Genomic DNA, 105,740 nt, shown 5'->3' on the forward strand with positions numbered 1-105,740 from the left:
TTCTCTTCTCCTATGGACTGCCTCTGTACAGTGCATGTGCTGTTTCAGGTTCCCATTATGCCTCCCCTGCCAGTCATACCAAGTTTTCCCTAGCTAAGATCTCTGCTTTAAGATGAGTAGTGCCTTAGAAATGATTCTTCCTCTTTATTGACAAGGGTGTATAGAGCTAGGTCACATGTAAATGAAGGCTGGTCAAATGAATGCCACCCATTTCGACTCAAGCAGTATTTGTCAGCTGCTCTTAGTGGATGTTCTCCTTCATGTAAGTATCCAGCAGCTGTATTTTTGCATCAAAACACCATAAGAGCAAGGAGTTCCCTACAGACTGACAATGCAAAACATAGCATTTGGAGCATGGATTATATGAAGAAACCTGGCATGGATTGTATGAAGAACCACAATCTTCAAAGCATTGTGGTACATTTAATTTGTCTGAAGAAGGAGTGGTGGGCAATTTAAGTGTCATCATGAAGAATCAATGACCTATTACAGATGCAGATCAAAAGGAATTGAAGAGAACGATTTTTGGTTTTGAAAATAATATATAGATAGTTGAAGGTGTAGGTGTAATTGCAAGTATAGACACAGATAGAATTTGGGAAACAGTTTTTCACTGGTGATAGGAAAAACATTGAGGTAACAAACTTGTTTCCATATGGCAGAAAGCCAGATAATTTTATCCTGAAGGCAGAAACAATACTCAAAATAATATGTCATACACCTGTTACAATTCTATTGTGAAGGAATTCAACCACCAGGAGCTAGACAGTCCAGTTCCTTTGAACCTAAGCAATAGCAGCCCACTGTTCCTCGTGCTGCCCTTCAGATGCTCTGCTATGTGTACAGCACCTGTCTAATATCATTCTTAGGCAGTGTCACTCCCATTATAAAGCTTTTAAGAACCAGGAGTGATTTAAATGCATTTTTCTTATTCCTAGCTAGCCCTCTGAATTGTAGAACTGGGATTTTGGAAAAACTACATAATAATAATACAATTAACGTATTTTTTCTAGTCAAATTTATCTTTTGCAGTCATGCTACACTCACAAAGAAAGAATAGGATCCTTCTGGATAACAAAAGGTGTCTTTAACGTCTTTGTGGACCCCAAACCTGGTTGAAGTCTGTATGCCAGAGAGATTTTCCAGCTGATGTTCCCTTGCACTCTTGTTTTAGAAAACACACCACTCTCTCCTTGAAAAAAGTTTTGAAAGCCACATTTCCTGCTTTTTTTTTGCAATGTATTCCATGAGGGAGGAAGCAGAACCAGAATACAGCTCTCTACTTACTTCCCTTTCTTACCAGTTCTCCCCTCACATTTTCTCCACTGTGGACACCAGTCAAGGGCAGTGAGAATTAATCATTTGGCTCCCCTTACAGAGAGTTCTGTGTTTCACAGTGTACAGCTTATCTCCTAGGGGAGATGACAACAGCCACAAATTCTCTTCTCCACTGATCAGAGCAGGGATTCAGGTGATTACCTCATATATAGATGTCTAAAGTCAGGTGAGGTGAATTTCCCACATCTATCTTAATGATAGCAAGCCCTTGTAGCATAACTGTCTTTGAAGAATCCCAAAAGAGGACAGCTTTTACAGCAACCAAATCTCAAATCCGTCACAGTGTTGGACACTAAATAAACCTGTAGCATACAAGCTATTTTTAGTGAACGTAGGAAAAGCCATACTGGGGAAATGAAAGTCTGCCTAGTCCAGTTTCTCACAGTGGGCAGCAGCTGATGCCGAGGAAGGTTACGAGAACGCTGCAAGCAGGAATAGATGCTCCCCTGGTGAACTGTCAGAATACTTCCAGCCCTGTGTCTCAAGATCTCCCTGAGACAGTGGACATATTCCTTTTGTATTTAATGACCCTAAATAAATAAACCTTTTATGAATATATATTTTGGAAGTCATCTTCGGCATCTACAGTGCTCTGTGGTAATGGTGAAAATATTTTAATTAGAGGGTGAATGAAGACTCATTTCCTCTTATGCATCCTGAATGTGCAGCCTGATAATTTTGTGTGGTGACTCTTTGCTCACGTAAGAAAAAAAACCCCAGAAGGCTATTCAGTTTCTCCAAACCACTCATGAGTTTTTAGGCTTTCATCATACCTTAAACCCCACTGGCTATTTTCAGGGCTGAACTGTCTTAACACATTTACTCTCCATGTGCATATATCATTACATCATATTTGTTATAAATCTATTAAAAATTTTTAGTTTTATGGTATTCTCTCTGTGCAAGCAAGCTCAGAACTGTACGTTCTAGATTGATTGTTGATGGCAGTCTACAATGCTGCAAAGAGAATACAATTTTTTTAACAAATAACACAATAACGTGCTGTGCTCTCTGTTAAAGCAAATTGATTTTCAGTTGAGAGCTGATCAGAAAGGAAAGGAAACCATTACCTCCCCGTCCCCAGTGTGGTTATTTTTGCTTCCTTGATACACATGAGTTCCTTTTCTATCTATAATATTGAGAAATGGGTTGGTTTTCACATGTGAAAATGAAAAATTAGAAAGTGCTTCTGACATCCATGTCAGAATTGTAAGATTTTGAAAGAAAAAGCAAAGCCACAAACTTACTTATTTAATATGCACCTCAGAAGATCTCTTTGGTTGTCAGCAGGTGACAGAGGATGAGGCAGAAGTTTTGGGATGGATGAAGAGAAAAGAAAAAAAAAATAAACCTTTGAACGGAGGAATATGGTTCTGAAGGGCCGGAGGCACATACTAATCAAATCATGACCTTTCTGACAGGCACCTACAGCAAACAAGAGACGCTGATACAAACAAAAAATAAAAAAGGAAATTTAGTTTGTAAGAACAGTATATGGATTTTGAAAATATACTTGTCTCATATTATAATGAATTGTAAAAATCCCAAGGGTTTTAACAAAATAAAATATCCAAATTGAAGCAGAAGTATTTTATGTCATTGTTTTAACTAACATATCATCAAAGGAATAGTTTTATCAAAATAAGTGTATTTAAACTGTTTTAAAAATTTACTTCAAAAATGTAGATGACATTGAAATGTTTTATAGTTTCAACTTTGCTGTATCCAAAATATTCCGTAGAAAAGAGCTTCTTGGACAAATTCTTGCCAGCCTCACACCAGAAGAATAGGGAAAGATGGGAAAAATTCAAAGGCTTTAAACTGTCCCTTCCCACACAGCCTGACTCATCACACAGATGCAGGAATCCAAACAGGGTGACATTAATCATCTGTGCCCTGGAATTATGGACCTCACTAGCTGAGGATGGAGGCAATAAAGCTGAGGAGTGCATTGCTTAAATTTATAGAGCAGGTGGAAGCATTAACTAAACTTTTCAGAACACTAGGCTTGCATTTTAACATGGACTTGAGTTAATGACATGATTATTTTTCTAGTTCAGTAAATCAGGAAGTAAGTGAGTTTTAGTGCCCTCTTAGACTCTTTAATATTATTTGAGTTAATCTCTTAAAGGAACCAATATATATTTGTGATTTATGACTTTATATGACAGAAGCCAAGCAACAGAGCACATTCCATTTAAGGGTTTCTCTTCCATGAGAAATTGTGGCAGTTTGGCAAATGGGACACAGAACCAAACAGGACCAAACAGAACCAAACAGGACCAAAACTTCCTTTAAAAAATGCAATGCTAATCATTCAGACTCATGATATCACTTTAATAATTGGAATAGCAGGCTTGATTAAAAAAAAAAAACAAAACAAAAACCCACAACTGTTTTAGTTATATGTTATAAACAGACAGAAAATCAATTTTAAAATCAAAGCCATTTTGAGAAGGAAAATCAGAGACAGATCATTTTAATCAAAATGCTCTTGCAAATAATGACTGCAAACTTGACCATTAAAATCAATACCAGTACTGCCACTAGCCTCTGGTAGCTTTCCTCACAAAATAAAAAGGCCCTTGGGAAACTCTCTCAGCTTGGAAAAGATGACAGTTTTATTCTCTGCCTTCCCAAAATTAGTTCTCTGATGGCACTGATACTTTTCTCCCTAGGGTGCAGCAGTTTTGTTCAGTGAAGCTACATGACAAAAATCCCATGGAAACTAAAACCCATGTAAAGTACCATTTATAAAGAAGAGGTTTCCATATCTGAAATACAAACCAAGGAGCTGTGCAGTAACTGGCCTCTATTACCCCTCATTATTTAATGATTTCAGCCAAACACAAACTTACTTCTGCCATCTAAAACCCACAAATATCACTCTGCAAACAAACAGGGGTGAAAGGCAGCAGGCGAGCACCTCTTCCTTATGTGGCACCCAACCAATACACAACTTTCCCTGACAGCGTTTTGTAGTAGATAAATTCTTATCTGAGCTTTAAAATGTAAATAAATAAATAAACAGTGGTCATCTTATTAGAGCTTTTTTTTTCCACGTGTGAAAATAAAGACAGCGTAAAACGAATTCTTTCCTGTGGAAAATACTCAAGATAAACCACATTATTTGCATTTTATTGTCTCTGCAGAGGTGTAAATTGCTGTCATCTTGGGCTTTATATTGCACTGTTAAGGTGCTTCTAGGAAAGGGAAACCAAGCAGAAAATTGGCATCATTATGCATTTCTAAGATCACTATATTTAATCATTAAAAACAGCAAATCTTTGAATAATAAACTGGGGGGAATAGACAGTCAAAAAAATACTTTTGCAGCTGCAGGGTTATGAAAGCATCATTTGATGAATTACCTTGAAACAGAAAAAAGGACTCATCTCCTCACCTTCCAAAAAAAAAAAAAAACCCACACCAAAAACCATCCCACAAAAATCACCTCATCATCAATAAAATTAGAAGACAGGAAAATGGCAAGAAATGAAGATTAAAGAAATTCTTCCCTAATAGATCCACCTTCTTTCTTTCATAATGCAGGATATTAACAGAGAAATTTAAAGGCAAAGAACTTGAGAGAACTTAAAGAAGAGAAGAAGAAATGATCACAGGTCACATTCCCAGCTTCCCTGGAAACTTCTGCAAGAACCTCAACAAAACAACTAGTGACAGGGGATGTTACTCACAGGAATTGTGACTTCAGGTCAATCTCAGATAATGACTGAATTTTAATTAATCCACACTGCACTGCAGTTACTTCCGTATTTTACATTCTTATAATGAGGCAGTTTTATCTCAGTGAGAAATTGACAGTAGGCTACATCTTAGAATCACAAAATGGTTTGGGTTGGAATTAAAAATCATTTAGTTCCAGTCTCCCTGCAATGGCCAGGGACACCTTCCACTAGACCAGGTTGCTCAGAGCCCCATTCAACCTGGTCTTGAACACTTCCAGGGATGGGGCACCCCCACCACCCTCTGAGTAAAGAATATCTTCCCTACATCTAACCTATATCTCTCCTCTTTTAAACTGTTCCCTCTTGTCCTATCACTATCTGCCCATGCAAAGAGTCGTGTTACTAGAAGATATATTCCTTTTCCCCTGTCTTTAGTTCTGGAGCTTGAAGACCATCACTCCTCAAAGTGACTGCAAAGCACTCCTCTTTAAGAGACCATGTACCTGACAGGTAGGTCTGCAAGCATTTTTCAAACACTCTCAAGTGCAGCATCTTTATTCACAGGTAACTTTAGTCTACATTTTTTTTCAAAATACACTATATGTCACAGGGTTTTAATGACTCTAAAATAACTTAAGAGGCTATTGTGGTTTAGTTGGCTTGTACAGGGGTGCATCAGCTTGATGCACCACATGAGCTGAGATCCATGGCTACAGTTTTTTTAAAGAAGAAAAGGAAGTCACATGTAAAAGAAATTAAATCAAGAAAGATAAGTTGTGATATTCCAGGTCCATGTTTCCTTTCTCTTTTTTCTGCAAACAAGACACTTTGTTTCTCCTTCAGGTCTTCACATATGAGCATTAAAAGGATCTAATAATGATAAGGTAAAGCCTTAATAGAAAATAACCAGCTGATAGCATAATGCACATTTGTACCTCACACTTTATTCTGAGCACTTTCATATTTCAGGGTATATTCTTGGTTTGTGGTAGCTTGATTTGAACTGTAAAAAGGTATATGTATTAAAGGAAAAGAAAAAATTGTAAAATTCTTGAATATGTTGCCATTTTCCATTACTGTGTTTATTTAGAATCAAATTTTATAAATTTGTGGTTTATACACCAAAATCAAAAAAAAAAAAAAAAATCCTACTAAGATCAGCACCCCAACATGGTGATTATTTGGTGATTCTGGGAATGGGATATGGTTAAGACCAATCTGATTTTTACTTCATTGCTCCATGAGGAAGAAATTACTTGTCTGTTAAAAAAATGTTTTTATTTATAGAAATTGAAATGAAAATTAATTCTATCAAACCATACGATTATCTGTTTTCTGTAGCATTACCGCTCCTGGAGATAAAATTTAAACAGCTATGTTTAAATAATACTTTTTCATTAATATTTTTTCTGTAAATTTCATTAGTCTTTTCATAAAAGACGGAAGTTGCGAAGTTGTATATCTGAATAGAAGAGAATGACAGTGTAAAAAAAAAATATTATCTCCATTTGACCAGTGTGACACATTTTTGCTACATAGGCACTTTCTCAGCTGCTAATCTCCAGGGGTTTCAGCAGTTAAGCTGATGGATGATGGGAAGAGGATTTCTTGACAGCCTGGTAATCTATCCAGAGGGGAGAGGATGCTGTTGGTCAGAGTTCAGGTACTGGAAGGGCTTTTGACTAGCCCACCATCTGTACATGTCTGGAAGGCCAAGGGCTGTTTTTCCCCACTACTCAGCTCACGGGAATGAAAACATCACTGCAGAGAATCATGCAGGCAATGAGACAAAATGCTTTATTTGCTACTCATACAGAGAATTTTTGGCTTTGTGAACGCTTACTACGTTTTTATTGTGCTCAACAGACACTTAGAGATTTGTGTAAACACTGCCAGTACTATTCAAATTATCAGCACAGCTCCCAGTTATCCACTCCAGTACCCTCCACCATTGCAGCGCTACTGTGGGCTGCGCCAGAGCTGTGGTAGCATGATAGGTAATTAATTCCACAGACAAGACTCTCCTACTCCTGCACACCCTCCTGACCATGCCACCACACCAATGGTGCAACATCGACATTCCCCTTTTGACTGGAGGTTGTGTATGAGCTCCTGCCCGTACAGAAACACTGGTGTCTGGCAGCACAGGGAGCAAAAAGGATTCCTCTGCCACCTACCTACTTTTATGGTACTACATGTCTAAAAGATCTGTGCAGCCCTACTGCAGGTCCTCATTGCTTCCCAGTTCCCTCAGAACAAAAGCGGGTCTGGTACTCTTTCCCCCATCCTCCAGCCCACAAGCTGGTCCCTTCTGGTAGGAAACAAAGGCACTGGAGTTGCATGTGAGCTATGGGATGCTCCAGCCAGCTCCACATCAGGGCCAGGTGTGCTGAGCATGTCACAACATGCTGTCACATGTCAACACAAGATGCCAGCTTTGAGGCCTCTTTTTTTCCACAGATAAATGACATTAGGGAAGGGGGTCCAGCATGGGAGGTGGGGTGAGACAAGCAGATACATGCACACACACACACACACACACACGGGTGCACACACTGGGATCACATTGTTTGCAGGGAAAAGCTGCCTGGCAACATACAAATGGGTAGTGGTTACAACTCAAAACACTCTAGCGAGGCATTGAAAACCACATCATTACAGGGGATTCAACTCTGGTCAGCCAGAGGGATGCAAGTGAGGGATTTCCAAGGGAGCAGAGAGCTGTATTGCCATGCAGCTCGCACAGCCATGTAATGATGAAATGCACCCTTGTGCAGCCATGGCTTATGTACTATGTGCAGTGCCTGGGAGCTGAGGGACTATTTTCCCATGTAGATGAGAAACCATCAATATTTTTTCAACATATTGCAGTGCTGGCATAAGAAATGCATCTGCATACACCACTGAGATTATGTGTGAAACAGGAAGCTACTGCAGCCTATTTTTTTTTTTAATCTATGTAAACCAAAGATAAGATATGGAAAGTGTACAGAAGAGGTGAATAAGGTCCTTGTGTCTAAAGCAACTACAAAAATGACATTAAAAAGCACATAAACACATTACTGTAATTCACTGGGTCTCTCCCTCCCATGGAAAAAAATCAACATATAGAATGAAATACAGTCATTCATCAGGCAGTGCTCCAATGTCACACAGCCTCCTCTATCCTACCCTGGTTAATCTCTCCTGAGAACAAAAACATTTTCCCAAAGAAAGGGACATCTCTGTGCAGAGCTAATACCATTTCTCCCTGATGTGGCATCAAAAGAAAAGTCAATGAACACAAGACAATGCTAGGGAACACACTACAGACAAGTGTTAGAGGCAGGAGAGTAGGAGTTATCTTTGAGGGGGAAATGAGCTTTCCTTGCGTTGCATCGCTACATGATCTTCACCTGTGAGACAAGAGAGACTTCCAAGTGACAGTTAAAAATAATATTGTAAATGTGAAATATGTTAACTCTCTAAAACTTACTGCTGGGTGGAAAGAGACATTCAGTGTCACCAGACTTCCATGCTGACATACCACTCAGTTTTCTTTCAATACCTTGGTAAAACAAAGTGCAGTTCATCCAATTGAAATATGTCTTCCATACATGTTTTAGCACAAGGAAGCCAGACAAACACTCCCATGTACAAACACAAAAATATATATGTATTTTAATTTTCATTTGGTCATATTTTATTTAACAGAATGTCATTCTTCCTCAATAACCAATGATGATTTAAAGTAGTAGCACTCTCCAAAACAGCCCATTGATCACACAGAATTGATGATATTTAAATATACAATATAAAGAGTGATGTTTCACAAAGTTGTTTTACCTTCAGACTTTAAGTTAGAACACAACAGATCAAAATTAACCATTTCACTAGATCCAAGAATAAAATTCAAACTAACAAGAAGTTGTGAAAAGAGAACAGTTATTGAAACTTTACAGAGAAAGAACATGATTAATAAACTTGTCCTGGCTTTACAAATCTCAGACCCCCTGAGTCCTAACAGTACTGAGCTGAAAAAGAAACAAATTTTATCCTGAGGATACAAGCACTGTTTGTAAATTATTCCTTATTTTATTTTTGAATTTTGATATGGTGCTGTAATATTTTCCATAAGGCTCCAAAGTAGATTGCTGCATGCAATATATATTGCATGCAATATATATATGCACCCATTATTCAGAAGTTACCGCTACGCCAGTACTACAGATTACAAGAGCCTTAAGGCACAGATTGCCAATCTGCAATTTTAGATGTTGCCATGACTAGCTGTTAATCATTATTCTCATAACAGAGTTGTATTAATAGATTATGTGAGTGCTTTTGTATTTGCATGAGTGCAGAATCAACAGAGTTAACATGATTTGTGAACAGCCTTCACTGGGACATGAGTACTTCTGTAATCTGTTGTTGATTAAATGTTGGGGCAGTAGTTCCTACGTGAAGAATGACAACTAACAGTCAGGGGAAGGTAACATCTTAAATCACAAGAGCTGTCTCATCTATACTCCTAGACAGACTCTTCTGTTTTGTATTCCGCTATCATGTGGTTGGCCTTGGTCTCATTTTCCATTTCTCCCTGTTAACCAGAGATTTATACAAGGGAAATATTTAAAATACTCGTCCTCAAGATCTAGTCTGCAGATTATCAGTGTGGTTTTTTTACAGTTTTCTTCTGTTATTCATAGAATAAAGTACACACAGAAGACAGGATGGTGTTGAATGCAAGAGGGTAGGAGAAGGGCTGAAGAGCTGGGAATGTTTTGCAGAACACATTTCACAATAGGGTGAAAGAGCTAGAGAAGCAAATGATTTATAAGAGGCATTATTCTCAAGTTGAACACTAGCAAACTGCAAAGCCGTTTTTTTAATAGTGTCAGGTAATCTATTCATAATTTTAGAATGACATTTTTTACTATTTAATTCTTTCTACCATTGCTGCATCAAAGATGCAGGTGAACCTCAGGGACAACCATACTCAAAGGAAAGTGATTATACACTAAGTCCCATCAAGGATACAATGCAACCAAGCCCTGGAAGTCTTTAAGTTATCATAATCTTAGGCATTACTTGTAACAATCACCAATTTGATATTCTTAGGCACTGAGTGCAATGCTTAAAGCCATCAGTTTCCTTTAAATCCTCTGTGCTCTGAGTGACTAATGGCTACAGTTAACATCACCAGCAGCACTGTTCAAAGACATGGGACACAGATCGCCAGCTGCAGCTCGAAGGCTGTACAATTAGCACAAGACACCCAGGTTTGTAGGGGAGATCCCCACAACACTTCCAGTCACAGCTTTCCACAGAGTAGGCCCTGATGTCAGGGCAAGGCAGGCTGTAACTCAAGCAAGCGCTGAATTCTCCCACACAATTTTCTCTGCAACAGGGTCTTGCAGAATACATCCCTCCCTTCTCTTCCTATGGACAGGTTGGGGGGTTCTACCCTTCCAGCTCCTGCATGCTACATGATACCCACATCCTGGGAGCTACAGTGGAAACAGCAGCAGCAGAGGCACTTCAGGTTCAGCATATGCATCAGGTTTAAATATATTGAAACTGGGTTTGTGTGGTAAAGTGAGAAATATGTTATTTCTCCTTCCTGATGACAGATGTGTCATGGGGTTTGTAAGCCCTCTCATATTACTGAGCAGGTGAAAGCCTCCCTCACTACAAAAATGGCCAACAAGTTCATTCCAACTCACTAAGGTTGTTTTCTCCATAGGCCTTCCACCTTTCCTTACAGCCACAGGGGTCCTTTCATTCTCTCCCTCCATGACTTCTTCATCCAGGCAGGACACAGCACTTCACATATACCTGGGACCCATTTCCAGGTGAGGCTCTGCTGTCATGTTCTGATCCCTTAAACCATGTTCACAAGCTCAGCCACAGTACCTACCATTTCATATGGTAACTCAAACATTTTATAAAGATTCAGGAAACTCCATCGTGGCCATACATGGTAGATGGTGTGAAAAATGGAAAATCTGCTCACAGTCTAGGGGTGGGGGACTCAGGCTACTGATTAATTTCTTGGAAGTGTCAGTGCAAATTCTATCACATTATTTTTGTCATTCATACAGCTTTCCACTGCAAGCTTGCTTCTGTTTTGATTTTTTTTTTTAATTACTGTATTTTATCATCTTCTATTATCTCTTCCCTTGATTTTTTTCTACCCTTAAATTTTTATTAACCAAGGGACCTGATTTGAGATGCCAGCCTTCAGGCACTGCTGTGTGTTGCTGATGATGCGACAGCCTCTTTAAGGAATCACAGCACCATTTCCATATCAAATAAAAATCCTAACTAACTCCCACCATTTGTCTACTGCAAATTGACAGATATGTCAATTCTCTGGAAGTGAATTCTCTACAAAAGGAAGCTTTGTCATACCTTTATTAGAGAGGACTTGTTGTAAGCCACTAGTTCAGAAAGATCTGGCTGACCACTGTCCCCACAGAGAAAATACTTTGGCCACATTTTAACAAAACGTGTACCATAAGGAATTATCAGCATCTTTCATTTGAAGTCTCTCTATTTCACCTGTGTGCAGTGCCCGACCTCCCTTTGGATTCCACAGCAATGGCATCAATTCTGATTTTGAACTCACTGCAAAAACCTCTTTTTTCTCTATTTTTAAATTGATATCATGCAAGTGTTAACACGTCTTTTATCAATCAAAGCAGTTTACAGACACAAAACACCGGAGGAGAAGTGACAAAATAGTGGGAACTCGTGCCCCATGTTTCAACTTTATCACTGCCCAGCCCTGCACAAGTTGTTATTTTTTAACAACAAAACCACTTTGCAACTTGTGCAATCCAACAGGGGTCAATGTCATTCTAAGATCCCAAAAGCTGATAGGAAAAAAATTCCCACACAACTGAAAGCTGCAATGCAGACTGAAGGGAACGTCCAAGTGAATCTGCTAAATATAGACTTTTGACCCAGGATCATTCAAAGTTACAAGGCAATACAGAATGTAAGGTTCTATCTACCTGGCTTGCACTTTCATTTGGGGTCACTTGAGCATGCCTCTAAACGAAACACTGATGTTCCTTGTACAGTTAATGGGAAATAAGTATCTTGTTTCATCCCTGACCAAGTTTAGAATTCTTTACGGGGCAAATTTCCTTTTGGAGGGTCTTTGAATTAAACTACCTTTTTTTCCCAACAATCAGACAGGGAAGAAAGGCATTTCATTTGGGGGACATACTCCCCTTTTGCTATTTCCTCAGCAGAAACGGTTAAATTTGGATTTAACTCCACAGGAAAGCATATCACCCCTGGTTTGCAAAGGTCTCATGGTAAAGTGTTCTAAAGAAACTAAGCATGAGTGAATCGGAAATAGGACCTTCTTACACAAAATAGGGACACATTATTTTCTCTCTGGCAGTTAAAATCAGACTGGGTGATCAAAGTGTCATCTTTGCCATATAGAAAAATGTATTTCATTGACATATGTCTCTAACTTGCTGTGTTTCTGTTTTGCTACCTGAGAAACAGGATAACTATTATTTTCTCAATTTCATAGAGTGTTTTGAAGTTTGTGGACAAAAGAACTATTCTCAGCACCAGAAGTACACACTCACAAGCTACTTGCAAAACACCTTTCTTTAGGGGGACCTGATCCAGCTAGCCATGTGATTAAGTGTTTATTCAGTACAGTCCTTTGAGACATTTGCTTTTGTCTTTCATATTGATATTTATCTTCCAAATTTGTCTTGGAACCCAACACTGACAATAGCTCAGCAGGGCATTCCCCAGAGACAATTAAAGATTATCAAATCCAAACTCAGCATCCCCCTAAAATCCCATTTTAATATTCTAAACAAAATCCTGAAGCCTGATTGATTTTGGATTTTTCTCTCTTGCATGCTCTTTCAAACATGACTTTATCAAAAGACTTGACAAATACATACATCGATAATAATAACAGAAACAATATAATAACAGGGATATGACCAAAGCTTATTGCAGTGTTTTCCAAGTAATGCTAAATGGTAGTTCTTAGGATGCTTGACAAACTTTAATTTCCCAAACAGAACAGGAAAATAATAAAAGGCATGAACAAAACACTGCCAGGTTACAATTTTGTCAGGTAATGTGCTTAGGCTTGGCTGTGACTATGATTAAATAATACAAAGAGCATTCCATGCAAGGTACTGAGCTAAAACATTTGAGAGCGACATTAAAGTGAATCTGCTCCTCCACATATGAGTGACCTGTTGAGGCCCCTTTTACTCCTCTTTTCTTTAATTCTGTGTTCAGTTCGTGGCTAGGCATAGCATGTTTGTAGAGTGCAAAACATCTTTTTAAATATGCTATACAGTAAATTTACATTTCTGTAAAGACATCTCAAACTATTTTACAACTAATAACTATTGGGAGTCTGTGTATTTGTTGGAGCTTAGTGGGCCTGATTACCTGTCTCTATAAATCAGAGTCTACTGATATCTCTGATTACAAGGAGGTTTTGGTCATGAAAGTTTCCATAACTTTTACATATATTTTTAAACATCTGTGTCTTGGAAAAGTCATCATGTAAGAGGATATTTTTACATCTTAGCAAAGGCTTAAAACTATCAATTTTTACATTTTTTTTCTAAAACCTCCTTTTTTTTTTATGTAGTTGGACAGGTATATCCAGTTTCTCCACTAAGTTCCTCATATTGCAGGATATTTTTAATATGCATATCGGCATGCATAATTACAACAAGGTTTTATTCTACCCAATACACAAGAAAGGCAAGAAATTAAGAGGAGTTCCTCCCAAACATCTGCATTCTGGTTTTAGCACTTCAATTCTGCTATAAAAATTAGACAGCAATTCCTATGGTAATAAAGATTGGAAAAAGTTTTCAGTCCAAATTCATCTAATAAAAATTGAACTACCTATAAAGATTTTCTACAAGAAAGATGGAACCCTTTATGTACCCTGATATGTAAAAGAGAAATGCCTTGAAAGAATACTGAGAGCAGGTAAAGTATATTTATTTCTCTTACCCATTTCCATATTCTTTTTCAATGTCACAACTGCAATTACCACTGTCAGAATTTGCTTCAGTGAAATAAAAGCTGCAGCCAAGAAGACCTGTAGCCCGACTCTTTAACAGAGAGAATCTTATTGAAAAAGCAGTTTTGTTCTTCCTGAAAGATGAGGTCCTAGTTACACAAAATTATAATATATCCTACTTTCACTTTCTGGAAAGAATGTATTAATACTTATTACCTTAAAATTGAAATCAGGCATCTGAAAATATTACATAAATTACAGTTAAGTGCACAAATAAAGGATTTTCAAACAAATATTTATAAGCTTCAAAACAAATTTTAAGTTCATACAGGAACTGATTTGCATTTTTTGATTGGACAGGTGGGGTACTCTGAAATCAGCATTCTGCTGTCTTACAGCAAAGTCAGGCCCATGTATCTAAATGGATCCATGAAGATGTTGATCACCACTGTGTCACAGTTTGTATGCATGTGGAGTACTGACTAAATCCTGAAGCCCTTACAAGGAGAAAATTTCTACTGATGTTTAAGTTTTATCTGATAAGGATTTAAAAATCATATCAATGATGATATACTATTTTACTAACCAGAAGTGTGGAAATATATAACATACATTCAAATATGGCACTTATGCGAATACTGGAGACACATCTCACTTATACAACATGATGTTACAAGGAATGTGAAAAATAGAACTGAATAAAATAGTATATAAGAACAGATCATTTTTTCAAGTCTCTCAAACTACAGAAGTAGTATTAGAACAGTTTCTACTACTGAAAAACTTGTAGGACAGACAGGTAAGAAGTTCAGGCTCTGTATCTCTCCTCTCTGCATTTCCTAACACGTATCATGAAAACAGAATTAGGAAAGCAGAAAGGTGATGAGTTGTTCAGAGAAGTTCCTGCAAGGTGATGGCATATTAGGGAATACACTATTTATCAGTGCTGCTAACGACCTGTGAAGTAGGAGAGCTTTATCTGTGTGTTGCCTGGGCTAATCAAGGGTTATGCTGGAAGAGTCAGGGTCCTCTCAGCCCTGAGAAACGCTGAAGCTGCCACCACAGGAGTTACAGCTAAACTCTAGACGACAGACTTTCAAGATTTCACTCTCTGCTCTTAACTCATCTCAGCCTACCAAATCTTACAGCTGTAATCATCCTGGATGAGGAGAGGTGGCCTACAACCAGTAACTTTAAAACTTCACTGATCACTGAAGTGATGGAAGAAATGTTTCAAACTCTAGCACTTGGGAGGCAGGGTTGTCGTGAGCCAGCACGTCCACTGTGGTCAGTGTTTTCCTAACTAATCCCTGCCTTGCCTGGACATGCTCTTACAATACCTCTAATTATTCAGATGTCTTGCTGGGCACCCTGTGTGTCTTCCCACTCTGACTGTCGATGTAAATCCTAATAAGAAATTACATTCTCACCTCAGCATACCACAGGCTGCACACACATCAGCCAGCACACAGAGATGACACAATACCTATGTTTCGGCTGATTTACCCAATCCCTAGTGAAACCTGTTGACCTTTTGAGGTAAAATGTATTTCTCTATTATGGCACATGTTCAATATATACAGTTACACTACAACCAAAACAAAGGTATCCTAAACATATAGGCTGAGATGTTTGACTACAACTTATTAATATTAATCCTTGCTTGGAGTGGAATGCTGTTATCTATGGAAAGTTTTACTATATTAATAATGACAATGTCTCAATATACAATCTATAATATATCTAAGTACATTGAATAGGTATGATTTCTTGTATAAATCTCCAATGAAATATACTTATCTAACAATGCCACCTTGTATGCTTGTCAGAGATTGGTAAAAATATATATATATATGTATCCAGTCTCCCAGTGCACAGGATTCAGTGATTAACTTCTAACCTCTGCTGCCAGGCTTTACTTTCAGATACTGGTTATTACCCTGCATTTAGAGGACTAATGTCTTGCTCCAAGGGAGAACAAGAGTTCTGGAAAAATTCTTGATGTGCACCCAAAATGCAAGAGAAGTAACTCTAACGTGTCCCACATTACAACACCCAGATTACAGTACCAAGCCAGGTTACTTGTGTAAATGAAAAGTTAGGGAAGAAACCTCAGAGATCCATATAGCTAAACAACAAGGCTATCCAAGAGTTGGTTCCAGTTCACCTGTGATCTTTCTCACAATGCACATGGTTTATGCTAAATTACAATCCTAAGCCCCAGGGTTATTTGTTAAACCAATTCCTACATTCCATTGATTACAGCATCTCCCAAGTTCTTATATTCCCTCTTTATCTTAGCACACACTACATGAACATTGCAGAAAAAACCCAGTAGTCAATGTACTAGCTGGCTTCCCATGGGAAGGACAATATTTAATTGACTTTGATGTTTCTCTTTGTTCAGTACATGTTTCTCTCTGTTCAGTACATGTTTCTCTCTGTGTATGTGTGTGTGTGTGTGTGCGCATGTGAGAACACACACGTTTTCTTCTCTTTTTTACGGTGCACTTCACTTCACTGACATGTTTAATAGTCACTCATTTCCATAGCACTTGTTTACCATAACTTACAAAGTAAAATTGGAGGATTATATTGTATTTACAAACAAGTTGGCACTTACAGAATAAATTATTGATTCCTTTTCTTTTTTTTTTTATTTCATTTTCTTTTTTTCTCCATTTCTTTTTCACCAAAGGGCATCCAGAATTCAGGCAGAATAGTAAAACCTGCTGCCATTATGCTACATTAACACGAGTAAATAGGATTCCAGCTGTTACACTCTTTCCCAACGATTTGCTTGTTGCTGAGAGGCAGTGCCTTCCACCTCAGTTCATGTCCAATGCTCAAAAACTGTTAGTCAAGTGAAAGCAAAGGCTGCATGTTTTCTTCCTCATTCTTATCCATGCGTTTCAGCACCCCAGGATCCACGACTGACTGAGACCTGCAGAGGGACAACATGTTTATCTGACATTTCTAGATCAAGACAAATGAGGGTAAACCTCAGCTTTCTTTTGTTTATTTTAATTTCTGTCAGGGCTTAAAAATAATGGTACAGCATTACCCAAGCATCTGATCATTGCAAATCATCAGGAAATACCCTCATGGAAGGATAACAGGGCTTTAAAGGGCTCAGTGCTGATTTGTAAATATAGGAGCAAAAGGTAGAATAATGTGGATCCTCTCTTCAGTGAAATCATGAAGCAGGGAGTATCCTCCGGACACAAGAGCAAACTAAGCTGTCCTCTGTAGTGACTTAAGCACTGACCGTCTCTCCAGAAGGTTATACAGCACTGGACTGGCAAAGAAGGTGCAATTCAGCCACCCAGCTGGCTAATCACACACTGCAATTAGCGGGATGTGTCAGCTGGAAGCACAAGTTGCTCCTTTTCTGAATAGCATCTTAATTCAACAGTGCGAGATCCTAAGCCAAACCAAGGGAACAGTGCCATGGTTAGCAGGATTTCTGGAGCAGTGAACAAATGTGTCAAACTCACTTTTCAGCTCAACTGAACAGGGCAGGGAAGGATGATGAGGGCAAATTCAGTGGTGATTGTAAAATTCCTCTGGATTCTCTGATTCAGCCCAGAAGCATAACATGGTACCAGTACCATGCAACAGCCATATGTGACGGACAAAGAGGAAAACCCAGTCCTCAGCAAAATCAAAATGCTCCATAGAAAACAACGCCTGAAGTGTTAAGATGGGGTCCCATATCAGCTATGGCTCAGCTGATCAAAAAGCAGCCAGTTCTGGGGTACAGTAAATGCAACCCCTGTTAGATGTTTCCTTTAGTGAGATGAACCTCATGCAGGAAATGCCTATTTCTTTCTGTAAAGAAGATTTAAGATGACTAAAGAGCATGTATACATCTCTACAATGCAGACATCTATTTTTGATCAGTGGAAGCACCCTGTGCCTGCAGCATTGCTACAGATTTGCCCATTTAGAGGGCTACAGTGCAGAGAAAAACCTTTACAAATTCTAACCTTTCCTAAAATAAGCATATGGAGTCAATCTGCCACTCTCATAAACTGGCATCATCCAGTGAAAACAATGAATGAGGTTGATGAGACCTTTCTCAAAAAAATCTAAAGAAAACTTACAAAAACACAAGAAAAAACATCTGACTTAAAGCGTAGATGAAAACTTTAGATACAAGGATATTTTCTAATAATATTTATCACATTCTCATACTAATACTAAAATCAAGAAAATTAGCTTTAAAAATATGACCATCTCTCTTGTGATAAGCATAATTTAAACTTTTTTAATTAAGAGTGTACAATAATACTCATCCTGAACACTAGTCAGTTCCTCAGGCAGAAAACTAAACTGCTGAATTAAAAACGCTTTTTTAAAATCTTCACAAGGTACCATGCCAATGCAAAGCTGTTTGAAAATTTGCTGGTGGGAAGCTGCACTCATGGAAAATCCAGCTCATCATGACAAAAATTGCTGTGGAAGCAAATTAACTTCAAAGGTTTGCCAACTGGATGTAGTGCTAAAACTGAGCCTTTTCCCTCGGCTGCCAATGACTGAGCAGACAGGGTTTCCAGTTCTCATCTGGGAAAAACTGAAGGGGAGCTGGAATGGCTGCAAACCTGGTCTCAAATTCCCAGGGCTTCCAAAATCCCCAATGCCCAGGCAGGTGTAAAAATTGAACTGCACAAATCCTGATCTATGGTTTGTAAGCTCAGACGCCCAAATGCCTTAAAGAAGAAGGAGAAACAGTTTGCACTCAGTTTTAAACAGAAATTTACTGTCATGCTTCATCCCCTTCAGCAGCAATTCACAAATGAAGGTATGTGAAAGGAAAAGCATTTGCTTAAGTCTAAGCTCCTTCTCTTCTACCTACATCTCCCAAATAACTTTACAAACATTACTGAATACATTCTCAGAAAACACAGTGGGACAGAGTTATACTACAAAGACCCATTGCAGAGGTGAGGAACCAAACCACAGCTCCTCTGCAAAGCTTATCAACACAGATATCTGCCCTGCTGGGTTAGGCGAGAAGAGGATGCAGGTCTCCAGCTGGGTGCCTCAGGATGACAGCCACGGGTGAGCACAGCCACAGGCTAAACCTGACTGCTGAGACAGCTGCAATGTTGCCAGATGACATAAACAAGCTCTCCCCAGAGGTCTGTGCTACAGGTGGCATTAATTCCTCCTTATCTCCACCATCCTCTCTGCAATCAACCTTCCTTTCAAGGTGAGGTCATCCAATTAACCAAATTCAAGGAGATCTGGAGGAATGTCAGTGGTTCACATTGGGGGCAAAAAATGACTAAGAAAGAAATGAAGTCTCAGTAGGATTGTGGTATTAAAAAGACATTCTTTCAGTACAGTAAACTAATTTTTAAATGGTAAGCCAAATAAAACAAGATAATTGTTGGAGGTCTGCTATCTGCTTGTGAAATTTGTTCTAAGCTAAGCACTTTTCATTGACTTAGTCATGGCTTTTTATGTGTTAAAAATCTTCTGCACTAACGTATGATACTGACTGTGGGTTTAAACTGAGAGAAGCAACCCATCAATTTCTGAATCCAAGTTAAATTTAATTTTTAATGAAATAGAGTTTATTTGTTTTATCTTAACTTTTCTATTTGTGTTTTAACAGAGTCTGTGCACTTAACATGCTGGAGGTCTTGGGACTTTCTGCCAATCTTAGTACCAGCATATTAAGTCTACTTAGTACTCTTCATGTCCAGCAGCAGGGAACAAGGATTCCAGCAGATGCTCGGGGCATGCTAACTGAGAAACAATGCATAGAAGGTGAAGAAATTTTAGTTTAATATTATACAGATATAAATTTCAACATGTTTCTTTTCTGCACCAGGTCTCCTACTGTGTCAGTTCACCCAGACTGAAAGAATGTCAATTTGAAGCTTACACTGAAGTGTAATACTGTATGAAAGTTTTTAAGAAAAGTTAAATGAGAATAAAAATTATTTGACAAAGAATAAAGAACATGGTCAACTCATTGCTTTTCCACTTAGTAATATGCTTGCCCAGGACAATCTGGAAAAGTCTGCTCCAAAAGGACTTATCACAGGCCTTCTCATATTTTTTTTTGTTGCACCCTTGGATGAAGATATTTATTCTCGCGACATCATTTTGCAGCAGAAAGATTTCTGCATTTCAGTTCCTTAATTCCATCCTTCTGTCTAAGACAGCTTCTCTATTGTCTCATAATTCTTGTATTACATGCAAATCTTATATAAGTGTATTGCTCACCTTTTCCCTCCCCTGGCTCTTTTTCTCTGTCCCATTTTCTCCATTAATTGTATTAATTACATAATTCTAGCTTCATATAGCTGGGCATTGGGGATTTTAGAGGCTCTGGGAATTTATGGCCAAAGCTCCCTCACTGGGAATTTGAGACCAGGTTTGCAGCCATTCCAGTACCATTCTATCATATAGTTTCAGAACCTTTTTTAACTTTTTATCCTAGCTCATTCCTCTACAGTTTCTTGCTATTTCCCACTTCCAATGCAATGTAGGTTTTTTCAACACAAAATCCTTAAACTTTATTGCTTTTTTCTTTTTTTTATTTCCTATAGCAATCTTATGTTGTCTCCTCTGTTTCCACAAAAATATCTCCCTTTTAAACCCCACTGTCCTTTCCAGTCTAGGCAATATTTTCCAGCCAAAATCATCTTCCTGGCTGAGAAATCTGAAATTATTTTATCCTGTTTGATCTGTTTCCAGAGTCTCTTTCCCTTTTGCATCACATGCTATCTCCTGAAACAGGGTTCCCAGCCTAGCACATCCTAACTTAATTTTAATGATTTTATATATTGGTTTCTGCCTTGTTTGTTCTTTTCTGATCCATTGCTAGGCCTCCCCATCATGAGCTGCACTCTGACTTTTGCTGCCCTTTCTGCTGCCCTTTCTGCTACCTTTTATATCACAGTTGTAATCCTTACCATTTTCTCAGTTTAGACTACTGCCCTGTCAAGGTTGGATCAGATTCACCCCTCCCAAGTTAATGACTTCACTGCTTCCATAGTTACTGAAGAGATAACTAAGCTCTTCCTATACTTTACTCTGAAAGGTAAAATGCAGCAAGCAATTACACTGTACCTTTTCAAAGAGAAGAGTATCAAATGCCAGGATGTTTACCAGGCTTGAGTATAGCAATTGGCACTGATTTTGGTCCTGGTTCTCCTCCTATTTTCTCAGGCATGCAGTCACTGTGACTGATGTTTCAAACACTGTAAATGCCCTGGCCCTTACAGGCTGGTGGATACCAGGCAGTGGGCTACGAGATGGAGGAAGATAAGAGCTATCATCACCACCCAGAAAGAAAACTGGCCCCAATTTACCCTCTACACGGAGGCTCATTCCAGCTAGCACTGTTTCTCTAATAAGTACCGTAGGCTGAGGTGGGATAGCAGCTTATTCCAAACACATTACTGTGTACACAACCTATATGGCACCACAGAAATAATCAGCTGCACTGCGTTCACAACTCACATGAGTAATGATCAAGGCCATGATCTCTCATCAACACTGTTCTTTTTAAGAAAGGAAAAAAAAATAATGGTCCTCATATATAATAGACTGATAGAATTTATCTGACTACCTACAGCTTCATAAAAGAGGAGGAAGGCAAATGTTAACCTTATGGCAATAGTAGAAGACAGCAGTAACTTTAACTCACCTTTTCATGGATTTGGGAGAGAGGTCCTTTTCTATATCCTTTGCAGGAGTATTGTAGGAGTCCACATTGCATTCACTGTCATCATCGTATTCATGGTCAAGCAGTGTTCTTGCCCATGTCCCCATGTCATAGGGGGGCAGCATTCCTCCAAACTCTGAAGGCAGGATCTCGGGGTGGATGAGCTGATGCAGGCTGTTGAGGTTGTTACCATGCAGGAATATCTATATGTATGCATGCAGGTAAAAACACAGGTGTATCACCAAAAATCATCAAAGCCCAAATGAGACCATCATCAGGAGAATTTTGTACAATTTCAATATTTTGGTTGTTTTGGGCTAACAGAGGTGCAGAGGAAGGCACACATCACCTCTGCCTTAAGCATGGTCATACCATGTTCATAAATCTCCAAAGTGATTAAAGTATAAATAACTTAAAATGTTTGCAGGGAAAGGGACTTAAGGAGGGCAAGAACTGATGTCTGGTAGCTAGATGGACAGAATATTAGATAGACAGACAGCCTTGTTAATCTCTTGTTAATTGATCTCCCTAATTCTGTGAATTAAAATAAGTGAATTAAATTAAGATTATAATTAATAAATAAAAAAAATATTCACCATATGCAACAAGGAATATATATTGACTGTCAGCATCCAGCCATGAGTTCTATAAATAAGATAAATTGTGCAGTGTAATGATAACAGTGCTGGAAATATTTTCTTCCTTAATCTAGTGATAGCAGTAACTGCCATTTATACTTGACAATACCTGAAGTAAGTAATAACAGTAAAATAATCCCTGTGACAACACTGAATAGTTGATGGGAATAGTTGATGGACTATTTGATATTTACCATCAATGTTTTGGTAGACTGACATTCATACACATTTACATATCTGTATATTAGTATGACGTATATATGAATACTTGTATTTATGTTTAACTTTATTGTTTCCCCTCAGAGATCCTTAACATTCCACTTCACCTTGCAGGGACCCCTCTGAGCAGCTATACCCTTAGCATGACTTATCAAGAGTTAAATTCAAAAGGCAGAAAGACACAGACTAAATATATGCTTGTCTTTTATTGCTTATATTAGACCATCTTCCCAGTCAGCTGTGGAGACAGAAAAGTTAATGTGACCATGGAAAACCAGTGATTTTCTTTCATCTCAGAAAGGAACTTGTCCTTTTGTGAAAGAACATTTATTAATGGTGAAAGTAATTTGCTTTATGGTGCCTTTATAGCTGAGTGTTTTACTTCTTAGCAGTTGTTTTTATATATGCCTAGTACTACATTTATCTGAATATAACTATCAGTTGCAAATCTACCTGACAAATTTAAAAAATACATAATAATTCAGGATTAAAAAACCCCAGATAAATAATAAGCCTAATGAAAAAAATCCAAAGAGAATTCTGTGGGGTTTAGGTTTTTTTCCCCCAATTGTTTGTTCTGCATCCAATACTTTAAATCTGATTTAAATTTTATGTGCTGGCCATAACTTTCACATTTTGACACTAAGTTTAGAATTGTAAATCAATATTTAACTACCTGACTACTTTTTATAGGTATTTGGTATTGACAAAAAACAGTTGTAAAAAGTCAGCATTTCTGAAAATATATGCCATTGATTCAGGTGTCGAAATAAAAATTTAGATGGTTACTGATAAGCCTCCATGTTCAACTGCCTTGTCACTCATTTTTAATGCTGTAACACTCCTATGAGCTGCACTTTACTCCCTCGTTATGCATACCGAGCACTTGAGTTGAAAAGGTCTCAGACATATCTGGCACTACAATGTTCTTCGCAGAAGCTGCGGTCAACAGAGTGCAACTGAATCCTGCAAAATGGGGCTTCATTTGCATATTCATAACAGATATTGCATAAAAGGCTTTGTGATCTATAGTTCAAAATCTGTAAATACCAGAGGCCTCTCAAGCATAATCTGTCAGTGAAAAACAGCTACACACCAAGGATCATTGTGGCCTTGCAGACTGTGTTAGAGGAGAGAAAATACAGAGCTGCTTAGAGAGCTGGTTCCACAAAAAAATGTAATCATGTTCTTTGTAGTGCCTTTGTACATGATGTTGATTGTGTTTTCCTGGATGACAAAGTTCCTGTTACAGAAATAATCATTCTATAAGCTATCACCACCAAGCTCTAATTTAATTGCACTGATGCAAGTGGTACAAATTCAGCAACATCTTGGAGGCTGCTCATGCTTATGCACAGATGCATGCACACAAATTCCCTTTTATTGGCTTTCATTCAAATTAGTATTTGCAAACTAATACTACTAGATGCCAGCTGGGTATTTTAGTTTGTGCTAATCTCAAGGAAATCACACTAGGAAAGGACTTTGTACTCACTAACTCTGTTTTTAAAATAAAGACATAAATCATTTTAACAGAAATTAAATAGAATGGAATTGAATACAACCTTAATAGAAACTGTAATGTGGCAATATTTTTTATATAACCCCCAGGAGCAAACATATGCTTACATTTTAAAATACATTTAAGCACACTGCTTGACTGTGTCCTTAAAGGATAATGTTGTAAAAGTTTCTAAAACAGCTGAAGGTACCTTTTACCACACAGATATATTTAAACATTTTCCACCAATAGCAAGCTGATATCTCATGTTGATCTACTTTATTAGACTATGATGCATCTGCTGACGGCAACTGGCAGGAAATGGACAATTAAAAAGAAGAATACCCTTTTTCGTGTCTTCTCCTTTAGAAAGGGCCGGATGACTGTGTAGAGGGCATGGATATACCACGGCTGATTGACGAAATGTATTCCTCCAAACCGAGCTGGAAAGCTGTCCTGTGTGTCACAAAACAAATACATACAATTGGAGCTGACTCTTAACATATGTAGGACATGCATCAAATACCTTATTTTTTTCTCTGAACGCCTTTATCTTAATAATAAACCTTTAACAAGAAGAAAGATTATTCCAAACTGTGTTCTCTCAATTGGGTTCCAACCTTCCACACCAAGGAGTAACACAGCTTGGACAGAGTAAGTGTGGAGGAAGTGTGCTGAGATAGCTACATTATTCAAATAAAGGCATGGCATTTCTAACCTCCAGAAATGCTTTAAACATTTATGATTTGCCCATAATCCATTTATACAATGTATTTTTCTCTTTTCCACTTCTATGGATTTTATTCATTTTTAATAGTAACGATCTCAACTCTTCCAGTGACATTGAAGAGCACTAAAAATGTCCCTCGTCTCCACCTTAAAAAGAAAGTGTAAATCTAAACTACTATTCAAAATGTCTCCAATATTATCCATATTTCATAAAACTGAGACTGCATTAAAGATTATGCATAAACTGTTATGCAATATCCATGACAGTAATTCTTGTCACATAGTCAGAGACCTTCTGGGAACTTAAATGTAAGGACAGCATATCTGTATTGAAGCAGTGGCTTTTCTTTTTTACTTGCTGAAAATCACAAGGGGCAGATAACTCACTAGGAAAAGATTCTGATATGCATTTTCAATTTCTAAGTCGAGAGAATATGCCAGAGGGTTTGGCAGTTTGAGGAGGGCAGCCACTCTGTCCTGGAATACAATTGCCAAATTCCTTGTGTGTCCTCATTTTGTCTTTGCCTGGTTGATCATATGCACAAACAATGCAATAAGCCGTCTCCTACATTGCCCAGAGTTACACCATTGAGGAAGGAGGAAAGAAGTGTAAACAGGTGCAGCATATGCATGCTCCCTTTTTTTAATGGCTTATGTCAGAACCTTCTCAGTGAATTTTCTCTTAATTATACACACTTATTAAATTATTGGCTTTCATTTGAAGCTTAATTCAACAGGTGACACAGCATAGGCAGCCACTCAGATCAAAACCAGGTTCCTCACAGCAGCAGCAGCTCCCATCTGACCATACAGGTAACAAACAAGGACATCCTTTCCAGCTATACCTCCTTCTCTTCCTCCTCTCTTTCTCCTCCTATGTGGATGCAATAAAGGCAGCTTCAGGTCTGTGCCAGTGGGATCATAGGCTCAAAAGGAGGCAATCAAATGGTCTGACAGGGTGCATTGTGCAAATAGACCTATTTTGCCTCCTCTGGAGACAAGAGAGGAGGCCATAGAGAAACATACAGCAGCCTAGATGTAATCTGCAAAGCACCACTTGAAGCATAGGGTCATACAGCACACACCAACAAAATGCCCAAGAAAAAAATTATAAACTATTCAAGCCAAACAAGAACTGTCACAAAAGGAAGGCAGAAACTGCAGGAAGGAAATCTTTCATTAAATGTTTCCACATAGAGATATACTTTGCAAAAGTGAAACTGCATGCATATTCACAGAACCTCTTTAGTTCTGCAAATGTGTTCAGACCTGCGGGAATAATGAAGTACAAATTGCATACTCCTCTCCAAGGATCCATTTGCATCCTGTCAAGTACGCCTAACCCGCAGGCTCTTTACAGCAAGGTACCTCTGACCTTCAAATTGTAACAACTTGCTGGATTTTCCATCAAGGAGGCAGTACCTTGACAATAGTTTACAGGAAGGATGACTACAACACACACTGCTCACATCTGGCTGGCCAGAGCACAACAGTCAATGCAATCAATGGTCTGTTTTGCAGCTTTTCTCCAGAAACTTTTGATTAACAGCAGCTTTGCAATAAAACAATCCTATTGAAAGATTGCTGCAGAAGCCTCATTTTGCTAAAGGCCCAACTCCTGTAAGCATTAACTAAATATTGAACAGGATGGTTGATAATTCGACGCATAATACACCCTGTTCAGTACTGTAAATCCCCAAACACCATTTCGAGGACACAACTATGAGTAAATTATGTTTGTATCACAGTGAACCAAAAAATCCATTAGGAAGGATAAATCACTGGATGACACCTTAACCTTTAGTTACAGAATTTACAATTTGTCTACAGAAGGTTGTGTTTATTTGGATTATTGTGGCCAGCTCTCCAGCAAAGGAATCCAGGGCTCCATGCTGCATACCATGCACAAAAGAGCACGCACTTAGAGCTCCAGAAATCTCAGCGGAGCTGAGAGTCACACAGAAACTGAGGACAATTTGTGAATAAGAATATCTCAATAGGCATGAATAGAATATCTCAAACTGACGTACAAACACAGATTCAGAGCAGAGTGCCATAGGCATTTGTATTCTAATGTGGCCTCAGAATGCTCTGTGTCTTTTTAAAGATATAAAATTTCCAGCAGACAAAAGGATTATCCTTAAAAAGTACCATTCTGACAAGTATACTCTCTTCTCCTGCATCTTGGAAACCATTTACATGGAGGATCATGAATATATTGGGAACAATCCTCAAATAGAAGATGCCACTTGATCTTAAAAGCCAGTTTGCCTCAGTGTTTTTCAGAAATTCTGAATACATTTTCTGGAACTAAAGAAGTTGGGTATTTCTCAGTTTCTGGAACTGAACTGCAGTGCCCAGATTCAGAAGCACTTCCTAAGGTGTAATTAGGACCCCTCAAAATTTGTGCCAAAAAAAAAAAAAAAGGTGATTTGGTCAGAATGATCCTGCATTCTACACAGTACTTAGACTAGTATTCAAAAGCTGCTGAAAGTAGATCCAAAAGCAAATCCCTAAAGCACCTGCTGAAGAAAATAAAAAAGCAGAATAAGCAACTACATCTGCTGGAGAAGCAGGTGTCAGAAGGTTGTCTTGCTCTTCTCAGATGTATCTGACTTCCACGTGGGGATATGCCAGACAGATGGTCATCCTACACAAACAGCAGGTAGGAATTTCTTTCAAATCACTGATTCTTCTGGGGTTTTATGCAGATTAGGTTACAAGCACAGTGGCAGTCACAACTGCCTCTGCAGACGTACTGTACTTCAACAGACGAGCCTGTAACCCATGAATCACATGAATTCTAAGTAAATGGAATCTCTTGCCAGAAAACAGTAAGAGATGGAGATCAGCTGTAAAGTGAGCTGTGCTTCTGATTGGAAAAGTAATAAATCTGATGGGGTATTACCAAACCACAAAAAAGAACTAATTATGTATATAGTGGGTGGATTTTTCATCCCATTCACTGTAACCTCTGTTTCAGCAGTGGAACACAACTTTTGCATGTTTCTGATGAGCACAGTTTGGGACACGGCCATGCCATAGACAAAGGCAAGCAGGTAGTTACTATCAGAGCCCACAGTTCCTGTGACACGAGGCTTGCAAGTGACAACAGTAGGCTGCCAAGGAAGAGGCATGCCCCCATGCTGCTGTCTGGAGGACTGGGGGACTACCAGTGCATGGCCAGCACCGCAGAACAATCCCAAGCAAACTCCCTCACTTAGTTTCCATCTCCTGTGATACATGGTTCTGTGGACTCACAGCACAGCAATTTTACCTCTCTGCCAAACATAATTTATACAAACTATCTTTACAAGCTTTCTCTCCAAGGACCCAGCTGCTGTTGCCTGCTACCACCCTTGGCACATACTAAGAAGCCAGGTTTCTACTTGCCAGACATAAAATTCCACCCAGTGCTGGGCTCAGCCATCACCTAAGCCAGCTCTCAGGGTTTCACAGAGGGTGCCCTGCTCCACTTTGGCCAGCAGGAGCTCTTACAGCACAGGTAGTAACAAGAAAAACAGTATATGACATTTTCAACAGTACCTAAGAAAGAAAAGTGCCAAATTCCTACTGAAAACCACTGTGAGTCTTCTTAGTGGTGTCAGGACTGTCATCATAGAAATAATAAAAATGACCCGCCTTTTTCGTCTTTACCAAATGAAAAAATCAAAGAACTTCTTAAAGCCCATAGCATTTTCTTCTTCCTGAGTATCGTGTCTACATTTAAACCTCTGAAGATTACTTTTAATGAAGTAGCCCTCCTAGCTGAGCTCAGTACTGTCATCAAATTTGTTTGCACAGCTTTTAGAAGTGTAGTCTTAGAAACTGCTAAGACCACTGTGTGCCCAAAGGTGCCTTGGCAGCCCATTCTCATCATAGCCTTACAAATATGCTGCTCATCTCCTGCAAACAGACTGTCTGGACACACCTTGCCACACACTAACACCAAGAGAGTTCTTGGGCACATGTTGCTCTGGGGTTATTTTTGAGGGTTTGCTGTCCTTATGTGCAGTGAAACTGTTTTCGCAGACAGTCTAGAGACATCCTTCAAAGGACAGTCTGGACAAACATAATGAATACACTCACACACTTCACTTAAGGCTGCACTTGAGTGCTCTGATGAATTCAGGCTGTAGCATCTGCAGACAACAAGAGGTTACAAAGTAAAAACTGCAACAGCTGTATCTTCCTAACAAAAACTGCAAGTTCAAAGAAAGCATACAAAACTATTAATTTCTTAAATGTGACTTAAGACTTGTTCCTGAAGATAATACATTATTTCTCCTTTAGCTTTTCCAAAAAAGTCAAGCACTTTAGGGAGAAAAAAAAAATATTATGAACAAAAATAGTATCTTTATAATGGAAAGCTCCACTAGAAAGAAACTGAAACATTCTGTCTGCTACAAAATGCAGCATGACTAAACAACTAAGCTTAATTTTTATCATTTTTAAGACAGTCTTCTTTAAAGAGAAGACTATAGAAAATCATGGAAAGAGAAGGCTCTGACTAGAAGGAATAGTTCACTTCCTTAGTACTCCAAGAGCTGAACTACCAGAGGAACCAAGAATCACTGCCATCCACATCAGGAAAGGACACCCATCTTGCTACCAAACTGTTAACTTTCACTGAAGGTAGGAAAGAACAAGGCATTCCTAATACCAAACTTCCTGCCAGCATCCATCCGTGACACGAGTAATTGCAACGCCTCAAAACAAACAAACTTGTGTGTCAAAACTGATCACCCGTGCTCAAGACATGACTGGAACCAGTGGTGAGGATTGGATGATTAAAAGACTGGAAAGTGAATCTGTAGCATCTAAAAGAATTTGGGTTGTTTTTTTTACGAAAACAGATGCTAAACACACTAGGGAGAATAAATAACAGGTGAGGAAAGAACCTTTCAAAACAAAGGACAATGTCAACACCCAAACAAAGAAGAGAAACCAGACCAGGAGCACAGTTAACTAGACTGGAAGCTGGTAGACAGCTTTGAATCACCAAACATGCAGCAAGACTGGCAGGGAATAAGCACCCTAACTCATTATGAGAAAATTAGTAAATTCTGAAGAAACTAAGCTTCAGGTTGTCCAACAACAGGAGACTTTAAGGTTCAGATGCAAAAAAAGAAATCTCAGGTGGTGAAATTTTGCTTGATCCCTGGAACAGCTGCACAAGTGATTTCCCTCTGTAAGACTAAAGAAGAGAACTGTTGTTGTCTCCTAGTCTCAGCTTTTCATTTTTATTAGACAATGTTGAACCATTTCTAAGACAAACAAAAAGCGCCCAAATAAATTTTTGTTACTGTGTTCAACCAAAAGCACAGTACCTAAAGGCAAATTAACATCATTCAGTGACATTCCCACAAAATAAGATTTAATTATCTAGAACTGGATGTTGTCATTTTGCTAAGAAGCTTCCAGTGAAGCAATTTGACTTTTGGCAGTCCTTTTCATTTCTATTGGTCATTTTATCTTACAGCTCATATAGAAATATGTTAAGTTGAATGAAATGAGAAGAGAGATGGTATCCATCCAGTGACAATATTGCTTTTTTTATTGAAGTTTCTGTTTTAATTTCAAATAGTCTTCCATCTTTCATTTCAATATGCTACTCATAAAAATTCTATATTGTTTAAATTAATTAGGTGGGATTTAAAAGCCATTTGATCATATGTGTCTGCATGTTTATATATAAATATAATAAAATTTAAAACCTACATAGATTTTGTGTTTTCACTATTTGGATAAAGGGATTATATCACTCTCAATTTTTAATTAGGTGGGCTTGATAAAGAAAGTATTTTGTCTAAAACCTCAATTTTAATTTGAAATTACTTTATTTCTTTGAAAATTAATTTCAATAGGTTTTGACCTGATTTTTATTTTTTAAGTTTTAATTAGAAATTGTGGGATTCTTTTAGCAATTCTTCATTTTGACAGGGACTTGGGGTTTTGGACATTGGTTCTTGGCCCATTGGTTTAGTTTAAACCTTGAAAATAAAGGCTTTAATTTTAAAGAAGAAATAAAAAATGCTGTTTTCCAAGGACAATACTGTTTTCAACTATCAACACTGACTCTTTTCTAACACTTTATTTGGAATGTGAGATATTAAAAAGGGGGAAAAGAACCCAAAACTTTTTGCAGCCTGATGCTATTTTCCAAATCAGCAAAGCCAGAAAAACAGTAAGAACTACGGTAGAAGTAGGTTCTTGCATTCTGTTTTCTACCCTGTGATGAAAATCATTCTTTACAATATGCAATTATCAGATGGTGATTTCTTCTATGGAAATTCCCATAGGGAAAAAAAAAAGTCTGTTTTCCAGGCAGCTTGTGAATGTCTTATTAGATTAAGATTACAGACAAAAAGAAAAAACACTATACTGCTAACTGCTGTGCATAAATACAGTAACAATGCTTTCATAATACTGGTGGAATAAAAATAATGTGGAAAATTACTGTTCAAAAATGATTCCATACTCAATTCCTGAAGGCAGAAGTCTTTGGCCAGGGACTGCCTAGCAAGAGCTGAAATGCTACACCAGCACCTCAGCTGGTACCACCCTCGTCCTGAAGTCATCCTCTTTTAGTCAGTGAGACTGTCCAAACAGCCCTTGGTCTCTGCCAAACTGTTGACCACAGGATTACTGTCAGGATGCTTTTCGTCACGCAGAAAGCTTCCCATGGGCCTGAGGTAGTTTCAAGGAGGAGCATCAGTAGCTATCAGATACCACCCCCTTCCTTGTACCTGACGACTTCCAAATGTGAGTAGGCTAAACAGCACGTGGGAAGGAAGGGGAATTTTCAGATAATGTTAAGACAAGGATTGAAAGAAACGAGGCAAGGCAGAAACCATAGAAAGAAGGTAAAAGTGAGGAGCAGAAGAGATTAAATTAAAAAGTAATTCAGGGAGAGGCATCAAGAAATTACTATGATGCTCAAGAGAAAAACATACTCATCTTGTTCCCTCTCTAGCCCCTTTTCAAAATTTTCACAGGAAGGTAGAGAAAAAGAAATACAAAGTATTCCTGCGTGGAAGACCCATGTTTTACAGTCACATGCCAAGACTCATTTTGCAGACCTAAACTCAAATAAAGTAAATAAATACCAAATCTTATGCCTTCCATATAATTTCGTATATCATCCCAGCTGACAATCTCCTAGAACCAGACCCAGCCTAAGGATTTTCAGTTCAGGATTGGCTTCTGCCAAAATCTGCAAGAAACTACTCTGAGCCTGTCCAGGCAATAGGGTGCACAGGTCTGCAGATGGATAAGGTGAACAAAGACCCTGCACAGAGGCAAAAATGCATGTTTTCAAATAGCACTGCATAGCTATGCAGTGCCAGTAAGTTACTGAGTTGAAAGATACCATTTCTCCTACCATAATATTCACTTTTTCTCCCCTGAAATTGGAGAACTTCTAAACTGGTGCCTACAATTTTATTATCCAAAGCTCCTCCAAAAACGCAACTCTCAGTTTCAGACAAGATGAATTAAAATTGGATTAGCCCTTTGTAAGTTTCAATTTACTACAATACAATAAACTGAAAGCCATAGTGTTTCAAGAGTTATTTCATGAGCCATATGTTTCCTCATACTATGAGGAATCAATCTCCATCACTGCAGTAAGCACTAAGAGTCGTAATCATTTGAGCTGTCCAATTTTAATCTGTCACTCCATGCAAATGACAGTCCTGAGAATTGAACTGAACTGTAAAATTGGAGGGATAGTGATTTAAGAAAAATCAGCTGAGGGCAGACACTGAGATCTAGAGTGCAGCACAATTAAGCTTTAAATTACTGTGGAAATTGAATAACTGACTTGAGATCCATTAATAAGTATTATATTTTATTAAGAGTAGAGGTATCATGAACTATGCAGTATACATAATTTCAAGAAGTCAGTTCCCCACAGGACAAATCTATTTCCAGTTCCAAATAGTGTTCAAATGTCTTTCTCATAGTACAGAATAAAGATTTATTTCAGACTTTCAGCTTTAAAGAAAGCCTCAGTTTGAACTGCTCGGCTACTTTATCTTTAGAAAGATACTTGAAAAGATATGATTGCCTACATGCTAACTCCACTTCAGCTTCCCTCTTCTTCTGCACTCCTGAATGACTGCTGGTGGTACACACATGCAAAATGTGCCTGGGAGTCCAGGGAACTTGAATACTGTTTGAGGGAGAACTGTCATTCAAGTTATTACTCTAGAGGACCACAAATCACTGCTGTTGAATTCTAACTTCAGACATCAGCCCCCTGTCTTTGCAAAGCCATACAAGCATGGGTGTCTCTGTGCTGGCTTCTATGGAGGAAAACTTCCAGTAAAAACAGAGATTAGCAAAACTGGGAAAATAAATAGTTACATGTTTTATCATACATATCTAGGACAAGGCTAATGTGTTTGCTGTGCTATCAGGATATGCCAGTAATGACAAAATGTGATGGTAGGATCTCTCCTAAAATCACACCTTGGAAACTCTTGAAAATTCATATGCAAGCAGTTGGGAGATCAAAATCAGAAATGCAGATGTCTTCTTGCTAAAATAAAAGTGGAACCCATGTGAATGTATTCTCAGCAAAAGAAAACAACAGTAGCCTCAGTTCACATCACATGGATACCCACAGAGAAAAGAACTCAACTCTGAAACTGTCTGGAATGTGGGCTTCCCGGTACGAAGCAGACAAAGACACACTGGACACAGTCCAGCAAAGGGCCAGGAAGATGACTCAGGGATTGGAGCATCTCTCATAAGGACAGAGACTGAGAGAGCTGGGAATATCCAGCATGGAGGAGAGAAAACTCAGGGGAATCTCAGCAATGTACATGAAGACCAGAAGGGAGGGTGTAAGACGCTGGAGCCAGGCTCTTTTCAGTGTTGCCCAGTGATAGGACCAGAGGCCATGGGAACGAACTGAAACACAGAAGGGTCCACCTGAACATAAGGAAACAATATAAGAGCACACAGTTCTAAACAAGTCAGACACTGATGAAAAATATAAAATCACTGAGGTTAAATAGTCTTTTTACCTAGTATTTTTCAAATCACTTACCAAAGTTGTGCTATATTTGAAATTCATCACCAGCAAAAGTAACCAGTGTGATGATAGACTTCTCAAAGTCAATTAAAAACTGAATTGCAGATAAATGCTAATATTTTCCCTATGTAAAGTACTCAAGCTTCTTGGCTTGCCCAAGGTCACTCATCTTCACAAGTGACTGTCGAAAATGTGTTCAGCTTACTCCACCTAAATGCAGGCTTACCTTACCTGCAAACCCTGACATTTCATGCATCACTTTCTCTGAACCAGGACTGCAAAACACAGCCACTGCCAAGCTGTCTGCACAACATTGAACAAGTTCAGTTTCCAAAGGCTGGGAATGAGCTGTCTCCCCAGTTCTGGCACCCACCAGTGAGTCCAGCTTTTCAGAAATGTCACAGGGCAACACAGAGAGCTCACAGACCAGGGAAAGCAACAGTCAAATTAACTCCATTCATTAATGAAACCTCTAGGAAAGAAGTTCAATTTCCATTTTGAAACTGACAATTTGCTGTTCTGCTCTTAGCTCTACCAACATCTGAAAGTATGTCTTTTTCTAAATATAGCATTATTTACAAAGATATTGTTTTTGCATAAGTAACATCTTCCGATGTTTGTAACTAGAGATTGCAAAATGTTTATTGCTCTGCTGCTAAAACCATATTCAAATTGTAGCATCTTAACTCCAATGCAATATACTACAACAGCGTGGCCTATTTTTTACAGGAAGCATAAGAATATGTGCAAAAAGACCCTCCTTCCCTCTCCTTCCATTCTACTTTTCTGATTTGGCCACATTCCGATTTGCAATCCTCCTCTACAGCGCGGCTTAAATTTTCTGCTTTCCTCTACTACTGTCACTCTGGTGCTAGTGCTTCATGCTAATCAGAGAATTAAATCCCCAGAACAGGGATGATGGCTTATGGTATGCATGAGTGGACTTAATGGAAAGCAGAGACACCCTGCTGGCTGACTCTTACTTCCCATCCATTAGTACCACACAAGCCGTGCTATCCAGCACACCCATGCTACTAGTCCCACAACCACGGAGCCCTCACCCACTTGTCATTCACGCCACAGCTGTAAAGGCCCCTGCTGTGACCACCGTGTGTACCTCAGAAGGAGGCTGGAAATACAAAACTCCTCATTTCAGTGAGAGTATCAATGAACATTAAACCTTAAACAAGCTTCTACCTCCTCTTAACTGAACAGTCAAAGAGTCATTCCTCAACAACACAGGACAAGCTGAAATAAAATCACAGCCAATGCTAATATGAGCAGACATGGCCTCTTCCAACCTATCCATTCACAAACGGGTGCTGTTGTTGAGACCATGTCACAAAGCTCTTGCACCTCTACAAAAAAATAGTTTATGCAAGCAAAATCTTCTGTTAGGTATTAACAGGTGTGGGGTCACATCAAGAGGCAGATACAGACTCAGAATGTACCACATTTTCTAGACGTAAGATATTTTCAATTGCCAACAAACAGAACTGCATTGAAATCTAAAAGGTACATGGCAAACAGAGTGCATGTGTGTCTGTGTCTCTGTATAAAAATCCTTATGCCTCAAACATCAAAATAATCTCTTAAAAATTATTAAAATGGATAATTTGTCCATTTCCAGTAGTCTATTCACTTTAAATTAACATAGATTTAAGAGCTCAGGCTAACAGCATAGGACAAAAAAGGCATTTCCTATCTAGGAACCAGAATCAGTTCTTTGTGCCCTACTGGTAGATCAATTATGTATTAGAGCTGCAGCTGCTTGACTTTTAATCCACATTAGTGCACAGACCTTGAGCAAATTTGGTGCTACCATATTAAAAAGGAAAAGCACTAGAATAAGTTATACATAAACAAAAAGGAAAACAGATCAAGCAAGAGACCAATTAATCAGTCAGATGCTGGCAATAAGGGGATGGGCTGCCTACTGCCAGAACATAGGGAAATAAGAAACACACAGACAAATCATCTAAATTTTCTTAAATGTAATTAAATCCAAGCTGGAATAACCATAAGATCATTTTTAACATGTTTCTTTGTTAACCTAATTTTTGGCAATTCAGACAAAGAAATTTGCAGATGTGTATATATGTGTACAGTACAGTACTACAGACCTACAATACCTGTTCTCATCCTGAATAAACAACACTTCCAGCCACATTCTAGATATCAGACACCAGCTGTATGCTTAGCCATTTAAAGATCCTGGCTGTGTATTTACTGAAATAGATCATTTAAAGCAGTACTCCAGTCAGCTCTGCTCATTTTGGAGCCTGGCTGATAAATCTTCACACGTAGCCGAAGCATTAAAAGTCTTCCATTTTCTGAGCCCAAATTCCTGCATCATCGTATCCACTACAGTCTTTCAGCACTAAAATTAAAAGCAGAATGAATATTTAAGTGTTCTGTGACAAGAATGCAGCAGCTAAATCTGTCAGTATACGAAAAAGCAAAGGCTACCTTAGAATTTGAGTTCAGTGGATGGAGGGAGGGAAGGAAGGTAGATGTAAAAAAAAAAAAGCAGGGGGGAAATTATCACAGAATGCTTGCTAGCTATTGCTACTGCCCTAGGAGCTGTACTTTGAGTGCTCTAAGCTTCCATTTCCTTACAAAGACAATGTTATTTGGTTGAAATATTTTTTTCCTACACTGCACAACAGTCTCTCCTGGAGACAGGAACAGATACAGCCTGGAGGTAAATGGGGATGTGAGGTGTCTGAATGCTCCACTCAACACTGGCAGCTTTCCCAAAATTAAATACTTCTGTTTTGACCCATTTGATACTTTTCAAATAAAAAAATCTCTAGAAGGGAGACATTTCACATAAACATTTTCTTTTTGTCTTTATGGAAAATTTGTGATTCTTCTTAGCAGGGATGTAGAGTCATAGGTTATAATGTTTCTGTTTAATTTTGTAAAAGAACTATATAGTGCCTTTGTTTTTGTGGATAAGAATGCAGCCTCTTGGAGCTATTCTAACAGATTTCATTCTGTTACTTGCTACGATCATATACAACACAAGCTCATATCAGGATAAGAAACTGAATTTCATGCAGATCTGATATGGAGAGTTATGTGGTGATATAAATCACAGACAAGCACAATCCTGTGTGTCCCAAGACACCCTCAGTATTGAAACAGATTGCTTTGTTATTTTAAGCTGTTACACTGCTGCAAATTTCATCACCCAGTCCTGTGACTGTGACAGATCTCACCTGCAAAGTGAGACCATGCAGAGTAACCTCCAGGTGGAACCCAAAGTGATGTCCAGTGGTTGTTGGCACTTCACTAATTGGTTCCTCTCCTCTGGCTCAACTCTGCCCCAGAGTTCCAGCACAACTGAACAGTTGGTGTGCTCACGGAAGCTGCCAAATTTCAGCAGGAAAAAAGCAACAAAGGGTCTTGACCACTTCTGGTTGTATAAAGTCCCATGGTGCCATTATGGATGGAGAAGCATTAACCTCAATGACTTGGTGAAATAACAACTTGAGGAATCTCATTCTGCCTATCTAAACCCTCTCTATACTTTCAGCTGACTCCAGCATTTTTACAGCAACATTCAACTGCCTCAAAGCGTCGTCAGGAACTGGAAAACACCAGACGTGACAACTTATCCAATGCAAGATGTGACCGTGTCATCACTACAAATGTTATTAGAGTTAATAGCAAGTGGGTCTGATGAGCTCAACTAACTCTGTGACATTCCAGTCCTGCTACACCAGCCTGCAGGGGTGAGTGCAAAGCTCTCCAAGGCAATGCTCTTCACATACAGCTCACCCACTTGAACTCACTGTGGGCCTGCACTAATCTGATTCTATCGGGTGTACTCCATTTCTTACTGCAGAGACAGGCCTTTCCCTAACAAAATGTACCATAAGAATTGCCAAAATACACAAAATAACATTCTGCAAAATCCCAAGCAGCATCTACACTGCACAATTAACAGCATCCAGAAACATTCATGGAGGAGAAACTCAATTATCTATACTGTGAAAGTGTAAGTCATAGCCACCGTCCCTCTCCCAAACAATTTGGAAGGTAAACAGAAATCAAGCACCACTTCCAAAATGACCTTTGAATGCAGCAATCTGCTTAGGCTAACAAAAATAATAACAGTCAGGACATAGCCACTGCAGCAGAAGGGAGCAGCCCTGGGCATGTCTGTTTTATTAGTACACAGTTACGGTCTCTTAGAGGTGTTCTCCACTGACAGCTGCCCAGTATAAACCAGCAAGAAACTCAGGAAAACATGAAGCAATTTTAAATTATTGCACCTCATACAAAACAAATATATTCACTTTCAAATGTCAGCCATGGATTTTTAAAATTCTATTCATTACACAGATTAAACCTTTTAAATACCATTAATTAAACAGAGTGGCTACTCAAGCACTATGAGGGCTATTGTGTAAATACATGTTCAGGAGTCCTGAGAGATGTTTGTGTCCACTACAGTGACCTCTACTGAAAAGTTTTTTTTACAAAAATTAGTATCACACAAATGGTTCTGTTCATACCACCTCCATTGAAATTTTTATTGTCCTCATTCTGTATAGTCTGAAATGGTGACTAGAAATGGCTGCTATATACAAGTAATTCTCCATGCAAAATATGCATCATTCTTTCTTTCTTAGCCATCAGGTCATCAGCATCCCAGTTCCTTTTCAACAGCACTGAGCAATGTACTGCCATTTCTATTTAAGGTAAGTTATAATTAATTAATTAATTAAGTTCAGTCCGTATTCGCATTAACTCAGCAGGCAACTCAAAGGTTTCAACCAAGAACCATGGGATCAGTAACAACATTCGGTACATGGGGTAAGTAAGGGAAGACAGCACAGATCTGAGTATCAGTCACAAGTGAAGGACACACCAGAGCTCACTGATCAGCAGATCTGGTGAGAGAATGCATGGGTTTTGGAGAACCAAAGCTACAGTAACATAACTGCCTCTGAGGAGCTGCACTCTGCATCAGGTGAGAATCAAGTCCAGTCTGAGTACACAACTAATAAAGCCAAAGTAAATAAAATCCACATGCAGGGTTGTAAATGTTGATGATAACAACTATTTCTGATAGTCTTAAAGAGTAACTCATCTGGGCTATGTCATTCTCCTTTTTCAAAACAACGTACCTGTCTGAAAACAGTTCTCCACTAATGAGTATCTACTGAATGCTTTTTCTGTGTAAGAGGCTTCATAAGCATATAATAAAAACAACTTATTCCTTATTATCAGCAGGGTGAACAGCACGACCCCAGTGGGAACAGGAGCTGGGCTAACAGACAAGCTGAATTCATAGTAAATAAAAAAATGTCATCAAGACTTTTGCATGGTTTTGCATTTCACAGAGAAAAAAAATTTATTTACAAGCATTTTATGCTTTTGAAATAAAACTCTCCTTCATTGTGTTGGTTTTCTCTGACACTAACATAAATATAGATGTAGATGTGTTTGCAAAAAAATTAATTATCTTTTCTACAACACTATTGTTAAACAAGTGCTGACAGATTAATATAACTCAGCATCAGTGCAAAGACCTTACTATGTGTATTCCAATAGAGCACAAAGTTTCTAAAATAGAAGCATTGTTGCATGATCAGCAGGTTGTATATAGTTTTGTATAGTCCACACAAGTTATGATTCTTCCCTGATCCATACCAATCAAACTGGCATGTGCTTTTCAGCACTACACAAAGCAATAACAAGTACAGATGCTATTTTCTGTCAAAGCATGTGCACAAGTATGTGCATCACCTACAATTGCTGCAGATGAAAAGCATTCCCAGCAACGATCATACTGCATTGCCCTGGACATGGCTCCCAGCCAGGTAGGGAAGATATTTTCCCTTCAAATGAGAGATCTGAAATAATGCCTGAAGCAAGAATCAAACCAGAAGTCAAAATTTTGAAATTCAAGCAAGTAACTCTCTGTCCAACCTGGCAGGCCTAGCTTTGTTTAAATCCACATCAAATTGACACCAACTCTGATGATCTCCATGGACAGGCGACCGCTGCCAACTCTCCAAAGCTGCAGGGCTTTGGAAGCGTAGGAGGCTGCACCAGAGCTTGCAGGAGCATGAAGATGGGCACAGAGAAAAAAGAGAAAACATAAAGACACAGAAAGACACCAGCATCATGGATGGGAAAGTTTGGACCTCCTGCACTGAACATCTTGTCTAGCTCAAGAGGAAATAGGGTTTGGTGAAAGTCATCTGTACACTCACTGCAGGTAACCACCAAGCCTCTTCTGCAAGCATGGAGAGCAGCATTCATTACTTTAAATGTGTTAACTGGAAATCTGATTGTTAAAACTAATTAAAGATATTTAAAAGCTGGGTTTGACTCACTGTTATGTAACACTAAGGGAAATTAGATCTATTTTAGGACTCCAAAAATGAGGGCAAAGAGAATGGCACACGCAAACATGAGCCTCTATCCCCAAGCCCCACTTCCCAGCCTGGACATCTCTCAGACTCAACAAACTCACCTGTTACCTGGGAAACAGCATGGAAATCTGACTTTCCAGCCCCAACTCCTCTAATTCTATGCCTGATGATATTTTCTTGCAGTGACAGCTCCTACTTTCACCCCTCCTGCTCCTTCTCGTTAATATATAAATGCATTATAGTATATTTCATTCTAAAATAACTTGCTGTTCATCCCATTTCTATTTTACAGCCAATGCTCAAGAAACAGGATGCCCCCAGTTGCAGCATTATCCATCCTCTCTGCCTTCTCCCCAGTCTCCCTAGTCCATACCAACTGTTCTCCCCAGGTTTCAATGCTGTGGGTCACCTTTCATCATCCCACAGACTTCAGTGCTTATTCCTTGCTCACTTCACACGGAACATCATCCCTAGAGAACTCTGTTTTCATAGGAGCATTTCAGTGTCATTCCTGTGCCAATATGCACATAACCTCAACTTGTGTCTTCCACTGCCAAGCCTCACCTGTCATTACTACTTGTCTGAAAGCTGACTAACAGCACTAAGCTCAAATTCATTCAGTTTTTATTTTCTCTAGTGTTGCAGCGCTCCTCATGAAGCACTCAGCCAGCAAACTCACAGCCCTGGGTTTATCTGTAAAAGCCTGTTCTCCTCCAACACCACAGGTTCTTCTGCAAGACCAACACTTACCACATCTTTCCACATACAATGCTGTGGGAAACCTGACCCAGTTATCTTTAATACCCTACTGCCACATTTTGTGCTGCCTGAAAGTTATTCTAAGGGCTGGGAGTTTTTTTAATCCATATGGGTTTGAGGAGCCCAGGGCTGTGAATTTCAGTCCATGTTGAAAGGATCAAACCCAAGAGAGAAAAGACAGGAACACATCACCCACCTAATAAAAGCAAAAGGGAAACCAGGCTGACACTATTTCGCTGACCAGAATTGTGATCTATGTGAATCCTGACTGAATTCCCTTCTACATTTTTATCGTGTGTTGAAAAGAAAATCAAGGTTCTGAACATGGCAGGATAAGAGAAGCTAGCAACACCTGGCCCAATATGATGCACTAATAGCAAAAACATTCATTTTGAAACCATCTGCTTTGAAGCAAAACATGTCTCCTGCAATACAGTATGTGAGTCAAAGCAGATTATGCCCGGGGTTCACTGCAGAACATGGAACAAAGCAAGTTATCCCAAACCAACCCTGCCATCAGACCACAACTGATGCAAGGTCGGGAATGGCAAATAAAAAGCAGAACAGCATGCCAGGGCTCCACTCGCTCCATCCGGCCTTACCTCAGGAGAGGGACAGATGGTGCCAGTGACTCAGAAGAACGCCAAAAGGCTCTCATCTCACAGCAATAACCTACATCCCCGCCCTGTGACAGTCTGTCATCCGAGCAAATGGTATTTTTCAAGGACATAAGTGTGAACTCGGTGCTGGTAGGAAAACATGACAGAGTGCTCTCGCAGACAACCTCTCTTTTTGCGACCTGGGCAAAGATAATTCTATTCTGCAGTTTCATCTGTGTGGTCCTCTGTGTGAGAAGGCAGGGCCTTGGTTAATAATGCCTGGCAACATAAATTACAGCTTAGTGTACTTCTTCTGACTAGTTTTAAATTGTCAAAAACCTTTCCAGGAATAAAAAGCATCAGGGAAAGCATAAAAGATTTGTGAGCAAGACTTCATAACCTTAAAGGAAATCAATCCCAACTTTAAAATCTGTAAAAAAAACCCGCAAAAAAACCAGATCCTCCAGATTCTGCTTTTCTATTTTCTGGTTTATTTTCATTTACTGTATTTGCAAAATAGAACAAAGCAGTTGTTGGTCTGTTCCCTGCCTCTTTAATTTTTTTTTTCCGTTTTCAAAGTGCAAAATTATGGCTTCCCATTTCTACTTTAGGAAAAAAATTGCTATTGGACTCCTTTACCCCAAAAGCAGGCAACTGAGAGAACAAACACAGGGAAGCACTGGCACAACATCTGGGCCCATACAGGAGGCAGGACTGATTTAGGACAAACAGAGTGGGGACAGATAGACCAAGACCTTGGCAGACCAAGACCTGGGCAGAAACGAACTCCTGTGCCAGTAACAGCTCCTGTGATGACATTCTTAGAGACACAATGCTGTAATGACATAAGCACATTAAGCTTCATGGGGAAGAATAATTTTCTCCTATTAGACAAAATAGCACAGAATGAGACAGTTACATATTGGCCCAAACTGCCACTCTGGGGAGCCGTTCCACAGCAAAAGCTTTATACTGCACCTTTATGTCCCTTACAACACAGGTACTTCTACTCTTCCAGTCTCAGCCCAGTACACGTAACACTTGGGGGCTTGTCAGTAACAACTCAGTTTCTATTTGCCCTCCCAACTCAGAGTTGTTTCTCAAAAGACCCATCCTGATTTACATGGGCCCCAAAGTACTCTTCCCTCTGTCCCATTCCTTTTTCCCCATGAGTCAGTCTGAGTGTGAGTTCACACATCACCTCTGTGCTGCTAGCTCACACGGAGATCTCTCCAGTGCCCCTCTGTACAGTAACTTAAACTTGCAGATTGTTGCTCTAAGAAATGTCCAGCTAAAGCCCAGTGTAGCAAGAAAGAGATCCTAAACTTGCCAGCCTTACCTCCATTCTCAAACCTTGCACATGACAGAGCTGAGTCATTCATCATATTCAGGCCCTGTCATATTCCATTTCAGCTGCTCGCAAGCCCCACACATCTCACCCCTGTTTACATTCTGCAAATTCTCCTTGCATGGTGTTGCTTAGACAGTAGAGGTGGCTGAGAGTGTGCTCACCAATGCAGCATATTCTCTTTTTTTTCAAAAACACAGAAGTGTGCCTTTCCTGTTTTTCAGGGAAGACATCAGTGCTGCAGATGCATGTTTTTTCATCTCAGTCCTCATGTCTTCTTTCCTAGCCTGTGATTTAATGAGAGATTAAAGACTAGCTTATGAACGTTCACCACGGCAACTGCTGATGTCATTGGGAACTGGATTCCCAGTCGGGGCTTAAAGAAAGATGAAGACCATATTGATAATTGACAATATTTCTGACATTATTCATCTAGCTAATTAAGCCACAACTCCACGCCACTACATAAGCTCAAAACTGAATGAACAGAAGATGTAGTACCATTAACATACTTAGCTATTGGTGTTAAAAAAATTTAGCCCACAGATATTAACTGTTCGTGGAAGGTGTAGATTATTTACTCCTTTCTTATGAAGCAGCAGAAAAACAGAATTATTCATACATCTACTTCATGATGCCATGCCTTTAATTATGCTACTGAAAAAAAAGTATGTGCATTTTTTCTCAAAAAGTGAATCTAAGTGTTGCATCCCACATGCTGCAAAATGAAACAAGATTTTTATTCATTTAATTGCAAGCACATTCAAGCATTGAAGCAAAGGAGACACATTGACAGCCTGGACAGCTTTGCCTGTAATCATTGCCATGTTTGCCATCAATCAGAGAAGAAGTAAAACTTTTGTCTATGTAAAAACACAAGAGCAAAAAGCACATTCAAAGTAACCAAAGAGTACATCTGTTTCCCCTCTGACTCCTTCTGAAACAAGTCACTGCTGAAATGCCTTCATGGTAGCTTGTTGCTTGCTTCATCCTCCTACAGCAGCCCAAAAGCAATGTACTGATGGTCAGTCAGCCCATAGCATGGAAATACACCCAGTAAAGGAGAATATCGGCCACAAAACCATAATTTTCAGAGATGGCAAGTAGGGGGCTGCTCGGGATTTAGCAGATTTCATGAGGAAAACATGAAATTAGAGGAGGAAGCTAAGGTCCATTACACAGATTTAAGAAACACTAGCAATGAGTACAAACAGTTATGCTTTACATATCTACTGTGGTCACAAGTATTTTGATGACAGGAAGGAGAATGGAGGTAGACAGACCATCTTCTCCCTGCATTTAAGTGAAAGCCATGAGACCTGGAACTGTGCCCGAGTGCTGGACACACAGCCAAGAGGCTCTGCAGTTCTGCTACACAGTGTGGCTGCCATCCTCATTACAAAAAAAAGGGTAAGGTTGTCAAGGGGGAGATCTTAAAAGAAGACATTTACAGTCCACATATGAAACTAAATCCACCAAGAAGATTTAATGGGACAAGAGGATGAAGAAAAAAATACATATTAAGGCTCACCTTGCATGAAAGATGCTGCTTTGACTTAATTCCTACATTTTAAAGCAAGAACACACATGGTCCAAGATGTTCCCCTGGATCTTCAAATAAATTCATTCTTAACTGGCTTTCACGCAGCTGCCTTTAAAGGCTTGTGTGCTACTTTCATTTGATACTGCATTGATTTTCTCTGAAGTTTCCTCCTACCATGGCTACCCTGATCAATTAGTGTGCTATAAATAGAGCAGTCAGATTCCTTTCACTGGTCTCATTAAATTGCACTCCTGCTGAATTTCTGTGGAGAGCAGAATTGGATCATACTGATAGCAATAGTATGAAGATGTCCTAGCGTTTTTCACAGAAAATCAATTGCTCAATATTCCTAACAAAATGCCTTGAAAAGCGTGACCCAATGGATCCCAACTAATGCCCAAAACATATGTCAAACCTTGCTTGCAATTCTGCATCTCTAAACCCCTGAAAGATAAAGGATGAGAAAATAAGCGGTTAAGAGGCTCAGACAGCTTCTCACTGATACATAATCCCTCATCAATCACAACTATTTAACTGCATCCCCTCATAATGGAAACATGTTGCTGGAGGTATGCAGTTAACCCCTATAATTCTTCTGGAAAGTGAATTAAGAATTTGAGGAAGAACACAGTCTCAAAGCACACTTGGTGCCTGTCAAAGTCACCATGTAATGTGACTCACTGACTAAAACTGGAGGGGAATGATAATATCTGGTGTTATATAGGTTAGTTATTGCAGATGTGTGACAGCTAAGATTTCAAAAATGTTAATCTTTATTTTCTAATGGTACATCAGTATAGCCTTAAAAATTTTTATTTTAGAGATGACATTTTACTCAATGAGATTGATAACAGCCATAAAATAGGAAATGGAATTGTTTACTTTGAAACATTTCAAAATCTACACTGAAGGGCAGCTTATATGTCTGTCTTCACCCTGCCCTTTCATAACTTATGCTTTCATAACTATCCCATCTTCTCCTAAAATCCTTAGTGTTCTCTTTTCTCCTCTGTTAAGCACTATCCTTCAAAATCTTTTTCATCTTCCTCTCAGAATGAATCTACATTTTCACCATATACTCTTCCACAGGTTGAAAATTGCTACTGCAAAGCCCGGGTTTATAACTGCACTTGAACTACTGAATGTATCCAGTGTTTCTACATGGACTCACTACGTCTGGGGAATAATCCATGGGGTTTCTGCATAAAGACCGGAAAGATCCATTGCAGATTTCAGAGGACTGACTGTACCTTGCAAAGACTTTCTGAGGAAAATGCTGGAGGACTACCAGTACTTGATGATTTGCACTGGATTCTTTATACTTTGCACGGTGGCCTTCAGCCAGAAGATGCAGCGCTCTAAATTATACTTGCAGTCAAATAGTTTAGCAAGAGATGAAGGCACATCCCAACAAAGTCAGAAGCTTTTCTAGGTAATAAGGCACATTCAGTGCAGTGTCAGGTAAGAATTAATGAAAACCACAGTTGAAACACACCTTTAGGGAGGCCCTCCCCTGAGTAACAGTAGAATCACTTTCTCCTTCCAGAAAATGTTTTCAGTGGTGGAAGTGGCCAAGGGTTGAAGACCAGTTCTTATCAGAAAGGAAGTCCTACCCCAAAAGATTCTAACAGCTACAACGATTCTTGAGAACCAACTAAAAAGATCAGGAAAATAACATATACATTTGAAAACACAACCTTTAATCACCAATTAAATATTGCATTTTCCAATGACGCCGTGTGATTTTAGGGTCAGTCCTATAAAATAAGGGAGAAGAATACATATTTCATAGTCAAAACCTAAACTGTGAGGGGCAACATAAAATGCAACCCAAAAGAACAAGCAAGCACCTCGGCATAGCCGAGCTGGGGGAGATGCAGACACGAGGCTTTCTCACTATCAGGTGCAGGAGTGAAATTCTTTTTTTTTTGATTGAATGTAAATTTATTTTCCTCAGAAAGGGTGGTATGTTCAGCCACCTCGGATTTCAGTTCATATCCATGTTTGGATACTCATCATGTGTAAACAAAATGTTACTACTCAATCCTTTTCATTACAGAAAACTCTGGAAAAGATTGCAAGCACTCTTGTCATATTCCACATAATAAGAGATGTTTTTCAAGAACTTATTCTGATCTTTGCAAAATATGCAGCAAAAGACTGCAGAAATGCTTTTTGGGGGAGGGAGCTTTTTTTTTAAAGTATATTATCCACACTGGAGTATGAGATTTTAGAAACAATAAATACTTAAGTTTTTTCTTCAGAAATATAATTTTCTTCATTTGTTATATATCTAAACTTTCAGCTCCTGACCTACTTTAAATCACCAGCAAAGTATCACTTATTTAAACAGTTATGCCTATTAAAATGTACAAAAATTGAATTGTCTTAATTGTTTCATGATTAGGAAACCTGAGATGAGAGAAACTATCACCAGCCATATAATTTCACATTTTTATGGTGCTTCCCCCAGAGATGTTTCCCACAGTTGTTTTTAAACATTAGCAAATTATGACAGCAGTGTTCTTCCTGCACAGCAATCACTTACAACCAAAGTTAAAATTTTGCTTATAACCAAAGGCAAATTGGATTCACAAAAATAATTGTCATAGGAGGTGAACACTTGCTAAGGAATATAAACCAAAATCACAAAAAAACCTACACTGTATTGTTTTGTGGATGGAGCCGTGTAAGACTTTGCTGGCAGAGGCACTACATGCAGGGGCAGTATGTGCAGAAGAAAGTAGCATAAAGAAAACTGTGCACAGCCTAATAATATCACAGATGATTTATTAGCATCATGGAAAATAAAGGTTAGACTGGTTTCAGAAAATAATTACAAAAACAATCCAGTGTATACTTTTGAGGTAAACCTGAAAGATGCATATATAAAATAACACAAGTAAATTGAACACTATAAAAAAAAAACACCTAGATTTAGACTCTCCAAATAAAGAGGATCACACTGATTTTCACATCTCACCATCTCCAGTGCTAAACAAGGCCAGAGGAACATCTCCAGGTCCTGATCCAAATCACTGCTGCTGCAGATAGATACTGCATCAAAGCAATTCCTTTCTATGAGTTACTGAGTGTCACATACTAATTCCTGCTCTTGGACCCAACAGCACACAGTGAAACAGCAAAGGGTTTTATAAGAGTTGACATTTTGAAATAGAAAAATTAGGACTAATGCCGAGAGGAAATCTGAAAAGCAAGAAGTCATAGGGAAGTTTCCAAAGAATGTGCCAGACCTGCCTTCCAGCTTTTAAATTAAACTGTGAGAAGCACTAGAAAATATAATGCAAGGGATAATCTTGCCTTAGCAGGAAGGTGAACTATGATCTTAAAACATGTCTTCTGTCTCTAACATTAAAATTTACAACAAATTAGTTTTATTTCTGAGTGACCTTACAAGGAAGGCTACTATTTATTCCCCTTATGGCCTTAAGATACTGAAGAAAAGAGAAATATTTAGACCTTGACTGAGAAAAATCACTTCAAAAAATAAATAGATATTTTGAAGCTGAGGAATGGTTATAACTATATAGTTGTTGAACTGTGGTCTGCCAGAGACAATAGAAAGTCATTCACAGTGGCAAGAATTAATTGCCTATAATAAAAATAAATTGCCTATACTGAGTTTGTGCTACAAACCCCTTCATGTTTGTGTCACTTTAGCATTGTATTAGTTTTTCAGCCTCATCAGAACAATTTAGTCACTACCTTTAGTAAATGCAGATAGATTCAGTTTTCTGATAAAGAAAAGCAGAAAAGTGGCTAGCATTTAACAAAAGCTCAAGAAAGAAGCAGGCCGCCTGTACAAAGAGTCTCTTCTATTTCTTTCTCTCAAGATCCAATAATTTTATTTGGATGTTTTTCTCTGTTGACTGAATTGATGGAAAAATGTCAACTATGAGCATTTTCATTGGTTTCTACACTAACCATATCTACTTTGTTGAGTAGAAGAAAACACCAGATTCAAAAAAGAAAATTCTTCTTTTTCTAGATCATGCCATGTCATTCCACTAACATCCTCAGAAGCTCCCAATGTCTCCTGCCTGGCCCTGTGAGCACCTAGTCATGTGTACCAAGTAGACCAGCTCCAGTGTGAGGAACTAAAAGGAGAGTTTCCTTAACAGCCTGGTGTCTAGAGGACTCACTTGGTATGTGAACAGATCAGGACACACGCTCCGGTGCTGTTTTCATGACTGGTGTGAAGAGCAATGGGAACACTGGTTAAAAGGAGATTTGGAGATGGGAAGCTAAGATGATTAGAAGCCAGATGTGGAGAGCATCTGGCCAGAGAGACCACAAAAGGCTGAGATCTCCTAAGGGAGTCTAAGATGAACTTAATGTGCCATGCAGTCATCTATGGTGACTGAGGTTTTGGAGGATGCCATCAGAACACAGCAACAAAAAAACCCACATCAGTGAAGCGTAGTACAAAGTAAGACAATGTCAGCAGGAGTGGGCTGAGGAGCTGGGGAAGCAGTAGGACTGTGGCAAAGCCTGGTCAGAGCAAAAAGGGCAGAAGGAACAAGTAAAAGAGTCTGTGCCAGTTAGATCAAAGTGTCTGAACAAAAGCCAAGCTCCCCACAACTAATCACGCCTTGCTTACAGCAAATATCTGCAAACCACTGGCAAAGTGCCCTCTGTCTTTCTTGTTCAGGTTCACATGGGAGGATGACAACCTACTGCAGGCAGATACTCTGCTAGTTCCAGTAGCAGTTGTTTGCAGGGCGGATATTTAACTCCATTAAGCTTCCTTGCAGTTTTCAGTAGGATGCCACAGAGCAGAGTTTCTGGGGGGGAAAGGGGAGTTTAGCTAGCTGCTTCTCATTTGTTTCAGAAGTGGTAGCCCATGTGGCATTATGTGCATTCAAAGAGAATCTAATGAGAAGCTCTTAATTTAGCCATGCTAGAATTCAGACTCCTGGCTTGGGGGCTCAAGACTGAAGTCTTGAATCCTCCTGATGAAAAATAAATGGCAGCTGGACTCCAAATATATAAAAAGTGACTGAAAATCAAGACCATAGCCTGTCACAGTAGGCATCCCAAATTAGAAAACACTTAACAGTAATCTTTCAGTGGAATTATTCTCAGCTGGGGATAGAAAAATAAAAAGAAAAAAGATCATGGTATCCCCTTGTCTTAAAAGTGTGTTTGCGAGAATACATAAATCAACATTCCAAAGGCATTCAGTAATTTTTTTTATGAGCATCACAGAAGAATCTAGCAAGAAAATTAATTATTCTGTCTTCAGATAACAGGGTAACAGCTGGAACCACACTGAATAATGGCTGTGTCTATACAGACACGCCTGTTTGTAGCTGAACTCGAGCTGTGGTCATAAAGTCTCTTTTCACCCAGCAGGTTAAGCCCATCCAGACAGCAGGTGAGGAGCTAGAAATAACAATCACTTCCAGTCCACCCTGTTTACACAGTAAATTGCTAGTAAGCCTTTTTATGGCCTTTTTTACAAGTAAGGAAGACCAAGTGTATGCAAACTCTTGAAAATAACAAGCTCTTAGGAAAAATATCCCATTTAACTGCTGTTGCTACAGAACATGAGTTGAACTGGTATGAAATTAAGCTGTTTACAAGCACATCCCTCTGTTCTCTGAGAAGTCATGGGCTCAGGGGACTCTAGCATTTACAAACAACTTAATTCTTTGATTAAAAAAAACCAAAACCTGAATGAAATTATTTACTAAATTTCCTGAAAACGGAAGACACTCCCATTAAAAGCTTGAGTCTGCTACTTTTTAATATTCTCTCAAGCAATATGCAAAGTGTCAGGACCCTGTTCTCAAAAACTGGTGGAAAATTTAAGCGCTGAATGAGAGGGGTTTATGGTTTTAAGTCCGGATGCAAAAACATTTAAAGCTCTATTTTGTGGTTTGCAGCTCACTGATGCTCACTGCCAGTGCTAACTCTTCCTTCAGCTCATTATTAATAATCTTATGCACTGCACAGAGCCTGTAACCACGTAATTATATGAAGTCAAAATACTGTTTTTAGAGGCGTCCTTAGTTCGGGAAGTTGCTGTCTCAGGAATTCTTGGCACTGCAACATGCTGTTTGCATAGATGTAGTCCAGAACCAGGTGGCAAAATTTAAGCACTCTCTGTGCTTGTTGAACCAACTGTGATGTTCAGCAAGACTCCCTGCAAGATACTGATAGAGTTCACACTTAGAGAAAATGCAAGTAGGAAGTCCTGTCACTTCCATCACCAGACTGTACATGGTCTATGTCTGGTACTTCCACCTTGCACTGCTGCAGCACATCTGGTTGGAGATATTGTTCTTACAACTCACAAGAGCAGCTGTGTGAAAGACGTTTTTGAAAGTAATAGTAGCTGCAAGGATGCTGCCTTCATTTACTTTCTGGTTTGCTTTCATTTTTACAGGAGTGAGTGTGTTTTAGTGTATGAAGCCTTCCTCTGTTACAAAAAAAAAAAAAAAGGACACGGTTAAAAGCCCTGCCTTGTCCCCCACAACACTATCACTGTTTCTTCCAGTAAACACCCTCATCCCAGAAGCAAGAGTCTTCTATCTTCTGCAACAATGCTGACTGTCCACATATGTTCAGCTCCCCATTTAAATGTGTATCATCTCTTTTTCACCAGATTTTTAACTAGAGGAGAAGCATTCACATTCAGCCACCAATAACGACACATTTTTGCAAAGCATTTGGATGTACAGCCTGCCTGAGTGAAAACACGAAAAAGAATCCATCACACATGCAACTACTATTATGCACTAAATAGAAATCAATATTTAAGAAGGAATTAGTGGTCCAGGTTTTAGAATACTAAATATCCGCTGATCAGTTAAAGTGTCTCATGCATACCTACAGTGTTCCATTTTGCAAAACTCAGTTATAATTACCCCCAAAAATTATTAACTGTCAGAGTTTCAATATAATTTTCAAATTGGATTTTCAGTCTTTGAAACTGTTTTCACCTGCGTTATGAAAACAATGCTGTCTCAATAATTAAAAAAAGTCCGTATAGGGGCTAGTGTAAAAAAGGACTATCACAAAGAAAATAATCATAACCAGAACCTCCTCCGTCTTTCTGAGTTCTCAGCTAGGTGTTTTGGTAGAAGGGGTCAGGGGAGTGCCAGGAGCAGTAAAATGAAAGGAAGGTTTTTAAAAGCAGGAAGAAGGGGTGGAATATACACTTAAATTAATTATGCCATACCAAAAGTCCATACTCATATCCTGTCCTTAACAGAGGCCAAAAGTGAGAGCCTAGAGCAGCCACAATTTAGACAGCCATATGTGATTATTCCACTCAGCATCCACCTCATCTCCAACTTTGTACAGCCTAAGGAAGGTTTTTATGTACTTACTAATACTCAGTTCATCTCTCCATTTTCCCTAAACACAACTAAACTTTAAGCATCCAGAATTTCCCATAGCACAGAGTTCCACAAGTTACCCAGACGTTGTACAACGGTTATAAAGAGCCAGGTCTCCTCCTAGTATCACCTGATGATGCCCATTTCTTAAAATGGAAATAACAAATAACATCTGCAGCTTGTCCACTCTCTCCAGCCACCCATGATCTTGTTCGTATCCCGGTCTAACCTCACCAGGGACCCTGCTTTAAGAAGGGGGTTGGATTTGCCAAGCTCCTGAGGTCCTTTCCAAACTGAATTATCCGATGATTCTATGGTTTTATAGATTCCTGTACCTTCCCTCTACAGTTTTTCTTCCTCCGTCCAGATGAATTCCAGCCAACTTAATTGTTCCTTATATTGAAACCATCTGATAAATTTTGGGTTTTTTGCTCAGAGTTTATCACTGTCTATGGAAAGTTAGGACTGGTTTTCTTCAGAGCTCTCAAAAGTTCTCTCTTCTATGAGAAAAACAGCTGAAGCACACAGATTGCAACCCATTACTGGTGAAAGAAACAAAATTCTGTAAAGTTTTTGGAAGAGACTTAATCGGGGCACTCAGGTATTGAAGCACACAACACTGTAACACTCCCTGCTTTCAGGAACACAGCTGCTGAGTAACATTAGCTTCTTCACGAGCCAAAAAGCAGTGTCTGGCTACAGAAATCAATGAACGGGGAAAAGTGGGCACCTAAAGACTGGAATTCACAAACATCCACACATTGAATACACTAGGGAGAGTCAACACAAAGTGCTAAAGTCAAGGCATGTGTTTCAGCTCTCAAAAAGTTTTCCTTCTGACCTTGTTCTATATTAGGGAAGGTGTAGGAGCTCAAAGTGCAAATCTTCCTCACTGATGAGGAGCAACATTGAGTGCTGTAGCCACAAGCATCTGCAAGGAAGACTGTTGCTCCTTTTTTCAAAAAGCACACAGCCAGTGTATGAGCTAGGACTGGAGCATCAAGGGTCCCAGCCAAGTGCCAACACCTCCACATGAAGTTTTTGCCTCTTGTCTAGCAAAACCATTTGATCTAAAATTCAGCACTGACCTACACTGCATCAATCGTTTGGTACAGCACTGCTGCGATGGGTATGCTAGAATTTCACATCAGATTACAGATAATCAGTCCTATAACATTAAAAATGCCATGACCAAAAGTCTCTTTTCCTGGAAACAGCTACCTAGGAACTTTTTCAAGTTTATCCAAGTAAGTTTGGGGTATGATTCTTTTCACACTCCCATTTAACACATATGCAGACAAAGTATATACCAGAACTCATCTTCTATACAGTAGAAAACTATGTATTTACTTACCTTGATTTCAAAAGCAATTTCCTAAACAGCAAGCCATTGTAAAAAGCCAAAAATGCAATAGCTTGTAAAGTCTTTGGTACGTACCATATTGAGTATTCTGCTCACCATGGAAACTAAGCAAATATAATGCAAAATCAGTAGATTTCATTCAGGAGGCAAAGGGATTTGGCTAACATCAAATTCAGTGGTCACTAATCCCACTGACACGGTCCCCTTCCACCTAAGCAACACAAATATTTAAATTCTCCAAATGGTAAAGTTCAGAATCTTGAGCCCTGTTAAATCTTATAAGCCAAAGTAAATTTCATTTCTCTGATTAAATAGAATGTGTTTACAAAGATCATAAATAAATAGTGTGTGTGAGTTGTTCTTGTTCTTTTTCATACTACCTGATTAAGCACTTTTTACTTTGACATCATTCAGAATGATGTTTTCGCTATACATTTTCCTCCAAAATAAAGGGCAGAAATGCCTCTTCCTTCTCTCTTTTGCAGCATTTCATGCCCACTTTTGCATCTCTGCAGTAAACAGCACCGAAGGCAGCGGGCACAAAACGATGCCATAGGTGTTGGCCACCATCAGACTTGGAATATTTGAAACTACAAAGCTGGCGGCATGGGTAAGTTAAGTAAGCCAAAGGATTTCTCCTCAATTCAGTCATGAACTAACCAATGGCAGGAGAATGCAGAGTCTCAGAGCCCACCTGAAGTTTGGTAGGCCACCCTTCACATTTTCACATGCAACTATCCACTGCAGCTCTCCTCAAAATAACCATCTCTGAACAACGCCCAAGAAGAAACACCACCATTTGAAAACAAAGACTACAAAAGCATTTATTCATCTTCTAAACCAGAAAACAATGGCTAACTTTGAAAAAAGCACAAAACCCCCCCCCCAACTTTGAAAGCAATAAAAGGAAATGCAGCACTACTAGAGCACAGGTTTCACTGCTGCCTTCTAATGCAGCTCGAAAGAAAATAGAATCATACTGTTGCATAAGGAAACACAACAAAATGAGATTTGAGATCTTTATCTCACGTCACTACCCTTCTGTGTGCTACAGCAGGCTGAATATTAGTTGAGCCATTTCATCAATTCAATCAAAACTCCATCCTGCTGCTATATAAGTTTTTTCAAAAATCACACTATCACAGTGAAGAAAGTTCAAAGGTAAGGCTGTTATTTTGCTTTATGAGTAATAAAAATGTATAAATGATAGAAACCTCACAGAATAGGAATACATGTCCTTCTAAAAGCAAGGCACACTGCCACAGTAGTGAATTACAGATATTCTTAACATGACAACTCAGACTTGTGCAGAAAACAACTACCTTAACAATTTGAGTTTTTCATTTTAACAAGAATAAAATACCATAGGAAACAGATGCAAATTATGCAGTATCCTTTCCACGAATGTGCCTATGCCATATAAAGTGAATTTACAATGAGATGAAAGAAATTTAAATCACTGTATACTCAGTCCCAGAAGCTGCTGCTCAGATTAATCTTGACCCAGAAAAGGAGCCAAGCATATGCTGAACTTTGAGTAAATAAATAGTCCCAGCTAACTGCCTAATCACAGGGCCCCACACTTTATTACAAATGATGTAGAGACCGTCTCCAAAGGAATCAACGAAAAAAAAACAAGCTGGCATGGCAGCAGCAACCCCTATTTCATTAGCCCTGTACATAATTACAACATAAACTGATTACTTCTAACTTTCTGTTGCAGAAGCCACCATCTGAATTTACAGAAAGCCAGTCACTTTGGAATAAAGACAAAAAAGTTACCTTATATTTATAGCAAGGAAGGAGCCTACACATCAGGAGTTACTGCAGTTAGCTGACTGAGTTCACACTTTTGTCACAGTAGCTTGCTGTACACCCACACCTTAAAGTGTTAATAGCCTTGCTATTCAGAAGTTGTTGGAATTTTGTTTTGTTTAGGTCTTTTTTATCGACCTAGATTTGTAATGAACTGCAAAACGAAAAAGAATTAGGAAAAGAAAGAAAACAATAATGTTACCTGAAGGCCCTCTATGGCTAATCTAAGCATGCTTGGTGTGAGCTTGGAGGCCTGCTTGAAGGTGAAGTTGCTCCAGTCTATAATCAAAACAAATCCATTCACTTGCAGCTCGGGGTCTTCTATCATGGCTTCTAAAGAAAGAAGTATGGCACGCAAAATATCCACCAGTGTGTACCTGAGAATGGGAAGAGGAGATTTGGTTAGGGAAGGAGCAACAGCCACAGAGGTGGAGAAGTTCTGAGCATTCTCTCTTTGTCAGAAGTTTAAATCAAAGAGTGCGAGTGTGTCCTCAGAAGTCATGGGTACATAAAGCTGGGAAATCCTCAAAAGCTCAATTAGTTGAGCTCATCTTCTGGAGCAGGATTATGTACCTATAGACCATCAGCCAGGCAGAAAAAACTACAAGAATGTAACACATCAAAAGCAAATTTGAACTTTTGTATAGTATCCTAAGCTGCTTTAGTATCTTTACATGTAATTACACGTCTATGTAAGAGCTTCTACACAAATTATATTTTTCTAAAATCATAATGATACCAAAAACCAAGACTAATACCAGAAGCGTAGATCCAAAGTTCCCTTCTATATTTTCCTAAGGGAATGAAATAATAGGACCTACAAAATTATCAATTAAAAAGGAGAATTTCCACATGCTCTCCTTATCCACCCCCTCCCGTGTAATTTTTTCTCTTAAATCCACAATTTTAGAAGGCTGATTAGTCAAGGATCTTAAAAGCAGAAAGTGACACACACTAGGGCTTTGAGGTGTTTCTGTCTAGTGAAGGTGCCCCTGCTCATGGCAGGGGGTTAGATCCAGATTATCTTTGAGGTCCCTTCCAACCCAAACCATTCTACAATTTCAGGATTTTATTAAATTACCAAAACAGACATAAATTTGCCAGTCCACATCACGGTATCAAATGAGGCACTAGAAAGTTAAACCTGAAAAATATCAGATATACAAATATTCCAGAAATGAAAGAGTTAAATATTCGGTGTACAGATATTTTTAAGCAAGGCCCTTTAAATATCTCCCATGATGGCATCAAGCAGAAGTTTTCAAAATTGTGAGTCCCTAGAGAATTCTTCACCATTCTGCATATGTAGCACAGAGCATGTGTGCCTACTTAGAAATTACATTAAATTATACTGAATTTTACTTGCTTTAATACAATGAGTAGACTGTTCTGTTGTGGACATAACTGTATTTTGAAAATATCTGCAAAAGGAAATAACATAAATGAAATTAATCTGTTGTGGCTGACTCCTTGAATCTTTCCATCTTTTTTTTTTTTAGCCAACTAAAATTCAGTGAACTTCCCAGTTATGCATTCACAGAAAAGGGATTAAAAAAGGACTCTCCTAATGTCAGAACAAGAGAAAGTGTGCTTCCCCCAGAAAACACTAGGGGAAGCATTATTTTACAAAATTCTTCTCTTCATTTTGGAGATCCTTTTTTTTTTTAATTTTTTTTTTTATTGACTGGGATAATTTTTTTCATATTCACTCCTCTCCTTTGAACTTTTCTGAGATTTAACTCTTTTCTAATGGTTTACTTTTCTGAGGTCTAAGGTTTACAGGAAGTTTGGAATGCCTTGGTCCGAGGACAATTTTAACCACAGTTCATACAAGGAACAGACATTAAAAATGTTCAGATTCTAAAATTAGCCTCAACCCTACTTGACATTTAGCTTGCCCCATTCAAAAGATCTCATTCTCCAGAAGGGCTCCACAAAGCAGAACCCCACATTCAGTCCCGGAAGAAGGGTCCCAGGTCCCTGATGTACATATCTAATATCCTCCCTAAGGAGTTTAAGGAGACGTCACATGCCTTGGATTAACAGCTTCCTAGTGGCACAAGGCTGCTGGAAATCTGGTGCATCAGACATCAAGATTCTTTGTTTATGAGGCCAGTCTCTAAGACCAACCATAAAATGCTTTTTTAATGTATACCTAAGTGTTAAATACAAGATGTATACATGTAAACACAAATACACCTAATTATGTGTTGAATTCATTTAAGTCAACGGGAAAACTGTCAGGCATCAATGGGAACAGGGTTTCAGCCACCACAGAGAGTAAATAACAGTCACAGGGCTGGGTCTCCATAAATCCATAGCACATTCACCATCACCAGAACTCCTACTGCAGTTTGCTTAGTGTAAGAAATACAGTCCACAACAACAATGACAATATTTATGTTTACTCACTAAAAAAAAGAGAGAAGTCCTGCACAAAACAGGTCTGGCTAAAAGCGAGCAAGAACTCTTTCTGCCAGAGGGAGGTATCTGAAGTACTCTTAAAATCTAAAAATCCACATCAGAAGTATAAAAGGACATGTCACTACCAATCAAGCCTCCCAGCTCAAATACCCTTCAGGGCAATTAGTTGAAGATAGGAGCTATTCTTCATTCTGTACTGGATCTCTTCTCTTGGTTTCGATACCTTACTTAACTACAGTACTGAGCATCAGAAAGACAGACAAATCCATTAGTGAGTATTTAAAGCAGCTTTTGCTCAGAACACGGGCTGAGACAAGCCAGAAATGTAAACCTGTGGTGTGGTAAATGAAATCTTAGGTGGTGCAAAAAGCCAAGTATTGAAAGTATCAGCTGAACAGCCCAAGCAAACAAAACATGATTGAAGAAACTGCATGGAAGCTTTCACACAGCACAGAGTTATTTGCGTAAAGACTCATCTTTAATCCACTCCAGCCCTGTGTTGTCCGACATTTCACCTCACTGCTACTACTGTTTGTGTCACCAGGATGCACAGGCTCTGCCATAAAATACACTCCACCCTTGGCTGGACTTTAGGGAAATCAAAATCCTATGTAAAACGAGGTTGTGAAAAATTACTCAGGATTTTGTTGCTGAAACTTTTATTCCACGCTGAAATTACTTTCCATATAGATACAGAAATATGACGAGTCAAACATGAGAAAAACAGGATAAGCTAGTGAATGTGAAATAAATTGGGTCCACAACAGATTTGACTGCCTTTCTACTTTGAAGGAAAAGAAAAAAAGAAAATATTAGCCTTTAATTTGAAGAGACTATGGTGTAAAGTCTGAGGGGAAGATGGTATTGTTTTATTCTTACCAATCTGTGCTAAGCAAAAACGTGTACTTAGGGAACAGCAAGCCACTCATTTTGCCCTGGCACCAGTTTTTTAATGACTGCCCCAGTGCTGTCAGGTATGTAGGGTGTGCTGGGCCCAATTGGCTGCAGTGCATGTTCTGTAGCAGCCTGAAGTCAGGCTGTGAATAAATAAATCCTAATTTATTTATGGCTAAATCCAGTTGCGTTCACTTGCTTAAACAGACTCTTATGGGACATACTGTAGCTAGCAATGTATTACTAATTGCTAGGATAATCAAGAACTTACAGTTAATTTAAATGTATTTAATGCCTTCTATTTTTGGAACCATGCTTAATTCAATGGAAAACTTGGACAAGTTTTTTAGTCCAGTTATTAATCTGAGTAACAAATGCTGGAAATACATTATCACATATATAATGCACTCTTAATGTTCCTTTTTTATGTGAGCCCTAGCTTGAGACTGACTGAAACGGACTGATATGCAAGACACACTCTGCTACCTCTTGAAATTTTTCATTCAGGTTGACTTTAAAGCAATAGAGCCTGGGAAGGCGTGACAAGTTAGTAGCCACACTGACAGTGATTCTTTCAAATGCTTTTTCAATCCCATTTTTCAAATGTGATGGCTACCATTTCTAACCCAACAGTGCCAGAGCTTTCCACGGAAATACCTCACTGGAACATTTATTTGTCAAGAACAGAAGACCACAAACAATTTACTGAGCATCCCACTCTCTTTTAATTTAACAGTGGCAGCAACTTCCCCTTTACAGAAAAGTTATTTGAGATTTTTTCTGTGGCACATGAACAGATTCAACGTATTTCCAAGGATTTCTGGGGAAAACGGTCTGGCAAACATTGTTATCAACTCTTGGTGATACTTCACTAGGATCTTTCACCTTTACCTCTCGGTTAAGTGGTCTATGCATCCTCTTGTATGCATCCACTGTGATCTCCACCAGGCCAACATAAAGAGAAGAGACAGGGAGAATGCAAGGTACAGATGTCTCATGTCAAATTCAGCTGTGTCAGCTGTTTTCAATACTTTATGTTCTTGATGATGAGTGGCATCAACCATATCATCTGTTTAACCAGATTCTGGTTCCAGTCAATTCACTTTTGGACTGAATAACAGATAATCTGATTTAGCACAGTTGCCCTACTATCTCTATGGCTATTTGTCATCTCCTCCCTACAAGAAAGAAATTTTGAGTTATTTTAAGAATTAAAACTGAATGGCATGAATCTGCCTCCCAGGATGTGAACTAGAAAAATGCTAAGTCTCCTTTGCTTGGATTTGAGCCATATGTCTCTTGAAGGTCCTAAAGATATAAAGAATACACAGTCTGTATTTTAAACTCACCACCATTTGGACAAGAAGAGGCTTCTGTCAAATGAGCTCTTGTGCCACTGTGGTTTAAAAGAGAAAGCTGGTCAAGTCTCTGGGCCATCATCCCATTTCTAAACTACTGTTCTGGCTCACTATTTTTAGAATTTCAGTGAAACAAGAGCCCTCAAGATACACAAAGGAGTACTTAGAAATGATGCCTCATATCTCCTTGGTTTGTCAGTCTGGGTACAGATTTGAATGCTGAAAAGATGGGGGATTGAAAGTTCTCCTATGGCTATTCTGCTTAAGCAGCAGCAGCATGCCCTGGGGATACCTTATTCTAAAACCAAAAAGTACCACCAGTGTTACAAAAAATGCATAGAAAAAGTAGAAACAGTTTCAAATATTTTACCAGATTAACTTTTCGATTCAGATTTAATACCATTCATTATGCCATATATTAGCCCAGAGTCTAACAGTCACAGCCACAGATGAAGATTCAGCTGATCTAAATTTTACATTAGCATTGATGAAAAAGCTCCCTGGCCAAAACACCTACAGTCTAAATACAGGTGATGATAGTCAGATAGGGATAGCTGGGGGAAAACTAGGAAACAATAAGACAGCATCAGTCAGCAGGTGCAGTTGTAGAAATAATGACAGTGCTTACACAGTTAACAGTGTTAACTGTTAATAGTTATCGCTTGGAAGATATAATTTCTAAACAAAAATTGACTCTGCTAAACAGGGATTTTTAATGTTAATACGTTATTATTGTTAGCATTGCTATTTATTTTGTCATACTGCCTCCATCAGAGCTTCAAAAATACCTTGCCGTCTTGCCTGTTGTTTATTGTGAGTTGAGGAGCAGACCAGCTCATAGTAACAGAAGTTAAATTTTCATTTAACAGGAGGAAAAGAAAAGTTTCTAGCACTTGTGCACATGAAAGCATAGTTTTGAATGCAAACCCGTGCACTCTGTCTTTGCCCCGCTGTAAACCATCTGATGCAACAGCAGAGCCAGCAGTAAATGAGTGCAGAGGATTTCCACATTCACTGAGGATGGTGTGAGCTGACTGGGTCACTGTGACACCGCCAGGAACTAGGTATCATTGCACTCTTCTAATGCACTTTCTAAGGAAAAACCTGAGATAACTAATACCGGAAAGGTTTCAAACACATAGCAACAAAAAGGACTGATATTCCTGGGGAATGTGTGTCCAGGTGCCAGGAAGCATACAGAAGACCATGCCTTACAACAGATCCCTTGCAGCTGAGAGCTGAAGTTAATTACACTAGTCATTGAATAAAACTTCACCAGCTGGACACATTAAGAAAAAGGGAGTCTTCAAACACATGTAGACACCTACAAGCCAATAGGGAAGGCTGATCACTCCCTGAGTGCTATCCAGCTTCCTGGCAGGAATGCCACTGATCTTCATTTTCCCAATAGTACAGACAGGTGGAGAGTTAGGCTGGGTCACACTGAAAAGTTGCTTAGTACATTATCTTTCACCTTTCCTTTTTTTGTTTGTTTGTTGTCTGATACATGTCTAATTGGGTTGTTCAAATGGCAGGACATCTGGTACAGTTTTTAGGCCCTGCTTTAATTTAATGATTTTACATCTAGTACACAGGCTTGTTTTATCATAGGGATTCTTTGCCTCCCACACCTTTCTTTCTAATTGGAACTATGTAAATCATAGGCTGGCAGTGCTATATAAATCATCTATAGTATGTCTGCTATTCATTTAAATAACAAATTGGAACTTTTTATTTCTAATTGTTACATCCTAGCCATAGTAAGTTGCACATACATGATAAATGTGGAGGCTTGCTGTGCTCTATTAACTTAGTTTATGAAGCATACAAGGAGGGCATAACAAGACAGGCTTCAATAAGTAATCCTCCCACTGTTGCTGCAAGAGGAACACTGGGTTACGTACTGCAAGATCTCAAGTCATTTAAGGCATAAGCTTGAGACATATTGCACAGCAGCCCTAGCATAAGTTCCACAATGCTCCCCAGGATAAGCCACCGAACATCAGATAATGGAAGGCACTAAATTAATTAGAAAACAAAGTGACCTAGCTCCATTCCCAGATGTGTCACTTGTCATGTGCCTTGGAGCAAGCCACTCCCCACAGCTGGGCTTAGCTCCCTCCGCTTTGTCTGAGGGGTCTATCTGAAAACAAATCCCTCGCTCTGGAGGAGAGGCGTGCTGTGGGCATGCAGTGCTCAAAAGCAGTGGCAGCCAATTGCAAACATGTCCAGTAAGTACTACAGTGTACCCCAGCCACTTTGCTGTCATAGCATAAGTACTATTAATCATACCAACAGGAGTTCATGAAAAAGATCACAGCAAATTTATTGCTGTGTCAGCTGAGCTCATGTACTTTAAATATCAGCACATCCGACATCAAGAAGAAAATAAACCTATTCTTTCCACATGACAATTATTGTTTTAAATGCTACTTTATCTCTGCACTTGAATTCTTGGTATTCTTTTGACTAGGATCAAGTCAAGTGATGATGTGACAAGTGTCACACGAAGCTTTAGGATTTTTTCATTAATAAGAAACAGCAGTATACAGTAGGACATATTACCTTTAGCAAGGGGACTTCATCATAGACATACAATTTAATAAAAGTCCTAAACATCTGTTTCTTTGCTAATTCTTCCTTCAGGGATTTTAAGAGTTTGTGGAGTTGTTTTTAAAATTAAAAGTTGACTTGATCCTTATGTAGGAAACAAGGAAGGTCCTTATGTGGGAAAGGAAACCCACTCAGCGAGTCCTTAGCCTCATCACCACTGCTCCTCGCTCAGCTTTTTTGCTCCAGCTGCTAGAAAACCAAAGCAGAAAAAGGACGCTGGCCCCAGCTCTGCATATATTCATCCACCCTTTCTAGTTGTTATCCTGGCTGTGGGCAGTTTTGATTTGTGCCAGACAGCTTTCCCCTAGTCCCTAGACTTGATTCATGGGCTAGCAAGGGACAGGAAACTTCTCCCACAGACAGTGCAGGTGTGGCTGCCATGTTCGGAGGAGAGGAAAGCCAAGGTGGGCCAGCATCCCTCTGGGCAGAGACCTGTCCGTAGCTGTAACACCAACCAGTGCAGGGAGCTGTGGGAATGCTCCCTGTGATGGCAATCCACACAGCCTGCAAGAGGACAGCTAAACAAACAGCTAAAGGGCAAACTTAAACATGCCTTTCCCCCAAATTTTGTCCCTTCTGTCCACTCTGTTTGAGTCCTCCCCAAAGTTTCAAAGTAGCTGAGCTGAGGATATCTGCACTGAGCACTGTGTTAACTGCAAAAAAGATGGCAACTGGCAAGATTCTAAGTGTTCTCATTAAAAATTGCTTCAGACCCTAAACCTGTACTCAGGTTAGGAGCCAAAGAAAATAATACAGTGTTCACAGAAGCAGTTTTTAGAGAGTTTAAATGTACTGAAATCATGCCATTTTTGTGGATATAATTTTAGACTGCAGGAGAAAATGAGCATGACACCTCACAAGGTATTTAGAATAAACAAATAGTGTCACATAATATCAAGCCAATTGCTAAAAACGGTCTTGATGGGAGACAGATCTTGGGTCACCCTACTAAGTCATCTTCAGGCTACAGTAGTCCCAAAAAAAGATCAGAAACTCTTCTAGGGACTAGGCTTCAATTTGCTATCAAAGGTTTGTGTGCTTGGATCTTATTATGCAGAGAGTTGACATTTGGAGCAGCATGAGTGAGAAAAGAAGTGGTTACATCAACTGCCATCCTGGCATTTCCAGGTGGCTCAGGAAGAGCTTTCTTTATCTGAGGACAAGGATTCAGAGTCTCAGCTTCCTGCACAAGCAAACTTTTCATCTCAAAAGCCATGATGGGTACTCCTGTTCTACACACAGCATCTCCCACTTTCTCCCATGGCACTTGAGCCGCTCTGTGTGTGCTGAAGCAGAAAGATCAGCCGAGAGTGCAACCAGCCTTTGTCTGGAGGATAAGCACATCATCTACGTGCCAGCCCACTTCGGCTGAGGGGAGGCAGAAGGGTGTCAACCTCCTAGCAGACAGCTGAGAAGAGCACTCCAGCAGTGTCTACTTGCCTCCCAAAATTCACACCCCAAAGGATGAGCTGGCTGAAAGGGCTCTAAGCTACAAAATACATTTCTTCTTTCTTCTCTCCCTCTGCCTTCCAGGCTGCTGCCCAGCCCCCTGTGGGCAGCGCCGGGTGTGTCCCTGCTGCCCACCCTCTCTCCCTCTGCTCTGGCACGGCTTTCCCACGCATTGCCCGGGGGGAGAGCGGGTTGAGGTGGCCTGCTTTTACCTGCTCTGGTCCCAGTTGGCAGCAAAAAGGACGAGGATCTTCCTGCCGTAGTGGTCCAGGTTGGCCAGCCCGCCGGGGAAACCATCCTTCAGCGCTTGCTTGATGCCCGGGTCTGTGGCCTTGAAGCTCTTAAACATGTCCAGGTTCTGCTGGCGATATTCAAAGTATTGGGCCAGGAGGCGAAACGCCTCGAAGTGCTGAAACTTCCTGGCCCGCAGAAACCGCAGGATGAAGGCATCGTCGGTGCGGAGGAAGCCGATGTCCGGCCGGGTGATGACCATATCCCGCACCTCCTGGATGTCCTGGTGCAAGGTGTCGGGGTTCTCGTTCAGCTCCAGCCGGGCTTTCTCCAGAGTCTCCGGGGAGAGACCTGCCTGCAAATGAGTCATGGCGCTGCCCTCCTCCTCCTCCCCGGCTCTGCTGCTTGCGCTCCTCAGCCTCCCGGCCGCTTGCCCCCCGGAGGCGGGGTGCCCCGGCACGGCCGGCCGCCGCTCCCCCGCCCCGCCGGGCCTCGCCCCGCCGCTCCCCGGTCCCGCCGCCGCGGCCAGTCCGTCCGCCGAGATGCGAGCGGCTCCCAGGCAGCCGGGTCCCGGGGGGGGCTGGCAGCGAGACTGCCCCCGGGCTGCTGGCGGAGGCGCGTTATCTCTCTGACATAGCGCCCTCCCCGCCGCGGGGTCCGACGCGCCGCATCATCCCCGCAGCCGGTCCGCGGAGGCGCCGAAACCCGCCGGGGACGGGGCTGCGGGCTGCCGGCTGCTGCTCACCGCCCGCCCCCGCCGGTGCCGCTGCGGATCTCGGGCAGGGCGGCAGCGAGGAGCCCGGTCGCTAGGCAGGGCGAGCGGCGCCCGGGGATGCTCCCCTGGCCCGGGGCTGGCAGGGGAGATGCCCTCCCCGGAGCAGCACCATTTACGTAAGATCAGCGCTCGCCCCGCTTCAGAAGCGTCTCCCTGGATTTGAGGGAGGGTTAAGGGGAAAAAAAAAAAAAAAAAGCACCACCACCACCGAACTAAAAAAAGCCAGCGAGGAGGAGGAAAGCCGATCCGCAGGTACTTCGCCGGTACTGCTGCCGAAGCGCCTCCCGCTCGCCGGCGCGGAGCCCGGAAAACCGAACGGAGCCTCGGCCTGGAGGATGCTCGTCCCCCCCCTCCCGCGCCCTCCTCCGCTCCACGCCCCGGCTCGCAGACGGCACCAGCCGGCGCGGGGCTGCCTGCTGCGCGGCCCCGCCTTGCGCGCGCACTCACACACGCGCGCACCCGCTCACGCACGCGCGCGCACCCGGCCGCGCTCTGCCGTGCCCCGCGCAGAGCAGCGCAGCGCAGCCCGCGGGCGCGGGGCTCCCGGCGAAGGAGGGGGCGTTTGCAGAGCCGCGCCGCTGCGGCCACCAAGAAGATGGTGGTGGCCCGGTGTGCGGGGCGGTGGCCGGGGGGCTGCGGGGTCGGTGGGGCCACGCGTAAGCCCCCAGGGAGCATCCCGCGGGAGTCGGACCAAGCGTCCGGTGTCGGGGTCGTGCCAGTAGCGAGATGTTGTTCATCAATTGCTTTCCGAGCAATCCTCTCTTGTGACCGAATTTCCTAACATGAAGGAAGCATTGTGAGCTTAAAAATCTGGGAGTAAAATAAAGCAACTCTCTTTTGTGGCCTCGTGTTGGAGGCAGCATGTCTCTAGTTACATTATATTGCAAAGGGCAAAAATATCTTGCTTCTGTGTACTGAATATTTCAGTGATGAAAGATGCCTTTTTTCACGCAGGAAAGTTTGATGCTGCAGTCTCTTTTGGGGAAGAGTTTCCACTGGAAAGCATTTGACCTTTGTCTGTAGGGCTGGACCTTCCCAGTGCAAATACATCTGTGAAAACCAAGCTCACACAAAAGACAGAGCAAACATGGGAAAGCCTGTAACGTGTGCCGCCTCCTCCTCCTCCTTCCTATGGGAAAGGCAGCTCTTTGGTACTGCATTGGGCTCCTTTCCCAAGGAGCCAGAGCACACAGGCTGAATTACTGAAAAGGCACAAGGTCACTGATCCATACAGAGTATATATGGGGTATGCACCAGCACAAAGCATAGGATGGATTCTCAGACAAATAGTGGGGCTCATAGAAACATTTCAGTGATACCCTGCATGTTCTGCAGGCCATCAGCAGGTGCTTGGCAGCAGGAAGGAGCTCTTTGCAATGAGCAAGGTCTAAGCAGCCAGCAGTGCTTGGGTAGCAAAATCGTCATTCTTTTGGAGGCTGAAAGGAGTTTTTTGGAGTTTACTGGATTTTATATGGGTTTGCAGCTCTTCATCAGATCCCTTCTTTGTGCCAGGTAAGGGTCAGGTTTTACCTATTTCTTCATAGCTGCTGGATCTCAAAATGTCTGCAAATGTGGGTGGCTAGAAAGGCGGAGAGAAACCCCAGTCCTTCCTGCGCTGGGACCAGACTTCCAATGTCCTAGCTTAAGAAGAATCTTTTGGAAGGACCAGTCTAATAATGCCCAGTCGTTGTGCCCCAGCTCTGTTCCATCTGAATTTCATGGTGTGATTTGAGATGTCTCACAAGAAAGAAAGATACGCTATCTATCTAAGGGCTGAATCACTCTCTAGAAATGCTTATTTCTCTTTGTCTGATAAAATGACTTTAAATTATGTAGATGTGATTCATCTGGGTTGATACCTTTTTCTTAGAGTTGTTATTGCTCCAGAAATAGTTTGTGCACTTTTTTTTTATTGTCTGTTTTTCTGAAATCTTCATTTCCCTTTGCTCTTACTCTCTCCCTCTACATTACCTCCTCAGGGAGCCTTTCAGAATAGCAGTTTCCATCACCCCTGTGGAACAAACTGCCAGACTTTTCCTGCCATCATTTTCCATTTCTGATGCTTCTGCTCTGTCTTTTCCATTGTAACTAAGCTAATAAAAGAGTAGGTCATGTGACAAGTGCCTTAAATTCACTTGGTGCAAGGTGAGCTGCAGGCATCCAGTGTCTGGCAAAATCAAGTCCGTAACATATCCTATCTGTGACCTTGTAGTGCATTCACACTGGCTGAATGCCACCCACCAAAATCACTTCTCCCTCCCCTCCACAGCTGGACAGGGGAAAGAAAATATAGCAAAAGGTTCATGAGTTGAGATAAGGACCAGGAGAGATCACTCATCAACTACTGTCATAAAACAAGCTCGAATTAGAGATATTCATTGAATTTATTGCTAACAGAATCAGAGCAGGATAATAAGTAAAATAGGACCTTAAAACCACCTTCCCTGTACCCTTCCCTCCTTCCCAGCTCTACCTTCTCTCCCAGTGGCGCAAGGAAACAGGGAATGGGGATTGTGGTCAGTTCATCACATGTTTCTGCCACTGCTCAGGGAGAGGAGCCCTTCCCTTGCTCCAGCGTAGGGTCTCCTCCCACAGGAGACAGTTCTCCACAAATTTCTCCAATGTGAGTCTGTCCCACAGGCACAGTCCTCCACAAACTGCTCTAATGTGGGTCACACTTCCATGGGGTGCAGTCCTTCAAGGGCAGCCTGCTCCAGCATGGGTTCACAAATCCTACCAGGAAACCTGCCCCAATGTGGGCCCCTCTCTCCACGGGTCTGCAGGTCCCTGCCAGGACCCTGCTCCAGCACAGGCCTCCCTTGGGGTCACAGCCTCCCCTCAGGCATCCCCCTGCTCCAACATGGGTCTCCTCCAGGGGCTGCAGGTGGATCTCTGCATCCCTGTGGAACTCCATGGGCTGCAGGAGCATGAGCACCTGTCCTGAGTTGCAGTGTATTCTATTACCATCCCCATCAGCCGTTGAAATCAGGTGGGGCAGTGTTTCCTTGCCTCCTCCCCCCAGACTATCTTTCTGTTAATTGCCCATCATTGTCCTGCCGCCTGACTCAGAGATAACTCCCTCCGGACTATCTTCTGTTAATGAGCCTAATCAACACTTTGCCTCATGACTCGGTACCCCATTGTGAGATGCTCCACCCAGAGGGAGGAACCAAGCATCCCATCGTGGATATAATCTGAGGCTGAACACCAGAGACAGGGGCTTCCCACTGGATTTCCAGAGGACAGGAGCTACACAGCCACCACTGGACTTCCTGAGGAAGAGCAGACTGTTTTACTACAGGATCACTGCTTCAGAGGACTGCAGCCACCATTCTACCAGACTGCTACCACCACCCTGCCTAACAGGGTGTCAGGTTGTACCTTGACTCTGTCAATTTCACGGTGTTTTTTCTTTTACCTTTTTTCCCCTTTTCTTTAATTTCCATTAAATTGTTATTCTGACTTGGTGCCTCCCACTGGTTTGTTTTTCAAACTAGCACAGCACCGCAGGCTGCAGAGAAATCCCAGCTCTGGTGCCTGGAGCACCTCCTGCCCCTCCTTCTCCACTGACCCTGGTGTCTGCAGAGTTGTTCCTCTCATATATTCTCACCCTGCTCTTCTCTGGCCACAATTACCACTGCGCAGTAACTTTTTTTTCTCTTGTTAAATCTGTTATCCCAGAAGTGTTACCATCATTTCTAATTGGCCCAGCCTTGGCCAGTGGCACGTCCATCTTTGGAGCCGCCAGGGATTGGCTCTGCCAGACATGGAGGAAGCTTCTGGCAGCTTCTTGCAGAAGCCACCCCTGTAGCTCCCCAGCCGCCAAAACCTGGCCATACAAAACTGATACAGACCTCTGGTAACACAATCCTTAATCTGCTTTAGTTTCCTTTTGCAAATGGAAACATAATACATATATTAAATTTTCTTCTTTATTTCAGTGCACAAATGCACTGAACAGAGAAAAGAAGTGAGCTGGCCAAAATGAAAATGTTAACAATTTTGACAGAAAAGGCTATTTCTAAAGATTATTAATTAAAAAAAAATACATGGAATTTATCTGGAAACTTTCATTATTGTTCCATTTTTTGGTTTTCCCTATTTTGACCATATTTAATCCATTCTTCTTACCCTTTTTGAAATAAAAAAAAAAGTCCAGAAAAGCACAGGGAAAAGTATGTAAGAAGGGGGTAAAAAAGTCTGGAAGTTAAACAAATTAAATTCATCAAAAACTTTCCATTTTCTGTGCTCTTTATTTTTAAAGAAAGGTTCAGTCTTCATAAAAATGGATTTAATAATTTAACAATTTCTAAATTGTACTTTGCCATATTAAAATGAGATTCATTGGATTTGAGCAGCATTTCAAGAAAATAATTTTGGTGATGAATTGTTGATAAATAGATCAAAACACCCTCGTGGAGGGCAGTGTGGAGGTGGAAGGATGTGCTTTAGCCACCTCTTTCCTGAACTGAGTAGATTTAGGAGGTGGACACTATGAAAAGCACACATAGCAAGGCAGCCTGAAGGCAGAGTAGGTGAAAGAACAAGATATTGGTCATGTTCTATCTGAGCCACAGACAATAATAACTTTTTTTTTCAATATTTTGAGACCTTGCATGTAAACACACAAAAGATCTGGTTTAAATATAAGTAACTCAGTCAGTAGAAGCAATAAAAAACTCTGTCATCTGTAAGCAGATTTATCAAACCAATTAAATAGTATAATGAAAAAATATGTGCTTTCCAATATGTTACCCCACCTAAGTCATGAGGGGAAAATGGAGCCACTAATGCATTTAGATGCAACCTACTGATGGCAGAGTGTAATTTATTTATTGTGCACATGCACTTTTCCCTCTATAAAACAGTAGGGGTGTCTGACTAAATCCATTATGTAAATCTCAGCATCTTTTCACTTGCACTTAGAAACTATTATTTTTCTTTGAGAGTTTTATAGTCACTTATGCCTGAACTTGATACAATTAAAATCCAAGTGTTCTGCAATTCTACAAGCACTGCAGTTAGGCACCTGATTAGAAATAAAACTTAAACACAAATAAGGCACAAAGGTGTTCGTGTAGGTGTTTGATAACAGAGATCTTAAGTCATGTTCAGAATTAAATTGTTTAAAATCATCAACAGATCAGTGTATTCAGGAACAAAAATAGAATGCAGAAATAAAACTTTAAAAAAATACTGTTGGTGGATGAGAAAATAACTGTATTAAGACCAGTGTTGGTACCATGCTTCCTCTGAACTGGTTGAAGACCCTAGACAGCTCTTGCTGTTGTCTTTGACTTAGAGTTACATTGTCCTCAGAATCCTGCTCTGGGCATTCCTTCAGGACAGTTGTTCACTTAGGATCAAATTTCCAGGACAGTTTGTCTTATGTAGCTGTGATATAGCTAAAGAGCTGAGAAATATGTTTGAAAGTACATATAACCAGGAATATATATGCTCACATCCATTCCTCTTCAGCAGCTTTTTTGTGAATACATATTGTGTCCTTGACGTTTTTGAAAAGTGCTAAATACAACTTTGTCAAAAGTACCTAAACAACATCTAAATTAAAGCCAGCTAAATTCAAAGTCAGATCCCATTTTCAGAATCAATTTAGAAACTTCATTCAAACATTTTAAGAGCATATGAACAACTATTGGTGGTCAGAACAAGCATCTTTGTCAGTTCATAATGTGCCTCCAGAGTGGCTTAATGTGGAAGCCTCAGGAACAGTATCAGCTACTGTTAGGCTCCTTGACTCCTGAAGTATTTTCTTCTGTGTGAGTTAATCTTTGAAGTCTGCTGTGAATTAACAAGTTCCTATATTACAACTTGGACTTAGCAACTGATTATAAAATCATAGAATGACTTGGGTCAGAAGGGCTCTTAAAGATCCCCTAGTTCCAGCTCTCCTGCCATGGGCAGGGATGCCACCCACCAGATCAGGTTGGTCAAACTCCTATCCAAACTTCCAGGGATGAACATTTCCAGGGACGGGGCATCCACAGCTTCTCTGAGCAACCTGTTCCAGTGTCTCATCACTCTCACAGGAGAGAATTTCTTCCATTTAATCTAAACCTGCCCTCTTTCAGTGTAATGCCATCTATCACTTGTGAAAAGTGATCCTTAACCCTTGTCCAAAGTCCCTCTCCAGCTCTTGCAGACCCCCTTTAAGTACTGGAAGGCCTATAAGGTCTCCCCAGAAACTTAATGATCTTGCTCATGATCTTTTCTCACAACAAATAACTAATAAAACCTCCCAGTTTAAATCTCAGTGGAAGCCACATGAGGTTGAGGATTAGCTCAGACCTCATTCTGTACCTAGGTGAGTTACAGGAATGCAGCTATGTGTCTGAGCATGATGGGGATCTTTACTTATGCATATTTGTAGAAAACGTCAGGATGCTTGACCTAGAAAGACCCATTATTCCTGAAACAAAGGAACTTCTAGAACTGAGCTCTGTTGGAAATCTGTCTGCAAATCCAGATGCCAACTGGCTGAAAAATTGGCTTCTGAGAACAAACTGGGCATCTGTCTTTTATTCATCATCATAGGTCTCTAACAACATAAGGATAAATAGCTTTACAGGAGACAAGGCATAGCATCAGACCCTAATCAGAGGAATATTTCAGTACGACAAGCCTACTCACAGAATCATAAAAAAGAAATAAAACTGGAAGGTATTTTAAAAGATTGCCTAGTTTACCTGTCCCCCATCCTGATGGATGTTTGTCTGAATGGTATTTAAAACCTCCAGCAGCAGATTCTCCACAGCTTTTCTAGACAGTCTGTCCCAGAGCGTCACTATCCATTCAGTACATTTTTCCCAATGTCAGGCCTATCTATCACTTGCTTCAATTTAGCCCCCCCTTTTTTTTTTTAATCTTATCGACTGTAGACTGACAGAATAATTTATTTCTGTATTTGGAGAGTGGTGTAAAGGCTAAGGTAAAATCTCTCTTCTCCTTTTTTTAGCTGCATAGCCTCTGTTCTGGCATTTAAAACACTTCAGAATGTACAGTGTGAGGGGATGGGTGTCAGCAGGGCATTAGCATCCTGGGAACAGCATTTGGATGGGTTTTCCTTTCCTATCTACATGAGGTCTTTATGTTCAATCCTTACTGTTGGGACAGACAGTCTTCCAGAGGTGAAACTGTTAGTAGCAATAATTAATCTGGATTTAGAAAATCCAGCATCTCACAAACAGATGATACACAAAAGTAAAAGTTTCACCCAGCAACACCTCCAACACAAATATCTTAACTGCTAGATTAATTTGGAGAAACAAAAAAAAAACAACAAAAAAACCAAACCAAACTTAGGCAACTGCAGGATTTTATCAAGCAAGTTCAAACATTAATTTAGTGTTAGTAAAAAAGGTATCTGGAAATGTAATGAACTTCATTGTTATATTAATACCACATTAACTGTGAGCAAAGTACTCAGACATATTTCACTGCTATAGAAATTTGCATCACAGAGATATACAGGGAATAAAAGATAATAAATTGACAATACTTCCAGTAAGCTTAGTCAAATGATGAGTTAGGACACTAAAAATTCCATAGTTTTGGTACGTAATTAATACAGAATGCTGAAGAATGCTAAGGTTGGAATGAATGTTCATTTTATTAAAAATGTATGAATACAGTCCTGGAACAAAATTATTCATTAAATCATTTTTAATGCAGATATGAGAACGACATACAAGTCTGAAAAGCTTTCAGTGATGAGCTGTGCCTTGGGTTTCTTGAAGTCAATATTCGGACTTGCATACCAAAGTAGAAGGTGATCAGGTTTGTCCTTGAACACGTCCCAGCACATGCATCAGATGGATGAAAACCACAATTTTGGATGTGATGTAGAACGACAAGTCTCAGTTCTTTCATGGTACTGCCATTACCTATGCCAGAATAACTGCAAATTCATGGCATTGGAAACCAGGTAATGTTTGGTTTGGCTGCACAAGGTACGTGTGTTTGTGATTTCCATATGCCTCATGCAGTTTACAGCTCAGGAAGCTGAGTATCTTCCAAGCTAGTATCAGCTATTTTCTTCAAATCCTGATGGGAGAGATGCTGTTGGATGGATTCAGTGCTGTGAAGGTACTCAGGAAACTCCTTTGCCAAATCTGGGGACATGTTTTCATCTTTTTAAGTGTGGTTATGAGAAACTTCAGTATCTCCAGCTTTAAAATCTCTCATTGGAATTTCTTTTAGAGTAAGTTGCTGCTTTAATCTGACTGGAAATACTGCCTTGCTTTGTCTCATAAAGAATGATCTTCTGTTGCTGAAAATCCAGCCTTTGAAAAGTTGTCAGTGGCTTATTAGTCTCCTGGCTTATTTTTCTGTCTCTGTGTGTGTCTTCCTAACTATTTTTCTTGTTTAGAGCTCATTTTCTACCAAACAAGTAAGCACTTCCTATTAAATCCCAGCTTGAAGCTCTCATTTCCTGATATTTCTTTATGATATTTTTTAGCGCCTACTTTGTCCACATGGTCAGGTAACTCTGTAGGTCCTCACTGGAAGTCTATTGTAGTTGCTGTGTGACATGGATCCCTGCTGGCACACACAGCATCACAGTTTATCTCTAGAGGTGGCACTTTGTACCAAGTCATATTTCTTGATAAGACACAGAGGAATTCTTTTCTCTGTAGCATAGCATCTCCTGAAGCATACTTTTCCCATGATATGTAGTTTCATAAACAGTTTCAAAGGTACTTTTTCTACAGTATTATTCTTAGTGCTCTCTCAGCAAGCTCAATTCAAGTCATACCCGCTGCAATAATGCTACACGTGACTCTGCCAGCTGCGAGCTGGATGCAATGTCTGACATTAATCCTACAATATCACCACACCATTTCTAGCACTGTGTGATCCCCAACATCTAGATGCAATAACATCTGTCATCGTTGACTTGGTTACAGCCACTGATCAGATTACTTGGTACAACCTGCAGGTGAGCTCTTCGTGAACATTCATGTCACCTTTCACACACAGCAGCCTTAAACCACCTCCTCTCTGTACAGGTTGATTATTTTCATCTACTACAACAATGTAATATGGATAGAAACATCCATTCTGATCTTAAAGGTCATAATTTATATCATTTTGAATGACTGAGTTTGTGAATTTGGCTTGATTCTGTCAGTTACTTTGAAATATCAGAAACTGCTTGAAAGCAAAGCAATTGAATAAAGCTGAAGTCAGCCTGTTCTCCTGTGGCAGCATTTTCAGCTTGTTCGGCAAAAAGTACTTTCACTCCATCACAGCACAAATACTTCAGTCACAAGGTAAGGTAACTACCATAGGCTCTCTTTAGTGATATAATTTCTTTAGGATTTTCCAGTTTCCTTCTTTCTTTGAAAACTTGACACATCTTCCATATATTATGACTTTCTATTTTGTTTTTGGAAAATATCATGAGGGACGAAGAAGCTTGCTGCCTTTTAAATTTGTCTCGAGCCTTTTTTTTTTCAGTTAAAGAATTCAGGCTGTTCAAGAGCTTCATCTATTTACTAAGTCAAAAACCAGATTGCACCCAAAAGCTATCGAGTAGCAAAATTGCCTTATGCTGTAACTTGTTTCAAAATAAATGGAGCCATTGAAAGTCATTAAACCAGAATGGGAAGAAAGGTGGCCTTATTTTCTAAACTTATACACACAGAGAGCTTGTTGCCACAGCATTTTACAGACAGCAATGATAGCAGGCAACAAAAGTTCAGTTTTCTTCGAAAACAATGATGGAAACAGCTCAATGCTAAAAAATGTAGACACATTAGGTTTTGGAAATGAAGTTCATTCTGCTACTGCTGCAGGTGATTTGATTTTAGTACCTTAAAAATGTCACTTAGGATTCAATTCTGTTGCCAAAGCACAAGCATTTAAAGTCTTTTGAGATGCCTTCAGTAATGGCACTTGGTCTTCAGCCCAGCCCTATGCAGGTGCCATCTGTATCTTAGGGAATCTCACTTGGTGCTGGACACCTGCCTTTTGAAAAGCAAATTAAGCCCTATTAAATAGCAACAATGTAGGCTTGCATGTTTACCTTCAGTCCAGCTCGAGCATTTAGCTATCTTTTGGCTGTCAGACTGTTTGTGGAATGGTAGGAGGTGAAAAGGACACCAACACCTGATCTGTTAATTAGAGAGACAAGCAACTACTTTTAGTTTTGCCTAAGTCTTAGGTCCCTTTATCACTGAGAAATTCAAAGAAGGAAACGTACAAAGTAAGATGGCTGTCAAGCACTTTTCATAAATTCCTGAGATCTTTCCAGGCACTGTTTGATTCACACTAGAGGCTAAACAACAGAAGATTCATAGGTTGCATGGCTCACCTTTCTTCTCTGCATTGACTTTGCACAGAAGACAGGAGCAAAGTAGAGCTGGGGCTGCACTGAGGCACACAGACATATTTGAAGCAACAAAGGAAACCCTTTTTGTTGAACTCAGATGACCCAGGGAGAAATCCCAACATCTTCTAGAGTTGTTCTCCATGACTGAAGGACCACAGGGTAAAAGAGATGCGCTTTCAAACAGCTGAGATTATCAGAGGATTGAGCATGTTCTGGGCTAAGAGAAGAAATTGTGAACTCATTTCTCTGTCACCAGTTGGAAGTGTAGGAAAATGAATGGAATCAAGAAGTAACACCATGGTGTGGCCAGGTCTTAGCAGTTTTTGCCCTCACCAAGCCTTTTTTGCACTAGCAATAGTGGAGGTGATGTACCTTGCTATTTTCTCTTTCAGTCTCACCAAGTTTACCAAAGAGCCTGGAGAGGACCTGACCACTAACCCAATAGGTCCTGTAAATAAAAATAAAATATGATTTGCATTTTGCCAGTCTCTTGTATAGCCATAAACTGCCCCCAAGCCCTTTTCCACCTCTGTTCCACCTTTTGAACACAGGTGTTCTTTTCTGACCTGTAGCTCTCAGCTTGTTTCAATGGATTATCTTAGTGAGGTGGTAGCAGCAAATTTGCAACAAATTTACTTGTTTTCACACATCAGTGCTATGAAAATATCCTGCAGACATGAAGTCTTGATCCACAAAGTCAGAGGGACTTTTAATACTGCCTTTGGGAAGTAAGGGAATTCACTCCGTTCTTAAACTTCTCTAGGAATACTTCTTGCAACACAGCTTAGATTAACACAGCAGTCCCCCTGGCCTTAAAAATACATGGTTCTCTAAGCATAATGTTCATGAAAGTAAGGTTAACTGCCTTACTGTTGATAGTGAAATAAAAAGGATTCATTACATACCACAGTGCTGACTAAGAAACCTACTGCTAAGGAATTGGCAAAATTCAGAGAAATGTAGAACCTGAATCATCAGATGAAATAAGTGTCTTCTCAGAGTCTGAATATTTTGTCAGAAGTTCATAGAAAATGCATCTGAATGTATAGGAAATGCTACTGATGAAGCAGCAGGTGTACTTCCACAGGTTCTTTGCCTTCAAGAGAATGGGCATTGTATAATACAAAAAGGCACTTTGCTTATTGGACAAAAGGCATTTGATATTCTAGTACCATAGAAGTGTTAAGTAAATCTCTGAATATCTCAAGTCAGAATGCCATCAGGTTTTAAACTATCAGGACCACACGAAATGAGTTCAGGATATGCCCATGTCTGTTGTAAGAGAACTTTACAAAATTAATTCTGAAAGGACATTTCAGGACTTATCCTGCTGGCATAAGCAGCATCTCTGCCTTTCCTCATACAGTTTCATAGTCTGTGGCATAGAGGTAAATTTCAGTTTAGCACAAAAGCATTCAGCTTCTTAGCTGCCACAAATGTTAATGAGAATCTTTTGGCTAAACCTCTTCCCACAAATTGGAAAGTTTACATTTAAAGGTCAGAAGGTTTCCATGGCATCTGAAGAAAATGAAACATATTCCCAGGACACTCTATTCTGCCACAAAAATCAAGTTGTTGAGACTCAAAAATCCTCCCGGTTACATTTATTATGGTTTATAAAGAACAGAAAACTACACTGGTTGTTAAAATATCAAGAATCCAGCCAGATTCTCCTGCACTTTACTCCAGAAATAACCACAAAAGCAAACTGAGACTATATCAAAATGAGTGATTCAGAAGAATTTCTAAGCTTGCAAGTTTGGGTGAGGTACATGGGTGCTTTTGAACAAGTTTCTACCTGCCAAGTTTGTTTCTACCAGGAAGCAATGGCAAAAAAAAAAAGAAAAAAAAACAGAAAAAAAGTCAAGAAACTCATGTACATTCTAATGCTGTTACATACATAGACGCCAAAAAAATTAAGATAATGTGGACAGCCCCTTAGTAGGTTTGAGATTTTTGGGTGGGATTTTATGACAAACATTGTTTTAACCTCCAAAACAGTCTGAGGTCGACTGTTGTGGAGAAAAGAGTGACACACAAGTCTCTCTGCTCTCAGGGGCTGAATGTGCCCTATAATTTGAATATGGTCATTTATCTGGTTCTGAAGGACTTTTGATAATGGGCTTCAGAAGAGTTGTGAAAGGCATGCAGTAGTTTCCTCTTCAGAGAAACAATTATTTTACAACAGGTAGCTCTCATTTGGTGCCATTCAATTCACAGCCCTCCTAAGATGCACTGACTGGTCCAAAAGGATTGGAACAAGAAGTGCAATAGCATCTTTCCTATGACTTTTTCACAACATTATCCCATGGAATCTGTCCAGGCACAGATTTAAAGCTGTTTTCTTCAGATAGCTGCAGCAGGAAATTCGTTCTGTCTTTCACAACTTTATGAAAAAGAGTTACAAAAATGTAATTCTCCTAAAGGTGCCCTACCATCATCTGTATTGTACAGCCACACGCTCTATTAAAAATGCTAACATTTCCTGAAGAAGCAAGAAAGAAAAGTAGATAATTGGATTTTTTTCTGCCTGTCAGCAACATACCACTCAACACCAGGCACTGAATGGAAGAGATACCACTGTTTAGTAAGTCATGGTAATTGAACAGCTGACCTAAAAGGTCATTTGACTGTGAACAATAGGTATCTGTTAAGGGTTTTTCACTGCTGCTGATTATATTATCAAAGCCTTGCTTAGAAAAAGTCACAAATGCTTAAGGGGAGCAAGCACTTTCTTCTGTTATCTGGATTTTCATCGGTGTACCTACACTAACCTTAGAAGAATTATCTGTGACTTATAGTAACCAGAGATAAGAATCAAGACAAAGATTGCTTAAGTTAATATGTGTCCCATCTATTTCGTGGGGCTATTTCAAACTAAATGTAATAAAACTGGATGTGTTCTGTTTGGGCATAAATACAGAACACAGACAAACCAGAACATGTTCTTGATGAAAATTGATACAAGAGAAGATGGGCTGCATTAACTGAATGTCTAAGGTAATAAATGGTGGACAGTGCTGAAAATACTCCTTCATTGGGCAGACAAATCACAAGTGTAAGAAATCTTGTTCTATCCACTGGCATTCTTCTACAGATCCTTTCATTAAAGGTTGGATACCAAAAAAAATTTCCTCAATAAAAGGCAGAGTCCATTCTCCAACAACCTTGTACTCATGACGAGGAACTTGAAAAAGAAACATTTTTTTTTTCTGTTCTTTGCAGTCTGTTGATGTAAAATTAGGAAAATTTTATGTTTCTTTGCAATAGTTGCAATAGTTTCTACTGTGCCTTTTATCAAAGACTGTTGATTTTGAAATGTGCTGCTTTCATGTTTCATATTCTCTTTTATTATTTCCTATATTTTTATCCCATACTCCTTTCTTTTTTGTATCCCTAACTCTCACCCCCTTCATCCCTCTTCTTTATTGCCAGTTAGACTGGTGGCTTGCACAGGAAAAGAAGGAATGAAGGTAATGGAAAATTAAAAGAATGAGAAAAGGAAAATTGAGAAGAAAGAAAAAGATAATGCATGAGTCAATATTATAGTGTAATTAAAGTTAGGGGAAAAAAGGTCTTTTTAAATAAAATGCCTGATATTCAGAAAGATTTGTCAGCTACATATTCTGAGGTCGTTTAGACCCAGTTTCTTAGCTCTATGTGTCACTACAATAAGCATCATAACTATCAACTCGGAAAGGCAGTAAGTTCTGGGTGAGGAAAACAGGGCAGACCTGTCACTGGCCCTATGGGCCCCATTCCTTCTTGGCAGCACATCCCATGCCGAACCCCCTACACCATGTAAGAGGACTCCCAGCTTATGACGATTGTCATAATGATGATGGCTGTACTGAAGTCAGCAGCCACAAGGAAGTGTTCCAGAGCCCCTGAGCATCATCCTAAGTGGACGGCACCATTTGCATTCAGACTTCTCAAAAGCCAAACGCTTTTCAAAGTGATCCTCTCCTTTTCAAAGTGATCAGTTAGTGTCAAAATTTTTGCATGGAATCTTAGCCATTGCACTATTTCCCCCCTTGTGCAGTTCCTTCCACAAATGCTATATAATAATAAATATTAAACTGCCAAATAACATTAGGCATATTAGCATTATTCCCACTGAAAATATGCGCCTGCTCTTGGTTACTTAGAAAAGCTCCCATTTAAGAATGCTGTGGCCACTCAAGCCAGCTGCTTCTGACTTCCAGGGTGTGCTAGCTCTTTTTACCCAGCAGGGACTATGATTTCCCCAATTTTACTCTGAATTTTTATCTTCACTACTGCAAGTTATTTATATGACAAGTTTGGTCAAGTGAATTTGATTTGCCATTGAAGTGTTGAAAATAAATTTACAGATGTTTGGAAAATTAAACTTGACCTTTCAAACCTGTGGAACATCATGCTTCCTACTACAACTCATTGTCATGTAAGCTCCAGCTACTGATGATGAGTAAGCAGAGATAACATCAACTAATTTAACACAATGCTCACAAAAACACCGTTGCTTATTTATTGACATCTACTTTTATTTCAGTTGGTTTTTTCTCTATGACATATCTGCATAGACAGCTGACATGTCCACATCAGCATTTGTGACAAATGGCAGTGAAGGTAAGTTGCCGTGATAGGAATGTCAAACGGTGTGGACACAGATGCAGAATGTCAGCTTTCCAGCTCTGAAGGGGAGAGTCTCCGTTTTAAAATAAAACCAACTCAGAATGACAAAAATTCAAAGGCATATGTTAGCTAAATGCTGCAGTTTGATTTAGTTTCTATCAAAGTCAGTGGTTTATCTTTGGATCGTTACCCTTTTTCAGAGTGTGCTGCTCTGTAGTTCCTTTGAGCATTACTGCTTGGACTTAATTGGCAATATAACTGAATGATCAGGGTTCGTGATGCCAGCAAACATTTTCTTCAGAAGAACAACATAAAGCACTTGGATCAGTAACAGTAGAAATTACATCATCAGTAGGTGCAAAAAAAAAAATCTTATTGTTATATAAGAGCACATATATGAGCTTTCATGCTCTACTGATCTTGTGTTTCTAATACAAAACTTCAGAATGTCCCTTGTTGCCTCTTTTTTCCATCCTAGTGGAATGATAAGTTTTGTATCAATACTTTGAAAATCCATATTACTAAACTCTCATGATGGAAACCAAAGCCAACCTTCAGCCCACTGAAGTCAGTATGAAGAGTCTAATTGATTTCAGTGAACACTTGATTGTATCCTAAACACACATATCTCTCCAGTGTAGCTATGAAAACACTTGAAAATCAATTAAACTTGTCAAGACAAGGAGCTAACTGGTCACTTTCCCATGATTTCTCTTTTCAGTTTATGTAGTAGTAGGAGGCCATGGGATAGACTTGACACTTGGCATTTTCTTTTCCTTCTCCATGTCTTTGCAGAATTATGCCTGACACCCCCAGGCTGTCACTGAGGTGTCTGTGGAGGGCAAAGCAGAAGAAATGCACACAGGAAAAATGAAAGGTGATTCCGGCAGACAACAGACTCCTGTTAGTCTGTCAAAAGAATTTGTGCTTTAAGTATTTTTGCCACCATTCTTGTCAGCTTCTGGTTGGCATCTTGGGAGTTTACAGAAGTCCTTGTCAGAATAATACAAGCAGAATTATAGAAAGAGAAATGAAGGAGACAATGCAAAAGGAGAGATTTAAGTTTAATTGCAAAACTGCACTTTTCCATTTCAATGTTTTTTCTCCTAGCTGGTCTCAAGTTGACACTTGATTCTTGTAGGTGTCCTTTACCACAGCTAGATTACAGAAGTAGAGGGAAAACTGAGGGAGGAGAATTTCTTGGGCATGATGAGGAGTTAGGCTCTTTTTCTGTGCAGAGAAATTAACTCTCCTTGGAAAATCCTGTCCAAAAGGATATAGACTAGTTAAGTGGTTTGGCTTTTTTTTTTTTTTTTTTGGGGGGGGGGGGGGGGGCGGTGGTTGGTTTTTTGTTTTTTTTTTTTAGTACTTCCAGACTTTTAGATTATCTGTCTGGTTCATGTCATATAATGTGCTTGAAATCTTTCTCTTTTAGTATTGGGGCAGTACCCAGGAGGCAAACTGTAGGTTGTCTCAAGCTCCAGAACATTTGGAAGGGAGCAACTGTAACATTCTTCATTTGTATAGGATTCTTGGGATTTTTCTCAGTACACACTATTTTAAAGGCAGCACATCTTGCAAGGGCAAGGGGCTGACACAGTCCATAATCAAGATTTTTAACTCTCAAGGTAAATGAGAGACAATAAGGTCTCGTGTAATAAGAGGAGGATGAATTCCTAGTGTAGAAGTGATGGCAGCAATGCTTCCCAGTGTTTTTCTCCTAAGCTAGTTAGTGAAGCTTTAAATTGGGTTTACTTCAATCTTTTTCAGACAATGTTTGGAATACATTCTATGATTTTGATCAATCCAGGACATGTCTATCCATTATGTGGATATGTAACATCATATATAACATTTTGTACGCTCAAAGTGGCTCAAGGATACCATTCTAGACTGCCGTGTAGCACAAGAACATTGAGAAAATAAGTCCTATGCCAGGAGATATAGCTGGGATTGTTATCAGGACACATTAGCATTTCATCTGGAATCAAAACCTTCTGGTGGTAGAGGCTCCGCTCTTGCTTACTTCTTGTCAATACTGATCAGTTTGCAAACATCAGGATAGTGACATATCTGAAATACCACTGTAGGACAAGAAGGAGGAAATATATTTAAATTGTACTTACTAGAAATGAACCAGTAAACAATGTCTCTGTCTACATTCCCATTTCGAATGCCTGTGACCTGTTAGGAAGAAAGGTGTACACAGGCCATTAGTGGCCTCTTCCTTCGGAAAGGGCAAGAAAGATTTCATCATATTACAGTGTAAGTAACTTTACATTAAAACACTTATCATTTCTAGGAAGGAACTTCCATTTGGGAGACTTTTACTGTATTTGCTAGAACAGGGGTCTGGCAGACATGAGAGGGCTGCTACCAAGATGTCTTATGATCTGTAAACAGAAATGGAGCAGTATATTTCACCTATGCATTATGGAAATACATGGTAATAGGGTCAGGAAGGATAAAGTGGAATGGGTAAGTGTATTAAACAGATCTGACAAAGACAACGTTAAACGTTTTTTTCAAGAGGGGTTGAGCTTTCTTTTTGCAGTGGATAGCATGTTACAGTGGTGGAGCCAACAGAGGCACTCAATGAGACAAAGCATAATTCACCAAAATGTCTTCAGTAAGATGAATAAACACACTTATATGGCTAGTGGCAACTAATCAAGAAATTTTTATAGATCGGTCCAGGAAGCCATCACATGGCATCGAACAATTAGTTCAAGTTTATTAATTCTGCTCAGATCTCCATGAAATTAGATGCCTCATCATCCTGTCGTTTAAGTATTTGCCTCTAGCTGAGACCACGACCCTGAATTTTTTTCTCAAACTGGGCCAATTTGACACAGCTTTTTTGACCATTTCCTTTATCAAAAATGTACACATGCACCTAACTAGTGTCTTATTAGCCCACTTCTAAAATTTGTGGGGAAAATACTAAGTTATTTTTCCTCTTTTCGGTATTTTTCTTTCTTTTTTTTTTTCATCAGTCTAGTCTACAAGTGTGAATATGAAGATGGATGTGATCTGTAAGCCATGCCAGGCAACAGGCTGAAAATCTGAGTGAGAATGGGCTAAACATGCACACTATTGCAATAAGAGTTATTAAGGTGCAAGCAAAGTGTGTCTCTGATACAGCTGAAAGTGCCAGAATCAAAGTTATCTCACTCCTGAGGTTAAACAAGGCAGAACTGCTCTTGATGGAAGAGGACCAGGTTAGGGAACATTTGAACAAACCGAACATGTGCAAGTCCATTCTCCCACAAACACTGAGGGAGGTGGCAGATGTCACCAAGAGGCCAGTATGAAAGCCATAGAAGTTGGGAGAGGCTTCCTGAGAACTGGAAGAAAGAAAATGTCACTTCTGTCTTCAAGTGGAGCAAGAAGGAGAATTATGGGAACTAAAGGTTTTTCAGCATCACCTCTCACCCAGGGAAGGTGCTGGAGCAACTGATCCTGAAACCATTTCCAAAAATATTGAAGACAAGGAGGTGACTGGGCAGAGTCAGCAGGTATTTATAAAGGAGTCCTGAGCATTGTGGTCTGTCCAGCCCTGTTCTGAGCCAAGGGGCTGGGGCAGATGATATCCAAAGGTCCCTTCCAATCTCAGTTATTCTGTAATCCTGTGATCATTGCCGTAGGATAATATTAATTCCCAAAAGTTCTACTTCCTAAGGAGAATCCTAAAATTTACTGTTCTAGTCTTGGCTTGAAAATTGAAGGGATAATCCTCAGGGGTTGTTTCACCTGAGTAAACTTGAGTTAAATTTTTCAAAGAAAGTATATCTCATAGCTCTGTCAAAAGAGATGTAGTCAAATATATTCCTTTAACAACTTCAATAACGAACCTCCACAAAACCAAATATGAACAGGGAAGAAAATCAGATGGTAATCAGCAGTTCCACAAAATTCAAGGAAATAAAGACATCCTCTAACCCAGTCTAAAATCTCATTATATTAGGAAATCTCAGAAGATACTCAAATGTCATTAAGAGTGAGACAGCTTGCTGAAGTCTACAGATCACGTTTTCTCAGGCACGATTTTTATTCTTCTTCATGTGATTTTAGGTAGGAAGTGTAATTTCTACCTATGATTATTCTCACATTGCCCAGAGACACTATTTTAGTGAGCACAGTATTGGAGACATTCTTTACATACTACTGAGAGAGCAGACTTTCATTAGTTCAATCTTATTTCCCTCTAGGTTACCCTTGGACTGCATCCATCTCTCCACCCAGTGAGATTTAATATTCCAGCTTTTGCAACAATATCTAGAATTACACAATGATGACCCCACAGTCTTACAGTAACCTGGTTCATTCCATTCTATCTTCTCCTCTGAATTGATATTTGTCTCTGGAGGAAATGAAAGTTGAACATTACTTCCTGAAGTCAAGTGGTTTTTTATACATTTTTAAACTGATCACAATGGTTATTTTATTACTTAAACATTCAAAGAATGTAATAACTATCCCCCTCTGAGAGTCATAGCTACTGATGCCCATACTTCTCTCCCCATTCTTCCTGCTATCAAGGAAATGATACAGGCAGGTACTCCAGGCACTTCAAAGTCAGTGGAATGTGGATTCATGCATAAATTGGATGCTTATAAAAAGTCACATCTGAGACAGCTCACAACACTGGAGATAATAGCCAACCTGGAAGTTGAGGAGTCCAGGAATACATCGTTTTCTATGGAGCATTGATGCTCCCAGTTCAGATGTAACTTCTATACCATTCCCCTTTTCAAATCTGTAGCATGACTATGGCAATACTGAAGTCATCAGAGATGCCCTTTGAAGTAGCAAAGGATTGATACTCTATCACTGGACTGAGTTATTGATCTATAAAATATTTCACCAATTGTATGATGTGAGGTGATAGGGTTGGGATCAACTCTAGATTCTTTGCAACACTGCTGTGAAGAGATCCAGATACACAGGTGGCCCAGGACCAACCAGAGCACCTGGCTGTGGGCTCTCAGGACAGACCCTACCCCTGTGGCCTTTGAGAACTGGAAAACCCCAGCCAAAATGCCAGTAGCTTGTTGGAGTCCAGCCACAGCTTGTTCACTCCCCACATATCCATTCCACAGGAGACTGCCTGCTTATACCTTTACCCTTTAGAAGGCATAAAACCCACAAAAGTTTAATCAGGCTTTGCACAGACTCCCCTGGTCTTTAGTTTTTATTGTTTCTATGTTCATTTGCCTTACCAGTTGCTGGTGATCATTCCCAGCCATGATGCCATCCATCAAGCAGAAGTATAGCACACTTTCTGCTCTCCCACTGCCTCATCCAGGTATGCATCACTTGCCTCTTTACCAGACTCTATCTGCCAGCACATGACAATGGAAAGTAAATGTGGTTTCCCAAGGTTGCCCACATTGGGCTGCCTGCAACAAGAGACTGATTATCTGGAACTGTGTCCTATCATAGCGAATGGCAAAACCCACCTTGAGTACAACACAGTCAGCCTAAGGGAGGATCACACCTTTTTAAAAATGAAACAGATGAGCTTTTTTGAGAGAAAAAAAATGGAAATACTATTGCTGTAATGCTTTGTATCCTTTGTATTGCTTGTAAAATGTCTGAAGGCTTCCAGAGATCTTGCAATTATTAGAGTAGATGACAGGATATATTTATGTGTTGCTTAGAAAGAGGAATGTTTTCTTTACTTTTATAAACAAATCTTCTGTATTTTTTGACACCTGGAAGCATAATTTGCCTGGCTCCACACATCACAATATTTTTTACTTCCTGCTAAGCCTTTATCTGCATGAAAACACACTACCTAATCCAACTAAGAAGATAAATAAAGTTAAGAATAAATATTATTATTTTATTCCCTATAATTTTAATTTTAAAAACTGACAAAGTGCAAAGATAGTTTTTAAATATTTTATAAGCAATAATATAACCAAAATCCCAGAATCATAGAATCATTTAAGTTGAAAAAGATCTTTAAGATCTTCAAGTCCAACCATTAACCCAGTCCTACAAAGGCAGCCGCTACACCATGTCCCCAAACATCACATCTATGCATGTTTTAAATACTCCTAGGGCTGGGACTCAACCACTACACTTAGCAGCCTGTTCCAGTGCTTGACAATCCTTTCTGTGAAGAAATTTTTCCTAATACCCAATCTAAACTTTCCCTAGCACAACTTGAAGCTATTTCCACTCATCCCAACTTTTGTTGCTGGGGAGAAGAGGCCAACCCCCACCTCGCTACAACCCCTTTTCAGATAGCTGTAGAGGAGTGAATGGTACAAATGCGTGGTACAAAAAGTTACTATGATAGAAAACACAGCAAAATGTGTTCTGCTGTATGGACAGTTTTCCCTGGGGTTCAGCTTACTTAATTTTAGCCAATCAGAAATTTAAATCTTGCCTAGAATAGCAGTCTAATCACAGGGGGGGAAAGGGGCACCTCCAGGCAACTCACCCACTCTGTCCTGAGATGGATGTCTAAGGTATGTAGGATAGATCAGCTTTTGGAGAAGGTTCTCTCTTGCTGCCTTTCCTGCTGATAAGAAGGAGACCAGCAATGAGCTTAGGTGAGATACTGACCTTTTAGATTACTAGCATTAGGTGAAATTAACCCCCGCTAGATAAAGTCACATCTTTCACAGAATTTTCATGCTGTTCATGTGATGGTCATTGTGCATGTAAGTACAATGTGAAGGCCAAATGCTAACATCTTTTTACATGGGATTCCTCCCAGAGATTGACTGGGATTTCCACCAAAACCATTGGAAAAGAGGCCACTGACTCTGAAAGCACACTCACTGTAGTTCTATTCATTACTCAGCACCCCTAAGAGCAGCAGCCTCAGGTTTGGAATCTTCCCACTGTGCATCCATGCCAGCTCACTTTGTGTCCTTGGTCTTCCACGATAACCAAAACAGCTGTCAGGATCTTTCAACTCAGGTTATAAACATTGCATGCAGCTTCAATAGCAGCCAGACAAATATTTTCAAAATCCAAATCCTTATTGATCCTTTTAGATATTTCCAACACTAATGAGTTTTGTTTGTAGCAAGTGCTTCTTTGAAAAGAAATTTCAGGGAAAAATATGGTGCATTTACATACAGACAAGTAAGTTCCCTTTGCTTGAGAAAAACTACTTCTCTGTATCTCAGGAAAAGGGAGCTGAATGTGCTGCTTTTATGGTAGAAAAACTAATTACTGTTCCCTGAGCCAAAGTGGATCTGTCTGGCCTTGCTTGCGGTAAAGCTGGACACTGAAAACAGTGCTCAGTGTTTTTAAGTGCTTGTCTTTAAGCATGAGAAGGTCCTGGAAAGAACAAACAAGTATCTTTCTTCTTAGAGATGTGGGCCTTTTGTCCCAGCGAGTGCTTTTTAGTCCTGTAAGTTATTAAATGAGACCCTGAGAGCTCAAGGGTGATTTGGCTTGGCCAGCCTGTGAGTCAATATGCCAGCAGCATGTTCTCCTTTGAATTCCCCAGATTCCACTGAAAACTTTACACATCCAACAACTTGGCTTTAAAAGCAATGCTTTTAGGTACTTCCCCTTGGCTCTTTCAGTCTCATCCAATACATTCACCAGCACTTGCTCTTACTGCAATTTTGTGGTTTGTTCATAAAGAAAGCTGCTTTGCTCTGACTCTGATTTTTGTTTGCAATTGTCAGTCAGGCTGATGTTTTGAGCCTTGCAAAGACATTCAGCATTTCAGTGCAAAGGTCAATGGAAAAAGCTGGCAGTGGCTTAAATATTCTTGTAGGCTTTGGTAGTCACCACTTACAAAAGAGAGACTGAAAAAGAACAATAAAGATGCTTTGAATATAGATCTGGAAAAAATATTTTTTAAAAATCCTAATGTAATCTAAGAATTGTATTATTCCAAGAAAGAGGGCAGCACAAGATACTTGTCAGTAAATTTAAGTTAATGGAGGCTGTAACTGTGGGTTTAGCAAAAACAGTTGTTGATATTGTTAGTGCAAATGAGAGATGACAAATAGGCTACACTTTTAGAGGACTGGCTGCAAAAATGAGTAATGTAAGCCTGATGCACAAGAAAAGAAGTAGAACAGCACATGACTTTGTCTAGAGCAAAAATTAAATACACAAATACTGTGGTGATACAGTGGATAACTGATTTCTTTGACCTCATTTATTGGCTGATATTCTGTCAAACAGAAAAGAATTAGCAAGAACATTAAAAAATCATAAGAGTTATGGATATGGCATAAACAAATGTATCCCAATATCACTTGTATTTCAGCATTTCTTGTAGTTCCAGGAACATGAAAGACATTAATTAGAAGGCAGCTTTGCTGTTCTTCCTTCTGAAGCATTGTATAAAAGAACAAGTGTTTTAAAATGGAAGTTACAAAGTAATATTTAGCTTTTTTATTTCTTTATCATGAAGTTCACGAATCCTGAAAAAAAGGGACACCACAAAAAGTATACTGCAAAAGGAAAGCGACTGCATTCAGTATTCAAACTGTCTTATTCACTGTGCTGTATATGAACCAAGAGAGCTTGGAATTGTTCCCAGAGAGCAAAACAGAAAAATAGCTCATACATCTTTTCCTTCATGTAAAAAAAGGTTTCATGTTCATCAGTGTCTTAATTCACCATTCCAAACAAAATCATAATACTAAAGACATCCAGGTCTGTAGAGATAAATTTCCTTCTAAAATAAAGAAAAAATCTGGAAATGGTGTTACATTTGTCTTTTTCCTCACTAGGCTAGATAGTGAAAGAAAGCACAAATATTTAGAGCATATAAAATTACAGTGGCTCTCTCTGAATCCAATGACATACTATGAAAAAAACCATGACCTCCACTTGTAATTTGATTACAGGAAAACAGAGACATAGAGAAAGCAGTTTGTCATAAGTGGCAGTTGATACCCTGCAACTAAATGCTTGGTAGGTTGATTTTTTTTTAGGTTATAAATGTCTCTTTTGCACTGGGGGGGGAGTTCATTAAAAATGCATGTCAAAATGTTTGGATAAAATCCATATTTATAATGTATTTCATGAATGGGAAGGTGTAATTCTATTAGTTTTTACAAAATTACCCAGAGTTACTTGTCAGCAGTTTTGAAAATATTACACACAATGTCCGCCATAGTACTATCAATGTAAGTGCATTATTTTGACTGTGTGTTTATATTCATGTCATGATTTTGTTAAAAATCATAATTTATAATTAGGATTTCATATGAAAAGTGCTTTTCATGAACAATTTTACATATTAGTACACTAGGCAGTGTTTTGTTTTTACTTAGGGAAATCTTTTTTCTTCCAGCTATGGCTCTCCACCTCACAATTATAACAATAGGAGATATTCTTTTACATACATAAGGATCAAAATACAGATATTTGAGAGTTTTTTCTGCAAAGCCTCTGAAGATTATAAAGTGAAATAAGCACCATGACATATTCAAGTTACATTCTCTTTTTTACATTTCCTAAAGAACAGTGAGTGCCTGACAATTTATCTTTATTGTGTCTCAGCCATAAAGCTTCAGTTAAATTATAGTTTGAGATGTTAGCATTAATATGTTAATTGCTTGAACATCACGTTTTGCATATAGTATGACAGCTGCTGAATAGCACAAACTATGTGTGTATACTAATGCACTTTTTCTCAGATTCCTGTATTCTCCTAATCTTGTGAATATCTTTGAATAGAAACTGTTTATTTTTAGCAATAACATGTTCTTCTACAGGTCCTGCTTGTTTAGGAAGGTATTGATGTAAATGGAACTTGGAGTCCTTTCAGCTTCAAAGAGGTTTTATCAGAGAGATTTTAGAAATCATGTATGCTACTCTCTAGGTTAAAGTTATATTCATTACAAAATATAGGTTTGTGCACTTATTGATAAAGCTCCTTGCAAACTCTGGCTACTTGGACATGGGTTTAATTGAACTTTGCTTTTATAGCTGTGCTGAATAGCTTCTAACCCTATCAATGTTCTGTGCATCCCACATGGTCTAAAATAACCTGTGGATATTTTACCAAAAGCATTGCTGCAGTGAACAGACTTGCCTTTTCTCTGTCGTTGTCTTCCCCTCTGCAAATCTGCTCCTTCTCTCCATCTTTTCTACCCATACAAATCCTCCACTCTTCATCTTTCTCACGTTATAACTGCTCCTGAATGCAGCAAGCTGTTGCACACAGAGAAAGAACATTGAAAATAAGAATTCTTGCCTCTCCAGTAATGCCATGGCTCGCTCTTGGACCAAGGCAAGAGTTACCCTTTTAAAATCCACCATCTCCATGAAAGGTTAACTTTGGATGAGGAAAGAAAAATATTTTTTCTTATACTTGGTGACAGAGAAGTAAACAAGTTATCTCCCCCTGCTGCACATCTCCAAATATTAGACTGGGAGAGAAAATAACCCATTTTCAGAATCCAGTGCTTCAAGGTAAAACACCTGGGACAAAACAACCACACTGACACAAACACAATATGATTTATTACCGCTATGTAGGAAAGAGATGCTGTGTCATAGTATAGCATTGTGAATGTCATCCCTGCTCAGCAGCTGTCAAAAAATCCACAAGTCACAGTTTATGGCAGCCTCACATCTTGAACACTGGGTGCAGCCCAGATATATAATATAATGAAAATACATAGTTGATTTTTAAAAGGGGACAAAAAAAGGCAACAAACGTAATGGGAAGTGTGGAATAGCCACTTAGGGGAGGAATTTAAGAGAAGTGACCACACAGACTATGACCACACAGCCTAGAAAAAAGGCAAGTGAAATAAAGCCTTTTCTCTGTAAGACTGAAAAAACAACCATTAAATCTTTCAACATAAGAGCCAAGAACACACAATCTACTGATTAGACAACAGTTGCATGCCATGCATAACTAAACTGGGGAAATCACTTCCAATGTCAAAAATAATAATGGGATTAAAAGTAGAGGAATAATGGAGGGCTGGGTTAATTTGTAGTTGTTAAATGTAATGGTCTTAATAAAACCTTAAGAAAAACCTATGCCACAAACTGCTGGGAACTGGGAGAAGACCAAGGGGAGGAGCCCTGCATATTTGCTCAGCTCCAGAACATCAGATTCATGGTGTTGCAGGAGGCAAGATTTGCAGCTGGATAGAGCTTTGATCTAAAGGAGCAGGGCAAATATTGCACTCTTGTGATAACCCATAACTGACTAAGTGCTTCTGCTAAGACTTGTTTAAATTCAAAACAGTATGTAAAGCAGCCACCTGCTTCCCTTTTCACCATAATGGTTCTGGTGACAATTGGAAGACTCAAAATGAGCCAGATTATGTTTTATGCCTTTCCCCAGAGGCCCTTCCTTCTCAGTGCAATCGTACTGTGCAGCCTATTATGATGTTCCCATCTGTCTTAGTCATCGTGCAGCCAAGCTATTTGTATTTAGCTGCTTAACCTTTCCTCATGAATCAATTTCTCTAACTCGGTAATCAACACTGTCTGACAGAGAATGAAAGTAAATCTTGGATTTAGAAATAGGGCTTCAGACAGCAACTCCTGCAGCAAGAGATGCAGAAATTCTCTAGGTCCCTTGCACTGCGTTTGTTTGGATAAACTTGAATACTTGCAGGGAGAAACAATGAAGCAAAAAGGATTGACCATGTCTGGAAAAAAAAATTGGGCACTAGATAGGAAAAAACACATTAAAGTCTAAGGGCAAAAACCAGGATTATGATTTATGATGTGTTTTATTCTTTCCTGGTAGATTATGAAAAAGTATCCATCCATCCATCCATCCATCCATCCATCTACCTTTCTGTTCTTGTTCCTAACATCCTGTTACTAACTTTGATTTTGACTTTGACCTAACCAAAAGTACAGTTGTAATATTCAATTGATGTTCATTCAGTGAACATGTACAGTCTAATCAGTTATAAGGGTTATCCTCTACAGTCTCTTGTTTAGCACTGTGCTGCCAAAAAACATGAGTGGCAGCTTTCAAGAAAATTTTGGAATCACGTTGAAAGCCAAAGACAAGCAAACGAACTAACAAGCATCTGTCACTGCCCAGTAGTGAGAGCAGCCATTTTTGAAGCACTAATGAGGTTCAGTAGCTGCTACAGTTGCTTCTGACTTTCCCAAGCCTTCCTTTTTCACATTCATGGTCTTAGTAGTTCCCTGTTGAGGACTGCTTTAAAAAAACTTAAGTAAAAAACTCACCCTGTTCAGTTCCAAAATGAATTAAGGAAATAGCATAAAATTGCTCTGAAGCAATTCCTTGTGTTTGAAGCAAGACCTCCTCATATTTGCCTTTCCATGGACTGTTTGCCTAAGTTATGTTCCTGGTTGTCTCAGCAGTTAATGTAACAAGACTCAGGGTGAGACCTTCTGGGAGGAGAAGTGATATCTGTCACAGGTGGCACCTGCTCATCTTCTCAAGCCGAAACACTCACAAGAATCATGAGGAATTTGTCAAGAGGTAGCTGTATGCCCAGGATTTCTTGTATGCAGCCCAGGGGGAAAGGAACAACAGCTACTGTGAGTCCTCACTGTGTTCTTTGGCTTCCTCTTGAAAAGCAATGACAGGTTGGTGTTTGTCCACCCCTTTTAAGGCTCCCTTTAGGAGCCAAACAATTATTACTCTGGGGTCATTCATCTCATAGCATTACTGTTCTCATCCTCCACAAATCTTAGACAAGGTTGCCAGGCTCTGCCTTTGGTTGCTTCTTTTGGGTATCTTTTTGGCTACCATCTGTCTTTTGGTTTGGAAGGGGAGAGCACAAGCAATGTGACCTACAGCCTGTGTGTAAAACTTGTTCACTGAACAAGTTCAGCTGAAAATCATTACACAAACATCTCAGCAGAATGAGGACTAAACAGCACAAGCCCATGCAGGGGGTCTTCTCAGCTTCTATAAATTTATCATCACATTACTGGGACTGAGAGACTCTAAGGAAAAACTTACAAGGTATCATGCTATGTTCATTACCCCCAAATGGAACAGGAATGTAGGAGACTTCGTGCTGTGTTTTACTGTCTCTCAGACTCCCTCACCCAGAAACTGATGACATTAAAGATATATATATATATATATATATATAGATATATATATATAAAATAATAAAAAACTTTAGCCCAAGAGGAATCCATCCTTATTTATGGACCTGTTGACTCAGAATAAAAATAAGAATTTTAACCCACCTCACACAGATTTCTCCTCCTTTTTGAACAGGCAAAATTTCTGGCATTCTGGAGTGAAAGAATATTTTATTCTTAAACTTTTTACTCTCCAAGGAAATCAAAAGGGTGTCTTGAACGACCAAGACATAAAATCCATTCCAATGATAGAATTGACTGGATCTGGGGATGTGAAAACTGGCTTTTCGTCACAACATACTATGCTGAAGAGAAAGTTGGTATCTGCACATAAATCAGTGCTGCTACTGCTGCTGATCTGTACTGCCTTCCTCTCTTATAATAGCAGGATCACTGCCATAATCCTGGCATTTTTACCTGGATATTACTGGCATAGTTAGTTCTTCTTTAATGCACAGAATGAATTTGAAAATGAGTATCTATTACTAGGAAGCATCTGTGGTCAGAGGTAATTTAGTTTAGTGCAGCCTTCCTGAACTGTATTTTCTGGTCATTTGATGTGACATAAACTACTAATAGATGAAAATCCATTTATTTCAATATTAGGAAAGTTTTCCATTAATAATGGTAAGACTGATAATAAGAAAAGATTATTATATGAGGGCCAGAAGGGAAATAAAGCAATAATTTCGTGATGATAAAACCAAAATTTAAATTGTAATAAACTTTGGTGACATTTTATGCATAACAAAGGAGGAGAAAAATGTGTATCATAGCCCAATACACAAGGGGTGGGGGAATTTTAATAAATACAGCTTTATAAAATAACAGTTTAGTAATTCAACTTGTGAAAAATTACAGCTTTTAAAATCTCTCACTATTCTGCCTCACTTGCATTATTTGAACTTTCATTTGCCACTGAGCAAACAATAATGTACTAATGGACATATAAATCTTTTTTTCAGAATTATTTCAAGACACAAGGCTTAGAAAAATCATTAAATATTTGATGACAGTTGCAATATCTGCCTGATTTAGAAGCAGATCTTTTCCCAGGAAAACACAGAGAGGAGGATAAAAAGATGATCAATAAAACTTTGCTTATAAGTATCATATGAAAGAAATAAAATGAGGGTAAACTAGATTCAATGGATTCATAAATTAAACTGTAGATGGAATATAATTTGTTTGTTTCTTTCACATTTTTGTTCCACTGAAAGAACAAAACCAAACCAAATTAATTAAAAAACATTTTAAAATAAAAAATTCACCCACTGAAATCCAAGGGCATTTTTTCACTGCCTTCACCTGGGATGGATCATCATTTATTCTCAGCTCTTGCTACAACTGGATTTTTATCTTTGTGAATGTAAAAAAATTGTTGACACAACACAATTCACTTACAGATCTCTCAACAAGTTTTCAATCATTTGGCCCGAGTTCAGAATAGAAAGTACTGTAGAATACTTCACCTGCTTTGCAGTGGCAGAGTGGCAGACAACAAAAATGGCACTATGGGTGGGATGAAGACATCTGTTGTTGTTTCATCTCGTTCTACCCATGCAACTAGGTGAGATTAAAATTATTTTAGTCAGAGATGCATGTGCTTCAAATCTGTTAACACTAAGCCTTACACTTTATTTATTCCAGTTGTACCGATAGTAAAACCTGAGGTAGGAAAGTGGTGTGACACAGAGCAAATCAGAGCTGGGAAGGAAACAGAAGTTGGTTTCCTCATCTGTGGTGAACCCAAGCTACAGAGCTGTTTCATGCATCAAGGCCCCAAGATGTGATTTTCAGAGTGCTGCTGGTTTGTTGCTTGGGTTTTTTTAATTTGCATAAGGAAACATGCTTGTAGTACATGGCTTGAAATGTTACACAATACTTGGCCTACGAAAATTTTAAGTTGCGTATTTTCTTCCTCTCTGCTTCCATTTCTCTTTATTTAACTGACCATTCTTCAACAGAATATCTGAGCATCTTCTTACAAACAACCCGAGCCACAAAATAAATTTGTTTCCTACCTCTTAAAAATAGCGAGATTCTCTTCTTTCCTGAGCATACAAGCAGTTTAATTTCTTTTTCAAGTTCAGGGCGATTTCATTTGGCTGCTTTGGTTCTCAGATAATTCATAATTGACTTGGAAAAAAGTCAAATTCAGCTTGGATCTAATCCATATCACAAGAAGCAAAATCACAGCTGACACTCTTGTTAGCACAGTCAGCAGAGAAACCCAGAGCCTGCTTCTATAAACATTACTCAAGCAGAACTTATATTCTGAGTAATTTATTGTTAAGAATTTTGCTAGCATGAGGACACTCATGAAATTGAGACATTGCACCCTTGAATGAGACCCTATCTGTTCCCAAAATTATGCCAGTTTAACAAAAAAAAAAAAAAAAAAAAAAAGTGCTTTTTTTAAGCAGTTTTTATTCATTGTTTATGTAGGAGTTGAGAGGTTTTTTTGGTTGAAGTAGGATTTCTTCTACTTAGAAATAAATATAAATTAAACATTTGAAATAATCTGCTTTCCACCTGAGTAACAATGTTCACAGTGGTTCTTGTAGTGACTTTAGTTGTAAATAAAAGCAAAGGTAAGCAAAGACAGGACCACTTCTTCACTATAAAGGTCAATTCTGCCGGGAAAAGGATACTGCTTGGCCTTGTGTCTAATCAAGGCCCTGATAAGCTCTCATTACTCTTACTTAACCTGAAGGAGAAACTGGAAAGCCATAGTTTGTGGTGTGCCCAGCTGATAAAGTGATTGCTTTCCCTGTCTGGTGCCTGGGTCTCCTGTGCAGTTACACAAACTCAGCCTCATCAGATGCCACCGGAGCGTATGCACAGCACCAGTTGGTGCTAATGCAGCGGGCTTAAGCTCCTTATCTCCCTTCAATCCCTAACCTTAAATCCATGCTGCTGCTTTTATCATTCATGTTTACTCCTTTTGAAATGTAGACTAAAAAGCCCTTTTTTCAGTGATATTTCTTCTTCCCTTCCCTCTGCCAGTTTTAGTACTGTGTCCCTTAATTGCTGTCTTTCACTAAAGGTTTCCAGGTTTCATCATGCCAGTAAATAAATTATTTCCATTTATAACTCCAAATAGCCTGTTCGTAACTGTCAATAGCTAATATATTCATTCATATCCTGAAAGGGCCCCACAGCAAAACCTAATTAATATTTACTGAGCAGCAGAAAATTGTATGGAAGAAGCATTTCTCTCTAGCCTGTATAATACACACTTGCTCATTTTTCCTTTTCTGGTTTTGTGTCCTTTACCCTTTTACCTTTTGAATGGATTTGTTGTAACTCCCTTTGCTTTAGGCATGGCACATACTGAGGGGAAAGTTTAGTAGACCAAACTTAGTAGTTACAATTAAGGTCTCATTTAACAGAAGAAATTCTCTGGTGGTTCAGACATTTGAAGCTGTCTTAATTCCATTTTGGGGGGCATCCCTCTCTCTCTACTGCAACAGGTATTCTTTGTCTCCCCTGGCAGCGGACAGTAAACAACCTAACATCTTATTCTAAACATCCCAGAGATACAGAGGTGCATTCCATGGTGGAAATGCATCAACTATCAACATATGTCCCCTACCATTCAGCTGAGACCTTCCCCACCTGCACAGTTTCTCTGCTTGGGCCCTGGCAGCTGGAAACTCAGCCTGTCCCCACTCCCACCTCCCTAAATCCAATCCCAATAGGACAAATTCTCTTAGCATTCAATATGGGAACAATGCAGCTGAGTCTTCAATAATTTGACACTAATCTCATACTAACTCTCTTTGTTGGAGGGGTCTGGACTTTCTGTTGTGAGAAAAGCTTTCCCAGACTGAACTTTGTTCTTCTGCCAGATTTTTTTGTTTGTATTTCATTTTTGAGAGTGGCTTACCGAGAAGAATTGATATGTACACATACCCACTTTGCTTTTTCACAGGCAGAATTTGTCCACATGAGTGTGAGAAAACTCAGTGATCTCTATTCAGTTTTCAGCACCATTGGTGTTCATGGCTGAACATTTTAGAGGCAGAGCCTTCAGAAGAACCTGCTCACTGTCCAGGGAGACCTTAGAGCAGCCTTCCAATAACGAAGGGGTCTGCAGGAGAGCTGGAGAGGGACTTTTCCCAAGGACATGAAGTGATGGGACAAGGGGTAATGGCCTCAAACTGAAAGAGATTCGATTTAGATTAGATACTAGAAAGAAATTCTTTGCTGTGAGGGTGGTGAGGCACTGGAACAGGTTGTCCAGAGAAGCTGTGGATGCCCCATCCCTGGGAGTGTTCAGAGTCAGGTTGGATGGGGCTCTGAGCCATCTGCTCTAGTAGGTGTCCCTGCCCATGGCAATGGGGGTTAGAACCAGATGATGTCCAATGTCCATTCCAACCCAAACCATTCTGTGATTCTATGAAATTAAGCCCTGTGAGTTTCAAAGCTGATACTGGTATGCACAAGAGAGACCAAACATTTTTACTGAAGCAAGTTAATGACCTTTGGAATAAGATAATTATTACATGCATTTTAATTCTAGTAGAAGAAGCGATATTAAAAAAATAATTTCTTTATTATTTTGTAATTAAAGATATCATCATCTTGTCTTGCTTAGGCTGGAAGGGCACAACCCATATGACTGCAAACAACAGATGAAAATTTCTTTCTTGCTTTTCAGTGAAACTGATCATTGAGTTGTCATAAACCTGTGAAGTGCAGGTCTCCTTTCTTTATGAACCTTGGACCTACTCTTTCTGTGGCACAATTACTTAGTTATTAACTTACATACAAACCAGAAAAATTTAATGAAAGTGCTTGCAGCTGAATTTTGTCATTCAAAGGTCTAATCCCAGAGTGATTCTCTTTGTAATTGTTTAGAAATTAACTGCTTGGCTATTTTTAAGATGCAAGAGTAAAGAATTTTTTTAACTTAAAATATTTTGTCAGATTTTTTTTCTGAAATAATATAAACCAAATGTTACAGGCAGGTTTTTTTAATTATTGTTTTTACTACTGTAATGTGGTGAAGGGGTTCTGTCCAAACAGCTAACTTATACAAATAAATATTTCCCATGCTGTATTTAAATAACTCATAGCCACCTCAGGCCTGAATCATCAGTCTTCATGTGACAGTGCTGGCCACCAGGGGTACCCCGTCTCCGGGGGACTGTTGTAACAGGTGTTACTCAGGCTTCTGTTGCAAATTGCTGATTTAATTTGTAATCTTGAACACCCTTCTGCTAATAAGGCCTTCATCCAACAAGAGCAGGAAGGAACTCAGAGAAACACAGCAGTACCCCAATGCCCTACAAACAAAAGTTCAGTATGAAGCATTGTGAATTCAACAAAAAAAATATTTTAAAATTAAACCTTTTCCTTTTCTTAAGGAGATGTTTACAATAACACTTTACATATTTCCTTGAAGGCTTACATTTTAATAGCACACTTAGGTGGAGAAAATGGTATCAAATGGATTCCAGGGAGGAGGTTAAGGTACTGAGGCAGAAGGGAATAAGGCACTTGGGAAAACTCTGGGCAAACTAATTAAAACTGGGATTTGTTTTCCCTACTTTGTAACGTACGAGCCAAACTGGTTGTCTAGACTTCCCATGTATGGAAAGAATACCCAGAGGGCAATTCATCACAATTAACTAAGGTGTTTATCTTAGACTAAGATAAAACAAAATAAATGCGCTCTAAAGGTATCCCTTCTATCCACTAACTATAGGGGAACTAAAAGATGTAGTTTAAATTAGACACATAGGTCTCAGACAGCAAAGTTAGGTGAGATATATGGCTTGCAAAGTAAAAACAGGAGCAACGTCAACAGCTGAGAAATAAAAGGAAACTACAAAGGGCCTTTGGAGTAACAGGAAAGAATGTGGAAGATGGGAAATAACATAAATAGGTAATCAAGCGGGGTCACACAAAAGGATTTGAAGAGCAAGACAAAATGGTTTCACAGCAACCAGGTGAATCTGACTGGGCTGTCATACAGTATAAAAGAAAACAGAGAAAGTGATTAGGGAAGAGGTTTGCAATAATCAGTGCAAAAGTTGCTCAATGCATGGATACAAGAGTCTCCTATATGGATGCAAAAGAATTGCCAATCTTTGGGATATTGTGAAAATACAAATGGTATTCAATTTCAGTATCTTCAAAAGATGAGGAAGGCACTGAAGGTGAAAATGGATTGCATTTTTACTGTAGTGGGGATAAAAAATATGGTATGCAAAATGTAGTGAGAAAAGACTTTTTTTGTCTTTGAACCAGATCTAAACCTCACAAAGATAAAAAGTCTATTGCATGTTAATATGGATTTTTTTCTGGTTGCCTATTGGGGCAGAATGTCTTGCTGAGGTAGAGAGAGAAAAGAAACGTTTATGTGGAAAATCTTAAATTATATACTATAAAATCTATTTTATTGAAAGAATAAATAAAATTTACATGATTAAATACAGAAATCTACTCCTTAGTTATGCATTATACCACCTAGTCTTAACAGTCTGAGTACACATTTAATAGTCTTAGTATGTAATATAACAATAAATATTACATAATCCAGACTAAGAAAAATCAGATTATTTGATTCAACCAAATCAGAATAATGAACTGATATATATCAAGTGACTGAAAAATGGCTTCCAAGGCTGGCTTATTTGGGTGTTTTGGGAAATCGTACTATAAAAGCCTGTGGTGATCACCAATAACTTGTGTTATCTGAAATCAATCACAGAGTAACTGAAGGCACTTTTAGAGCAAATCACTGCTTTGTGACATGTATTTAACTAAAATATTTTTATATTTTTCTTGCCCATCTTCCCAGCTCAAAATCTGAGCTGTACTTCTTTATGTTTTTCTAGGAATTCATCTAGGACTCCTATTTTTCTCTGTGATGTTTTGACTGTATTTTAAGCATAAATATTATGAATCCTTCCCTGTCAACTTTTGATTTACCAAACATTTGGCCAAGTCAATGAACACATTAAGCTCACTACATAATACCAGATGGCTTTATGGGCTTGTGTCCTCTCCTGGGCAAATCCTGCTGTCATCTCTGAGCATCTGCACAGAGCCACAAGGGATGCGTGCACTTTTCATTCATTCAGCTGGGTCACTCATCATTAATATTCGGAAGAGGAAAAGAAGTGTCAGACAAGAGAATTGGCTCTGGCTTCTGTTAGCACATTGACATGTCAATCATTCACCCTAGAGGCTGCCAGGCCCAATTTAGAACAAAAGTAACTGCTGGGCTGAGCACAACACAAAAGGAGACGAGATTTCTTTGTGTTAACCAGTCCCCACACAGAGTGGAAACGTAATTGGAGTCTTCCTCACAACCAATAACACATGAAACCCAGTCACTAGTGGGACATACTTTGAGAGAAAATCTCTGACCCCAATCACATTATGAATGATTCTGCTGCAATCGTAGGGTGTTCTCAAAATGAAATTTTATTTAAAGTGCCTCTCTCAGGAAAGTGGTCTGACCCAGCATGGTGATAACTTGAATGTGTTAAATTCCCTGCAATTTCTTACATGACAGCTTTGATCACTCATAAAAGGTACTGTTGTTTTCTAGATTTATACAGTCACCTTTAAAAGACAAAACAGCAGAAACAAATTAATCCTCAAGCCGTTTGATCTCAGTGCAATTCCCCAGCAGCTGCATGTGCAATAGCCTCCTAGTGCTCCCTACTGGAGTCCATCCAGAATGCCTCCTGCTTCCACAGGCAGCTTTAAGGGGAAAAGGTGAGTATGATGGCAAAAGCCACATGTGCTGAGCTGCTTGGACTAGGAAACAGGAATTCCTGCTCCATGAACACTTCACCCTTGTCTTCCAAAAATTTGATCTTTTTTTGGAACCTTGAGATAGTCAAAACAAATGTAAGCATCAGCAATAAGAGCGTTTGCTCTCACAGTTCATACCCGTTTACCATCAAGGGGCAGAAGTTTCATTCTGCACTGATAGGTGGCTTCTCTCTCAGCAGATGGGCTAACATAGGAGAGCCTTCAAGTGACTGCCTTTATAACAACAGATTCAAACCCCTCAGACACCGGGATCTGAATGTCAAAGTTAGCTTCTTCTCTGGCATAAGCTGAACCAACATCCAGGCTGCAAATATTCTGAGGAAGGTTAAATATTTATTGCATTGATCAGCTCCATCTCTGTGTGTAAAGTCTCCTACCACCTACTGATATTCAAAGAAACCACATGTACACCAGTAAATCTCTGTCAGAATCAATAGACAGACACCTTTCTATGCCAGTTGAAGAACTGGTTTATTTAGTTTTAATATAAGGTTGTCAAATACATGTTATTTTCCCTTATGCTTGCAGCCATCTGTTGTTTACTACATGTGACACAAGCAATCCACCCTGAACCTTTCACCTCCAGTATTTCTAACAGATAGCCATTGTTTCATTTACTTAATTTATTTCCTTAGGAAAAGAAATGGGAAAAAAAGTACTTCAGCGTCTTTAATTCTTTTATCTCCTTCAGCCCACTGACTGTATCTGAGTGCATCATGAAAGATGTATTCTAGCTGTGGCCTGGTTTCGCAGTGAAGTTTTATGGCCGGCTATATTTAACCCGAAGCATGAACCCCACATCTCTATTTCAGATCCTGTAGAACAAACACATAACATCAGCAGCCAAAGGTTGTAGCTAAACTGCAGGAGTAGCAAACAATGACAGCGGGGAACAATAAACCACTTCTCCTTTAGCTCTCATAGCTGTATATTACTAATGCCGTTTAGTGATAAATGTTTTTGAACAGCTGCAACTCACAAGCAGGTGATAAGGAAGCCCGACCTCCCTTCTTATGTAGCCATCCTGGGTACAAGCAATGAAATATCACAAAATATTTGTCTTTGACTCTTACATAGAGTACTTTATCCGTACAGATATTTTGATATTCAAGTACCTACAGACATTATTGTATCACTGACTACACCAATTATTCTGCATCTCAATAATATGGTGCCATACTCACAGAAAAGAAGAGTAAAAAGACAGTGATTTGATGAACTTTTAGGAGTGCATTTTGGTCATCATCATAAGACCATTTCCTTCTTATAGTCTAAGAGACTAAACAGGCAGCACAGTGACACTTTTACGTGCCTTAACAAATGATAATATTATGTAAATTATATTATTCTTACTATTAATATCACCTTCAAATAACATGTGTTTGCCTATTTTATGTAGTGTTGTAGTTTACTGAAAGGATATGGCACATAAACTCTGGCCAAAATATCTGGCAGCATCAGAGAGAAGCATATGTCATGGCTAAAGAAAGAGATGCAGAGGAGCTTTCGTGCTCCCTCCCAAGTCACTGTGTCAGTCCAGCATCTCTTCTGAAGCTGCCTCCTCTAAATTATGTGAGGGAGCAAGAGGCTAATGTTCACACTTTTTTTTAAAGGTGTATCTTCAGGAAAATGCTGATCCTTCAATACTTCAGACAAAAATATAGTGCAAAGAAAATATGTATATCTTAGGTTAACCTTAAGCCAAATTTCCCCACCACCTGTCACAACATGAAGAAAGGTGGCTAATTCAGTAAATTCTGAATAAGTGCCACCACTGATAATGTAAACATTTGTATGGCAAGTAACTCAGGGTTCAGTTATGCCAATATATGTCAAAACTGTGTTACAAATACACACATGTTTAGATAGTGTGTCAGAGAGGAAAAGCACATCAGTGGTAACCTGTCAGAAAAGACAGGAGCTCTGTTTGCTCAGCAGAGATTTGCTGTGTTCATTTGTCCTCTTCTGTACCTCATCTCTAAAACTGAGATGAGTGTATTTTTTTACACATTGGAGAGATGTGTAAGGTCCTTAGAAACAATATGAATAGCACTGGTATAAATATCTTCAATAGATTGATTTTGGGGGTTGTTTTCACTGAAATTGTTTTTCCACAAGGAATGCTGCTGTTTCAGGATAAAGATGCTCCAATTTTCAACACGCTGACAGCATTTTGATCAGTAACATTGTATTTTCTTCCCCTTGTTTCCATCAACATGATTTTTACATAAGACACAACTGGTCCCTCTGTAATTCATCTCCATACATAGCATTTCCACACACAACTTTATGAATTCAGAGATAAATAGTTTGAGAAGGCCGTCGGCTTTCATTGGCATCATTCTCTGTGTGCTCTCTGATCTGAGGTTAAGTTTAGCAGCTGTCTAAATACACAGTCCCAAGACCTAATTATCTCTGTTACTTGTAAGGAGGACAAGAACTCTTCATTATGAAACATTCTATCTGTTGCAGGAGAGGGGCAGATATACATGAAATGGAGGGATGAGCTAGCATTATTGTTCACTCACAGTTTTAGGGAGGTTTTTTTCACATTTAAAAAAACTGCAGGTGCAAAGAAACTGTACCAGAGTACTGAAATAATCAAGATTTCTGAGTCGAATTTTAAACAACAGAGTACTACCTAAGAAAATTCACACCAAAGCTTCCAAGAGAGTATAGAATATTTATTTAATGCTGAAGACAAGTTTAAGAACATGTCCAACGGAGACTCCTCAGCCACCAAACAGAGCTTAGGTTGAGAAAGTAAGGAAATAATAAATTGAGGAAAATTTACACAATACATTGATTTTCAGAGGACTAAAAACTGACTAAAATCCCTATACAACAATATTGAAAATAGAATGTTGTTGTTAAAATCAGCTAAAAGTCATTTATAGGATTAATAAAAACACAGCTTCTTTCAGTGGAGGTTTAAGAGAAAACTCTCTTAGCAGACTATGCCTCTCGGTTTTTTAGTTAAAGACATAGTCACAGCAACTTACATCTTCATAACTTCCAGCATGGATTAATACTGCTCATTATACTGCTTAATGCACATGCTGAGATTTAAAGGAGCTTCTGCTGGTGTAAATCCCAGCAATCTCTTGTAATGGTACCAGCCTTGACAAACATGATCCCCAGCACTTTGTTCCCTAGCACGACTCCAAAGCAGAGAAGCCAAGCAGCCCTCTGTGGTACAGTGCTGAGCTCCATGGTGAGCTTTGTCAGCAGATGGTCCAAGAGCTCCTTGTTGGAAGAGCTGTTCACCACACTGACAGAATTAGAGGCTATATTCACAAAGGGATTTAAGGTTTGAAATTCCTCTTCAGGTCCTTATCTTAAGTTGTTGGACTTAAGTACCACCAGCACTCACAGCTGTGGCTAACACAGGAAGGAAGGAAGGAAGGAAGGAAGGAAGGAAGGAAGGAAGGAAGGAAGGAAGAGAAAGAGAAAGAGAAAGAGAAAGAGAAAGAGAAAGAGAAAGAGAAAGAGAAAGAAAGCGAAAGAGAAAGAAAAAGAAAAAGAAAAAAAGAAAGAGATGACAGCTGCTGGGCAAAGCCCAGAGGAGTGGCAATAATCTGAATAGGGAGTGACTTTCTGGAGGCCAGGCTGAAAGAAACGGCCTTTCAAGAGATGAGATGACAAAGACTGGCACAGGAGAAAGAAACAAAGCACAAGGCAAAGCTTAAAAGATCAAAGCTCTAAGATGAGTACAGGAAATGTTTCCATAAAAAACATCTGAGAAAGAAGCAGATCATAGAGAAGGATACTACAGACCTGAACCATAACCTGCTCAGATGCAAGGCTTCATGGGCTTTTGAGAAAAGGTCTTTGAAAGAAACTGAAAGGAAGAAGAACAGACAAGAGTTGATCCAGCACAAAGAGTCAAGACATAGGCACCTGAAGTGAGTTAATCACCAGGTCAAAGCTGATGAGCTTTAGCAAAAGATTTGCTATGGAGCAAAAGCTTCAAAGATCTCAAGAAATCCTGGATCAGCTGATGGAGGAATGGATTAGGGAATCAAAATGAAAAAGCTTCGAAGGAAGAAGAATGAAATTCTGTGGCCAAATTTAGCACAAAAGAGAATGAGGATGAGAAGACATAAGTATGCTGCTAAATATAGGTGAGAGGAAAATTCAGCAAGCACCAGAAATTCTGGCCAAAGCTACTGAACAGAAAGTAAAATACATCAAGGAAATTGTTTGAAAGTAAGAAACCACTGCTCTCAAGGACAAAACTTGATGGTGATGAAAAATGTCATCTACAGGAAATAGAAAAAACAATCAGAAGACGAGATCAGAGACATGATTTGTTGTTAAGAGATTTGAAATCTGTTGGAGAAAAAGTTAGAAAAATACCCAATATGGCCTGAGTCAAGAGAAAAAAAATAGTGAATAGTTAAGCAAACAACTAGATGTCTTCAAATGCCTCTTATAGTGCAGATAATCTTAAAACTTAAAGAAAGATTACAGCTATTTTTGTGTCCAAAAGACACCTTGTAATTTATTCTTTTTGAGATTTGGCCAGAGCTCTGGATTGTATTGAACTAAAATGATTTCATTTTAACCTCGCTGCATCCAATGAATGTGCCAATCCCCATCTCTCCTCCCAGCCTGGCCTACCTCCTTGCTGTTCTGATGTCCTTTGGTGGCACAACACTTGAAATATATGCTAAACATACTTAATTAATATAAATTTCAAATATATTTAATTAAATTTTACTAGATAGCCTGATTTATGAATGTAAAAAATAGAGATCTCTTCACAAGAAATGTTTACCCTTCATTAACTTTTGCAGCTTTGAGGAGAAAGAATTGCTTATATCTGTTGTGCAGGTGTTTTTTGCCTCAGGAATGCAAGATAAAATACAGAAATTTTTCAGAGTTCAGAAACTAGAAGAGTTAGTAGTCCTAAAACAAGAACACAATTATATTTAATCTAACATGTAATTAGCTAATTTGCATTCCTGTTGTTGAATACACCATTAGTCAATAACTAAGGACTAGCAACAGTGTCACCTGACAAAGTGAAGGGCTGTCTTTCCTAAAAAAGGAAGGTGGAAACAAAGTTCATGGCATTAAGCTCTACACTTGTGTGAGGAAGAGCAGCTCAGCATTCCAAAGAGCTGGTAGTT

At 39.4% G+C, this 105,740-nt stretch overlaps 1 protein-coding gene across 1 annotated transcript; it reads right to left on the reverse strand.

The window, feature by feature from the left end:
• Positions 1 to 8,661: 8,661 nt before the first annotated feature.
• On the reverse strand, positions 8,662 to 65,158 carry CLVS2 (clavesin 2). Its single transcript, XM_010407053.3, has 5 exons — positions 64,000 to 65,158; positions 55,252 to 55,426; positions 24,434 to 24,544; positions 21,713 to 21,933; positions 8,662 to 16,987 (listed from the first exon to the last, which is right to left on the reverse strand). Exons 1-5 carry the CDS (start codon positions 64,386 to 64,388, stop codon positions 16,900 to 16,902), a joined length of 984 nt encoding a protein of 327 aa, XP_010405355.2. The 5' UTR covers positions 64,389 to 65,158; the 3' UTR covers positions 8,662 to 16,899.
• Between the last annotated feature and the right edge of the window lie 40,582 nt (positions 65,159 to 105,740).

Source organism: Corvus cornix, chromosome 3 (assembly GCF_000738735.6).
Source record: "Corvus cornix cornix isolate S_Up_H32 chromosome 3, ASM73873v5, whole genome shotgun sequence".
Taxonomy (NCBI): Eukaryota; Metazoa; Chordata; class Aves; order Passeriformes; family Corvidae; genus Corvus; species Corvus cornix.

What these genes read in the sequence shown, in the direction of transcription:
- CLVS2 (XM_010407053.3), bottom strand. Translation starts at nt 64,388, where the DNA reads ATGACTCATTTGCAGGCAGGTCTCTCCCCGGAGACTCTGGAGAAAGCC. An exon ending in TAGCCATAGAGGGCCTTCAG is followed by an intron (nt 24,545 to 55,251) that starts GTAACATTATTG and finishes TGTGACACACAG; the next exon opens with GACAGCTTTCCAGCTCGGTT. An exon ending in TCTCCCAAATCCATGAAAAG is followed by an intron (nt 16,988 to 21,712) that starts GTGAGTTAAAGT and finishes GTCCCTCTGCAG; the next exon opens with GTCTCAGTCAGTCGTGGATC.